Below are 123066 nucleotides of genomic sequence, written 5' to 3' on the forward strand. Positions count from 1 at the left end.
GAGCTTATTCAATTAAAAAGGTAGTAGTCTAGAGACAAAATTCTACTTGAGTAAACATCAAAAAAGAGTAAGCAAATATTTCTAACTGATGAAAAAAGCTGACATCTTACCCAACCCTGTAAGATTAGCAAGTTCACTATGCAAACAGTAATAAGGAAAAACAATGTGCTCACTCAAACAGAATTTGGCTTGTTGGTTAGCTAATGTTTAATAGCCCTCTCTTTTTTTAAGCTATTTGGAATGAAAGCTAAAGCACTTTAGTAACAAATACAAAACCTAAACTAGTGATTTAACAAGCCAGTTTACAATACATTACATTACATTAATGGCATTTAGCAGACGCTGTTATCCAGAGCAACCTGGGGAGCAGTTGGGGGTTAGGTGCCTTGCTCAAGGGCATTTCAACAATTCCTGCTGGGCCAGGGAATCAAACCGGTGACCTTTTGGTCCCAAAACATGACTAGCTGGCTAATTTAACAAGTGAATTTACAAAACCTACCTAGGTAGCTCATTTAACTAATGAAATGACATAATTTAAAAGGCAAAGGCTAATATATATGTCATAGGCTCATTGCATGTTTTTCTGTCTTGAAAATGTACTTCAGTACAAGTGTTCCTTTTCAATAATACTTGGCTAAAGTCAAACTTACAAAATTACTGTAGTACTAAAAGTTAAATTTCTCAAGCATTTCCAACTGCTGCTGTTAATGACGGCCGATTTACAGCATATGCCCTGTGAGTTACAGTGAAAGAGAGAACCTTACCTCAACATTTCTTGGAGCTGCACGTGAAAGTGTCCTGCTGTCTATGTTGACTTTACACCGGAGTGTTTTTATTTGCTTGTTCATGGTGAAAACAAGTCACGTGAAAAAGCACCAGTCATGATGCAATCAGGTTACAGACGATGAAGAAAATTACCTGGTAAAGTAACGACTATAGCAATTACTTCACTTTGAAAATGCTTTATTTAAAGAAACTAACACAACTGGCAACATTGCCCTATCTGTCTCCTAAGAGATGAAGATTAGACAAGAGCTTTAACTGTCAGTGATAAACCAGGTTTCTCCTCAAAAGATATTAAATGCATTTTTAATCAAAAGGTGCAAAATAAATATCAAACCGATAATATGGGAAAAATTATTGTCTACAAATAACTGGCTGTTGGTGAAGGTATTGATTTCTGGAAACTGTAGTGGTGTCTAAGGGTGGATGCTCATGCAGTGACTTTGGTAATGGGGCCCAAACACACACTCTGAAGTATGTACACTGCTCCACTGAGCACAAATAATATAACAGGTGTGCTTTTACATTCCCTCACATATAAACAACAGTAAGTAGAGGCAAAGAAACTTAAGTGATATTAGTTACGCTGTTTTTTTAAAGGTCCAGTCAGTGATCAAAAAGAGACAATACACAGATGGGTCACAAATTTAAAAACAAAAAACAGTGGATATTGGGGGGGGGGCGCATTTATTTTTGGTGACATGGCAAGTCCATTTGTCCTCTTAGTGTGAACTGTCACTGGAAATCATGATAAAGTTCTTCTGTTCATCTTATGATGAAACAATTCTATCCCGATGGGCATGCTCTCTTCCAGGATGGCCCCGCCCCCATCCACAGGGCATGAGGGCTCACAAAATGATTTGATGAAGATGGAAATAATGTTAGTCATGCTATAGCTACTGTGGTCACCAGACAACGGGAGACTTTGAAGGGAACTCTTAGATAGCGCTCTCCATTTCCATCGTCAAAACACCAACTGAGAGCATCTCTTTTGGAAGAAATGTTCATTTCTAGTACACTTCCAAATGCTTTTATGCCAAGACCTGCTGAAACTGTTCCGGTGGCTCATCATGGCCTAAAACCACTTTACAGTGTTGTAATTTTTTTTTTTAAGTCTCAAATCTATATTATAGCAGTGCTTATTTATGATCTTTTCTTCATACATTACGTACGCTTGCATGAGATGATGTACGGTTTGAACGTATGCCTTCGTAAGCTGCAGTATGACGCCCTCAAAATGCAGATTTGGAGGATGATCACACAGCTTGGGACATCGAAAGAGACAACTGCACTCAGTGAAGGTGCAAAACTTCTTTGATGGCACCTTTACCCGTAATTAGGCTTTGTGGACACATGATCACATCCACCAAGGAACCTTGAGCTATGTAGAGTAAACTGTCTCATTCAACCCTGGGCATGAGGTAGGGAAACATCCTTACGCTGGTAAGGCCAATCCATCGCAGGCAACCTGCACGCGCACACATTCACACCTAGGAGCAACTGTGAGGGAGAACATGCACAGGAACTCGGCACAGACAGTATCCCGAGCTCAGGATCGAACCCTAGAGCTGTGGGGTGGCATCGCTACCCACCTTACTATCAACAAACAAATGCAACCCTTCAATCTCATGCGAGTGTACATTATGTAAGCAATATAAAGACAGTAAATAATCACTTTTTTATATATATATATGTATATTGTTAATTTTTGGTCATGAACTATGCTGAGTGGACCTTTAATTAATACCGTACTGCAGAAATGCAAGACAGCAGCACGGGGTAAACTTACAACTGTTCGAAAGACTCTTAGCAAATTCAGTGGTTCTTATGAAACAGGATCAGTATAGTTACAACAGGAGTCAAACCAAGATAGCCACCTGTCCATCAGTAATAATATAGAAGTCTTGGTTCTCATGGAAATACATAACAGCCAGCTTATGGCTGATAAGTGCCCAATTAGTTCAATGGATACTCAAGAGTATTTCAGCTTTAGTCTTATTAGGGCTCATGCTGTGTTGTAGCTGCCCACATCCTTTCCAAAGTTATAATAGTCCAGCTCCTGTATAGCAACCTCAGAGAGCTTGGTGAGATTAGGCGCGTCGTTAGCATCCATATTTTCAGGGGCGGTGAAGTTAAAGTTATCCTCTTCATAATCCTCATGAGGTTCCAGATCTGGCGGAGCATCTGAGAGACAAATAAGAGGTCAAAAATGAAGCAGCATTGTTGCTGATAATAGAATTTCAGCCTTAAATAGATTTTGTTAGATCTTCCTCACCTTGTCCTTCTGGGGATACATCCATGCCATGTTTGACCTTCATGTGACGACTGAGGTTGCCCTTCAGATTGAATCGGCTGGAGCAGTACGCACACTTAAATGGCTTGCTGCCAGCGTGGAGATGCATGTGACCGAGAAGATTATACATTCGGTTAAATGATTTCCCGCACACCTGTTAAAACAAAAAAGAAAGAAAAAGGGTGACGTATATGTGCAGGAGATTTGAAAGGGACTGAACATTTATTGATGGATAGATAGAGCTTGTGACAGTGGTGCCAGCGCTTTTCAGGGAAAAGTAGCTATTGTATGCTCAAAAGTCAACAGATGATGTCAGAGACTAATTTGCATATTCACTGATTCATCAGCATCATTTGCATATCAAAATGTGTTACATGAGGAAGTAAGATTTTGTGGAGAAGAGAATGAAAGAAGAGGAGTTTTATCAGAACAGAAATTAAAGAGGTTATAACTTATTATGATAAGAAGTCAGCTTTGATCATGGAACCAAAAAATAAAAGTATTTACAAAATAGGCAAAGCAACAATTTACAACCCCAATTCCAAAAAAACTTGGGACTCTGTTTAAAACAAATAAAAACAGAAATGTGATAATTTGCAAAATCATGGAAACCATGAAAAATTGTACAAAGAAAACATCAAATGTTGAAACAGATTTTTTTTTTTTTAAATATACACGGAGTGCAGAATTATTAGGCAAGTTGTATTTTTGAGGATTAGTTTTATTATTGAGCAACAACTATGTTCTCAATCAAACAAAAAGGCTCATAAATATCAAAGCTGAATATGTATGGAAGTTAGAGTGGGGTGTTTTTAGTTTTGGCCATTTTAGGAGAATATGTATGTGTTCAGGTAACTTTCACTGTGCAGAATTATTAGGCAACTTAATAAAAACCAAATATGTAGCCATTTCACTTATTTATTTTCACCAGGTACACTGATATGACAACTCCAGATTTGCAAATAAACATATCTGACATTCAAACACAAAACAAAAACAAATCAGTGACCAATATAGCCACCGTTCTTCATGAGGACACTCAAAAGCCTTCCATCCATAGATTCTGTCAATTTCTTTATCTGTTCACGACCAACATTGTGTGCAGCAGCAACCACGGCCTCCCAGACGCTGTTCAGAGAGGTGTACTGTTTTCCCTCTTTGTAGACCTCACGTTTTATAATGGACCACAGGTTCTCTATGGGGTTTAGGTCAGGTGAACAAGGGGGCCATGTCATTATTTTTTTCACCTTTCAGACCTTTACTGGCTAGCCACGCAGTGGAGTATTTGGACGCATGAGATGGAGCATTATCCTGCATGAAAATCATGTTCTTCTTGAAAGATGCTGACTTTTTCCTATACCACTGCTTGAAGAAGGTTTCTTCCAGGAACTGGCAGTAGGTCTGGGAGTTGAGTTTGAGTCCATCCTCAACTCGAAAAGGTCCAACAAGCTCGTCTTTGATGAAACCAGCCCATAGCAGTACTCCACCTCCACCTTGCTGGCGTCTGAGTCAGAGTGGAGCTCTGTGCCCATTACTGATCCAGCCACAGGCCCATCCATCTGGCCCATCAAGAGTCACTCTCATCTCATCAGACCACAGCACCTTAGAAAAATCAGTCTTAAGATATTTCTTGGCCCAGTCTTGACGTTTTATCTTGTGTGCCTTACTCAGTGGTGGTTGTTTTTCAACCTTCCTTACCTTGGCCATGTCCCTCAGTATTGCACACCTTGTACTCTTTGACACTCCAGGAATGTTGCAACTCTGGAATATGGCAGAACTGGATGCTAATGGCTGCTTGTTAGCTTCACGCTTGATTTTCCGCAGATCATGTGCAGTTATTTTGCACCTTTTTTTTCCCCCCACACGCTTCTTTCGACCCTGTTGACTATTTGCAATGAAACGCTTGATTGTTCGGTGATCACGTTTCAACATCTTCACAATTTCAAGAGTGCTGCATCCGTCTGCAAGACATCTCACAATTTTATACTTTTCAAAGTCTGTCAGATCTCTCTTCTGACCCATTTTGCCAGAGGAAAAGAGGTTGCCTAATAATTATGCACACCTGATATAGCATGTTGATGTCATTAGACCACACCCCCTCTCATTACACAGATGCACAGCACCTGATATACTTAATTGGTAGTAGGCTTTCAAGCCTAAACAGCTTGGAGTGGGACAACATGCATTAAAAGGATGTTGTGGTCAAAATACTCACTTGCCTAATAATTCTGCACTCAGTGTATGCTCATTTTGAACTTGATGCCAGCAACACGTTTCAAAAAAAAGTTAGGACAGGGGCAGGTTTCCTACGGTGTTGCATCACATCTACTTTTAACAACACTCTGCAAACGTTTGGGAACTGAAGAGACCAATTGCTGTAGTTTTAAAAGTGAAAGATTGTCTCGTTCTTGCCTGATCTATAATTTCAGTTGTTCAATGATTCGGGGTCCCCTTTGACATATTTTGCATTTTATAATGCGCCGACTATTTTCACTGGGAGACAGGTCTGAACTAGTCTGGCTAACGCGACTTCAAAGCTCTGTGAGCATTTGGTCTGGCAAAGATATTAAGCCCAACCGTTTCCCAAAGGCGTGGTTGACCCGCCTCCCTGAAATGCCTCAGCTTGCTACTGGTCAAAGCCAGAAAAGGCTGTGACGAAGCTTAAACCAATCACATCACTCTTTCCTCTGACGTATGTGACGCGACGGAAACTGCTTGAGTAACAGGAAGAAGATAAATACCTCCAGGGCTGCTCTTTGCTCCGTTTTCAATGAGAACTTCCCGTTGAATGCTTTCAATACAGCATCTACCGCTGTGTCAAAGGCTTGCCGCTGCTCCATGTTCGTAATGTTTCTAGTGAATGAAGCGCTTCCGGCATAGATTCTGTAAACAATCTATGGCTTCCGGTCGCAGTTCTACTACGTCACTGCCTTGAACACGCCTCTACCCAGGGCCGTTGGAGATGCTCAAAGTTGATTGGCTCCCGATTTTTCGGGAGCTTGGAAGAGCTGGAGATAGCTTGCCTTGCCAGACTAAGTTCGCAACAGGCCCTCGTGTTGCATCACACTTAGGATGGGCGGGCCCAGGCTAGGTCTGAACTGCAGACCAGTTTAGCACCTGGACTCTTGCTATGGAGCCATGCAGTTGTAATATGTGAGCGGCACGGTGGTGTAGTGGTTAGCACTGTCGCCTCACAGCAAGAAGGTTCTTGGTTCGAGCCCAGTGGCAGACAAGGGCCTTTCTGTGTACAGTTTGCATGTTTTCCTCATGTCTGTGTGGGTTTCCGGTTAGGTTAACATGGGGCAGCCTGAAGGTTGGGCTGAAGTGCAAGGCACCAAACCCCCAAACTGCTCCCCGGATGCTGTTACATAGCTGCCCACTGCTCTGGGTATGTGTGTGCCCATTGCTCACTTGTGCATGTGTGTGTTGACTGCTTCAGAGTGCTGTGTGCTCCGTTACTGTATCTGTGCTTGAGTGACAAAGGCTTCTTCTTCTTCGTCAAGAATGCGGTATGATATTGTCTGGATGGCAGCATGTTGCTCCAAATCCTGTATAGATCATTCAACAATAATAGAGCCTTCCCAGATGTGCAAGCTACCTATGCATTAATCCCCCCCCCCCACACACACACACACACACATGTTGGCAGTTCAAAAACCTGCGTACTGATAAGTTGGATGGTCCCTCTCCTCTTTAGCCAGGAGGACGCGGTGTGCATTATTTTCAAAAATAATTTCAAATTTCAATTCCGCAGACCACAGGACAGGCTTCCACTTTACCGCAGTCCAGTGTAAAAGAGCTCGGGCCCAGAGAAGGCAGGGGCGTTTATGGATATTGTTTATATATGATTTTAACTTGCATTTGTGGATGCAGTGATGAACTGTTTTCCCAGACGATGTTTTTCTGAAGTGTTCCTGAGCCCATACAGTGATTTCCACTCAGAAATCATGCCTGTTTTTAATGCAGTGTCACCTGAGGACCTGAAGATCACAGCCATCCAGTGTTGGTTTTCGGCCTTGTCTCTTGCATACAGAGATTTCTCTGGATTGTTTTCCGAATCTTTTAATATTATGATTTATCGTAGATGATGTGATCCCCAAATTTTTTTCAATTTTACATTGAGGAATGTTATTCTTAAATTGTTGAATTATTTGCCCACACAGTCTTTGACAGAGCAGTGAACCCCTCCCCATCTTTACTTCTGCGAGACTCAGCCTCTCTGGGATTCTCTTTTTATACCCAATCATGTTGCTGATCTGTTGCCAAATAACCATATTAGTTTCTTGTTTTATTTTTTTTTAATAAAACACCCCCCACAACACCATTACACAACTTTTCGAGTCTTTTGCTGGTCCAGTCCCAAATTTTTTGAAACATATTGCTGGCACTAAAAATTTCTCAGTTTCAACATTTGATATGTTGCTTTTGTACTATTTTCAATTAAAGCTAGACGGCCTTTCGATTTCATAAAATTGGTAAAATTTAGTTCCCTCTGAAATTTGGTAAGTGTGATGTATGTTTATGTCTGTAACATCTAAATAAATGAAACAATATCAGCCCATTCTGTGGCTGGGAAGTTATTTAATTTGAGGGGATTCCCGAGCAAATAATGTGCATGAAATCACTCACTTCACGCAGTCAAGCAGACAGAGGAAGTCCATGTGTGCATACGCAGGTTTACCACCTTCTTTTGGGTTTTACAGCAGCTGGCATCCACAGTGTTGTATTACTGCCATCTACAGGTATACCTCTGACCGTGCAATGAACAGTTCCATCATTCTGTCGCTAAATGAACAGCTGATCACACCGAGGTGCTTGCTGACTGCCGATATTTATTAGTTTGGCCCTGCGTTTCCTTTCCTTCGCAACATATCTTTTCTTCTAGCTTTCTGTTACTGTAGTCGGTCTTCCACGTTTCATTCACATACTCGCGTCCTCCATTTTTCTGTCCTGTTTCAAATTTGTATCCCACAATGCCTTGTGCGACTGGGGAAAGCCCACCACGTGATGCGTGACATAATATCTTGAATTGGGTCATGGTGAAGCAGGAAAAAAAAAAAAATAGAGAATTTAGGGCCACGTGGCCTTAAATTCATTAATCGTTCTATTTTTAAAAACCTAATAAAATTGGAAGCCTGTGATTTGTGCTTTTGGTCCACTAAACAAAAATAGTTGAGTGTTGGGGAAAATTCTTTTTATGACCTAAACTTGAAAAATCTGAAAGGCAGTCTACCTTTAAAAATAGGGTTTCAGTGACTGTAAATCACCACATTCTGTTTTTATTTACGTTTTACACAACATCCCAACTTTTTTGGAATTGGGCTTGTACAAAATGCTATGCTTTTTATCAAGAATGCAGAAAAAACAAGCAGTGGTCGTGAGTATTTGTATCATATGGTAGCTGGACAACCGTATTGTGTGCAGGACAGTCACTCAGGTCAGTTTTTTAAAATAAATAAATAAATAAATAAATATATACACTACCGTTCAAAAGTTTGGGGTCACTTTGAAATGTCCTTATTTTAGAAAGAAAAGCACTGTTCTTTTCAATGAAGATCACTTTAAACTAATCAGAAATCCACTCTATACATTGCTAATGTGGTAAATGACTATTCTAGCTGCAAATGTCTGGTTTTTGGTGCAATATCTCCATAGGTGTATAGAGGCCCATTTCCAGCAACTCTCACTCCAGTGTTCTAATGGTACAATGTGTTGCTCATTGCCTCAGAAGGTTAATGGATGATTAGAAAACCCTTGTACAATCATGTTAGCACAGCTGAAAACAGTTGAGCTCTTTAAAGAAGCTATAAAACTGACCTTCCTTTGAGCAGATTGAGGCTACGTTTACATTAGACCGTATCTGTCTCGTTTTCTTCGCGGATGCACTGTCCGTTTACATTAAACCCCCTGGAAACGCCAGGAAACGGGAATCCGCCAGCGTCCACGTATTCAATCCAGATCGTGTCAGCTCCGGTGCTGTGTAAACATTCAGAATACGCGGATACGCTGTGCTGAGCTCTAGCTGGCGTCGTCATTGGACAACGTCACTGTGACATCCACCTTCCTGATTCGCTGGCGTTGGTCATGTGACGCGACTGCTGAAAAACGGCGCGGACTTCCGCCTTGTATCACCTTTCATTAAAGAGTATAAAAGTATGAAAATACTGCAAATACTGATGCAAATACTGCCCATTGTGTAGTTATGATTGTCTTTAGGCTTGCCATCCTTCCACTTGCAAGTAGTAAGTGATATGCGCTGGGATCACACACACAGCGGCTCAGTCCCGAATCGTGGCTTGTTCACTTCACTCGCGCGCTGTGAGAGCTGCGCAGGGCCGGAGTGCGCACCCTCCACCCTCGCTGTTCAGGGCGGAGTGATTTGGAGCGCAGGATGCCTGCGGAGCCGAGCGTATCCGTGTATTAGGCTTGCCATCCTTCTACTTGCAAGTGGTGAGCCTTGCGCATGCCCTAAATGCACTGGGATCATGTTACGCGCCGTCTGAAACGCACTGGGATCATGTTACGCGCCGTCTAAAGTCATGTGATTAGCGTATCCGCGTATTGGCGTTGCTGTGTGCACGGCTAACGGTTTTAGTGTAAACGCGAATCGTTTTAAGAACGTTAATCTGATGATCCGCTGATTCGACGTAATGTAAACGTAGCCTGAGTTTCTGGAGCATCACATTTGTGGGGTCGATTAAATGCTCAAAATGGCCAGAAAAATGTCTTGACTATATTTTCTATTCATTTTACAACTTATGGTGGGAAATAAAAGTGTGACTTTTCATGGAAAACACAAAATTGTCTGGGTGACTCCAAACTTTTGAACGGTAGTGTAAATAAATAAATAAATAAATAAATAAAATCACAAACACAATTTAACAAACAAAAAAAAAAGAAAATCACCATGCCTCGTAGGCAAAGTCATTAATTTGGCAACAGTGGGTTGTGTACTGTCAACCAGATGGGTCAGAAATCTTCATGGTGTCAGTGCTAATCAATAAGACCTTTGCGCTCAGCAAAATCTGGAACTTCTTGACTCGTGTCTGTGGTGCTCGGACATTCTGCAAACTTACCTTGCACTTAAAGGGTTTCACAGGAAGGTGGACGATCATGTGAGTTTTCAGAGTCTGCTTCTGGACGAAGGACTTGAAGCAGACATGACACTGAAAGGGTCGGACACTGGCATGGATCAGCATGTGCCTCCTCAGGTTTGCAGACAACGTGAACTCGCGAGCGCATACATCACACTTGAAGCCCTTTGTTACCTGAGAATCAACAACAGGAAGCAACAAAGACTGGTGACATCTCAAGGAACGACTTACAGCAGATGTTAGTCTGAGATCGCCGACCATTCATCTCCTGAAAAATGACAATACTTTCTTTTTTGGCTTGAAAAAGGACCGTTTATGTACACAGAACTGGTAGTTTATTAGGTACACAACCCCCTTCTCTCTAGGGATGGCGAAAACTAAAAAAAATCTTGACCGACCACTGAGTCTCATTAGCCGGTTAAAGTCAGTTAACCTATGAGTTTAACAGGGATGCAAACGGCGTGCCTTTTGGCGGATGCCGCCTTTTTCACGGCTGAATTGTGCAGATCCGATTTTTTTTTTTGGGGGGGGGGGGGGGGGGGGCGTTGGAGTGTCTGAATAATTTCAACTGCATTTGCTTATTTAGTAATTTTAATACAGAATTTACTCTGATGAAATTATTCAGACACTCCAACGCCCCCCCCCCAAAAAAAAAAAAAATTGGATCTGCACGATTCAGCCGTGAAAAAGTCGGCATCTGCGCCTTTAGTTTGTGTGGAGAGATATGATCTGCAATAACATGCATTGCTGGCTACAGACCGAAACACACTTTCAGAATGCACTGGTCAAGGCAGGACTAAACTCGATGTACCTTCTAATAATAATTAAAAAAAAAAAACAGAATAGTAATTTGTAAGCTAAAAAGCCTGTGTCTACACTTTTCTCTCGCCGAGTGGCAGCTGTTTTCAACTGGCGCGGGAGGGCGGGACATGACTGAATGGGTGTTTCTGATTTGTCAGCTGTCGTCCTTACACTGCATGGCATGCCCCAAGCGTTTACAACACAGAATTCCAGGTTCTCCGCTCCAAAATCGGCAGCTTCAAAACGAGTGATTTTTTTTTTTTTAACTGACATCCAAAAAAAAAAATTTAACCGGTTGACGTTGATTCGGTCAACCACCGGTCAAACGGTCATCGGTTAACATCCCTACTTCTCACCATCTGTACGTTCCAACGAGCGTGACGCAAACGCATCGTGTGGTATAAACCAGTGTTTCTGGTACGAGTGTTGAACTGATAGTTGGTATGAGTAAAATGAAAGAACAAAGTGAGTTTATGAAATGCTCGCTGGTGTTAGCAATTCTACATTTACAGATACTTTCATCCAAAGCAATTTACAAATGAGCTGAGTAGATGAGCTTTTTTTTTTTTTTAAATCTGCAGTTTTTCATTCCAAACAAGCTTAATCAGTTGACCTTGGTGTCCAATCAGGATTGGTGGCTGCTTGGTTGGAGGGAAACACTGCAACCGTAGAGGCCCTTTGCAGAGAAGACTGGGCACACTCGTTTTAGCATCTCCATAACAAGTGTCGTCTTAGAAAAAGCATCTCTCCAGCAGACACTGGATGTCATAACTGTATTGATGTGGAGGGGGGAGAAAAAAAAAACCCGTCTGGTTGGACAAATCAAGATTTGTATTCCATCTTGCTACTTTAAAAATTAAGCAGCACAGATCCCATTATTTTTTATGTTAACAATACAAGATTTACTGATCTCCACTAAAAAGTATATGAACGTGACCACAGTACTGACCAAGTTCAGCCCTCCATGGCAACAATTTGTCCACATTTTATAGGACACTTCGAGCATGACAGGAGGCTCGTATCATTGCTGAATGGTTCCAACATTCCCCTAATCACACAACAGCTACCAACTGGAGATGAAGGTGAGCATGTGCCTCCTTCGAGACATTCATCCTTCTGAACTGCTGCTTATGCTTAATCACAGGGCAGCTGAATGCACTTGAAAGAAAGCGCCAACTGCCGTTCCACATACACAAGCTTGCAGATGGCCGTGATTGGTTAATATCACGCCGATCAGGCTTTCGTCTAAACCGGGGAACAGGGGCGCTGCGCCCTCTTACTCTCGGCGTGCGCCCTCTTACTGAAATGCCGATTGAACCCCAAGTCACACTTAGGCCATGCACTTATATGCTACTGCACAACATGCAATCTTTCTCAAAACGATCTTTTCTCCGTGAAAACACCCCAGCAACACCACGTGACAATGTGTCTGATCATCAAATACGTTATAATTATTCCAAAACTATTCCAATCATAGTAGATACACCGCCAGACGGTGCAAAAACAATCCGAATTGGCGTTTTCCAGACTGAGGCGCCATGCTGTTTAGTTGTTTACTTGTCGCGGCTGCTCTCGCGAGATTTGACATGGGTTACATACAAGGTCAGCTGACTTGTAGAGCAAGATTTCTCGAGACTGAATGACCTTTCACCCACCGGCGCGGGAGCTTTTGACAGAAGTAGTTCGCGAGTTGTTTTTGTTGACACTTGGGCATTTAAAGATGTCATCCTGCCGCACGAAACGGAAGAAAGCCAAAGACTCGCACGGCGGAGGGGGGTACGGACAACCAGCACCATCCCCCCCCCCCGTCGCTTCGCTCCCTCGCCATGGTGAGCGCCCTCATACTAAATTTTTCAAGAAAAAACCCTGCCGATTCACAGGGGCAAGAGTAAGCCCATCTTCCGGCCCAGAAAGCATGGTCAAAAGTGTTCTGTTGGACACCCAACATGGATGGTTGTGGCATCATCATGATTCAGACTTCTTGTCTCCAAGAAATGCTTTCGGGTTGCAGTACAACATTCCTGTGCGACACATCCCAGGATCTGTTTGAATCTTGCCCTGGCCAAACACATTACATTTAAGCAAGCACAACACTACTAGATAAGGGTACCTAACAGTCTAGAAACTCAGGGGATATGGCTTTTTTTTTTGGTGAATCTACAACAGGGGTGTCAAACTCCAGTCCTGGAGAGCCTAGAGAGATTTGAGTTTGGCCTCTTCTACCACACCAAATTCATCCCATGAAGGTGCTGAAAACACAAAACAAACAAGTGGTGTCTGTTTTGTTTGAGGAAAGAGGAACAGGCAAAGAGAACAAGTCAAACTTGATCCCGGCAGGGATGTCTCTACCAGCAAATCTAGTCTTTGTTGTTAGTAGTTTGCATGCCTGAATTACTCTTAAAATATACTCCAAACATGAAGGAAACGACTGAAGAAAAACTATTTCAGACCATGCGGATCCTGTCTGCATCAATTCCAAAATCTGATCGGTTCATTTGCTGGTTAAAATTCTAATTCCAAATAAATTCTATAAATATTCAGATACTTGAGATATTGTGCTAAAAAGAACCTTGGAGAGATGCATGGACAGATGGATACAGTGACAACCAATGGCAAAAATCACAGCTAGCCAACAACGGGCCTCGAGTTCCTGAACATGAAGGTGTAAGTAAAATCTCTGTCAGACAATCGGGAAGGAAGGAAAAACTGTTGTAGAATAACTATTTTAGACAGACATTTCACCTTGCTGTGACCTTGACCCAGATTGGAACAATTCCAAAATCAGTTCATCTACAGGTTACAGTGACAATGCCATATAAATCCTCCAAATATTCAACGTTATTGAGATATCGCACTAAAGATAATAATCGGACAGACCGCTGGACACCTGGATTGGAAAGGGAAAAAAAAAAAAACAGGAAAGGAAAAAATAAACAGATTGACAGCTTGAGAACAACAAGGAACTACATGGTGGTCTTCAACAATAAATGAGCAAGACCATGGGTTTCCCCAAAGCGTTTTAGCGTATCGGGCCCGATATGCTTGCTCTGCCTGCCGATACGCTTAGTCGCTTTAGTTAAAATCCGATACGCTTAGATTTATACCGATACGTTAAAATTTCCTACCCACAAGTAACTAGACTGCGGTCTCAAAAGTAGCCGGTCACCGGCGGCAAATCGCCGTCTGTGGCTTGTTATGCGGCTATTGTCAGTCGAGTCACAAAATTTAATATTAAATATTTCTGACGGCAAAAAAAAGTTGTGAACGTAAATTACATCCACTATGTCATGTATGTCCGTTGCCGCGTCAACTTAGTTTACATCCTCGACATGAGTGCAGCCATTACTGCCCCTTGTGCCATATGTAAGCCGTACTCTGATTGGCTTAGAGTGTTCCATGGACTGTGAATGGTTCATACCATCATGTGACTCACAAATGGCAACGAAGAGAGTTGCAAGCGGCTCCATGCTGGATGCGTGGCTAGAAAGGTCTAGAGGGAAAGGTAAACTTACGTTTTTGAACGCAAATTCATTCTGTCATTGTGTTGATATAGAAAAATAAACATGTCTTAGTCCACCGTTTCTCAGCCTTGCTTAAGACATTATAATCGCAGATTGTAAAGTTGACTCTGCGTTTGACAGCTGCTCGAAAAAACAAACTGCATGCGTAACAACGCTAATCAAGCTTAACCTAGACGACCCGCCTCAAATACCCGTCCCGGGTAAATGTTATCCCAATTTTAGATGACCTGTTCCAAACCATCCCGCCCCATGAAAAATTCGTACTTGCATCTCTCTCACTCTCATATATATATATATATATATATATATATATATATATATATACACACACACACGCACACATACATGTGTGTATATATATATATATATATATATATATATATATATATATATACACACACACACACACTCATAATATTTGTTGTGCCTAACCCACACTAAATAACTAGATTTATATAATTTCTATTCAGTAGGCCCCTAGCCTGGGCCTGCCCATCCTAAGCGTGACGCAACACGAGGGCCTGTTGCGAGCTTAAGTCTGGCCAGGCAAGCTATCTACAGCTCTTCCAAGCTCCCGAAAAATCGGGAACCAAATCAACTTTGAGCATCTCCAACGGCCCTGGGTAGAGGCGTGTTCAAGGCAGTGACGTAGTAGAACTGCGACCGGAAGCCATAGATTGTTTACAGAATCTATACCGGAAGTGCTTCATTCACGCTTCCGCATCTATTACGCATAGATGCTGTATTGAAAACATTCAACGGGAAGTTCTCATTGAAAACGGAGCAAAGAGCAGCCCTGGAGGTATTTATTGAAAGGAAGGACGTTTTCGCCTTGCTCCCGACCGGCTTCGGTCAGAGTTTAATCTACCAGTTAGCCCCGTCGCGTCGCATACGTCAGAGGAAAGAGTGATGTGATTGGTTTAAGCTTCGTCACAGCCTTTTCTGTCTTCGACCAGTAGCAAACTGAGGCATTTCAGGGAGGCGGGTCAACCACGGGCTCTGGGAAACGGTTGGGCTTAATATCTTGGCCAGACCAATAGCTCAGAGAGCTTTGAAGTCGCGTTAGCCAGACTAGTAGGCCCGTACATGATTAGGTTGATGAGATTTGGATAAAAGTTATTTTCAATAGAAATGCTGAGACTGTCAATGAGTGCTGCTAGCTGCTGTTTTTTTAATAACGATGAAGTCAGCTGATGAAGTGCATGTAGCTGCATTTTATGTAACAGTTTATTGACTGCCAAAAAATAAACATTTTGATTATAATTGAAGTTGTTTTGTTCTTCATCTGTATTCAAGATTTCACCATATTCTTCGATAGTATTAGAGAATCTGGAGAAACTTGTCACTTTAGCTTAGTCAAAGTGCACATCAGACTTAAAATTATTATATCATCCATATGTGGTTTTCAATCGGACTACTTTTTATGTGTTTGTTTGCAAACATTTCTGAAATTTGATAAAATGACTGGGGTATGGTTTCATATTTCAAGTTTCCAAATAGTATTGATTACCCTTTATTTTCACTGTTAAAAGTTACCAGAGGCCACCATTTCTCAGTGCATTTCATAAAATTTTCCGTGCCCAAAGGGGGGCGCACCCCCCTTTGAACCCCCCCGCACGCTTTGCGTGCATTATGTCTGCCACTGGCAGACATTTTACCATTTTGCACCCTGCTGTAAATTATTTGTACCCTGCTATTCTCCCAAACTTTGAAGCCCCTGCTAGATACATAGGAGAGCAAATAACAGATCCATTTACATACCGATTGATATTTGTGTTAAACAAGCGGTCTTTTTTTCCAATATTTGTGTTGATTCTGTCAAAGTAATATGTCCGCGTGGTATGATGTAAACAAACTGTAATCTGTTGGCTACGTCAAGATCGCGTGTTCAAACCGTCCAATAAAAAATATCGAAAGAAAACGTCAAACATCCCGGAAGTTTCCGATTCATTATAAGCGATCTCATTGGCTGCCGATGTTGTCCCGCACCAGACGGACAAAGCCGACTGACTTTAATAACCTAGGAGAAGACTCGCTGGACAATTTGATCCACATCAGCATGGATGACAGCGAGATGGACTATGAGAGGGTTGCCCAACATTGGGCCGAGCAAAAGCCAAGGAGAATTAATCTGCTTTAAAGGAGCAGAAAACTCAATTCATTAGTTTGGGTTTGCAGAAAGATTATGTACTTATAAACACTCTCACGAAGTGAAGTTGTCCAAATGTGTCAAATACAGCATAATTTCAAATAACAATCATAAGAATTTTTGGCAGTGTGATGTCCCTGGGATCCATTTAACAAAAGACGGCTCCGGATTATTCTTTTGTTAAAGGCTCACAGTGACATCACACTGCCAAATACGCTTATCATTATTATTTGAAATTATGCTACATTTGACACTTATTAACACAATCTCTTCATGAATGTTTTTATAAATACATAATCTTTCTGCAAACAAATGTATGAAGTTTTCTTTTCCTTTAAATACGTTTTAATCTTAATCTAGTCCATTTAATAAAGTGCCAAAATTTAAACTTTATAATATGCAGTTGTCTTACTTTTCTTTTCAGTGCATCTTAGTTATACATATATTATGGTAATTGCATCAGAAACATTCTAAATCATTACAGTTATAGTAATACAGCAACTTATTTTAAGGTGGCAGGTCTTAGGTTCAGATCCCTTTGTGATCAACAGGAGGTCATGATGATCGATTCTCTTCATTGGATTGCATAAGATGGAGCAAAACACTTCATATTTTCATGCACATTTTTGTTACAACACTACTTGATCATAGATAATTAAGTGCAAGGGATCCCTGTAGATTTTCAAATCTATCGTATACCTCAGTAATCTATAACAAAACAGTTTAACTTGCATGTTGAACTTTAAGGTGAAATTTCAAATGTGTATACATTAATACTATTGAGGTCAGAAATCATTGAAGCACGGTTAAAATCTATTCTATAATCATGTATCTAAAACCTCTCAGAGACCCTGAAAATGCACCAGAGAGCATCTATTTTCAGAAAATTTTAAGGGGGGGGCATGCCCCCGCACCCCCCTAATTTCGCTTCGCGCCGTTGGTGCTCAATTGTCTGTGTTTTATCATGCCAGAATTTAGGGCTTTAATTTTTTTCTGGGGAAAACACTGAAGATGAAATGTAGAACGGACAGGTAACAGACAAAGAAACGAAAAACGAGACCGTTAATGACGGTGTAGCTCACTCCGGCCCCGTCTAGTCCAGAAGGAACAATCTAAAGTGCCCCACCTTGTGCAGTTCTACTCTCAGTCAGTCCAGCTCAAATACTTGCCAGAAAGAATCAAAAACAGCAAGGAATTGACTGAGAAGAAGCGATTTTTGTTGAACTGCTCATTAAGGCTTAAATAGCCCATAACTTCATTAATAACTGCAATTAAGCAACTATGAGTAGAAGCTATATGCACCCTAGGTACCCCTACCTTCATGCCAGAAGGAATCAAAATCGGTGAAGAATTGAGAGAGAAGAAGCGATTTTTGTTGAACTGCTCATTAAGGCTTAATTAGCCCATAACTTCATTAATAACTGCAATTAAGCAACTATGAGTAGAAGCTATATGCACCCTAGGTACCCCTACCTTCATGCCAGAAAGAATCAAAATCAGTGAAGAATTGAGAGAGAAGAAGCGATTTTTGTTGAACTGCTCATTAAGGCTTAATTAGCCCATAACTTCATTAATAACTCCAATTAAGCAACTATGAGTAGAAGCTATATGCACCCTAGGTAGCCCTACCTTCATGCCAGAAAGAATCAAAAACGGCGAAGAATTGACCGAGAAGAAGCGATTTTTGTTGAACTGCTCATTAAGGCTTAATTAGCCCATAACTTCATTAATAACTGCAATTAAGCAACTATGAGTAGAAGCTATATGCACCCTAGGTACCCCTACCTTCATGCCAGAAAGAATCAAAATCAGTGAAGAATTGAGAGAGAAGCAGCGATTTTTGTTGAACTGCTCATTAAGGCTTAATTAGCCCATAACTTCATTAATAACTCCAATTAAGCAACTATGAGTAGAAGCTATATGCACCCTAGGTAGCCCTACCTTCATGCCAGAAAGAATCAAAAACGGCGAAGAATTGACCGAGAAGAAGCGATTTTTGTTGAACTGCTCATTAAGGCTTAATTAGCCCATAACTTCATTAATAACTGCAATTAAGCAACTATGAGTAGAAGCTATATGCACCCTAGGTACCCCTACCTTCATGCCAGAAAGAATCAAAATCAGTGAAGAATTGAGAGAGAAGCAGCGATTTTTGTTGAACTGCTCATTAAGGCTTAATTAGCCCATAACTTCATTAATAACTCCAATTAAGCAACTATGAGTAGAAGCTATATGCACCCTAGGTACCCCTACCTTCATGCCAGAAAGAATCAAAAACGATGAAGAACTGACCGAGAAGAAGCGATTTTTGTTGAACTGCTCATTAAGGCTTAATTAGCCCATAACTTCATTAATAACTGCAATTAAGCAACTATGAGTAGAAGCTATATGCACCCTAGGTACCCCTACCTTCATGCCAGAAAGAATCAAAAACGGCGAAGAATTGACCGAGAAGAAGCGATTTTTGTTGAACTGCTCATTAAGGCTTAATTAGCCCATAACTTCATTAATAACTGCAATTAAGCAACTATGAGTAGAAGCTATATGCACCCTAGGTACCCCTACCTTCATGCCAGAAAGAATCAAAATCGGTGAAGAATTGAGAGAGAAGAAGCGATTTTCATGAAATGTTGGCAACGCTGGATGGACAACGGATGACACGTGTCGGCCGGATGAGCTAATAAGCTGTCCATAAAAATTATAAAAAGAGCAAGCATTTGGATATCATAATTGCAAAGTCGATCACGTTTACGGAAAATGAGGCTAAGGTAGCTAGGAAATACTTGTGTGCTATTCTTTAACGGAGCAAGAGTTATGGCATTAACTCCAGGAATAGTTCATGTAAGCCTGGAGTTGGGAGCAGATCAGAGATAATGTTGAGATTCCGATATTGATTCTCCTGCTAGCTGTATACCCGGGATAAGCATAAATTTCGGACCTTATTTCTAATTATTGGCTGCAATCACAGTCTAGCAGTTTCTCAAAAAGTTTAATAAAAAAAAACACACACAAAACAAAATATAAAGAAAGAGTACCATTTCTGCATCTGTTTACTTTTTATACAGATCAACATCGTAACTTAGACTTTTTTTTTTTTTTTGCACTTTCACATCCTTTACAAGCATAGGCTATTTCTATGTCATATGCAAGCTCTCCTTCACCATGACATGCAGCGTTTTCTGTCACGACCGAACCAAAAGACATCGTTCACATGATCAGCTCGTTGTAAACATTCAATGTAAACAGACAGCTCTTCCCAGATGGCAAATGAATCCAACGATCCCATTCTCCATTCTTCTATGCAACCTAGCAGGATAAGTCACCGAGGGAACACTAGTCATGTATTTAAAATTAAAAGAAAGGATATGTCGAGTTTGTAGTTTATTAAAAACACACAAACATTTTAATAAGGTGCCTAATAAACTGGGCTGCGTGTATATTTCATGGAATAAGGTGTAAAGCTATTGGCTGCAAAAAACATTCTCTCAGTGAAACAAAAAGGTATATTTCGAAACCTTGTTTTTTTTTCCTGGCACTGTTATTTGTCATAGTCCTAGGATTTTCATCCAACTGTCTTGGATTTAGGCTTGTAACACATGAAAGGCATGCGCATATCTACTTTTATATATCTGTACTTAACGTAAATGAGTTTGTTACAACGGTGTTAGAAGCTACATGTGTACATAAACATACTGAAATTTTACCTTAGAGGCGCGTGCCTGAGGCTTGAGCACTTTGTGTGTGAGAGAGTGCTGACGTAGCTGGTGGAGCTGCAGGAACTGCAGGCCGCACTGGCTGCAGGAAAAAGAGCGTTGGACCTGATGCTTCAGCATATGGTTCTGCAACTGGCTACGGTAGGCAAATGTCTTACTGCAGTGGCTACACTGGAAGGTGGGCGGCCCTTGGTGGCTGACCTGATGGCGTTTGAGGTGGGCGTAGGTGGGAAACTCCATGGAGCACTGCGGGCAGATGTGGCAGCGGCCTCGCTCGTGCTTCACCTCATGGGCTCGCAGCTCACTGGGGTAGGCAAAGCCTCGGCGGCAAAAGCGGCAGCTGAAGGGCTTGACATCCGAGTGCTGCAACATGTGCCGTTTTAGGTGGCTGGTCTGAGTAAAGCCCTTTTTGCAGACGGTGCACTTGTGCGGCCGTGTGCCTTGGTGTGTCAGGAGGTGTGTCTGCAGGTGGCTCGGCTGCTTGAAGAGCTTCCCACAATGTGGGCAGGCATGGGGTTTTATGCCATTGTGACCCAAGATATGCGTTACAAGGTTATATTTGGACGTGTAGGACTTTTCGCACATGCGGCACTTCCAGCGCTTCAGGCCTTCGCCGACATCTACGCAATAGGACTCGTTGATCTGAATATTGATGTCCAATCGGTCAATGCGGCGTCCCCGCGGTGCCTCCCCTTCCACAGGCTCCCCCCAGAACAGGCCTTGGTTGCTCTCATCAAACTCCCCTACGCCATCCATATCCCCACCCTCATAGCCAACCTCATTCGTACGAAAGTAGCTGCTGATCTCTTCCCCTCCACCGCCAGACTTCCCCATCCTTGCCTCATTCACTTCCTCTTGCATGTCCTCGTTTCCTCTTTTCTCCAGTGCACGGTTTCTGTCATGAGAATGAACCTCATTAGGTGTGTGAGTGTTGGGGTGGGGATGAACATGGTGGTGAGGTGGTGGATGAGTGCTCTTGGGTTCCCGCACACATGTAGAGCAGCAGTTGTTGGGGTGAGGTTTGGAGGCCAGGCGGTAACCAGAGTTGTCTACCATCTGCATGCTCTCTCTAGGCATCATGCTCATCATGTGGTTGCAGGAAGGTAGTCCCGGGGTCACAGACTCACCTTTGACATGTGAACCCAAGTTCTGGTGCCCTATGAGAGGCTTTGTGTTTTCAGGTGTCCCCTGCCACCTCCTTTCAGCACAGCTTGGGTGAACCTGACCGTCCTCTCCGAGGTTCACACCCAGGTAGTCACCATTGGCACCAATGAGCTGGTCAGCGTACTCGTAGTCCATCCGCTCGATGGACGGAGCAGGCGATTCTTTGGGCTCTCCGGTATAAAAGCCGTTGGGGGCAATCGTGGCACCAAAGACCTCGTTCTGGGATATAAGTCCCAACACAGCAGCCTGGGCCAGAGACAAGACCACCACTGGGTCTGTCTGCGTCCCGACATCTATCTGCTGGTGCATGGCTTCAGCATAACATCGAACCAGCTGCTGGGTCTTCTCCTCCTGCCACAGACACACAGACACAACAAAATACCTCAGGGTGGATAAATGAGCAACCTAGACTTCAGGTGAAATACGACTAAAAAGACTTGCTGGATTGCATTTCCCGTTCGCCATTTAAAATCACAGACGCTCTTGATTCATCTCATGAGGACTTAAAATGCTTTATTTGTGATAGAACTCAAGATTGTGTCAGGTAATTACAAGGTAATTCAATCAACTAATTTAACTGCAAATAAAAACAATACACTGACAGCTGTGAATTCAGCTCTCTGAGCTCTTTCTCTCTTCCCAAACTAAGTAAAAAGAGAGATACTAAAAAAGAAAAAAAAATCATGAATATGCACAGTGAGGGGAAAGAGTGCATGAAAGGAAGCTCGACTGACAGAAAAGACAGATTAGGCGAGTGATGGAGGGAGAGGAAAAAAAAGAGGAGGGGTTCACTGTGTGAGTGAACAAGAGAGTGGGTGAGTGAAAGAGAGCAAGAGAAAAGAGGCAGAGAGAGAGAGAGAGAAAGGGGGAGAAGAATAAAATGAAAAAGCATATAAAAATAAAAATGGTCATTTAAATGTACACAAAAAGAAATAACAGCATAGCTCTTCAAATGTGAAAAATGCAACTGGTTAATCATATAGTAGCTCTTCAATCATTAATCAAGTCTGTATTGTACACAGTAAAGAATAACTGAACACACACACACACACACACACACACACACACAAATACTTACCAAATTTCTCTTGGTTTGAGGTTTTAGATGTTTCAGCGATCTCATCTTTAGTCTAAACTTTACGTTTACCTGCTTGCCCTTTTTGCTCCACACACACTACTGCTCTCTATAGCTACACACAAACACACACAGATACACACTGTCTCTGTTCTCTCTGTATGTGAGCTTGTTCTTTTTCCTCTCTCTCTCTCTCTCTCTCTCTCCCCTCCCTTTCTGTCAGACTATCTCTCTCTCTCTCTCTCGCTCGTATGTGCTCGCTCTAATTTTCCTCTTTCCCCTCCCCCATCTCTCTCACTATCTCTCTTTCTTTCTCTCTCTCTCTGTCTCTCTCTTTCGTTCTTTTTTTCTCTCTCTTTCTTACTGGTGCAAGCATGCGCGCACACACTCAAAAAACGGTATTTGCTTTTATGCCCCAAAGAAAAACATATTAGATAAAACACCCCAAATCAGTACTAGATTGAGGAGTTGAAACAAAGCATATATATATATATATATATATATATATATATATATATATATATATATATATATATATATGAGAGAGAGAGAGAGAGAGAGAGAGAGAGAGGAAAGACAGAGTGACTAAGCAAACAGTAAATAAAAAAAAGACAAACATATACATCATGTGAAAAGATTAATGAATGAAGTGGGAGATGAAAAGAAGAGACAGATATGGCAGTAAGAAATCTGCACTGGACACAAAGTCAGAGGGTCATAAATACACAAAAATCTTGTGGTCATTTAGCGCACACACACACACACACACACACACACACACACAAGTGTACTGAATGTTTCACATGAAAGCAAAAACGTACTAAAGTTCAAACCTTACGAACTAAACATGTACATGTTTTCATTTCGCTAACTTTCGCTAACATTCTGTTGGTTTTGCTGATTGAATTGCTCTGTCGAAAAGAAAACGTTTAATATTGTGATCTTTAACTGGAACAATAAACTGCATGGATAACAGAAAATGTCGAAATACGCAGTTTGTTTATTTGATCATGCTCAATATACTGTACGTATTATAACCCCAGTTTCATTTTGGGGGCATTTTAGAATTGGAGTGGTTACACCTCAGGAGAAAATGGCTGAGAGAGAGGTATTCAGGAAGACAAGAAAATGGAGGGATGAGGGAGGAGAAGTCTTTTTCAGTGAGGGAAAGGGAGGGAGAGAGAGAGAGAGAGACAGAGAGAGAGAGAGAGAGAGAGAGGGAGGGAGAAGGAAAGAACAAATAGAGAGAGAGCAAGAAAGAGAGGGGAGGAGATAAACAGAATGACCGAGGGAGGGGAGAGAGCGAGAGAGAAAGAAAGACAGACAGACACAGACAGACAGACAGACAGACAGACAGAAAGGGAGAGAAAGAGAGGGAGTGAGAGGATGAAAGAGGGAGGGGGAGGGGAACGAGAGAGCGAGAGAGAGAATGAATGAGGAGTGAGAGAGGGAGTGAGCGAGAGAGAGAGAGAGAAAGGGAGGGCAGGGAGTGAGACAGGAACGAGAAAATGGAGACATGAGAGACAGATTCTGATTGCAAGTACTTTGATTAAGTTTTAAACATTACGGTCCAGTTTTTCCACATAGTTCATTAACGGGTTCAAATCTCTGAGCCAAGTCAGGTTCACATACTTGAACGTAAGGAGACATGCAAGAAAAAAAGACTGAACCCTCTAATGACTTATTAGTCGCACACAGTAGAGGACAGTGTGTGGAGTCATACGGTCCCCTTGCAAGCACATTCATGATCCAATCATTACCTGATTGAGACAGTTAACCGATCGTTTACAATCAGATTATAAAACCGATCATTTACAAACTGTGCAAGCAGCCAGAAAGAGAAAACAAACTCTCTTTGGATCAAGCTCACGACAGCTTGAGAAGGAACATGCTTTGTAATTCCAAATAAATAATTAACAGTAACCTCGCGTTGTACTTCCAACCTTCAGTAGTACTTCAGCTTTGGTTGGTACAACCAACCAACGAAACAAAATTCATTCATCCCTTCATTCAGTAGCTACTTTATCCTAATCAGGGTCGTGGTGAATCCAGAGTCTATCCCAGGAACACCTACCGTACCTACACATTCACACCTGGGGCAATTCAATTTGGATTCGCCACTGTGGTAAAATCAGCCCCAGTTCATAGTCCCAGTTCTCTGATAGCAGGAGTGCGGTGCCTCATTATCGAATAGACCAGGGCTTTCCACAAGCACCGGCTGCCGGCCATACAGCCGACTACGCAATTAAGTCCAGCCGGCTACTTTAATGACTATTATTTTTGTAGCCCACAGGCTCTAAATATTAATTTTCGATTTTAATAAAATTAAATGTTTATCTAACGGACTGACAATAATGTCAAACTGAACCGCACTCATTTAACTTGTGATTCGCGCTATTAGTACCGATAATAACCACAAATTCCCCGCCGACTTCGTTGATCAAGGGAGAGTAACTCATCCGCGGCCCTGACATGCGGTATGTGTGCGCGCGCGCACTCAGCGGAGGCAGTAGTGTGTCGGGGCTATCGGAGGCGACATCGGAGGGAACAGAAGCAGAGATAACGCTTATTTTGTCTCCGGTAAACCAGTCTTCTCTCGTTCAATTACGTGCTGGCATCAAAAGACACCGTTGGTTGTGAATGAAACCAAACTGAGTGGTTGGAGTGTATTTGCATACACAAATGGAGAAATGTTCGCTGAGTGTTTAATTGTGTAGCCACCACTGCAGACCGTTGTCGTCGTTAATTCATAGCATGCTCAGTTGCGTGAATGTGTCATGCACCGAAAATAAGAGATTTACAAGCCAGGAACGCCTCATGATGCAATACGCAAGAAAAGAAAGAAGATTTACTGCCATTTTACTTTGTATTTGAGTAAAGTGAATAAATAAATGGTCTGTGGAAAATACATTTAATCCTGGGAACTGCGTGCACAGGAGTTAATTTGTGTTTACCCCCCCCCGGCTGGCTACTTATTTGTCATGGCTGGCTAGTATGAGCCTTAGTGGAAAGCCCTGAATAGACCCCTCCCAATTATACTTCAGAAGTCCTTATTCCAGCCCTTTCCAACCCTGCATAGCACATACACGCCCACGCTACAACAGCAACAGTGACTTATAGGCCTCATGACATAATACTCGTACATAGCCTAAGAGTTTTCAGAGGTTTTTTTTCTTACCACGGTTGACTCAGTGGGACATCTGACAGTCTTTGTTTTCCACAATCATTTTCATTTCTGGCTTGTACTCTGTTGTGGCCATTCGAACCGACTCTTTCACAAGTGTGTCCATAAGAACAGAGCAACGTTTTGACTTCATTTGTTTCAGGGTAGGAAAAAAACAAACAACGGATTTGCAGACGCAGTGACGTTAGCTTGAGTGCAGCTTGTTTGACACTGGGATATCTGTGGACACACTTTACCAAAACTCCATCAAGTCGTTCTTTCAAAACACATTCAAGTCTGTCAGCGTCAGCAAGTTCAATCATCTCCAACTGGGATGGTGCTTCACCCGTCACTTAACTGGCTTTCAAGCAATCCAATTCTGTGATGAAAGGGTTGATGAGGAATGTGATACATGGCCATTTTTGCTACAGGCTGCAGAATCTGTCCTCGAAACTCTGCTGCAGATTTTCGACCAGCGATGCATAGCATGCAATGCTCCCTTTTGAGATCTCGGCTGATTCTCCACCTTCTTTCAACAAGAAGGGAAAAAGTGTGCGAGCTCTCCCTTTTGAAGATGGGTCTGGAAGAGACAGAGTTTGTTGACAAACACGAAAACACTTTGCACAAGGCCAGGTAGCATTTTTAACTTCCCTCGCAGATCTAGATACGCTTTGTTCAGATGACCAGCATGTGACCAGGAATCCTAAATCTGAAATCCACTGGGGGTCATGATTCTCAGGCTCAGGATAAGCTGCAGGTTTCTCTTCCAGAAACAGCTTCACTGAGGTTCAAAATTCCAAAAGAAAAAGGGGAAAGCGGGTTAACTCGAGTCATCTCACACTTCAGTGGAGAAGCAGATCACTGAAAAGTCTTCAAGTTCACCTACAAGATTTTTGAACCATCTGTGATTGAGAGGATGCATGCGAATAAAATTCGCAATTTCTAGTACAGGTTTCATGATGGTGCAATGGTGGCTCAATGGGTTAAGGCTCCGGGTTACTGATTGGAGGGTCAGGGGAATGGTGGTGCAATGGTTAGCAATGTTGCCTCAAAGCAAGAAGGGTCTGGGTTCAAACCTAACAGCCGACTGGGGCTTGCATATACTCCCTGTACCTGTATTTGCTCCAGTTTTCTCCTACAGATTCCTCCCTAATGCAGATTAGGTTAAAGGTAGACTGACTTTCAGGTTTTTCAGGTTTAGGTCATAAAAAGAATTTTCCCCGACACCCAATTATTTTTGTTCAGTGGGCTGAAAACTACTGAATTCGAATCACAGACTTCCAATTTTATTAGGGTTTTTTTTTCAAAGAACAATTCGTGAATTTAGGGCCACATGGCCCTAAATTCTCTGCTATTGTTTTTTTTTTTTTGCTTCACCGTGATGCAATCCAAGATACTACATCATGCATCACATGGTGGGCTTTCCCCATTCATCCAAGGCATTGTGGGATACAAATTTGAAACGGGAAAGGAAAATGGAGGACACGAATGAAACAGGAAAGACTGACTACAGTAACGGAAAGCGAGAAGAAAAGACGTTATGTTGCGAAGGAAAGAAAACGCAGGACCAAACTAATAAATATCGTGGTCAGCGAGCACCTCGGTGTGATCAGCTGTTCGTTTAATGACAGAATGATGGAACTGTCAGTGCACGGTCAAAGGTAAACCTGTAGATGGCAGTAATGAAACACTGGATGCCAGCTGCCATAGAACCCAAAAGAAGACGACGATGCCGAAAGGTAAACTTGCACATGTGCACACTGGACTTCCCCGTCTGCTTGACTGAGCGAAGCGAGCAATTTCATGCACATTATTTCTTAGGGAATACCCTCTAATTAAATAACTTCCCAGCCACAGAATGGCCTGGTTTTATTTTAGATATTACAGAAATAAAATATACAAAATCTCATCTGATCTCATTATCTCTAGCCGCTTTATCCTGTTCTACAGGGTCGCAGGCAAGCTGGAGCCTATCCCAGCTGACTACGGGCGAAAGGCGGGGTACACCCTGGACAAGTCGCCAGGTCATCACAGGGCTGACACATAGACACAGACAACCATTCACACTCACATTCACACCTACGGTCAATTTAGAGTCACCAGTTAACCTAACCTGCATGTCTTTGGACTGTGGGGGAAACCGGAGCACCCGGAGGAAACCCACGCGGACACGGGGAGAACATGCAAACTCCGCACAGAAAGGCCATCGCCGGCCACGGGGCTCGAACCCGGACCTTCTTGCTGTGAGGCGACAGTGCTAACCACTACACCACCGTGTCACCCATATACAAAATCACAATGACCAAATTTCAGAGGGAACTAAATTTCACCAGTTTTATGCGGTCTACTTTTAACTGGCTACTCTAAATTGTCAGGGTTCCTGCTGGCGCTCGTTATTGATGAGCATAATCCATTGATGACAAAGAGGAAAATTACCAGCAGTTGTCACAGTGACGAATGTATTTGTCATCATTATCCTAAGTCATCTTTTTTAGAAATCCCTTTTTAGAAAAGCCAGAGTAAACAATGAGCATGTGCTTGTGACCAGTAGAAATCGATGACACATAATGACCAAATGGGCACCAAGCTTTTGACTAATCACAGTGCGTCTTAATCAGCCTGGTGTGGTGTTGTAATTACCTCTGCGTGAATCAAACAATGGCGCAGTCGAGGCTACGGAAGTTTTGGTTACTTTACAGTTTACCGTCCCGCCTATTCAGAAATGTGTTATGCAGTATATGAACCATGAATGAACCACTTCTCTTTGTATTCATGCGCAAGTTAGGGTTAGTTCCTTCACATAGTTCCAGCAGTACGGTAAAGTGAAAATTCCCCAAAGTTTTTTTGGGCGGACTTCTTCAAGCACTGAAAACAATTTAAGGGCCGAAACAGCCACAGGGGAGGCACACTCAGAGCCCTGATTGTTCCCAAGCAAATTGGACAGTGTCAGTAATACACGGGTTGGTTTAAAAAAAAAAGTGAAAGTGCTGTCAGCTGGCAAGTGACTGAGGGGCTCTCAGGGGCTTCAAAGTTTGGGAGAATAGCAGGGTACAAATAATTTACAGCAGGGTGCAAAATGGTAAAATGTCTGCCAGCGGCAGACATAATGCATGCAAAGCGTTCATTTTCTCAGATAGATAGATAGATAGATGGATAGATGGATGGATGGATGCAAGTACGAATTTTTCATGGGGCGGGATGGTTTGGAACAGGCCATCTAAAATTGGGATAACATTTACCCGGGACGGGTATTTGAGGCGGGTCGTCTAGCTTAAGCTTGATTAGCGTTGTTACGCACGCCAGTGTTTCCCACAGAAATTTTGGAGACTATGGAGGAGGCGTGGGGGTTGTTTAAAATTGAGTGATATGTTAAATATCAAGTTATTACTGAAAAACTATTGATTAAAAAAACAGACACCGAGAAATGGTCCTATAAACAATTTTACCAATATAAAAGATTACCAGGACTACAAAAATGCAGAAAAATAGGCTTTACTTATCCAAATGCACCTGTTGGTTCAAAAGTTAAAGTGCACAGAACCTCACAGCGCAACATGAAGTTACCTTAAAATATAATATAAATGCCTCAGCTTTCATGTAAGAAAAAAAAACTATTAATACTAGTACTGTGTGCAGGCAGTCTCTCCTGAAGACTAAATTAAACAATAATTATAAACTAATAAAATAAATGGCTCAGGCTTCATAGAAGGAAAGAAAAACAATTTGAACAGAATCTCACAGTATGATGCTGAAGCTGCCTAAACAATGGAAAATAAAATACCATTTTGGCAAAAACGTTGGCATCCATTAATTTCTTGTATTAAGTAAAAAAAATATGTTGCCAGATACTGCTGACGTTTTACAGCCCAAAATATGTTCAAAACCCGCCAAAATGCACTTAAAACCGCCCAAATTGGGCGGGAAACCGCGCAATCTGGCAACACAGGCGGCAGTAATGGCTGCACTCATGTCGAGGATGTAAACACAATCTGGCAACACAGGCGGCAGTAATGGCTGCACTCATGTCGAGAATATAAACACAATCTGGCAACACAGGCGGCAGTAACGGCTGCACTCGTGTCGAGAATATAAACACAATCTGGCAACACAGGCGGCAGTAACGGCTGCACTCGTGTCGAGGATATAAACACAATCTGGCAACACAGGCGGCAGTAATGGCTGCACTCGTGTCGAGGATGTAAACACCCTTGACGCGACAACGGACATACATGACATAGTGGATGTAATTTATGTTCACAACTTTTTTTGCTGTCAGAAATATTTAATATTAAATTGTGTGACTCGACTGACAATAGCCGGCGGCATAACAAGCCATAGCCGGCGATTTACCGCCGGTGACCAGCTACTTTTGAGACCGCTGGGCTCTATGTTTCATGGGCGTGGCATGTCGAGTTCCTGTGACGAATGTATGATGTAAAACGCGGCGTCATTCTTTGTTCGGTTCGTAAATTGATGGGAAAATTGGATTCCTTCACTGTTGGTTGGTCCAAGACTTCTCAACTCTGTTCAGTTGTAAATCAAGTTTTGTGTTGAAGTAAAGGCTAAAGGGAGTCCTAATACCTTTTTTTTTTTTTTTTATAATTCCATTCTAAAATAACCTGAAGTAAGCTCAAACTAAAGAGGTTTATTTTAGCTTGATGGTACACAGGGCACCCAAAATCAAGTCTTTCTTATTAGAGGCTGGAGTGAAGCCTAAATTTTATATGTAATGGAGAGGCCTAGCTGTATCTGTACACATATTTGAATTGTGCCAGTTTGGTTGGTATAAACCTGTATTAAGTCCACTTTGATATGTCGGTAACTAAGAAAAAATACAGACGAAGTGAGGGGGAAAAAAAAATAAGAAAAAGTGAAGAATATTTCTTCAGCTTGATTTTTCAAGGAAAAAAGTAGAGAATATTTTTCAGAACCCAGGGGGAACCCTGAATTGCCCATAGGTGTGAATGCGTGTGTGAATGGTTGTTTATCTAGACAGACTGGCGACCTGCCCAGAGTGTACCTTGCCTCTCACCTGGCTCCAGCTTCCCCCATGCCCTGATGGATAAGTGGTATAGATAATGGATGGATTGTTTCAGGACATGGTCCAAGTTCATGTCGTGATACGGTGAGAAAAAAAAAAACCTTCTTAACAAAACAGTCATGAGTGTCTCATTCATTACCCCTTTCTTTTAAAGGCGCAATGTCAAGTAGCTCTTCCTTAATTGTGCAGTCTTCTGACACAGACTGTATAGACCGTAATATTGTCAATTTGGCTTATCTTGAACGTTGCAACACCCATCACAAGCAATGCTGATATCCTGGTAGTTCTCGATCTCTCTACAGAATGGTATTCCAATTCATTTGTTACAGTAATATCCAATATTCTCTGTTCAACGGTGTGCCATGACCGCTGTAGTTGTGACAAAGAACACTTCAAATTGCCATTTTTAGGAATGAGGATAACATCAGTGAGGCATGTCTTCACAAATTCCCCTTTGCTGTATGGCTTTTCAGCACGGGCAATGTTCCATGCCACCTGATATGCCATCAGCGTGACCATCTCTGATTGCTTCGTAAATTTTTGAAACAAGAGTCATCAGGAGATGACATATCCCCCCGGCCCCCAAATTAAACCCCACTCCAAATTTTCCTAATCGGCTGTCATGGAAATACAGAAAAAATAAAATCAGAGAAATCCCAACATGTCAAAAGGCATAACTCCTCGAGTGACTTAACATAACTGAGGTTTCGTGGAAAAAAAAAAAAAATTCCTAATAGTTTTTGAGTTATGCTCCGGAAACTAAAACGTTTACAGACGGACAGAGCGATAGCTATATCCCCCCGCGTTATATGCCAGGGGGATTAAAACTGAGTCTGCTTCTCTGACTGATACTTCAATGCATTTACCTTGTGCTTGCAAAGTTCAGTGCCTTTGGGAAAACCCTGAGCCATGTTAGCATGGAGTGAGGTGAAATTTCGCTCCAGGTTTAAAGTTTTAAAATGCGATACTCAAGTCTGGCATATCAAGCAGACTGGGTTCCCGTTTCATTCTGCAAAAACTACAATTCCTTCCATTCAGGTAAGGATGTCCTTGTGTGCTCTGCTTTATGTTTTCCTGACTCTGCCATGGCAGCTTGGTCAGTAGCGCGAGCCTGGCTATCAAACATCTGCGTCTAAGCAAGTATGTTTTATTTTTGGGCTTCTGCAGCTGTAGAAGCTTGGAGGAGATTTCTATCACATGATGACAAAAGTAGTTTTTTATTTCAAAACATTGGCAAGTTTATTGGCCGTACTGTCAAGGCTGCAAACAGAGCAGCTTTGAGCTGCACAGGAGCAAGCAAAGAGCCACATGTGGCTTGCAAGCCACAGGTTTGCCACCCATGTTTCAGACCACGGGCTGGCTGGCTGGCTGGCTCTTCATGTACTCTTCCTCCAGCATATAATTTCTGTGCCACATCAACTACTTTTAAGAAGAACACCTCTTCCTCATTTCATGCCAGTCTCCAATACCTACCCCAAAACTACTAAGCTTCTAAAAGCTTGATCTGTTCATTCCTTGAGCTGACACCTTACGAAAGTGGTACTGCCAGTGCATTGATATAAAGTCCATAAGAAACTTGAAGCAAGGACCAGTTTGCCGGTGCTCCAAGTCATAAACCGAGACTCCCACAGCTCAAGAGGTTGCGGTTTCCCCTGTATGTGCACATAAACCTACAGGGACTGCCAGTGCCTTGCTGAAACCTTTCTGGGAGCACAAACTGATCACTTGATACCACCGATTTGACTGGATTAACAATACATTGGTTCAAGCTGGTTCAAGTTTGCAGAAAATGTAGGAATAACTTTTTCTCCAGATGTATGCCAGACCAGAAACACTACAATACCATCTTGTTTTCTATTTGCTCAAAAGACCAGTGTTTGCAGTGTCATGTCAAACTTCACTTCGATAATTGATGCACAATGAAACTATCTGCTACCAGAAGCAAATTCATGTTTTGGGTCCTTTCGCCAGGTTAATTTTATTTGCATTTAGCCTCAGAAGCTGAGGTTGGGGTTAATTGTTCAGAAACTGATTGCTGAGAATGATTTTCCCTTATTCATCAGCTCCTGGATGAAAGATAAGATCACCACCATTAGAGCACCACTCGTGCTTATCTGGGCACCACTGTTACCACTTACCATTGGCATCCATCAAGGGATCTATTGCTCTGGATATAAATGATAAATCTCTGCCCATACCTGGCTGAGCAGGTACCTGCACAACAAAATGGGGCAAAACATGTTGAATCGAAGCTAGGGTGAAGCCACCTGCTTCTAAAACTTTTTAAATCCAGATGCACACCTGGAATAACTTGCACACTTGTTGCAGATGCTAGGCACAATAAAGCACCATGCAACAGTGTTTTTTCTAGAAAAATTTAGTATGAGGGCGCTCACCATGGCGAGGGTGCGAAGCGACTGGGGGGGTGCCGGTTGTCCGTCCCCCCCTCCGCCGTGCGAAGCCTTTGAAAAACTGAGGCTACAATGGGACATTCTGAGGCTATCTGAGAGGGAAATTGTAACAAATTGTCTGTCAACATTGAAAAAAAAAAAAAAAAAGAAGTAATCTTCTTCTGCCCCAGAGAGTCTTTGGCTTTCTTCCGTTTCGTGCCGCAGGATGACATCTTTAAATGCCCAAGTGTCAACAAAAACAACTCGCGAACTACTTCTGTCAAAAGCTCCCGCGCCGCTGGGTGAAAGGTCATTCAGTCTCGAGAAATCTCGCTCTACAAGGTCAGCTGACCTTGTATGTAACCCATGTCAAATCTCGCGAGAGCAGCTGCGACAAGTAAACAACATGGCGCCTCAGTCTGGAAAACGCCAATTCGGATTGTCTTTGCACCGTCTGGCGGTGTATCTACTATGATTGGAATATTTTTGGAGTAATTATAACGTATTTGATAATCAGACACATTGTCACGTGGTGTTGCTGGGATGTTTTTACAGAGAAAAGATTGTTTTGTGAAAGATTGCATGTTGTGCAGTAGCATATAAGTGCATGGCCTAAGTGTGACTTGGGGTTCAATCGGCATTTCGGTAAGGGGGCGCACGCCGAGAGTAAGAGGGCGCAGCGCCCCTGTTCCCCGGTTTAGACGAAAGCCTGATGCAATGATTATAGTACTGGAATACTGGCACCTCTAACGGTTAATCAGGTATTCAAATAATCGATGCGCACACCTAGCAGAAGTTACATCATCTCCCCAAGCCAGTGCTTCCCCTGCCATTGCACATTTACATCTATGCGCTTATGCCCATCCCCAGTGCTCTATGGTCATAAAGAGAACAACAGTGGGTACTGTGCTTTTTCTCTTGATACAGTGTTGAGTCCATAAAGGAATACCAAGTTCTCCCACAACACCTGAATACTCCCTCTGCATGCATGGCTTCCAGAGGTAAAACTAGGCACTTCTCTACAGAATTACCCTCCTTTTCTAGTTGACCTATGCCACTACTGTGACACTGTCCATCCTTGAAAAAAATAATGAACTTGAGTATGCTCTTAAGAGCCAGAGTCCCCTTCTTTGGGATGAGGAAGTACCTTGAGAAGAAGCCGATCTGGCTTTCTTTGTCCTGCACTAGCCTTCTCATTTTACCTGGAGGAGAGCATGGATGGTAGGTCAACAGCCACACTCGAGATAGCCTTGTGGGCAGCTCACAGACACTCTTGACTCCACTACACCAGGGCTCTGTGGCGTACATTCTCGCTAACATGATGAGCCATATGCCTGCCATTGATGACCATCATATCACTGGTGGTCTAAGATTTTTTGCTGCTAGCATTCAAACAGCTGCTCAGGACTACAGAAGCCGATCCCTCTGTGAGGGGGACGATCCATGTAGGCCAAGATATAGGACAACTCTTTGCTAACTTGGTTCTTGCCCATGCAATGTACAGTTAGCACAAACTGCTCTACAGGATGTGTGCAAATCAATCTTGAGATATAGGCCTAGTCCCTGTGTGCCAGGCTCACTCTTCAGCCCTGCTGAAGAGGCCATGGAAAGAAGCAGGCAGGCTTCAGAATCACAAAATTTGTATTAACAAATAAATAGAGCATCCACACAACACTTTTGTCCACAGACGTTCTGCCTACATTTTGCAAGTCTTAGATAGGGAAATTCATGGCCTTAGCAGGTGCCTCAGCACCTTCAACCATCTTGTGGGGCAGGGCCCCCATTACTAAAGGGCCTTTGAAAATGTTGCATGGATACAAACTCCAGTCTCACCTAGGTCTCATTGATCAAATTAAAAAGGTCCTTCCCTTGCCACAAGGCACATCGGGTGGTACGATCTCCGTTTTAGTAGCCCTCAGCCTCTCACCTATTACTTAGTTTGGATTACAGTGGAAGGCTAATCCTCTGGTAACCCACGAGAGTTTGACTCCCTATTCATTAGACAGTAGAGGCATTTAGCAGACGGTCTTATCCAAAGCGATATACAACGTACCCAAAGCAGCCTGGGGAGCAGTTGGGGGTTAGGTGCCTTGCTCAAGGGCACTTCAGCCATTCCTGCTGATCCATGGAATTGAACCAGTGACCTTTTGGTCCCGAAAGCTGCTTCTCTAACCATCAGGCCATGGCTTCCCCCATATCTGTATTGTGGCGTGCCTCACCAGATGGCAGCAGGTACCATTTTTATAATGGTCTTTGGTATGACCCAACCATGAGGAGAACTCATGATCTCCCAGTTGAAAGGCGGACATGCTAACCACTAGGCCAACTCACGGTACTAGGGCCTCATTGATAGACAGCAATGATGTTGTCTCTCTGACCCAAGAAGTTCTCTTGGACAGAGGCATGATCAAAACAAAAGGTTCTACAACATATTGCTGAGCTCAGAAGGAGGATGGTGCTTTCAATTTAATTCTAGATTTGAGGGTAATGAAATGGTTCCTAAAAAGACTCTTCCTTTCTGTTTATTAAATATCGTCATACCCTACTCAAATCATCCAGATGGAAATGGGAGAAAAAGGAAATTCATGAATCTCTTAACTGAAATTAAAAAAAAATAAATCAGTTATTCATCTTGTTGTAATAAACAGCAAAAAGCTCATTATGTAAATGAGCCAACAAGAGGTTTAAGCTGACAGTTTGCTACTTTCTTTGCTGCAGACAATCTGAACTACTGTCACAGGTTAAAAGTTCTTCAACGTTATCTGTATGCCTGCATAACTGTACGCACCACTATATGGCCAAAAGTATGTGGACACTTGATCATCACATCCAAACATGGGCCTTCGCCACAAAGTTGTTGCTACAAAGTTAGAAAAGCACAAAAAATGTCTTTGTATGCTGTAGCATCAAGGTTTCTTTTTATTTGAATTATGGGCCACAAAACTATTCCAGCATGAAAATGCCCCATAAAGTCACAAAAGTTCCATAAAGACATGGTTTGCCAAGGTTGGTTTGGAAGCACTTAAGTGTCCTGCACAAGGCCCTGACCTCAACCCCATTGAGCACATTTGGGATGAACTGGAACATCAACTGCACCCCAGGCCTTCTTGCCTTACATCATTGCCTGACCTCACTAATGCTGTTCGAGCTGAGTGGACAAATTCCACTAGCCATGTCTCAAAATCTAGTAGAAAGCCTTCCCAGAAGAGTGGTGGTTATTATAACAGCAAAGAGGAACTAAATCTGGAATGGAATGTTCAAATAGCATGGATGGGTGTTATTGGGCAGATGTCCACATACTTTTGGCCAGTGTATATGCTGTGCATCAATGAATTGGTTTCATTCATTCTCATACTATATTTACATATACACAATATACTAGTGCATCTCAAAAAAATAGAATATTGTGAAAAAGTTCAATATTTTCCATCAGTTATTTAAGAAAGTGAAAATGTTATATATTATAGACTCATCTCATCTCATTATCTCTAGCCGCTTTATCCTTCTACAGGGTCGCAGGCAAGCTGGAGCCTATCCCAGCTGACTACGGGCGAAAGGCGGGGTACACCCTGGACAAGTCGCCAGGTCATCACAGGGCTGACACATAGACACAGACAACCATTCACACTCACATTCACACCTATGGTCAATTTAGAGTCACCAGTTAACCTAACCTGCATGTCTTTGGACTGTGGGGGAAACCGGAGCACCCGGAGGAAACCCACGCGGACACGGGGAGAACATGCAAACTCCGCACAGAAAGGTCCTCGCCGGCCACGGGGCTCGAACCCGGACCTTCTTGCTGTGAGGCGACAGTGCTAACCACTACACCACCGTGCCGCCCCATATTATAGACTCATTACACACAAACTAAAATGTTTCAAGCATTTTTCTATTTTAATTTTAATCAGTATGGCATATAGTATAAAAACAAAAAACCCATCTCAAAATATTAGAATATTTCATTTCGAGTTTGAGTAAAACAGTATGAACACTAGGGGTGTGCAAAAATATCGATACGGCGATATATCGCGATACTTTGTCTTCTGATTCAATATCGATACTCAAAATTTGAATATCGATATTTTTTCAAATAATAAATCATGTTTCAGACGGGTTGTAAATCCAGTACGACTTCCGCACCTCTGCTTTGCGAGGTGTCGCTGTGCCGCTCCCTCACTGCAAGACACTCTTCGTCTTCTCTTTTTTTCCCCGGCGGTTGCAGTGAGGAAAAAAAACAAGCAAGCATGGCTGTTAACGTAAACCTAGAGACGCCGCCGAACTTTAAGGCAGATGTTTGGAGGCACTTTGGATTCCAAAGGAAAGGAGAAAAAAAACAGTGAGCCGGTGTTCTGTAAAGTTATCCTACCTCTTGGATTTGTCCTACCAAGCCTACTGCGCATGCGCGAAATCCAGGAGGGTAGGAAAATTCAACAGTAGTTTTGTTCTACCGATCAGCTGGGCTGATAGAAAATCGGTGAGTATTTCACGCATTTGCCGATTTTTATGTTTTGTGCGTATTGGTCGAGTCTTTGGCCAAGTCAAATAATTTGTAATGCCTTGTTTTGAATAATAAACCGGTCTGTATGAGAACTTGCTAATTCATGTATTCTGCGCATGCGCAGTAGGCTTCGCACATGCGCAGTAGGAGACTAAGCTGCACACTGCACTTTTCAATGTGTTTCAGACGGTGTGTTGTTCCTGCAAAATAAGCACAAGTTAAATGTTCTCAGGTATATGTTCTCAAGTTTACAAAGAACAAACTGATATTAGTGTTAGCACTGAAATGTATGTGCAGTCTGCAGTGCAAGTTTTAAGTTTTCATAAAACAATTTGATTCTGCTTGTTAAGCAGCACTGATGTGTCCATGCTTACAGAAAAGTTGATAATACTAGCACAGAAATGGGAATTTTCTGTATGTTGTAGTGAAGCAACTCTTGGTTTTGCCAGCAGTGGAATAGAGACAAATATATGTCTGGCAAGAGTGTGTAGTTATGTATGTGAAATGTAATTTTACAGTGGTCAATAAATTCTGATTTTCTTCAGTGACACAGATATCGTGATGTGGTTGAAATTTCTTGCAATATATCGGTTATCGCAGAATCGCTGTACCGTGATATTATCGTTATCGTGGGCAAAATATCGCCATAGTATCATATCGTGAGGTATCTGGTGATACCCAGCCCTAATGAACACAGTGTATCTCTCGGTCTAGTTCAGTACACACAACCACAAATCATGGGGAAGACTGCTGACTTGACTGTTGTCCAGAAGATGATCACTGATGCCCTCCACAAGGAGGGTAAGCCACAAAAGGTCATTGCTGAAAAGGGTGGCTGGAAAAGGTGCACAAGCAACAGGGATGGCCACAGTCTTGAGAGGATTGTCAAGAAAAGTTGATTCAAGAACTTGGGAGAGCTTCACAAGGAGTGGACTGAGGCTGGTGTCAGTGTATCAAGACTCATCACGAACAGACATCTTCAAGAAAGGGGATACAACTTTCGCATTCCTAATATCAAGCTACTCCTGAGCCAGAGACAATGTCAGAAGTGTCTTATCTGGGCTAAGGAGGGAAAGAAATGGACTGTTGCTCAGTGGTCCAAAGTCCTCTTTTCAGATGAAAGTACATTTTGCATTTAATTTGGAAATCACGGTTCTAGAGTCTGGAGGAAGAGTGGAGAGGCACAGAATCCAAGGTGTTTGAAGCCCAGTGTGAAGTTTCCACAGTCTGTGATGATTTGGGGTGCCATGTCATCTGCTGGTGTTGGTCCACTGTATTTTATCAAGTCCAAAGTCAACACAGCCATCTACCAGGAGATTTTAGAGCACTTCATGCTTCCATCTGCTGACGAGCTTTTTGGAGATGCTGATTTCCTTTTCCAGCAGGACTTAGCACCTACCCACAGTGCCAAAACTACTACCAAATGGTTTGCTGACCATGATTTTACTGTGTTTGATTGGCCAGCCAACTTGCCTGACCTGAACCCCATAGAGAATCTATGGGGTATTGTCAAGAGGAAGATGAGAAACACCCGACCCAAAAATACAGATACGCTGAAGGCCACTATCAAAGCAACCTGGGCTTCAATAACACCTCAGCAGTGCCACAGACTGATCACCTCCATGCCACACCACATTGATACAGTAATTCATGGTAAAGGAGCCCCAACCAAGTATTGAGTGTATAAATGAATATACTTTTCAGAAGTTGGACATTTCTGTATTGTAAATCCTTTTTTTGATTGATCTTAGGGAATATTCTAATAATTTGAGATACTGGATTTCTGATTTTCATGAGCTATAAGCCATATCAAAATTAAAACAAAAAAGGCTTTAAATATTTCACTTTACATGTAATGAATATAGAATATATGAAAGTTTACCTTTTTGAATTAGGGCTAAATTATGAAAAAAAAAAGGAACTTTTTCTTGGTATTCTATTTTTTTGAGATGCACTAATAAAGCCACTTACCAAGGATCTTCAAGGATTATCAAGGAAGGTATTTTTATAGGTGGACTTCTATAACAAGGTCTGCACACAGTGCATGAAAAAAAAAATAGAAATATTAGTCAAATATTTCCCTTCTAATTGCACATTATGTGTTTTGTTCTCAATTTTACATGTGCTTTTGTGATCGTTTTGACTCTTTCCTCCTCCTCTACTCATTCACTGGTTTTCATGAGTTATCTCCATCCATCAACTCCATCTTGTTTCTACGTAATCATGTTCTAGGTCATTACATGTTCCTGTTCCTCACCATCTGGTTATTTTGTGTGCATCATCCAGAGTATCACCCTCTTTTGTTTATATATGTTTCTTATTTAAAACCTTCATCCATCTGTATTCTGGCTTCCTGTACTTCCTAATTTTGAGTCATCACAGAAGAACATTCTGTATAAATGGATACAGCGAAGGACCAACTGAGCAGCAACGAAGTGAGTTTGGATAATATCATAGAGGTAAAACACAAAGAATTATTGCACCAGTGACAAAGGATCCTTGGTCAACAACAACAACAACACCACCTCCAACAATTTCCAGTTTCCATTGTACATCAACTGGTCATACCAACATGTTCCACAACTGTGGGCAAATACGCAGGATCTGGGGAGTGGCATTCTGTGCAGTGATACCAATCAAACATGACATCTGGACCAATCAGAAACTGGGAAATTTTATGGCCAACCTTCTCTTTCACTTAAAAAAAAAGTACATCCTTAGCTTTATTTTGATTTCTAGCCTATATGAACTTACCCACAAACCATAACCTCAAGAAGCTAGTAATGGAAATAAAGCTGACAAGGTTTAAAGCTACTGTTAGTAATTTGTTTAAGAACACCAAGGCCATATGGACCATTAAAGTGAATGTTCTGATGGGGAGGGGGGAAGACTCTGAAAGTTCTGGGCTCTTTTCTGGCCTCAGGAACTAAAAATTCCAACATGATCCAATTGTAGTAACCAAATCAGGAAACTTCTCTACAGGAAGACAGTTTTCCTAACTGAAATTATTTTCCTCAAATACTTCTATTCAGAGGGGAACCATCAGGGCCTTCTAGGCCTTCAGAGAAGGCCCAAACATATCAGCATTTCAAATGTTAGATTTATTTCATTCTTTAATTTCTTTCATAATTTCATTATATTTATTCTCTTCTAATTCGGCCTCATTTGCGATCAAATTTGCTTCAGAAATGAAAGGGTTACTGTCCTGAAAACATTAAAATTGAGTTATCCAATGAGATTTTTTTGTTTGTTGTCTCTAGGCTGAGAAGAGTTTCGAGCTGGCTCAATCATTGGTTCGGACTTCATTGCCAGGACAGAAGGCCATGGCAGTGTATGTTTATGTAGGAAGTGACAGATGAATTAACCAATCAGATTTTGATTTATAGTAGGAGGGACCAAAAATTTATCACCTTCTGCCTTCTTGAAGGCCAGTGCAAACTTAACCATGAGTCGGTACCGTCAGTGCAGCAGTGAAGTCACCTTCCAGCCGGTGTAGCGTTCATCAGTAGTGTTAGCGAATGCTAATAAAGTGGTCAAGCCAGTGCTATCGAGAGCAAGAAGCAAGAAACTAAGATTTCTGTCTCCAGACTCTTCTTCCACGTATGCTTGCCAAAGTATTTTTCACTCAGACTTAAGTATTCATTTTCCTGTGTAATTTACTTAGTTACTTTTAAAATCAACATCGACAGCTCCACACAATAGAACGACCTGGCAGCCTACCGCTAATCCCTTGCAAAATCCTTTGCCCTGTTGCTTTTTTGATGTGTCTGGCGAAGCTTTGGCTGAGCTGAAGTCCCAGCTCTAACAGTAACGGTTTGCCACTGCTTCTTTTGCACTGAACCACTTTAACAATACAAGACGTTTCCAAAAGTATTGTTGCAATGATTCAGATGAATGCAGTTTACGAATTAACAATGTACATCTCTGCAAACGCAACCCTTTATTCCTGTCACAAACAGCACACTTGGCCAAGCTGAAATTGTACCCAATAGAACCTCATAACCTACAGCTGGATTATGCTTAAATAAAGATCTAGTAATAACGTTTTTACATTGAATAATTACAAGTCATGAATGAATAATTACAGCTATCGTTCATCCGCTTTTGTAACTACTTTATAAAAAACTAAGCTAATTTTTATGCTGGTTAATTTTTCCAAAAGCAAGCAGAATCTACACGGCTGGAAAGCCGGGTCATTCGCACACTTAGATTTTTGTCTCCTGCTATATTCCCCATTTCTTACACACCTTGGTTTTAAACATTTTATCAAACAATTTGAGAAATCCATTGAGCTGAACGTTCATAAACGATGAGACTTTTTTCAAGCTTCTAAAAGGTGTTTTACGGCACACCTGAACTGTACAAGGACAATATCCTAGACAACAAAATTTATGCTGCATTGGAGCTGTACATACTTGAGTCGAGGTCAAACCATGAACAGGGACAATGTTTGAGATGGTGAGCCACAGGGTCATCACTGGGAGGCGTGTAACATGTCTGTAGTTCTATAATGGTAGTTCTGTAATGTACAGTGGTGCTTGAAAGTTTGTGAAACCTTTAGAATTTTCTATATTTCTGCATAAATATGACCTAAAACATCATCAGGTTTTCACACAGGTCCTAAAAGTAGATAAAGAATTAAAGCCGCAAGCGGCCTCGACGGGCCCTCGCGCCAGCGGCCAAGGGGGGCGGGGGCATGCGTCCCCGCGAAATACCTTCCACAGCTTCTTCGGCAAGAGACATTACTCCCACAATGGCGACAAAGCACAGAACTGGACACATGGCAACAATAGGGTCCCGCACTGTACGGTGCTCGGGGGGCGCTATAGAGGCCCTGAGGCCCGCCTGGATCTGGGCTTCTGGTTCTCAGTAGCGGTGGCAGTCTAAGAAAAAGGAGCCAAATTTCGTGCGTCGTCGACCATGGCAAGCGCCCCAATCAGGGTCTTGTAAAGAGTTTGCCTGCCAAGTTTGACAAATCAGAAGCTGCAATATCATTTTCGCCATAACCAGCACCCCCAGGGGCGAAAGTGCACAAAATTTGGCGAATATGTCAGGTGAGCTATGAAGAGTTTGCGTATGAAGTTTGATGACAATTGAGTAAATAGAAGACGAGATATAGATTTTTGAAGAATAAATTATTTGGTTTTTTCCCATGTCAGTAGGTGGCGCTATGCTGTACATGAGCGATTATGAGTTGGAAAAATAAGTGTCTACAACAGCAACGTACTATCACAAGGTAGTGGTGTGAAGGAAAAGCATGATGGAATTATTTACCAAAAACCCGTTTTGGAGCAATTGCGTCGGCCAAAAACAGCGCCCCCCATGGACGAAAATTCCCAAAATGTGGTATACATGACAGGGGAGGTAGTAAGAGGGTGGCTGTGAAGTTTGACCAAGTTTGAGGAAAGATTGGATTTTTTGCCCAAAAATAGCGCCCCCAGTGGCGAAAGTGCACAAAATTTGGCGTATATGTCAGGTGAGCTATGAAGAGTTAGCGTATGAAGTTTGATGACAATTGAGTAAATAGAAGATGAGATATAGATTTTCGAAGAATAAATTTTTTGGTTTTTCCCATGTCAGTAGGTGGCGCAATGCTGTACATGAGCGATTATGAGTTGGAGAAATAAGTGTCTACAACAGCAACATACTATCACAAGGTAGTGGTGCGAAGGAAAAGCATGATGGAATTATTTACCGAAAACCCGTTTTGGAGCAATTGCGTCGGCCAAAAACAGCGCCCCCCATGGACGAAAATTCCCAAAATGTGGTATACATAACATGGGAGGTAGTAAGAGGGTGGCCGTGAAGTTTGACCAAATTTGAGGAAAGATTGGATTTTTTGCCCAAAAATAGCGCCCCCAGTGGCGAAATATCACAGAAATTGGGTAACATGTCAGAAGCCCAATGAGTGATTTGCGTGTGAAGTATGAGCAGTTTTGAGCAATCAGAAGATTTGTTATGAATTTTTAAGCATGTAAAATTTTGCATCGAAAATTGATTGACGTATAACTTCTGAACGGTTTATCCTACGTGAAACGTATTTAGTAACTTTTGTCAGCCATGTCTGTAGATGATGTGTATCAATTTTGGTGACATTCCTATGAACGGTCTAGGAGGAGTTGCGCCGTCTTCGAGGCCATGCATTTCGCACAAAAGTGAAATTACCTCACTTCCTGTTGGGCGTGGCTAATGCATTGGCATTACAATTTTGTCCGGCTTAGTGAGATACATATGCGTACCAAATGGCATGCCACGACTACAAACTACACGGCACCCAGGCACCTTAATGCGGGAGGCCAAAATCACAACGACTTAGGGGGCGCTATAGAGGCCCTGAGCCCCGGCCAAGATTGGGCTTTTGGTTCTGAGTAGCGGTGGCAATTCTCGGAACTGGTGCCAAATTTGGTGCGTTTTCGCCCATGGCAAGCGCCCCGAAAATGGCCCAACAGCGGAGAAAAATAAAGAAGAAGAAGAAGAAGACGGAAGAATAATTAAAGCCGCAAGCGGCCTTGACGGGCCCTCGCGCCAGCGGCCAAGGGGGGCGGGGGCATGCGTCCCTGCGAAAAACCTTCCACAGCTTCTGCGGCAAGAGACATTACTCCCACAATGGCGACAAAGCACAGAATTGGACACATGGCAACAATAGGGTCTCGCACTTCGTGCGTTGTCGACCATGGCAAGCGCCTCAATAAGGGTCTTGAAAAGAGTTTGCTTGCCAAGTTTGACAAATCAGAAGCTGCAATATCATTTTTGCCATAATCAGCACCCCCAGGGGCGAAAGTGCACAAAATTTGGCATATATGTCAGGTGAGCTATGAAGAGTTTGCGTATGAAGTCTGATGACAATTGAGTAAATAGAAGATGAGATATAGGTTTATGAAGAATAAATTTTTTGGTTTTTCCCATGTCAGAAGGTGGCGCTATGCTGTACATGAGCGATTATGAGTTGGAAAAACAAGTGTCTACAACAGCAACGTACAATCACAAGGTAGTGGTGTGAAGGAAAAGCATTATGGAATTATTTACCAAAAACCCGTTTTGGAGCAATAGCGTGGGCCAAAAACAGCGCCCCCCATGGACGAAAATTCCCAAAATTTGGTATACATGACATGGGAGCTAGTAAGAGGGCGGCCGTGAAGTTTGACCAAATTTGAGGAAAGATTGGAATTTTTGCCCAAAAATAGCGCCCCCAGTGGCGAAACATCACAGAAATTGGGTCACATGTCAGAAGCCCAATGAGTGATTTGCGTGTGAAGTATGAGCAGTGTTGAGCAATTAGAAGATTTGTTATGAATTTTTAAGCATGTAAAATTCTGCATTGAAAAATGATTGACGTATAACTTCTGAACGGTTTAGCAAACGTGAAACGTATTTAGCAACTTTTGTCAGCCATGTCTGTAGATGATGTGTATCAATTTTGGTGACGTCCCTATGAACGGTCTAGGAGGAGTTGCGCCGTCTTCGTGGCCATGCATTTCGCACAAAAGTGAAATTACCTCACTTCCTGTAGGGCGTGGCTAATGCATTGGCAATACATTTTTGTCCGGCTTGGTGAGATACATATGCGAACCAAAGGGCATGCCACTACTACAAACTACATGGCAACCAGGCACCTTAATGCGAGAGGCAAAAATCACAACATGTTAGGGGGCGCTATAGAGGCCCTGAGGCCCGCCTGGATCTGGGCTTCTGGTATTCAGTAGCGGTGACAGTCTAAGAAAAAGGAGCCAAATTTCGAGCGTTGTCGACCATGGCAAGCGCCCCAATAAGGGTCTTGTAAAGAGTTTGCTTGCCAAGGTTGACAAATCAGAAGCTGCAATATCATTTCTGCCATAACCAGCACCCCCAGGGGCGAAAGTGCACAAAATTTGGCGTATATGTCAGGTGAGCTATGAAGAGTTTGCCTATGAAGTGTGATGAAAATTGAGTAAATAGAAGATGAGATATAGATTTTTGAAGAATAAATTTTTTGGTCTTTCCCATGTCAGTAGGTGGCGCTATGCTGTACATGAGCGATTATGAGTTGGAAAAATAAGTGTCTACAACAGCAACGTACTATCACAAGGTAGTGGTGTGAAGGAAAAGCATTATGGAATTATTAACCAAAAACCCATTTTGGAGAAATTGCGTCGGCCAAAAACAGCGCCCCCCATAGACGAAAATTCCCAAAATGTGGTATACATGACATGGGAGGTAGTAAGAGGGTGGCCGTGAAGTTTGACCAAATTTGAGGAAAGATTGGATTTTTTGCCCAAAAATAGCGCCCCCAGTGGCGAAATATCACAGAAATTGGGTAACATGTCAGAAGCCCAATGAGTGATTAGCGTGTGAAGTATGAGCAGTTTTGAGCAATTAGAAGATTTGCTATGAATTTTTTAGCATGTAAAATTTTGAAGTGAAAATTGATTGACGTATAACTTCTGAACGGTTAATCCTACGTGAAACGTATTTAGTAACTTTTGTCAGCCATGTCTGTAGATGATGTGTATCAATTTTGGTGACATTCCTATGAACGGTCTAGGAGGAGTTGCGCCGTCCTCGTGGCCATGCATTTCGCACAAAAGTGAAATTACCTCACTTCCTGTTGGGCGTGGCTAATGCATTGGCATTATATTTTTGTCCGGCTTAGTGAGATACATATGCGTACCAAATGGCATGCCAGTACTACAAACTATATGGCAACCAGGCACCTTAATGCGGGAGGCCAAAATCACAACGACTTAGGGGGCGCTATAGAGGCCCTGAGCCCCGGCCAAGTTTGGGCTTTTGGTTCTGAGTAGCGGTGGCAATTCTCGGAAGTGGTGCCAAATTTCGTGCGTTTTCGCCCATGGCAAGCGCCCCGAAAATGGCCCAACAGCGGAGAAAAATAAAGAAGAAGAAGAAGAAGAAGAAGAAGACGGAAGAATAATAATAGTGAACTCTTACAAGAACAATAGGGCCTTCGCCCATAGGGCTCGGGCCCTAATAATAGTGAACTCTTACAAGAACAATAGGGCCTTCGCCCTATAGGGCTCGGGCCCTAAAAACCAGTTAAACAAATGAGACAAAAATATTATACTTGGTCATTTATTTATTGAGGAAAACAATCCAATATTACATATCTGTGAGTGGCAAAAGTATGTGAACCTTTGCTTTCAGTATCTGGTGTGACCCCCTTGTGCAGCAATAACTGCAACTAAACGTTTGCGGTAGCTGTTGATCAGTCCTGCACACCGGCTTGGAGGAATTTTAGCCCATTCCTCCGTACAGAACAGCTTCAACTCTGGGATGTTGGTGGGTTTCCTCACATGAACTGCTCGCTTCAGGTCCTTCCACAACATTTCGATTGGATTAAGGTCAGGACTTTGACTTGGCCATTCCAAAACATTAACTTTATTCTTCTTTAACCATTCTTTGGTAGAATGACTTGTGTGCTTAGGGTCGTTGTCTTGCTGCATGACCCACCTTCTCTTGAGATTCAGTTCATGGACAGATGTCCTGACATCTTCCTTTAGAATTCACTGGTATAGAGGATTTCGACGTGACGTCACAGGTCACGTGACGCCCCGGTGTCCGCCATTTTGAAGGTCAAGCTAGCTAATGTCAACAACATAGTAGCTGGTATGTTACTGTAGCAATGTTTACATTCAGTCATTTGGATGACTGTTAAAACCTTTCAGTCTCAAGTTTTTCCTTTACTGTATTTACTAGTTTACTGAGCTAGCGCGCTAGCTCGGGCAGGCTGGGAGCTAGCGCGCTCGTTCCCAGCCTGCCCGAGCGCACTAGCTCAGTAAACTAGTAAATATAGTAAAGGAAAAACTTGAGACTGAAAGGTTTTAACAGTCATCCAAATGACTGAATGCAAACATTGCTACAGTAACATACCAGCTACTATGTTGTTGACATTAGCTAGTGCTAACAGCTAGCTGCTAGCGCACTGCTACAACTACACCGACCCTAATAATACAGTTCTTGGTCATTGCCTGGTAACAGCAAATTTATAACGGGCCATGTCTCAACAGACTAAGAAGTTATTTCAATGACATTTAATAACATTTTGTTTATCCTGAGGACCGAAAGTAAATGAAAATGTGAACAAACCTTAGCTGTAATAAGATGGCGACCACCGGCTCCAGGGACGACCCGCTGATGTAGGCATGTTACCCAGCCTGGTTTTTAACGACATAGGTATACAGATCATGTGGGCCGAAGTCAGGTAAAGACGAGGGCTTCGTGTACTTCCGTACGTCAGTGAACAATCCTGGTGGAAGCAGGTAAACGTCGTTCTCTAAGCCTGCTAACCTCAATTTTTGCAAATACCTCTCCCTCTGCTCGCCCTGTAAATGCCCTACGTCGCTGGATAGTGAAGGTGTTTTCTGCATCTCGCTCCTTTTTCTTTTATGTTTTTTCCCTGGTATTTCCCACACGCCTGACTGCAGGTCAGGAAGATCACCCGCGCTGCAAAGCCAGAAAAAGATAGCCTGGTAACGTGTACGGATCACGTACACCAACATCATTGATTTTCTGGTGATATCGCTTCTTACTCGCGTCATCTAGGCCGGATAAAATACTCGACAATGAGACTTCGTCATGATCAACAGTGTATCGCTACTGGTAGTCGCCATATTTGTGACCGTCAAAATGGCGGCATAAATATTGTCGCTATGGAAACAATGACGTAGGCCGAAATCCTCTATAATTCAGAATTAATTGCTCCATCAATGATGGCAAGCCGTCCTGGCCCAGATGCAGGAAAATGGGCCCAAACCATGATACTACCACCACCATGTTTCACAGATGGGATAAGGTTCTTATGCTGGAATGCAGTGTTTTCCTTTCTCCAAACATAACGCTTCTCATTTAAACCAAAAAGTTCTATTTTGGTCTCATCCATCCTCAAAATATTTTTCCAATAATCTTCTGGCTTGTCCACGTAATCTTTAGCAAACTGCAGACGAGCAGCAATGTTCTTTTTGGAGAGCAGTGGCTTTCTCCTTGCAACCCTGCCATGCACACCATTGTTGTTCAGTGCTCTCCTAATGGTGAACTCATGAACATTAACATTAGCCAATGTGAGAGAGGCCTTCAGTTGCTTAGAAGTTACCCTGGGGTCCTTTGTGACCTCGCTGACTATTACATGCCTTGCTCTTGGAGTGATCTTTGTTGGTCGACCACTCCTGGGGAGGGTAACGATGGTCTTGAATTTCCTCCATTTGTACACAATCTGTCTGACTGTGGATTGGTGGAGTCCAAACTCTTTAGAGATGGTTTTGTAACCTTTTCCAGCCTGATGAGCGTCAACAACGCTTTTTCTGAGGTCCTCAGAAATCTCCTTTGTTCATGCCATGATACACTTCCACAAACGTGTTGTGAAGATCAGACTTTGATAGATCCCTGTTCTTTAAATAAAACAGGGTGCCCACTCACACCTGATTGTCATCCCATTGACTGAAAACACCTGACTCTAATTTCACCTTCAAATTAACTGCTAATCCTAGAGGTTCACATACTTTTGCCACTCACAGATATGTAATACTGGATCATTTTCCTCAATAAATAAATGACCAAGTATAATATTTTTGTCTCATTTGTTTAACTGGGTTCTCTTTATCTACTTTTAGGACTTGTGTGAAAACCTGATGATGTTTTATGTCATATTTATGCAGAAATATAGAAAATTCTAAAGGGTTCACAAACTTTCAAGCACCACTGTAGTATGTAGAATGGTAGTTCTATAGCTATGATGTTAGATCAAACCTTGTTCCAGATGTTTGGGCTGAAAGACATTTCTGGTTAATTCTTCGTTTGCATGTGACATCATCGCTAATTATACATGAGGCTTTGAACCGGAAGTTGGCTATGTTGGAGGATAGACACAAACTCACGCGGTGCACATTTACTACAGAAGATATGCTCAAGAGGCTATGCTCAAGAATTCCTTTTGTTTCTTCGCTATGCCGACTCTTTGTGCTGTAATTGGATGCGGGCACAACTCTATTCGAGACGAAGGGACATAAACTGGGCTGATCTAAGCGATGAGAAAGCAAAAACCACACGAGTCTGCAGTAAACATTTTATCAATGGTAAGTGGTACGAACTAGTTATTAATGAAAGACCGCAATATTTAAGAAATATTGGATCGTTTAATAGCCTGGTCGTGCAGAAATTTGCCGCTGTCAAACGTGACAAAGCCGTGACCATTGAGTGTGTGAGCCGACAATCAAAGGCTTCTACGATTATTTCATTTTAAAAAGAGCTGTATATCATTTTTGATGACGCTGCTTTTATTTTGGACGAAAAAATTATGAGCCTCTGTTGATTTGTAGGCTTTCATTTGAGAGCTCGAAGCCCACGAGGTCTGAAGCACCAAATAGTTCACGATATCGGGATATTCAATGGACGGAATTATGGCCAAATCTTCACAATAATCAGTCTTTTTTCGAGCATATGGATCAAATCCAATCGCCTCTACTTTCTCTTGATACCTTTTCCTGGAAAGGCCATCCAGTGAGTTAAAATAAGTTGAATAAATTTATGTTATTGCTTGGAACACTGTTTTCAGACGCCATGTTGTTTGATCCAGCATGGCGGTGGTCAATGATGCAAGCAGTTTTAGTTACGTGGCTGCAAACGAAGAATAGTTAAAAAAAATAATGAACAAAATGGCAAAAAAACAGAACATTTAACATTCGCATGTCAATATACACCCATCTACCTGCTGTTTTATGCAGTTATCTAAAATCAGCCGATCCCTTGACAGCAGCATAATGCAGATACGAATCAAGAGCTTCGGTTAATGTTCACTTCAAACATCAGAAGGGGAAAAACTGTGATCTCAAAGTGTGACTTTCACTGTGGCGGGGCGTTGGTTTGAGCCAGATGGACTGGTTTGAGTATTTCAGAAACTGCTGATCTCCTGGGGTTTTCACACACAACCGTCTCTAAAGTTTACACAGAATGGTGCGAAAAACGAAAAAACACTGAGTGAGCGACAGTTCTGTGGATGGAAACAAACGCCTTCTTGATAAGAGAGGTCAGAGGAAAATGGACAGATTGGTTTGAGCTGCCAGGAAAGATATAGTAACTCATAGCAACTCTTTACAACCGTGGTGAGCAGAAAAGCATCAGCATGCAACAGCAGAAGACCACATTGGGTTCCAGTCCTGCAGCCAAGAACGGGGATCTTAGAATCAAGAACAAGTTCTTATTAAAGTGGACAGAGAGTGTCTTCTGAACTTTCGCACCACAAATAAACACATCATGTTGTGCAGAATAGACGTCACGTGGTGATGTAGGAGACAGCTGGCAAAACAGCCTCGAATGTAGCAACAAGTCCGCTATACGCCAACGTTGCACACTTATGTTACGGCATGGGCTCGTTCACACACCGCAACATAAGAAGGGGGACGCAACACAAGGGTTTAAAGTTCAAACAAAAATACGTTTATTAACCAATACAAAATATAACAACTCAAAAGTGTCTAGGGTATGAATGTAGTGATGGTCGTGCCTGAGTGGATGTGTGTTTGTGTCAGTATGGTAAATGTTGAGGCAAAGAAAAAGAGAGGGGGGGAGAAAAAGAGCAAAAAGCCAGAAAACAGGAGGACAACAAAGAGAGCCCACACAAAGAATAAAAGTGCCTACCAGAGAGAGAGAGAGAGAGAGAGAGCCCTCCTTATAGGCCGTACCACCTACACAGGTGTACTGATGCCCCTTTTCCACCAAAGCAGTTCCAGGGCTGGTTCGGGGCCAGTGCTTAGTTTGGAACCGGGTTTTCTGTTTCCACTGACAAAGAACTGGCTCTGGGGCCAGAAAAACCGGTTCCAGGCTAGCACCAACTCTCTGCTGGGCCAGAGGAAAGAACCGCTTACGTCAGCGGGGGGGGCGGAGTTGTTAAGACCAACAACGATAACAAGACCGCGAAAGATCGCCATTTTTAAGCGACGAGAAGCAGCAGCTGTACAAATGTGAAGTCATCCATTATTATTATTGTTGTTGTTGCTGCTGCTTCTTCCGTGTTGTTTTTGCTTCGATATTCGCGCCAAGGTTTATGCAAACGTAGCGACGTAACTGACGTATATGGCGACGTAATGACGTGGCTTCCCTTAGCACCGCGAGCTATGGAAAAGCAAACTGGTTCTCAGCTGGCTTGCAAGTTGAACGAGTTGTGAACCAGCACCAGCCCCAAACCAGCCCTGGAACTGATTTGGTGGAAAAGGGGTATTAATGATCTAGCCTCATCAGTCAGGCCCAGACCTACCCGTGCACTGGCAGACTGGTGCCTGAAGGGGGCCGTCACACCTCCCTCCCTAAAAAGAGGCTTGTTGAAGACAAAACCTCAACAAAACAAAACAAAGAAAAACCTCGTGTTCCCTTCAGAAACACACCACATCTTCCTTCATCCTGGCACCTAGGAGAAAGAGACAGAAGACACAACAAACAAGAATAGAAAGAGACAAAAACACCACTACTAAACTCTAAACAATGCATCAGCGATGATGTTATCCCTGCCCCTGATGTGCTGAATCTTGAGCAGGTAACGCTGGAGAATTAAACTCCAACGCATGATGCGTTGATTCCGGTTTCTCATTCGATCAACAAAAACCAGTGGGTTGCGATCAGTGCACATGACCACTGGAGTCAAAGAGGACCCCAACACCTTCTCCAGCTCCAAACCGACTGCCAAGACCTGTGCCCAAATTGATTCAACCACTTCGGTTGAAGCTACCGTTTCCTTCAACACAGCTTTCTGAATCAATTGGCTTTTAACGGCCAGGAAAAGGGTTTCCTTTAATTTTCTCTCCTGAGCTGTAATTAATAAATCAAAATGCTCAACCACCTTCCAAAGCTGATCTTTAGTTAAACTTAACAGACTCTCTTCGGGGCGGCACGGTGGTGTAGTGGTTAGCGCTGTCGCCTCACAGCAAGAAGGTCCTGGGTTCGAGCCCCGGGGCCAGCGAGGGCCTTTCTGTGCGGAGTTTGCATGTTCTCCCCGTGTCCATGTGGGTTTCCTCCGGGTGCTCCGGTTTCCCCCACAGTCCAAAGACATGCAGGTTAGGTTAACTGGTGACTCTAAATTGACCGTAGGTGTGAATGTGAGTGTGAATGGTTGTCTGTGTCTATGTGTCAGCCCTGTGATGACCTGGCGACTTGTCCAGGGTGTACCCCGCCTTTCGCCCGTAGTCAGCTGGGATAGGCTCCAGCTTGCCTGTGACCCTGTAGAACAGGATAAAGCGGCTACAGATAATGAGATGAATGAGATGAGATGAGACTCTCTTCAGAAGGGTTAGCAATAAATTCTTCAGGAGTTGCCATAATTCAGCAGTAAGAACTAACCGAATTAACACGTCGAGCAGATACAAAGACAACCCACAAACTACAAAACACCACTGTAGCTAAGTGCGAGGCTACCTATCCCCCTAATAGAGATCTTGCAGTCACGTGACCGGAAAGTACACAGCCGCCATTTTGTCGGTAAAAAACACAGCTGAATACTGCTGCACTCGTGTACAAAATGGATCAATTTCAACCGACGGACTACACGGCTCATTTTTCTAATGAACAGATAACTAGATATATGTCTAAAATAAACGACCTACAGATTAGCGACCCTTATGGCTTACCGGACGGAGTTTTCACGACCGTGTCAGTGGATATTGAACTGCCAGAGGTGGAATACCCAGACGTGTATAATTACCTCATAAACTTTCCCTCGCTGTTCAGTGGTGAAGCACTGCGTGCTTATAAATCTCTGCACAGTTATCTTTACAGAAATTCATGTGACCCCTAAAAGTGTAAAATAATTTTATATCTAGAGACTACATTGATTGTCACACCATTAAAGACCCAATCCACCCCCCCCGCCCCAAGCCTTTTCTCAGGTTCCCACTTCCCGGAATTTTTTATTAGAGCAAGTCATAAACTTATGTTGCGAATAACCACATGGATATACTGAAATAAATACATGGCGAACCTGAGATGAAATGGCCACTGCACAGGCGCCAGTGATCGTTCTATCCAGTCGGTTCCCATGCCTTGTTCTTGTTGTTTGCATCGGCCCAGCCGATAGCAGCAATCCACTTTGCGCGCCTGTCAGGGTCCCGTGGCAGCCTATGAAACTTTCTTCCCGATTTCTGACCTCTCCTGTTGTGGCATTTATATGCCATACAACTCTCCGGCATTGTGGCATGGTAATATTTGAAGATTTGGGCGAAAAAAAAACCAAAGTCAGTGTTGGAAAGATGGCGGAAATATGGCGTTTGACCGACAAAATGGCGACTGCTTACAATCTGGAGCGGATGTGACGTCACGTGCAAGATCTCTATTGGCACTAACGCTACCAATGTGGTTGCTCAATAAATAAAAAAAGATGAGGCACACAGAAAAGAAAAAAAAAAACTTAAGGCACACAACACAGGCTACAGTGATTTCCCACACAGCATACAAGCTGCAATCAACCGTTACAAGCCTAACACAAAAAACTGGCGACACTACTCCCCCAAAATACAAAACTAAGCATACACTAAACATAAAGTTCACTACTGTTTAACTGTAGGCCAAGTTTCAAAAGCACACACACGCCTACACATAGGGCTGGGCGATATGAGAAAAAATTATATCACGATATATTTTTTCAAAATTTTCGATAACGATATATATCACGATATACATCAAATCACCATTTTTGTATTTTCTTTAATTTTCTGCTCAAAATATGAACATTACAAATTAGTAGTTCCTTCCTAATTAACAAAAATAGCTTAACAAGCCTTCAAGTTTCACAGAACCAAAACAAACTGGATGCACATTCTTTTGTTCTTTTTGTTCAAATGAATAAACTGAAACTGAAAAATAAAAACTATATACCATTGTTAATCATTTGTGCAAATTCTAGCAGCTTTCAAATAAACATAAAAGACATATTGACGTGTAAACCTTATGCTGCAAGGAGAAAAAAAGTGCAATCCTGTACGTCAGTGTGTTTAAGGTTTTTAAGGTTTGACTGTTTACAGGTTACGAGGTTAGTAGGGACGTGCTTTCGGCATAATTTGCATAGTGTAACACTTTGTTGTATGTCCGATTTTAAATATCCAAAATACCTCCACACAACCGAAGATCTCTGGCCCTTCTTTTCAGCGATGTCCTCCAGGGCAGTGCTCTGACTTTCCTGTTCAGAACTCCGGTCAGTCGGCATCTCGCTCATTTTTATAATCGCTTTGTTTCACGCTTTGTTGGAGAAATGCCGCGCTCCTACAAACTTCACCACAGCCATGCTGTGCGTTGCTGCTACACGTGTGTGTGTTTGTGTGTGCACGCAACCTAACTTGACGTGGCTCTCTTCCAACTGATTGGTTACGTGCGGTACTGTTTAGTTATGATTGGCTATTCGCGTGTCTGTCAAAACTTCGGATGAAGTAATTTTATTGAAGGCGTAGGCTTATCGTAGGCATATCGTACGTGTCTAATTTCTAATCGTAGAGATTTTATATCGTGAATAACATCGTAATCGTAAAATCGCCCAGCCCTACCTACACACAGTAGCAACCAGAAAATTAGCCTCGACAACAAAGTAGGCAAAGTCTAAATAGCCTACACGTTCGCTTGTGTAACCTAGAAATCACCAGATAGGCTACACAAAATAAACGGAGAACGTGAATCGATCTAAAAATCGATCGGCATGTCCTAAACAAACAAAGCGGAAAGCTGCTACCACAGCGAACGCTAATCAAACAATATTACCAGCTACACAAACAACTCTGCTCGCCCATTCACAGGCCGAGCCCAAATACTTCACGTACATCCGGTCGAAGCCTCAGTTGGTCGCTGCTAAATCTTCTATGCACAGTTCTCTGGCGGCCTAAATTACACGAGCTCACCTGGCTAGTCTTCCAGGGCTTGCTGGCCTCGGGGCGACTGGTTAACGCTGAACTCGTTGCACTTTACTGCACGAAGTGTGCCCCCGACAGGAGTGCGAAACTCCGGACCAGGATTACCCCTCAAAACAACAAACTAAAATAATAAACGGAAGAAACAAACAGTGCTCCGAGGGAAGGGAAACCCAGCTGAAGCGCTCTTCCTAACCAGAGACTGACGCTAGCTGCACAACCAACAGAAGCTCACCTGAATGCACGCGAGGCTATGGTCCCGTTTCACCACCTGTTTACAGGCTCCCGAACGAGGCCCCGATTATGTTACGGCATGGGCTCGTTCACACACCGCAACATAAGAAGGGGGACGCAACACAAGGGTTTAAAGTTCAAACAAAAATACGTTTATTAACCAATACAAAACATAACTCAAAAGTGTCTAGGGTATGAATGTAGTAATGGTCGTGCCTGAGGTGGGGTTTACATTAGACCGTATCAGCGGATCATCAGATTAACGTTTTTAAAACGATTAGCGTGCACACAGCAACGCCAATACACGATTTGCGTGCACACAGCAACGCCAATACACGGATACGCTCGGCTCCGCAGGCATCCTGCGCTCCAAATCACTCCGCCCTGAACAGCGAGTGCCCTCTGGAGGGTGCGCACTCCGGCCCTGCGCAGCTCACAGAGCGCGCGAGTGGAGCGCAGAAGCAGTGATTCAGGACTGAGCCGCTGTGTGTGTGATCCCAGTGCATATCGGGCATGCGCGTCACTTACCACTTGCAAGTGGAAGGATGGCAAGCCTAAAGACAATCATAACTACACAATGGGCAGTATTTGCATCAGTATTTGCAGTATTTTCATACTTTTATACTCTTTAATGAAAGGTGATACAAGGCGGAAGTCCGCGCCGTTTTTCAGCAGTCGCGTCACATGACCAACGCCAGCGAATCAGGAAGGTGGATGTCACAGTGACGTTGTCCAATGACGACGCCAGCTAGAGCTCAGCACAGCGTATCTGCGTATCTCAATGTTTACACAGCACCGGACCAGACATGATCTGGATTGAATACGTGGACCCTGGCGGATTCCCGTTTCCCGGCGTTTCCAGGCATTTTAATGTAAACGGACAGTGCATCCGCGAAGAAAACGAGACAGATACGGTCTAATGTAAACTTGGCCTGAGTGTATGTGTGTTTGTGTCAGTATATGGTAAACGTTGAGGCAAAGAAAAAGAGAGGGGGGGGGGAGAAAAAGAGCAAAAAGCCAGAAAACAGGAGGACAACAAAGAGTGCCCACACAAAGAATAAAAGTGCCTACCAGAGAGAGAGAGAGAGAGAGAGAGAGACAGACCCCACCTTATAGGCCGTACCACCTACACAGGTGTACTTAATGATCTAGCCCAGGGGTCATCAAACTACAGCCCGCGGGCCGACTCTGGCCCACCCCACCCCCCTTTGACCGGCCCCCAGCCCCTCTGCCCCCCACCACTTGAACCGGCCCTATGAGGCAATCCCCAAAAGTGGTCATGGCCTATTTTTTTTAAAAATTGCTTTATGGAAAATAATAACATGTCTGCATCTTGTATTTTGTTGATTTTATCAATTAAAATTGATATTTAGTTATAAAATGAACTATTCATATTTTCCGAATTTTCGTCATATGCTTGCGATCAAGCAGTGACAGGCAGCGCACGCGCAGAGAACTGTCAGTGTTCAGGACAGCAAAATGGCTAGCGGTCAGCGAAAAGCTGACAGAGAGTGCAGAGTTTTTAAAGAACAGTGGACCACCGATTATTTTTTCGTTCAGTGTAAGGACCGTGCAGTTTGTCTTGTATGTAAAGAAAGTGTGTCGGTTTTCAAAGAATACAATCTTCACTATGAAACCCGCCACAAAGAGTATGCCAGTTTGCGAGAGCAAACAAGAGAAGACAGGATTTGGAGGATGAAATGCGGACTGGCTGCACAACAGAATGGATTCCTTCGCCAAACCCAGATCAACCAGGCTGCTGTCCGAGCTAGCTATAAGGTAGCTCACCTACTAGCTACCCATGGAAAGCCGTTTACTGATGGGGACTTTGTTAAAGTATGCATGCTTGCTGTGGCCGAGGAGGCGTGTCCCGACAAGAAGGATGCGCTCAACGCGGTGAGTCTCTCTATGACCAGGCGAACCGAAGATTTGGGGGACAGCGTGTCTGACCAGCTGAATGAGGAAGTGTCAGAATTCGAGTTTTTTGCTTTGGCCGTGGATGAGAGCAATGACGTGCAGGACACAGCACAACTGCTGTGATCTATTGCTCATATTATAATAATTTCACTGTTTTTTTTAAAATGTATTTATTTTATAGGCCTATTTATTTGACCTTTATTAAGTGCTGCACACAATTATTATGAATATTATTAATAATATCAACAGGCCTACCTACAATTTATAATTTTCCACTCGCCTTTGCCAGTGTCAATCACCTCAACTAGGCAGATGTTTCTTACCTTGACAGCTTTGATGTTATTTTTATTAGAAAATAAATAAATGGAATATCTGTGGTATTTCAAATTAAAACAAAGTGTGAAGACTCGATTACCACTTTTGAAAACCACTAGTAAAGATAAACAAATACGTGCCAGGAATCAAGTGTGGATGTAGTCGTGGGGTATGTAGTCGTGGGGGATGTAGTCGGGGGGGGGGATATAGTGGGGGGGGGATATAGTGGGGGGGGGATATAGTAGTGGGGATATAGTAGTGGGGATATAGTGGGGGGGATATAGTGGGGGGGATATAGTGGGGGGGATATAGTAGTGGAGATATAGTAGGGGGGGATATAGTGGGGATATAGTAGTGGGGATATAGTGGGGGGGATATAGTAGTGGGGATATAGTGGGGGGGGATATAGTAGGGGGGGATATAGTGGGGGGGATATAGTAGTGGGGATATAGTGGGGGGGATATAGTGGGGGGGGATATAGTAGTGGGGATATAGTAGGGGGGGATATAGTGGGGGGAATATAGTAGTGGGGATATAGTGGGGGGGATATAGTGGGGGGGATATAGTGGGGGGGATATAGTAGTGGGGATATAGTGGGGGGGATATAGTAGGGGGGGATATAGTGGGGGGGATATAGTAGTGGGGATATAGTAGGGGGGGATATAGTGGGGGGGGATATAGTAGGGGGGATATAGTGGGGGGGATATAGTAGTGGGGATATAGTGGGGGGGGATATAGTGGGGGGGGATATAGTAGTGGGGATATAGTAGGGGGGGATATAGTGGGGGGAATATAGTAGTGGGGATATAGTGGGGGGGATATAGTGGGGGGGATATAGTGGGGGGGATATAGTAGTGGGGATATAGTGGGGGGGGATATAGTAGGGGGGGATATAGTGGGGGGGATATAGTAGTGGGGATATAGTAGGGGGGGATATAGTGGGGGGGGATATAGTAGGGGGGATATAGTGGGGGGGGATATAGTGGGGGGGGATATAGTGGGGGGGATATAGTGGGGGGGGATATAGTGGGGGGGGATATAGTAGTGGGGGATATAGTGGGGGGGGATATAGTAGTGGGGGATATAGTGGTGGGGATATAGTGGTGGGGATATAGTAGTGGGGAATGGCTGTGGCAGGCTAGTAATCTCTGCTACACAATGAGGCCTGCTGGTGGTCATATTTTTGGGTCATACAATTCTATGTTATATAGCTGACCCGACCCCGGCCCTCCATCACAGTCAGGAACGACAATGTGGCCCCCAGAGAAAAAAGTTTGGTGACCCCTAATCTAGCCTAATCAGTCAGGCCCAGACCTACCCGTGCACTGGCAGACTGGTGCCTGAAGGGGGCCCAAGGGGTCGTCACACGTCCAGGAGCCGAGCAGCTATGTTTCACCTGTGTACACCGTGAGCATTGCTTTCATTCTTGTTTCCCAGCATCCGGTCTCTCACCTTCAACTCTTGAAGGAGATTATCCCTGTTGTTGTTCCAAAAACACACTCTTCCTTGACAGCATGTCTATAATTATTTTTCTTCATCACTACTACACGACTTCATCGTTCACCTCAGGCCACAGAACACTACTGACAGTCGTGGTGTGAAACAAGCATGAAACGAGCAGAAAACAGAATGTGAAATATTTAAAAAATGCAAGATTTTCTGATATTTATTTTCACGTCATATCAGGTGCGTAAAGGCCATTACTCTTGCCTGGTGTACACCGTCTTAAAAGCTGAATCACAATCTTGATCTGTCCACAGTAGCACCACATTCCAACACTGAACAGCCAGAGATGATAAAACATTCACCCACAAAGTGTCCATCACAGAACCGCGAACTTGTACAACTTCCATCCTGTTCAAAATGACTATCTATTTTGACCAATGACAGCCATTTATTCGTAACCAAAGAATGGCTGGGAAAGAAAAACATGCAGGAAGACACAAAGCCGAAAATGCACCAATGTACCGCCGGCACTGTCGTGCAAAACTCATCTCTGGAGGCGGGACATACATGTGCTGGAGAGCATTTAATTGGATGAACACAAAACTGGTACAGGATGAGTCATCAAAAAATATGAATTGTTTCCCCAGAAGAAATAAAGTGTCAAAATAAAACAAGGCGACAGCCAAAACAAATTATTGTACTTTTTTCCCCTTGTAAAATCTTACTAGAGCGGCAGCTACAATTATCGACACCTTTTCAGATTTACCAATAATAAACAATTTTACAAAGGTGAGTTTCAGTTACAACAGTTATTATTGCTTAATTAATCAACTGGAAGACCCGCCTCGCCCTTTGATCTTGTTGTCTGATGACGCAGCTCGTTGCCCGAGATGGAATTTTTTTCAGCATGATCAGCAATTTCAGGAAAACCTGGACGTTATTATCGCAGGTGAGCATGGTGGAAAGATCATGGGCATGTTTTTACTGATCAAACTCACTGATATTTCATGATCTCCTTGTTGAAACCTATTTTTTTTTCTTACTCTTTCATTTAACAGTCGCCATTTTGTATCTAAACGCGCGTTTGAGAAGTCACGTGAGGTGTCGATAATAGTGATCCACCATTATCGACACCCTGTGGAATTAAGTGGCATTTACAGCTGTTATGGATCGATCTTTGCGTAACATTGTGGAAGTAGATGAAGTACTTTAAAAAATAAAAGTGCTGTGATTTATAATAATTTTTTTCTGATTCATAACAGAATAGAATATTTATAGAGTATTTGGACTCTTATTACAATAAATAGAATTAGACCAGAATTAAATTCCTAGCATATTAAATATTACATGCTTGAAATATTTAGATTTTTTTTTTGCAGTTTGTTGTAAATATCTACCGCATATTGCAATATCAGTAGAAATTTTATATTTTGGTTCGAGGAATGACATGCGACCTCTGAACTGGATTTTGGTGTCTCCTCTAACCCGGTACGGAAAGTATGAACCGGAACGGGACAGTACGTGACAATAACGTTACCTTTTCTAAATATTCAGGGGTTTCATACTTAAAATCTTGTACTCACACGCATCACTGTCATGTATTCTTTGATTATCCAGTATTATTATCTCCCGTCACATTGTATTAATGTTATATTCACGATATTTTCAACTGAAATTGATCTAAAAGCCCGGAACTCCAATTACGGAATATACCTCGGAGTGACGTCACAAAGAAATCCCGTGTTGAGAAAACTGATATAGAAACATTCATGTAGAAAGGCTTTACTGTAGTTGTAAGTTACCAGAAGATTCAGATTTGTATTTTATGTGCAACGAATGTAAAATGTGGTTTCACACTGATTGTGAAAATGTGGGTCATAAAACAGAAGCACAGATCAAAAAAGATAAGAACCTGAAATTGTAAAATAGATGAATAAATAGTCGTTAAGTTATATGTTTTGACAATAAAACAACTGAACAATACATTTGGTTTTTCTTCTAACTTTATTTATCATACGTGACGGGACGGGTTCATCTATAAAGGCGGGATGACTAACGTAAGTACCGATGAATAAAACGGTGGACGTGACGGATGTCTCTGTGAAACTGGAACAAAAAAGGTAAGATTATACATTATGTAAATAAATGTCACAAAAATGGTATTGCGGGACGGAACACTTGTTATACATGGAACGGAACAGCATATAAAAACCCGGAAGGCAAACGTAAGAAAATACGTGACGCCACATTAAAATACGTGACGGTACTGTTCCATCCCGTTCTGTTCTGTACCGGGTTATGGGAGATGTGTGGATTTTCATGTGGTTACAATCTCAAGTGTCTGTTGACATTTATTGGTAAACTACAAAACTAGAAATTAATACAAACAACGAACGATTAACAAAAAATGTGATCTACGAAAATACTTAGTGGGTAGAAAGTGGAACAAAAAGATTCTGTTACAGGTTAAACATTATCAGTTCATTTGTTCACAAACATTAGAATTACTTCCTCATTTACATCAGCACCGACATTGATATATTTATAGAACAGATATTTTGTACTAAATATAAATCTATGTAAAACAAATTAAGTAAAAACTATATGTTTTGCTAACTTAATACCACATACCGATTTTTTTTAATAAAATCATCTGGATGTCAATGACCGTGGACAAAAGGCGCCGAAGACCGTGGACAAAAGGCGTCGAAGACCGTGGACAAAAGGCGTCGAAGACCGTGGACAAAAGGCGTCGATGACCGTGGACAAAAGGCGTCGATAATTGTACAACGGTGCCGATGACCGTGGACAACAGGCGCCGATGACCGTGGACAAAAGGCGTCGATAATTGTACAACGGCGTCGAAGACCGTGGATAAAAGGCGCCGATGACCGTGGACAAAAGGCGTCGAAGACCGTGGACAAAAGGCGTCGAAGACCGTGGACAAAAGGCGTCGAAGACCGTGGACAAAAGGCGTCGATAATTGTACAATGGCGCCGATGACCGTGGACAACAGGCGCCGATGACCGTGGACAACAGGCGCCGATGACCGTGGACAAAAGGCGTCGATAATTGTACAACGGCGTTGAAGACCGTGGACAAAAGGCGTCGATGACCGTGGACAAAAGGCGTCGATAATTGTACAACGGCGCCGATGACCGTGGACAACAGGCGCCGATGACCGTGGACAAAAGGCGCCGATGACCGTGGACAAAAGGCGTCGAAGACCGTGGACAAAAGGCGCCGAAGACCGTGGACAAAAGGCGTCGAAGACCGTGGACAAAAGGCGTGGATAATTGTACAACGGCGCCGATGACCGTGGACAACAGGCGCCGATGACCGTGGACAAAAGGCGTCGATAATTGTACAACGGCGTCGAAGACCGTGGATAAAAGGCGCCAATGACCGTGGACAAAAGGCACCGATGACCGTGGACAAAAGGCGCCGAAGACCGTGGACAAAAGGCGTCGAAGACCGTGGACAAAAGGCGTCGATAATTGTACAATGGCGCCAATGACCGTGGACAACAGGCGCCGATGACCGTGGACAACAGGCGCCGATGACCGTGGACAACAGGCGCCGATAATTGTACAACGGCGTTGAAGACCGTGGACAAAAGGCGTCGATGACCGTGGACAAAAGGCGCCGATGACCGTGGACAAAAGGCGTCGAAGACCGTGGACAAAAGGCGTCGAAGACCGTGGACAAAAGGCGTCGATAATTGTACAACGGCGCCGATGACCGTGGACAACAGGCGCCGATGACCGTGGACAACAGGCGTCGATAATTGTACAACGGCGTCGAAGACCGTGGACAAAAGGCGTCGATGACCGTGGACAAAAGGCGCCGATGACCGTGGACAAAAGGCGTCGAAGACCGTGGACAAAAGGCGTCGAAGACCGTGGACAAAAGGCGTCGAAGACCGTGGACAAAAGGCGTCGATAATTGTACAACGGTGTCGAAGACCGTGGACAAAAGGCGTCGATAATTGTACAACGGCGCCGATGACCGTGGACAACAGGCGCCGATGACCGTGGACAACAGGCGCCGATGACCGTGGACAAAAGGCGCCGATGACCGTGGACAAAAGGCGCCGATGACCGTGGACAAAAGGCGCCGATGACCGTGGACAAAAGGCGCCGATGACCGTGGACAAAAGGCGCCGATAATTGTACAATGGCGCCGATGACCGTGGACAACAGGCGCCGATGACCGTGGACAACAGGCGCCGATGACCGTGGACAAAAGGCGTCGATAATTGTACAACGGCGTTGAAGACCGTGGACAAAAGGCGTCGATGACCGTGGACAAAAGGCGTCGATAATTGTACAACGGCGCCGATGACCGTGGACAACAGGCGCCGATGACCGTGGACAACAGGCGCCGATGACCGTGGACAACAGGCGCCGATGACCGTGGACAAAAGGCGTCGAAGACCGTGGACAAAAGGCGTCGAAGACCGTGGACAAAAGGCGTCGATAATTGTACAATGGCGCCAATGACCGTGGACAACAGGCGCCGATGACCGTGGACAACAGGCGCCGATGACCGTGGACAACAGGCGCCGATAATTGTACAACGGCGTTGAAGACCGTGGACAAAAGGCGTCGATGACCGTGGACAAAAGGCGCCGATGACCGTGGACAAAAGGCGTCGAAGACCGTGGACAAAAGGCGTCGAAGACCGTGGACAAAAGGCGTCGATAATTGTACAACGGCGCCGATGACCGTGGACAACAGGCGCCGATGACCGTGGACAACAGGCGTCGATAATTGTACAACGGCGTCGAAGACCGTGGACAAAAGGCGTCGATGACCGTGGACAAAAGGCGCCGATGACCGTGGACAAAAGGCGTCGAAGACCGTGGACAAAAGGCGTCGAAGACCGTGGACAAAAGGCGTCGAAGACCGTGGACAAAAGGCGTCGATAATTGTACAACGGTGTCGAAGACCGTGGACAAAAGGCGTCGATAATTGTACAACGGCGCCGATGACCGTGGACAACAGGCGCCGATGACCGTGGACAACAGGCGCCGATGACCGTGGACAACAGGCGCCGATGACCGTGGACAACAGGCGCCGATGACCGTGGACAAAAGGCGCCGATGACCGTGGACAAAAGGCGCCGATGACCGTGGACAAAAGGCATCGATAATTGTACAATGGCGCCGATGACCGTGGACAACAGGCGCCGATGACCGTGGACAACAGGCGCCGATGACCGTGGACAAAAGGCGTCGATAATTGTACAACGGCGTTGAAGACCGTGGACAAAAGGCGTCGATGACCGTGGACAAAAGGCGTCGATAATTGTACAACGGCGCCGATGACCGTGGACAACAGGCGCCGATGACCGTGGACAACAGGCGCCGATGACCGTGGACAAAAGGCGTCGAAGACCGTGGACAAAAGGCGTCGATGACCGTGGACAAAAGGCGTCGATAATTGTACAACGGTGCCGATGACCGTGGACAACAGGCGCCGATGACCGTGGACAAAAGGCGTCGATAATTGTACAACGGCGTCGAAGACCGTGGATAAAAGGCGCCGATGACCGTGGACAAAAGGCGTCGAAGACCGTGGACAAAAGGCGTCGAAGACCGTGGACAAAAGGCGTCGATAATTGTACAATGGCGCCGATGACCGTGGACAACAGGCGCCGATGACCGTGGACAACAGGCGCCGATGACCGTGGACAAAAGGCGTCAATAATTGTACAACGGCGTTGAAGACCGTGGACAAAAGGCGTCGATGACCGTGGACAAAAGGCGTCGATAATTGTACAACGGCGCCGATGACCGTGGACAACAGGCGCCGATGACCGTGGACAAAAGGCGCCGATGACCGTGGACAAAAGGCGTCGAAGACCGTGGACAAAAGGCGCCGAAGACCGTGGACAAAAGGCGTCGAAGACCGTGGACAAAAGGCGTCGATAATTGTACAACGGCGCCGATGACCGTGGACAACAGGCGCCGATGACCGTGGACAAAAGGCGTCGATAATTGTACAACGGCGTCGAAGACCGTGGATAAAAGGCGCCAATGACCGTGGACAAAAGGCACCGATGACCGTGGACAAAAGGCGCCGAAGACCGTGGACAAAAGGCGTCGAAGACCGTGGACAAAAGGCGTCGATAATTGTACAATGGCGCCAATGACCGTGGACAACAGGCGCCGATGACCGTGGACAACAGGCGCCGATGACCGTGGACAACAGGCGTCGATAATTGTACAACGGCGTTGAAGACCGTGGACAAAAGGCGTCGATGACCGTGGACAAAAGGCGCCGATGACCGTGGACAAAAGGCGTCGAAGACCGTGGACAAAAGGCGTCGAAGACCGTGGACAAAAGGCGTCGATAATTGTACAACGGCGCCGATGACCGTGGACAACAGGCGCCGATGACCGTGGACAACAGGCGTCGATAATTGTACAACGGCGTCGAAGACCGTGGACAAAAGGCGTCGATGACCGTGGACAAAAGGCGCCGATGACCGTGGACAAAAGGCGTCGAAGACCGTGGACAAAAGGCGTCGAAGACCGTGGACAAAAGGCGTCGAAGACCGTGGACAAAAGGCGTCGATAATTGTACAACGGTGTCGAAGACCGTGGACAAAAGGCGTCGATAATTGTACAACGGCGCCGATGACCGTGGACAACAGGCGCCGATGACCGTGGACAACAGGCGCCGATGACCGTGGACAAAAGGCGCCGATGACCGTGGACAAAAGGCGCCGATGACCGTGGACAAAAGGCGCCGATGACCGTGGACAAAAGGCGCCGATAATTGTACAATGGCGCCGATGACCGTGGACAACAGGCGCCGATGACCGTGGACAACAGGCGCCGATGACCGTGGACAAAAGGCGTCGATAATTGTACAACGGCGTTGAAGACCGTGGACAAAAGGCGTCGATGACCGTGGACAAAAGGCGTCGATAATTGTACAACGGCGCCGATGACCGTGGACAACAGGCGCCGATGACCGTGGACAACAGGCGCCGATGACCGTGGACAACAGGCGCCGATGACCGTGGACAAAAGGCGTCGATAATTGTACAACGGCATCGATAACTGTGGACAAAAGGCGTCGATAACTGTGGACAAAGGCGTCGATAACTGTGGACAAAGGCGTCGATAACTGTGGACAAAAGGCGTCGATAACTGTGGAATGGGATCACGTGATCTGATACACTAAGTAATCAGGAATCGACTCATTTTTTCCCAGTGGAAGTTTGAGTAATTATTCGTGCACAATTTATGTACTGAAAGTCTTTTCTACTTTTGCAACGGCCAAAAGATCGTTAAGGTGTCGATAATTGTAGCCGCCGCTCTAGTATCCATAACACAAAAGCAGGTACCAAAACCCCCCAAACCCTCAGTGTAAAATACTCCTTCTGAGTTCACTTTAACAGCAAACTGCCTGCTGGAGAAACTGCTTTCACTCTGTGGAGATTTCATTGCGTCAAAAATGTTTGATCCATAACGTTTCTAACTGTTCAGAAATTCTAACTGAGCGGTTCTGAAAGCTTAAAGACTAATCGTGACTGAAATGTGCGCAATTTTTTTTCGTTAAATACAAATTTTGACAACAAATCACAGCAAACCCCAAAACAAATGCACAGCTATTAGCCTCCTGTTTACCTCAGCATGTGGAGAAGCCCAGCTATATTAAAAAAAGGCTCAAAACAGCGAGTTTGAGAAACAAAAACATTGACTTTAACGCGGAAACCTTTTCAAATGAAAACTATATTGATATATATATTTTATTTTGTGTTTATTTATGCTAGGTTAGCTTAGCAGCCCGTTAGTTAGCACGAAGAGGACAGGGCGAGTGTGGCCTGCCTGCTTGTTCAACACCACCGTCCACCAACACCAGGACGATGTGGAAGTATTTTTTTTTTAACGTGACATTTGTCTTTGTAATAATAATATACATTAAAACCATTCTTGTACTTCAGAACTGAAATTATTTTCCAGAAAGAATTGGAGTTGCCATGGATGGGACTGCTCCGGTCGCTCAGAGCAAGCACAGTAGTTTCATTTTACCTCAAACAACAACAACGATCAACCTTTTAACTTACCACACTCCAAAACTCGGTTCTGTACGTAGAAGACACTTTGGAGATTTTTTCTGACTACCACTAGACTGAATTTGAGTTAATTCTCGCTTTGAGTTCGGCAGAAAGTAAGAAGAGAAAGTGACGTGAACAAATATCACATTATAGCCCCCTGTCAAAACCTTAAACAACCACTAGAGGGCGTGTGTCCTTCTGGATGGGCTTCTTCTTCTTCTTTCACTGGCAGGTCAGACCCTGCTATTGCTCTCTCCTGCCGTCCTCTGTTTTACAAATATTACTACATGTATCTCTTCTGAACACACATGCCCCTTTTCCACCAAAGCAGTTCCAGGGCTGGTTCGGGGCCAGTGCTTAGTTTGGAACCGGGTTTTCTGTTTCCACTGACAAAGAACTGGCTCTGGGGCCAGAAAAACCGGTTCCAGGCTAGCACCAACTCTCTGCTGGGCCAGAGGAAAGAACCGCTTACATCAGCGGGGGGGCGGAGTTGTTAAGACCAACAACAATCGCAAGACCACGAAAGGTCACCATTTTTAAGCAACGAGAAGCAGCAGCTGTACAAACGCAAAGTCATCCATTATTATTGTTGTTGTTGCTGCTTCTTCTACCCCTTTTCCACCAAATCAGTTCCAGGGCTGGTTCGGGGCCAGTGCTGGTGCTGATTCACAACTCGTTCAACTTGCGAGCCAGCTGAGAACCAGTTTGCTTTTCCATAGCTCGCGGTGCTAAGGGAAGCCACGTCATTACGTCGCTGTATACGTCAGTTACGTCGCTGTATACGTCAGTTACGTCGCTATGTTTGCATAAACCTTGGCGCAAATATCGAAGCAAAAACAACACAGAAGAAGCAACAACAATAACAATAATGGATGACTTTGCGTTTGTACAGCTGCTGCTTCTCGCCGCTTAAAAATGGCGATCTTTCGCGGTCTTGTTATTGTTGTTGGTCTTAACAACTCCGCCCCCCTGCTGACGTAAGTGGTTCTTTCCTCTGGCCCAGCAGAGAGCTGGTGCTAGCCTGGAACCGGTTTTTCTGGCCCCAGAGCCAGTTCTTTGTCAGTGGAAACAGAAAACCCGGTTCCAAACTAAGCACTGGCCCCGAACCAGCCCTGGAACAGCTTTGGTGGAAAAGGGGCATTCTTCTCCGTGTTGTTGTTGCTTCAATGTTCGCGCCAAGGTTTATGCAAACGCAGCGACGTAACTAACATATACAGCGACATAATGACGTGGCTCCCCTTAGCACCGCGAGCTATGGAAAAGCAAACTGGTTCTCAGCTGGCTCGCAAGTTGAACGAGTTATGAACCAGCACCAGCACTGGCCCTGAACCAACCCTGGAACTGATCTAGTGGAAAAGGGGTAACACATACCCCTTTTCCACCAAAGCAGTTCCAGGGCTGGTTCGGGGCCAGTGCTTAGTTTGGAACCTGGTTTTCTGTTTCCACTGACAAAGAACTGGCTCTGGGGCCAGAAAAACTGGTTCCAGGCTAGCACCAGCTCTCTGCTGGGCCAGAGGAAAGAACCGCTTACGTCAGCGGGGGGGCGGAGTTGTTAAGACCAACAACAATAACAAGACCACGAAAGATCGCCATTTTTAAGCGACGAGAAGCAGCAGCTGTACAAACGCGAAGTCATCCATTATTATTGTTGTTGTTGTTGTTGTTGCTGCTGCTGCTTCTTCCATGTTGTTTTTGCTTCGATACTCGCGCCAAGGTTTATGCAAACGTAGTGACATAACTGACGTATACAACGACGTAACTGACGTATACAGCGACGTAATGACGTGGCTTCCCTTAGCACCGCGAGCTATGGAAAAGCAAACTGGTTCTCAGCTGGCTCGCAAGTTGAACGAGTTGTGAACCAGCACCAGCACTGGCCCCGAAGCAGCCCTGGAACTGATTTGGTGGAAAAGGGGTAACAGTGGAGCTTGAAAGCATGGCCGTGGACAGCCCTGAGGCCCCTGAGGTCCAGACCTTGGTTATTTTTAAGAGCTGAAAATACATTTGTACACTAAGAATAACATTAAAACGTCTCTGTAAAAAGTGCATTGTTAATTATGTTAAACGTTGATTCTGTCTTCTGTGTCCGTTTCGTGTGCGTGGCTCTGAGACCAAGAACACAAAAATGAATGAGCGCGCAACTTGGGGGAGGAACGCAGTGCAGGAGACACTTTTTTTTCATGGTAACCATCAGCGCACTTTCATGAAGCTGTTAAATTTACATTTTCAAAGCAGCGCAGTTGTAGCCTACCTTGTTTCATCCCATTATCTCTAGCCGCTTTATCCTGTTCTACAGGGTCGCAGGCAAGCTGGAGCCTATCCCAGCTGACTACGGGCGAAAGGCGGGGTACATCCTGGACAAGTCGCCAGGTCATCACAGGGCTGACACATAGACACAGACAACCATTCACACTCACATTCACACCTACGGTCAATTTAGAGTCACCAGTTAACCTAACCTGCATGTCTTTGGACTGTGGGGGAAACCGGAGCACCCGGAGGAAACCCACGCGGACACGTGGAGAACATGCAAACTCCGCACAGAAAGGCCCTCGCCGGCCACGGGGCTCGAACCCGGACCTTCTTGCTGTGAGGCGACAGCGCTAACCACTACACCACCGTGCCACCGTCTACCTTGTTTGTGATTTTAAAAATAAATCATTCGATAAGCCAAAGCAATCGAGTGGAAAGTTTCAACTTATGTTTGCCTTGGATAACTTTGCCCTGTGATATTAGAGAGGGTAAGAGGATCTTGGTGAGATTGGGTCCTCTGCGTCTGTACCTTGTGTGCGTGGGAGAGCAAGAACAGAAAAAACAACAAGAAGATAGGGCAGGCTATGAGAGTGTGCGACAATGACAGATTGACAGGCCTAGCAATGATGCATGTGCATCAGAAAGTCCTTAGACGGTGGGATGCCTCTGGTCACAGGAGGATTCAGCTAGCCTTTGATGAAAGAGGTGGTTGTTGAGATTTGTAAACCAATTTTCTGTGGTGCCATTCGCACTAATAATCACTTATTTCTGCCTAAATATTCTTTTTAGGGCGGCACGGTAGTGTAGTGGTTAGTGCTGTCACCTCACAGCAAGAAGATCCGGGTTCGAGCCCCGTGGCTGGCGAGGGCCTTTCTGTGCGGAGTTTGCATGTTCTCCCCGTGTCCGCGTGGGTTTCCTCCGGGTGCTCCGGTTTCCCCCACAGTCCAAAGACATGCAGGTTAGGTTAACTGGTGACTCTAAATTGACCGTAGGTGTGAATATGAGTGTGAATGGTTGTCTGTGTCTATGTGTTAGCCCTGTGATGACCTGGCGACTTGTCCAGGGTGTACCCCGCCTTTCGCCCGTAGTCAGCTGGGATAGGCTCCAGCTTGCCTGCGACCCTGTAGAACAGGATAAAGTGGCTAGAGATGATGAGATATTCTTTTTATTTTTGTTATTTCAGTATGCTGAGCTGAAGAAACCAGGAATCTGGGAATCTGACACATACACACACACACACACACACACACACACACATACATACATACACAGTTGATAAGGCAAACTGATCAACAAGTTTAAAGTTACCCCTACTCTTTATTCAAACATGGTGGTGTATACTGATTTTTTTTCCAAGAATTTTTTTTTTGTGTAGGTGTAACGGATGCCAGATTGTTAATGTATCTTAGTTACATAGTGCTACATGGTTAGGGTATATTTTGACAGACTGAGTATCTTCACAGATATGTGATGGCAAAATGTAACTGAAATATACAAATGGACAGAAAAAAATGTATTTCCTGCTGATCAATGACATAAACAGAACGTATAACTGTTCTTTAAATCACAGGTCAATTAGAGGAACTTATAATCTGCTGTGGAGAGCATTATCACACATTCTCATACAATGTGACGAAAATAATCTTAAGACTTCTGAAATCACACAGTGTAAATCCAGCTGTTGTCAGAGGTCAGAAATATCACAAACTGTTGTCCAGGATAGAAATAAATAGCAATGAGCTGTATGGGAGTCAAAAGAGTCTACGCTTATAGCCAAATTATCTGACTCACTCTCATCTCATTATCTCTAGCCGCTTTATCCTTCTACAGGGTCACAGGCAAGCTGGAGCCTATCCCAGCTGACTACGGGCGAAAGGCGGGGTACACCCTGGACAAGTCGCCAGGTCATCACAGGGCTGACACATAGACACAGACAACCATTCACACTCACATTGACACCTACGGTCAATTTAGAGTCACCAGTTAACCTAATCTGCATGTCTTTGGACTATGGGGGAAACTGGAGCACCCGGAGGAAACCCACGCGGACACGGGGAGAACATGCAAACTCCGCACAGAAAGGCCCTCGCCGGCCCCGGGGCTCGAACCCAGAACCTTCTTGCTGTGAGGCGACAGCACTAACCACTACACCACCGTGCCGCCTGACTCACTCTGAAGAACCATAATTCCCATCACTACTTTCTATTAGAGCTTGTAATTCACACAGCATCAAAAGTAAACATAGTAGAACTTCTTACCTTTTTGTCTTACTTTCAATCAACAATCACCATACAGACGTATGTAATCCAAGGCAAAGTGTTATATACATCTAGGTCTTACTGATAATTTTGGACCTATAAATTTAGCTATATGTTTATAGTCAGCGGCGGCGGCTGTCCATCGCTAGCGATGATGACTGCTTCATTAGGATGTGAAGACATGGAGTTGGGCCTCAAGGCCTGCACCAGAGCTCCTCTCCTAATGAAGTGCCTTGAACAGTAAGGTACGACAAATGATGTCATGCCCCCATCGTGTTGTCTCTCTGGACCTCCAGACCTGATGCCAAGTGGTGCACAAAAGTGCCACAGACCTTACGGGTATGGAAGTTGCCCCACAGTAACAACTGACTTGCCGAGTGATGCCATCCCTAGGCCATTTGAGTGGCTCTTCCGCATGCCATCTGGTGGTGTGCCATTGGCCCTGTTGGGTTCATCTGCCACATTGCACTGAAAAGCACCCTGCTGCCAGTGCCTTATTGGTGATGCACTATTTAACCCATAGCTGGAACCCAGGCAGGTGCTACCACTCCAGGTCAGAGCGGACCTGGGAGCAATGGTAATTAAGGGGTAACTCCATTTTCCTCAATACTCAAGTCCTCCCAGACCTGAGACTCACCACCGGTTGCAGTTTAAAGTCATAACCAGGACTAAGAATGACGGTATAAATATGTTTATAAGATGATAGGAGACTGAACATGTGCTTTAATTTAGTTTAAAAGCTAATAACCTGTTTGCACTTTAAGAATTTCTAAATTGGTTTTGACATTTAGAACCAAGGTAAGCACTAGCTTTAAAACCTTTTATCTTTTTGTCTATCCAACACTCACCTGGGCTAGTCAAACACCTAACCCTGTTTGACTAAATACAACTGCACACTGCACTTTACAAAGCTGCATCAGACACTGTATGGAACACTAAATCTATTGATGTTACCCTGCTAATAGTTTACAGTTTACAGCACACGTTCTGTGTATTTATTGTTCCGTTCTGTGTATTTCCTGTCTGTAGTCATCTTACACTTTTGAGTATTGCACTTTATCTAGTCTTGCATAATGTTACGTGTTGCATCATTGTCCTGGAAAAACGACATTACGATCCTCAGTCAAATTACAGTTACATGTCGATCCTGAGACACCAGTGATGCTGACCTCTTCTGCTCCTCGGAGCTGCCTGATCCATCCTGATGCCCTACGTTTGGCTGGAGTCTCATCACACTGCTGCTGTGGAGGACGGCCCCATATGGACAGTCGAAAGTCGCACTTGGACGATGGCTCTGGACACTTACAGTAATGCATCTATGGCTGAGGACGACAGCTGCCATGATAACTTTAGGACTGTAGTTGTCATGAATAGTTTTACACTCAAGTTTCCATCAATGAACAGTTTATAACTTCAACAAAACAGACTTCATGTTAAAACTATAATGAATTTCCTGGTTACACAGTTATACCTTGTGACTATATAGGACACTATTATAGAAGCATGATTATAAGTAATTTGCTATCTGTTATCACCCAAATGAGGATGGGTTCCCTTTTGAGTCTGGTTCCTTTCAAGGTTTCTTTCTCATGTTGTCTGAGGGAGTTTTTCCTTGCCACCAGGAGCGTCAGAAGCATTTTTAATGTGGAGGGGACACACTGTGGGGGGTCTGGGGGTCCTCCCCCAGAAAATTTTTAATTAATTAGATGCCATTTCCTGTATTCTGGTGTATTTTTAACAGGTTGTTAAACACCTAATTTTACCTACAAAAGTCACTTAATTCAATGGCTATTTTAGAGACTCAACAGTAAGTCCTCATTCAACTAGTCCATATATTCATCAGCCTGTTTTTAAACCCACTGCTCTGCCTAAGATAATGAGATGAATGTGACACAATTTATCACCAACAATGACTTTATGGGTGCATTTTACTTTTTATTTTGTGTTTCCTTTTTTATTTAGTTTTAGATGTAACACAACATGCCACTGTGCCAAGCAATAGTGACACTCAACTGTATGTTTAAAAATAAGAATATTCATAATTTCACACAATGAACAGGCATGACATGGCATCATGCAAACTTCATAACACAAAATCACACTGTGTCAAGCAACAGTGACACATAAAAAATAACTTCACACAATGAACAGGTGCAATTTTGTTAACCACCAACAGTGACTTTAGTGGGTGCATTTTACTTTTTTCCGCTTTAGTGATACTCATAACAAAAATGACATGGCATCATGCAGTCTTCATAACACAAAATCACACTGTGTCAAGCAACGACACATAAAAGATAACATCACACAATGAACAAGTGCAGTTTTGTCAACCTACATGCAATGGTGGTACTACAGTAACATTTACAGATTAGTACAACAAATAGATTTATAGATATAACTCCTTCTTACATTGGTGCCACCACAATTTCTACCACTTCATAACTTTTATCCCCCTTTCCTTCACAATCCACCTGGAATAACATCCATCTCTCTCCATTGCTTTCCTTTCTATTATTCCTTCCCCATACACTGATTTCCCATGTTACTTTCCAGAAAACTGGCAAAGACCAGACAAAACAAGGAATCCATAAATATCATCAGAGCAGACTTGACCTCATTCTTGGCATTACAGTAAGGCAGGCCTACTGGGTTTGAATTAAATGATAGCTAACATTAAGCTAGCTGATACATCTCCCAACATTGACTAGCCAGCTAACTGCACTAACATTTCCTTTGGGACAAAAAAAAAAAACGTCCTGTGGGGAAATTTTGCCTGACTTTCCGCTTCTTTGTAAAGAATTTCCTGATATCCATTGTGTCTGGGGAGGAGCAAATACTGCAAACAATTCATCATCAACCAAGAATACCCCATGAGGCTAAGCTTATTTCATTGTTTAGTTGAACATTAATTTAACATGGCCTAGGGTTAATTTTGAGGGCATATAACAAAAGAATAAGGTTTTAGCAAAAGCTAGACATTGTGAGGTGGCAATGGGGCTGACGTTACCTCCTCCACTTTCGAGCAGCTGCACCTTGCACCAAAATGTCTTTGCTTGCACTGAGATTCACTTCATTTGTGTGCAGTGAGTTGTTGTAGGTAACGCCCAGAAAACCTGGAGTGGATTTTCAGTGGTATGTCTATTCTCTTATCGATCAAGTGGAATAGATTCTTTCATGAAGCAACAGAAACAGCGCTGGGTGAACTAATATTTTAGGTTAAATGTGTGTGTGTGGGGGGTCCAAACGAAGAATTATGAAATCAATGGTGGTGACACCCATGCTTGCCACTGTCGCCACAGGCTTGCTCATTGTGGATAAATTAGGGATAAAATAAGCTCATGCTTAAAGTCTTTAATTTTCCGTAAAGCTGCCTTGTGACAACGTCTGCTGTTAAAAGCACTATATAAATAAACTTGACTTGACATTTCGTTCCAAGATATATAGAGGGATTACGTTAAAACCCACTTGACCTGACTTATCACCCCAGTCAGAATGTTCTGGATCTACCCCAAATCCCAAGAACTCATCCCCCAGAACTGTGAGATACAATACAATATGGGTCAATAGTTTGGGAATACCTGACCATCACACCCATATTTGGGCCTTCTCCTGTTCATACTGTTGCAAGTTTGAAGCTTACAAATGTCTAGAAAATCTTTGTATGCTGTAGCATTAAGATTTCCCTTCAATGGAACTAAGAGACCCAAACCTGTTCCAGCATGGCAGTGCTGCTGTGCATAAAGTGAGGTCAATAAAGACATGGTTTACCAAGGTTGGTGTGGAAGAACTTTAGTGGCCTGCAAAGAGCCCTGACCTCAGCCCCACTGAATACTTTTGGAATTAGACTGTGGAATGCACTCCTGGATTTCTCTCTCAATATCAGTGCCTGACCTCACTAATGCTTCTGTGGATGAATGGGCACATATCTCCACATCCAAGCTTGACAATATAGTAGAAAGGCTTCCCAGAAGAGTGGAAGTTATTATAAGAGCAAAGAGGGCTAAATGTGGAATGGTATGTTCAACAAACACATATGAATGTGAACTGTCAGGTGTTCACATACTTTTAGCCGTATAGTGTATAATCTCTCCAGTGGGTTCTGGGTCTGCCCCAGGGTGTCCATCCTTTGGGATATACCTAATACAACTGTCCACACCGCTATAACTAACTTCTCTGAATTAGGAAGGAGCAGTAGCTCTACTCAGAGAATGTCCCAGATTATAGAGCTTCTCACCTTATCATGGAGAATAAGTTCCTCCAGCAAGCCTGCATTTCCACTGCCACTACTTGTAACCTTAGTCTTTTGGCTAGTACCCAAAGCTTGTGACTGCAGGTGAAAATAGGACCAGAGATTGACAGAGAAAAGCAAGCCTTCTGCAAATCCACAAGACACATGACTGGAGTAACTTACGTCCACGACCCTTAACAAAATGTGCAACAACAAAGATCATGTCATTGTTTCTCCAGAATTCTTAGTTAAACTATTTGACAAAGTCTCATCTCCTGAACCCTGACCTTAACCACACAACCCCATCCTTGTCTAGTACCTTCAAGATATCTGGTCAAATTGCATTTACCCCTGCAGTCTTGCTGCTATGAAAGATTCTGACCACATTCACAGAGCTAGACTCAAAAACATAAGAGATTTATAGTGCCGCCTCTTGAACCTTGCCTGGGCATGAGTTCCTCAAAGTGCTCCTTCTGTCACTCAACAATATTCTCATTAAAGGTCAACACTCACCCACACTTGCTCAGCAGAGATTGTGCAGGGCCTTGTCTCAATCTCACGGTCCATCAACCTCAAACATTTTGACAGAAAAGCTGTGAGGCCACCAAAAGATGTTTTTCCCATGACCAGACAAACTCCTCCCCAAGTCCAAGCTTTTGCTTTTATAACTTATTTTGCTACAACACTTCTGCCTCTCCGATACCATTAAACCTAATCAGGAGAGCCTTCCATGAGTATTATTCAGAAGGCCTCCGTCTTCAACTTGATGACTTCCCAAATCATTGGTGTCCACCAGCACATCCTAGGATTACTGGCAATTACAGACAGTGGCAGGCTTCTGACCACAGGTTCTTGCAGCTGTCTCTAGAACGTCAATATGGTACTTTCAGATTCAATGTCCCTGACCTCTCTCAGTACAAGCGAGAAAGTTCTTTTGAAGGTGGGAGTTAAATTAATTTCCCGCAGAAGTTCTCACAGATGCCACCAGTCAATTCAGAAACTCTCCTCGGTTTACCATGTACAACCCCAATTCCAAAAAAGTTGGGACGCTGTGTAAACTGTAAATAAAAACAGAATTTATAAATCATGGAAACCCTATATTTCATTGCAAATAGTACAAAGACAACATATCAAATGTTGAAACTGAGAAATTTTATTGTTTTTTGAAAAATATATGCTCATTTTGAATTTGATGTCAGCAACATGTTTCAAAATAGTTGGGACAGGGGCATGTTTACCACCGTGTTGCATCACCTCTACTTTTAACAACATTTAGGAATTGAGGAGACCAGTTGCTGTAGTTTTGAAAGTGAAATGTTGTCCCATTCTTGCCTAATATACAATTTTAGTTGCTCAAAAGTTTGAGGTCTCCTTTATTGTATTTTGCGCTTCATAATGTGCCAAATGTTTTAAATGGGAGACAGATCTGGACTGCAGGCAGGCCAGTTTAGCACCCGGACTCTTTTACTACGGAGCCATGCAGTTTTAATATGTGCAGAAAGAAATTTAGCATTGTCTTGCTGAAAGAAGGAAGGCCTTCCCTGAAAAAGATTTTGTCTGGATGGCAGTATATCGCTCTGAAATGTGTATACATCATTCAACATTAATGAGGCCTTCCCAGATGTACAAGCTACCCATATCATGTGCAGTAATACACCCGCATACCATCACAGATGCTGGCTTTTGAACTGTGCACTGATAACAAGCCGGATGGTCCCTCTCCTCTTTAGCCTGGAGGACGTGGTGTCCATGATTTCTAAAAAGAATTTCTAATTTTGATTTGTCAGACCTGGGAACAATTTTCCACTTTGCCTCAGTCCATTGTAAAAGAGACGATGGTTTTCTGAAGTGTTCCTGAGCCCATACAGTAATTTCCATGTCTGCTTTTAATGCAGTGTCGCCAGAGGCCCTGAAGATCACAGGCACCCAATGTAAGTTTTCAGCCTTGTCTCTTGCATACAGAGATTTCTCCAGATTCTCTGAATCTTTTAATGATATTATGTACCGTAGCTGACGTGATCCCAAAATTCTTTGCAATTTTATATTGAGGAACGTTATTCTTAAATTGTTGCCCACGCAGTCTTTCACAGAGCGGTGAACCCCTCCCCATCTTTACTTCTCAGGGACTCCGCCTCTCTGGGATGCTCTTTTTATACCCAGTCGTGTTACTGACCTATTGCCAATTAACCAAATTAGTTTTTTTTTTCTTTTTTGGATTACACAGCTTTTCCAGTCTTTTGTTGTCCCTGTCCTAACTTTTCTGAAATGTGTTACTGACATTAAATTCAAAATGAGCATATATTTTTTTCAAAAAACAATAAAATTTCTCAGTTTCAACATTTGATATGTTGTCTTTGTACTATTTTCAATGAAATATAGGGTTTCCTTGATTTGCAAATCTTTACATTCTGTTTTTATTTATGTTTTACACAGTGTCCCAACTTTTTTGGAAATGGGATTGTAAATCTATGGTGGGATTCCCAAAAGCCTCTTAACACTAAGAGCATCTTAACTAGGAGAGAGAGTGTTCATTGTGCTGTTCATGCTACCATTTAATGATGATCTTTGTGCTATGATGCTTTTGGGAAACTCGGCATTGACTAATTCCCTGTGAATCCAATTGATCACCAACTGATGATCAGTTGACATCTGTGCCTATCTCTTTATCCGAGTGTCCTAAATCTATGGCCTCAATTCTGATGATACAAACACAAAATTGGTTGGTACTGGAAGACTGGAAGCCATACCATGTGTGGATGTAAAGCTGATTATATCTAGTCAATTCCTTTGCATGGCCTAGACTATTTTAGGCTCTTTCCCTGCCAACAAAGTGACATTACACATTCCCTGAGTTTCAGTTGCAAAATTTAGTCCTTCTAAGACTGTCCATCACATGCCTGCTGCCCATTGACCATTGTTTCTAACCCCCATCCCTCTTCTTACAAGTTATGAGCCTACATGATGATACCACACCCATATCAGGCTGAGCCAGACCAAGTTGCATAGGTAGCCCTGTCACTGGATGTTCCTGGGCCTGGCTTCAGGGGTGGGTCCCTGTAACCCTAAATGGACAGGGCACACTTGTTGTTGTTTTTTTTTTTGTACCTTTTATAGGGGCCTTTAAGAATGCTTTTTGTCTGATGTCTCCTTTCATGTCTGTTCATTCCAGGTGGCTCTAAGTGATATCGCCCTCAGGTTCACTGATGTACACAAGCCCCCTTACCACAACAAGGTCTTGATCCTGGGCAACAGTGTTGTTAATATGAGATGCAAACATTCACGTTTAATTTTAAAAATGTTATCATACAAGGCATGGGTGATGTCACAGCACATTCTTACACTGTCACTTTCTGGTCCAAGAGGTATTCAGTGCAGTAAATAATGCAGACATGCAGAATTTATGACTTGCTTCGGATAACTGAAATGTTTGCGAGGATGCCTCTTTCTCACATGTGCAAAATTTCACATTCTTACAGATATAAATAGAACTGTTAACAAAGGACCACAAGTTGACCAAAAGGTTATATATAGAGTTATTTTTTTTTGTATACCAACCTCACTGTTCCACTTTTAGAGGGAGACCTGTATGATTTTATTGCTACATGGCTGTCATTACAACATGGCGGTGACCCCAGTTAATGGTTTGTAAGCAATTCTTCACCTTAATCCCTGTCAGGTTCCTGTGCACACTACTGCAGCGACATACCATTAGTGGGATGACACACATTGTACTTGCATGAGGTAATGAGAACAATTTAGCAGTGGATTCCACTTGTACTGCAGGCTCAGCTTCATCAGTACTCAGCCTCATCAAGGGCAGCATTAGGTGGGAGGGCAGAGCTGTTTTCATATGAAATAAATCCCATGATATATCCTTTGTGTTTCATGTGAAAGCTGTTCAATTGCAAAAGATAGCTATTTATGTCAGATCTTTTTTTTTTTGTAGTTCCTTTCCATTAAAAATTCAGAGTGTAAATATTTTTCTTCTTACATATATCTTTCATTAAAAAAACACACAAAGCAAAAATAATAAAGCTAAAAACACAGTGCATCTACCTTTCATCCTTATAACAAGTTAAAACCTATAAATTAAGTTGAAAAAAAAAACCCTTAAATTTAAGATGAATTATTAAGCTTATTATTTGTTGAAGTAGCCCTATGTTTTATTTGCGTAAATGGACTCTTCTTTCTACAAATACAGCTTCACATTGATTCAATAATGGTTCTTTCTATGTTTTAATTTACCTATTTTACCTTACCACGTACAGTTAGGTCCATAAATATTTGGACAGAGGCAACATTTTTCTAATTTTGGTTCTGTACATTACCACAATGAATTTTGAACAAAACAATTCAGATGCAGTTGAAGTTCAGACTTTCAGCTTTAATTCAGTGGGTTGAACAAGATTGCATAAAAATGTGAGTAACTAAAGCATTTTTTAAAACACAATCCCTTCATTTCAGGGGCTCAAAAGTAATTGGACAAATTAAATAATTGTAAATAAAATGTTCATTTCTAATACTTGGTTGAAAACCCTTTGTTGGCAATGACTGCCTGAAGTCTTGAACTCATGGACATCACCAGACGCTGTGTTTCCTCCTTTTTAATGCTCTGCCAGGCCTTTACTGCAGCGGTTTTCAGTTGCTGTTTGTTTGTGGGCCTTTCTGTCTGAAGTTTAGTCTTTAAAAAGTGAAATGCATGCTCAATTGGGTTGAGATCAGGTGACTGACTTGGCCATTCAAGAATATTCCACTTCTTTGCTTTAATAAACTCCTGGGTTGCTTTGGCTTTATGTTTTGGGTCATTGTCCATCTGTATTATGAAACGCCAACCAATCAGTTTGGCTGGATTTGAGCACACAGTTTGTCTCTGAATACCTCAGAATTCATCCGGCTGCTTCTGTCCTGTGTCACATCATCAATAAACACTAGTGACCCAGTGCCACTGGCAGCCATGCATGCCCAAGCCATCACACTGCCTCTGCCGTGTTTTACAGATGATATGGTATGCTTTGGATCATGAGCTGTACCACGCCTTCACCATACTTTTTTCTTTCCGTTATTCTGGTAGAGGTTGATCTTGGTTTCATCTGTCCAAAGAATGTTCTTCCAGAACTGTGCTGGCTTTTTTAGATGTTTTTTGGCAAAGTCCAATCTAGCCTTTTTATTCTTGAGGTTTATGAGTGGCTTGCACCGTGCAGTGAACCCTCTGTATTTACTTTCACACAGTCTTCTCTTTATGGTAGATTTGGATATTGATACGCCTACCTCCTGGAGAGTGTTGTTCACTTGATTGGCTGTTGTGAAGAGGTTTCTCTTCACCATAGGAAATTATTCTGTGATCATCCACTACTGTTGTCTTCTGTGAGTGTCCAGGTCTTTTTGCATTGATGAGTTCACCAGTGCTTTCTTTCTTTCTTTCTTTCTTTCTTTCTTTCTTTCTTTCTTTCTTTCTTTCTCAGGATGTACCAAACTGTAGATTTTGCCACTCCTAATATTGTAGCAATTTCTCGGATGTTTTTTTTTCTGTTTTTGCAGCTTAAGGATGGCTTGTTTCACCTGCATGGAGAGCTCCTTTGACCGCATGTTTTCTTCACAGCAAAATCTTCCAAATGCAAGCAGCACACATCAAATCAACTCCAGGCCTTTTATCTGCTTAATTGAGAATGACATAACAAAGGAATTTCCCACACTTGCCCATGAAATAGCCTTTGAGTCAATTGTCCAATTACTTTTGGTCCCTTTAAAAACAGGGTGGCACATGTTAAGGAGCTGAAACTCCTAAACCCTTCATCCAATTTTAATGTGGATACCCTCAAATGAAAGCTGAAAGTCTGGACTTTATGTCCATGTCCATTATATAACTATAACTTGAATATGTTTCAGTAAACAGGTAAAAAAACAAAATTTGTGTCAGTGTCCAAATATATATGGACCTAACTGTAGTTTCTCTGCCTCCCCCAAACTTGAAATTACTCAAAGAAAAGAAAAAGTTCACTAGGATGCCATGCTGACCAGACACCAAATAGGCTACTATTATTAATAGGTAGCACTGAATGCCACCATACTGACCTACCAATGCTTTTACGTATCACACAATACACAAATCAATGTTTGCCCTTTGAAAGAGATGCTGAATATTCTCTGAAAAATGCCCTGCTCCACACTATGCCATGTGGCCTCGGGGGTGGAGTCCTTTCGACCTCAATCTGTAAGCTCTCCCTTCCTGATTTAGAAGAAGTAACTCACCCTTACTAATTTAGGAGTAAAAGTTAAGATATAGTATGCGCTATTGGGAGACAAAGCAACCATGCAATGGTCAGCCAACCTCAGACAAAAGAGTTTCAATACTATACCAGAGATTTGCTGAACCATATATCACTTTGGATGTTTTCTAGGACTTACTACTTATGTCATGACATAGCCATTCCTCTGCCACATTTAGAAAACTTCTCTCATGGTTACCCAATGTGCCCCACAAGAGTATGACAAGGTTGTGCACTTCCCATAGATCATCACAGATCATGCAAGCATCAGCTAGGCCTTGTTTTGTCATGCATATATGGCAAATATGGGAATCAATTTGCAACTTCCACATTATAATACCATGGATAAAAAAGGGAGTGATGTCTTTTTTCTTGACTTTTCTATTCTATCTTGCATAAAAGCTTAAAAGGTACCAAAGGTCTAGATATTGACATATGTATTCTTTTTAATAGCCTGGCTGTATTACTATAATTTTGATGATTTTCCTTCTCACTTTTTTCTTTCTTTTTTTTTTTGCTTCCTTTTTCTTTGAATTTCTCACACCCCGGGACAATTTACGAAGGGAGAAAAAAATTAATGCAACAAATTACCCAGACAAAAATATTGTTGTTGTTACCAACTTTTAATAAAAAGAGACAAGTGAAACAAATTATCTTATTATTGATTGCTCATTAAATTTGTTCAAGGTTTGTTTTCTGAACCTGAGTTTTAAAGCAAATGCAATCATCCTCTTCTCGATGATCATCTACCTTCAACCATATTCTACCTTCCATTGAATGGAAACACATGCTGTTCTCCTCCTGAACGTCCATATATTGTATCAGTTTGATGACAGTTTGATCACAAGAGGTCTTAGTCGAGGTGTTGAAAACAAAAGTGGTAGTGGTGGAGGGTGACTGGAGGTGTTGTCATATACATGCCTTTTCCCATCAAAGCATGGGGTGACATCACCATCAATAATTGGGATTGCTCATCAATGACCAAGGGGAGGGGTTTGGGAATAAAAAGACACCAGCACCCACCACAACTGAAATGGTGACCGACGCTTGGGGCTTCGTTGGAAATCGCAACAGTAAATCACAGTTTTGTAAGTCAATTGTATTATAATCAATTTAATGTCCCAAGTCACAGTTAAATGTTTTGTCATTCTTTCTATTCAAGTACCTAATCTTTTATTCTTCATTTCTTCTTTACTCTTTGCAGCCAATAAAATATTTCCAGTACATGCAATGGATAAGGCTATTTTAATTATTTTGTTCTGGAGTCTTTGCAGTCTGATACATTTGGAAGGGCTACCAATCAGGTAAGAGCATTGTTTTAATTCATTTTAGTGTATTTTGACAGCTTTACTTTACTTGTTCCTAGTTGTGTTGACTGATCAACAATTCACACTTCTCACAGCAAGAGGTCCATCAGTGAGGTCCAGCTGATGCACAATGTTGGAGAACACAAGCAATCACTGGAAAGACAGGACTGGCTTCAAGTAAAGCTGAAGACTGTAATCATACCCAGAATCAATGACTCACAGAAAGGACAAAAGGGGAAATCCAAGACTCTGTCTTCAGATTTCCAAGCCTGGAACAGTCCAATCCAGATCTCAAGTTAATACACGGGACTGCTTCTGTTTTGTCTTACCTCCTTTTTTTTTTTTTTTTAGCTTATTATGTTTTAAAGCCACAGAGAGAAACCGAATTTTCCTGTCTCTGCGTTAAATCTTTGTTGATTTATTCTACTATGCACTAATTCGCTGTTTGTTTTATTTATTGTTTTGTAGTAATTTATTGAATTGTTTCAATGTCATAAGTTCAACTTTGAAAACGTTTGATTAGTTGAACAAATGAGTTGAAATGTAAAAAGGAAAAGGACAAGTAACAGCACAGCTTCTGCTGTATGTCTTTTATTAGAATAGTTAACAAGTGTTTTATGTTATTTTATTATACAGTGATAAAATAACCCAAATAAAACTGTTTTAATAATAATAATAATAATAATAATAATAATTATTATTATTATTTGTATTTTTTATTTTAATTTGTTTTGTTTATTTTATTTATTTGTTTAATTTTATTTATTTTTTTTCCTTTTTTAACAAATAACAAAATAAACATAATTGTATCTAAAATGTCTTGGACCAACATTATTCAGCATTACTGATGACTATGTTTACAGTCTTTTAAAAGGTTTACTTTACAACAAAAAGGGTTTTTTTTTATGAGAAAAAAAAATACTATAAAGAATACTGTAGAGCTCTATATGGTAATGCCAATGCTCAGGTGCCTGAGCGTCAGTTTCCAGTTCTCGCGAGAGCTGACATTTAAAAAAAAACTTGAACAGATGTGGTGCTGTTTCCAGTTCTCGCGAGATTTGACTGGGTCTACAGTTATTTCCTGTCAGCAGTACCAGTCAGACAGGATTGATTTTGGAAAATGCAGACGCATATGTGGAATTTTTCATAATTTTATTTTTGCCGCTCGATGACTTGGCTCTTTTACCAAAAACACTCATCTAAATATCAACACTTATGACGATATAAAGGTAAGAAACCGCTTACTTTTAATCATGATAGAAGTTTTCATTGTTAGCTTTAAGGTTTTACTTTTGCCGTGACTCGAATTCCTTTAAAAATATGTGCTAACTTGCTAGCGCTTTAGCTCGTTTCTCCACTTAGCCACAGGAAGGCTAAAGCTGTGAAACTGAACGCGTAAGTCTGCTAGTATGGTAGGCAAATGGGTTATTTCTGTATTTATCTAGAGAGTTCTTGGCTAACTTTGCGCAGTGTTCGTGTGTATTTGAAGCTAGGTAGCTAACGTTACCTGGCGTTACCTGACTGGAGAAACATAGCTAGCTGACTAGCCAACTTCCGTGCTTAATGTTTAAAGAGGCCTCTCTTTTTTTTTTTTTTTAAAGCTAACATTATCTATGGCTAAAACACGAACGAATACACTTAACAGTACATGATTTGTTAGCTAACTGCTCGGTACGTGACACCTTCTAGGATTGTGTAATGAAGTAAACACGAAGCCAGCGTTGGTTTTTTTTAGCGGTGATTGATGAAACCAGGTTTATCAGGTCGCTCTCTGGAGTTAGAACAATTTTATTTAGTTTATTCAGACGTTATATAAGTAACGAACTGCATATTGTTAACTAGCTAGCTCACTAGTATTCTTATCAGGAAGACTTTTGGAAATTAAATTACAAATATTGAGTGACGATGATGTGGCTTAAATCCTAACCAGAGATGTGGAATGATTTAAAGGTGCAGTATGTGATTTTTTTTTTTAATTCTTTACGTGTATTTGGAAGATAGAGCACGATTAAAAAAACGACCCAAAAACAAGAAGTCTGAGGGAAAACAGACTTCCGGTCCGGAATACTTGTTTGTGTTTGGAATGGATGTGCTTGCTGTCAATCATTTTATAGACCCACTACAGGCGTATTTCCTTTTTGCAGGTAGGCAGAGGAAAACTCATGAATATTCTCGAGGAACGTGCTCCCTGATTGGCCCGGGAATGAGGAACGTGCGACCTGATTGGCCAATCAGAGCCTGTTGGTTCTCCGCAAACTAGATAACGTTTACCAACCGTATCCACAACCTAATCTTATTGCATATATATATCTTATTGGGGTGGTGTAGTGGTTAGCACGGTCGCCTCACAGCAAGAAGGTTCTGGGTTCGAACCCAGCAGCCAGCGAGGGCCTTTCTGTGTGGAGTTTGCATGTTCTTCCCGTGTCTGTGTGGGTTTCCTCTGGGTGCTCTGGTTTCCCCCACAGTTTAAAGACATGCGGTTAGGTTAATATGGGACGGCCTTGGGCTGAGGTGCCCTTGAGCGAGGCACCTAACTCCCAATTGCTCCCCGGGCGCTGTTAGTATGGCTGCCCGCTGCTCTGGGTGTGTGTGTGTGTGTGCTCGTTGCTCACGTGTGTGTTCACTGCTTCAGATGGGTTAAATGCAGAGAGAAAATTTCACAAGTGTGTGATGAATAAAGTTGTGCTTTAAGCTTTTTATATATGTTCTCCAAGATGGGTTTTTTTAAAGTGCATATCCTAGACCAATTTCATTTTGTTTGTTTGTTTTTTATATGAAAGTATGTCCCTTAACACACTCATCCAAAAGGGTAATTTTGCACAAGGCCCTCTGTCTACAGCAGAAAAAGATAAAATAACAAAACGCGTCTGGAAAAATCCCAAGGGAGTCTGGAGCTAGCCTGGCTAACGCGACTTCCAAGCTCTCCGAGCATTTGGTCTGGCCAAGCTATTAAGCCAAACTGTTTCCCAGAGCCTGTGGTTGACCCGCCTCTCTGAAATGCCTCAGTTTGCTACTGGTCGAAGCCAGAAAAGGCTGTGACAAAGCTTAAACCAATCACATCACTCTTTCCTCTGACGTATGTGACGCGACGGGGCTAACTGGTAGATTAAACTCTTACCGAAGCCGGTCGGGAGCAAGGCGAAAACGTCCTTCCTTTCAATAAATACCTCCAGGGCTGCTCTTTGCTCCGTTTTCAATGAGAACTTCCCGTTGAATGCTTTCAATACAGCATCTACCGGTGTGTTAAAGGCTTGCCGCTGCTCCATGTTCGTGATGTGAATGAAGCGCTTCCGGCATAGATTCTGTAAACAATCTATGGCTTCCGGTCTCAGTTCTACTACGTGAGTGCCTTGAACACGCCTCTACCCAGGGCTGTTGGAGATGCTCAAAGTTGATTGGTTCCCGATTTTTCGGGAGCTTGGAAATGCTGTAGATAGCCTGCCTGGCCAGACTAAGCTTGTAACAGGTCCTCGTGTTGCGTCATGCTTAGGATGGGCGGGCCCAGGCTAGTCTGGAGCCAGATTCGTGACATCACTTGTGGAAGCGCCAGCAGGCTGCGAGAGCTTGCACGGTTTCAGTGCACAGCCTGTGTAGACCAGGTTTAGCAGCTAGCGATTTTGCATTGAAATATGGAATTGTCACCTGAGCGCAATGTTGCTTCACCTTTGGATGAAGAATATAATGAGATGTCAGAATTATTTCTTACCCTGGCAACACTCAACTTGTGAATCACAGGTTTTCTTGGTCTTTTTCTCGGCTCTGCGTGGTCCTCGGCTTCCGGGTGTTCCCATTTCTCTCTCGTTCTCCGGTCTTTTGGAAACGATGAGTACTAATCCCATCAAAATTGGTGTTGCTACACCCTCCTACGATGCATCTGTTAACCATTTTAATAATTACGTGATAACGTTGAAGAAATTTGCAGAAAACCACCAGGTCGTTTTCTCATAAACAAACCAGTGCTGGCGTAGGATTCAGAGGGAGGCGTCCCGCCCGTGATGTCACGAAAATCAATATTTGTTGGGAAATCCAAATGCTAAGTTTTTTTCAGAGGCGGACCAATTCGCCTCAAATGGCTTGATTTCAACTGAATTTTTCTGGTATTGCACAAGGTAAAAAAATTGCACAAAATGTGACAGATATTTGACCAAAGTTTTAATATAAAATAGGAAAATTACATTGATCTTGCTCCTGAATTTACCCGTGATATACACTTTAAGTGAGAATGAAGCTGTGAAACATTGACATTCACCAGCCAATCAGTTAGCATTTTCCTCATGAATATTAATGAGTTTCCCCCTGCATCCCTGCAAAAAGGAAATTTGTCTATGGGCCAATGAGGATTCTGGGGGCAGAGCTTCATAAATGCAGGCAGGAATCATTAAAATGTCAAACTCCCCTAACCATAAGAGGTGACATCAGTACATACATGTACCATTACAGGGCACCTGATTGTAAGTGCAATGCAAAGTATCTCATCAACACTTGACCACCGGACAACGAAATTTTGTATCCTTTTTTTACATAAGAGAGATGGGTTTTTATCCAGTGCTTATTTTTAATTTTCTTTTTAAAAAACTATCGTGGGATTATTTGCTAACTCTGTAGCAGCCCTTGGCATTAAGAACAACAGCAGAGAGTCGCTGATGGATGTAGATGTGTTTTATTCCTCTTGAACATGAGGATAACATCAAACACCGTACACGAGCACTGTGAGCAATAAAGAAAAGAAAAATATTTAATGTAACATGGTTGTAAACAAAGTTTTGCAGAGTAATGTTTACAGACTATGTTCTGAATGTTACACACCTTGCTCCACTCAACCGGTGCAAACCTCTACAAGTTCGCCAAATGTGCACCGATAGACTCTGTGCTCAAAGTTTTGTGCTAAACCACAGTTCAACCAAGGCACCAAACACAAGCAAAACGCCCTCAATAAACAGCGCATGCAAACTTTAAGTCGTACGTAAATGACATGTCAGGATGGTAAACCTCTAATGGAGGTCTGTAGCATAACAAATACACCTTCCTGGCCTGACAGCTCCACCCGTAACATGAATAATGAGTGACTGCTCTGGCCACCATTTAGATGCATTTTACACTCATCAGGAGTTCCACTTTTAGGCAGTGCCTTTATATAAATATGTTAGTAAGAACTTGTAACAACATCTGGTTCTGTAGGATTGGTGCCTCAACAGTTAAGGGGAACGGAAGGCAAATTTTTAATCATCAAAATTCTATTTCTCATTTTATAAAATGTAGGAATGCATTTCTGACAGCTATTTTGTCACTGCGATAGCAGGTTATATGAGTTTTGAAATATGCTCTGTAATATTATCAGTCCATATGTCAAAGCAGTGGCTGTAAACAAGATTCGTTGAGACCTGTGCGAGACGTAGGACGGAAGTACGTTGTTAAAAGATGTGCGCACGCGCCCTCCTTCGAATGCTGATGTAATCAAGCCAGAAGTTTTCCCTGTGTCCGAAATCGCTCCCTACTCACTATATAGGGCACTATATAGTGGGGACGCCATTTTGTAGCGCTGTCCAAAACCTTAGTGAGGATTATGTGGGAAATGCACTCAGTATAATATGTATTTGGCACAAAAATACATGCATGTAATTTATTATTTTGAAAACCCACCAGCTGCCTGATCTGGCACGTTTTAATTGTGCGACAGTAATTGACGTAAATACCAACGCGATGGACTCGTCCTTATCCTGTCGTCTTTCCAACCCTTCTCAGTTTGTTTGAAGTTGTATGGATTAATCTCCATGTCATGTACGCGAGGAAGGCGGATGTATGTGCAGAAGTATGCAGTTTAATAAAGTGCAGAATATATATGTGTATGTGTGAGACAATATATACACAGGCAAACAATCCAAAACGGCAGGCTAGATCAAAAACGAGAATACAAGCAAAAGGGTCGGTCGAGGCGCAAACAGTACATCAAAGGCTAAGCGAGGACAAGAACGAGAAACAGAAAATCAAGACAACGGGTAGAAAGGCTCGGTAATGCGTTTTGTGATGCAAATGCATCGGCACAGTCCTTAAACAGGCAAACACACAGTTCCTTAATTGAGCTCAGGTGCGCCTTGTTCACGGCATGCTTTCAGGTGCATGCGCCACAGCATGCAGGACCGACACTCCGTCACTGATGAAGCTGGCAAATCTCGAAATTAATCTAAATTGGAATGATATGGCGATCTGGCTGCTGTGTAAACAGTTTTCAAAATGGCGGCGCTGACACTTCACGTTTGAAGTCTCGCACAAGTCTCGTGAAGATCGCTCAGATAAGCGATGCCTGCCGTGGACCAAAGGAACTACATTCAGCATGGCTAGAAACCGAAAAGTCTGATAAGTGTCATATAATATGCCAATACGAGTCACGATATAAGGTTAATAAAACTGAAAACGTAATTGAATAACACGTTAATTAAGAAATAAAGCAAGTTTAAAAATGACTTCAGCTCCTCTTTAAGTGTATACGGTGACGGAGCACTCACTCTCATCTGTTCTGTAAAAGCTAGTTGAGCAATACTGGTGACAACGAAATTTGTCAACTGGTGTTAAACTTTCAAATTACACACAGAACTTTGAAAACAAAGCAGGAAACACAAGTACTTGTTTACTTAATCTTTAAAATAGGTTGCAGTTCTTTATTCTACTTTGAATGATTAACTAAATGCACAGAGTTTGGCTTTGAGTTGTTAAATTTCACATGCCTCACATCAATCATTCAGAGGTCACATCATGTGATTACAGTTTTAAACTCACTTGAGCGATCAGTGTTGCCAAATCTCTTCCAGCAATGTGCAGGCTCTAGAAGTTGCCAGATGATGCCACATACTAATTTGAATCATCATGATCATTTGCATATTCAAAGCATGTTTTATGACAAGGATGATAGTTTTCTCAGAATAGAAAATGTCATTTGTTTATTAGCGAAAGAAGACATTTTGGTCATGGAACCTCAAGCTGTTTACTCGTTTCGGAAACAATCTAACAATTATTTATATATTTTTGAAAATACTGTAATTTCTATTAAGACCATAGACAAAAGAAGCAGTGATGGTGAGTATTCAGGGAAAGAACCATAAAGGAGGAGGTGACGGATGGAATGACCCACTTTTATTATTGTAAATAGTTTAAAACGAACAGAAAAGAAGCACACAGTTGGGACAAACGGTGGTGATCTGGTGATGATTCACAAACCAATTTAAAACTCCTTTTCTTCTGAATTGTTGAATTTTTATATTGATTGCATGTTGATAGAAACTGTATACATCACGTCAAACTAGACCTTCTGATGCCTCATGAATGCGTTATATTTAGATATTTCGAACAGGCAAACAATTGCATTTGCATTGCAGACAGTTTCTGAAGTATTGCATGCACCCGGATGTCGCCTGCAGTTATTTTTTCCTCTAATTGTTTGTGTATATTTAGAAATCCCTCTAGATGGAAAGACATCTCTGGTATTTTCTGGTTTTTAAATGAAAACTGAAGGCCTCTATGGACTGCATCGGGATTCTGAAGTGACTGATGGTTTAACAAAACGGTGCTTTTTTTTATTTAAAATTTGATTGACGTCTTAATCGCAGTGCTGTTTCTGACCTCTAATTTAGATTGTTTTAAGTGTTTTTTTATGAAAATTTGGGCTTATTTTAGTCTTTTTTTTTATTGTTGGGTTCAGTTTAAATTTAACTGATGAAAAAAGAAAAATACATTTTAGGCAGCTGAAACTGAGTAGTTTTAGACTTTTTAAAGTTTCCCGTGATGTTATTTTATAGAGTAATTTCTTTTAAATCCTTTTTAAACGTTTTGATCCTTCTTAAAGGTGCAGACTGTCGAGTCATCTGAAATTTAAATTAAATTTATTTATTTTTAAAATTGTGCATGGCATTTTCCTGTGTCTCGCAAGAACAATATCATGTGGATGAGATGTGATCATTTTGATGTGCTGAGGGTCACTTTTCTCCTCCCTCTTGAAGTAAACGGTACGGCCCTACGGAAACAGCCGAACGCAAGGAGCTTTAATTAATTAAATTATGGAACTGCGTCACACCAAGATGGCGACGCGCAGAAAACATCGTGACTCTAATACCCCTTTTCCACCAAATCAGTTCCAGGGCTGGTTCGGGGCTGGTGCTGGTTCACAACTCGTTCAACTTGCGAGCCAGCTGAGAACCAGTTTGCTTTTCCATAGCTCGCGGTGCTAAGGGAAGCCTCGTCATTACGTCGCTGTATACAACAGTTACGTCGCTACGTTTGCATAAACCGTGGCGCGAATATCGAAGCAAAAACAACGCGGAAGAAGCAGCAGCAACAACAACAATAATAATGGATGACTTCACGTTTGTACAGCTGCTGCTTCTCGCTGCTTAAAAATGGCGATCTTTCGTGGTCTTGTCATTGTTGTTGGCCTTAACAACTCCGACCCCCCCCACCCCCAGCTGACGTAAGCGGTTCTTTCCTCTGGCCCAGCAGAGAGTTGGTGCTAGCCTGGAACCGGTTTTTCTGGCCCCAGAGCCAGTTCTTTGTCAGTGGAAACAGAAAACCCGGTTCCAAACTAAGCACTGGCCCCGAACCAGCCCTGGAACTGCTTTGGTGGAAAAGGGGCATGTATCGACCTTGGAGAGTTTTGAGTCATAGGGGTGTAATTTGTGGTTGACATTCATGAAACAAAAGATGAATATATCTTTTCTCTGTTACTGCTTTTGTGTTTTGTTTTTTCTCTGTAAGATCAAAACATTAGGCGTATAACTCCATACTTGCTACCGTGGAGTGGAACCCATGCATTCTAAGGCTAAGATAGCTAAGCGCTAGCTAGAATGACTTAGTTATCTGTCCAGAAACATGACATGTCCTCTAACCTTGCTGTATCTTGCAGTTGCACTCACTAGGCAGGCTTTCCTTTTCTTTTCCACTGGCGGGACAGCAGAGTCCGCTGTGTTTGTCCATGCCGACTTGTTTTGGTTAAAAGTCGGTCAAATGCCTCACAGTGGTCATGTGATATTGTTGCTCACTTGCTTTGGCAATCTCCAGAATCGTAAAGTACGGGATGCGTTTTATCCCGGCAAAACATTTACACACAAGATCCACGGTGTGTGCAGCAGCGAAACATCTCGAAAATCCATCAGCAATAGAAAAAGAACATTTTGCCCAGATTTCAACTTTGCAGTCAGAACCTTTATGTATTGTATTACATTGCGTCGCGTTGTGGGTTTTTATCCCCCTCCAAGTTCGTTTGGGCGGGGGATATAGAAACGGGTTCCGGCTGTCCGGTTACATTTTCATTTCTGGGCCATATCTTTAAAACTTTGTATACATATCAAGCAACATGTGAATTGGTGCCTTTTGCTATTTTGGATTTTCTGGGGGGAAAAAAAAAAAAAGTATTTTTCAAATTTTTACAGAAAAAAATAGATTTTGACTTAGTTTCTAAGAGCAATGTTCGTTTCCGGAGCATATATCCAAAACTATTCATGGTACAGATTTGAAACTTGGTATACATGTTAACAAAGTGATGTACATGTGCCTTTTCATTCTAAGAAATTTTAATTTTTCGTTTCCATGGAAACAATTTCAGACTTGGTCTCTCAGGTTAGTCTTGGGGGTAGGTTTTGTTTCCGGAGCAGAACTTGAAAACTGAGTGGTATGGGCTTGAAAGTTGGTATATGTGTTGATTAAGTAATGTATATGTGCCTTTTTGATACTAAGAAATGTGAGATTTTAATTTTTAGCTCACCTGGACCAAAGGTCCGGTGGGTTTATGCCATGGGCTGCTGAGGTCAGTGTAAAGAGGTAGGGTTGGTTTCCTGCAGCAGAACTTGAAAAATGTGACAAATAATATCTTGAAACTTGGTATATAGGGTGCTGGATATAGATGACTGTTGTCTTTTTTTTTTTTTTTAAACTAAAGCACTTTTCCTTCTCTGATTGTTGTCAAATGAAAGTTCTCCAGATTGACAGCATTATGGTAAAGCTTAAATATTAACTGAGGAAACAGTATTAAAGTTACTGCTGCAATGAAAATAAAAAAAAATACCCGTCTCCTCACACTTAAATCAAATCCCCTAGAATCATCAGCTATGTTATTTGTTGTCTCCTCCTCAGTGACCCGGCCCACTAGTCTGGATTCAAGGCTGAGCAGGTGAAGATGAGCCTACACAGTTCAAGTGGAAGCTGTGAGCGCTCGAGGGATCGCCGGCGCTCCAGTGACCGTTCACGTGACTCCTCCCACGAGCGGGGCGAAGGCCAGCTCACCCCCTGTATCCGCAATGTCACCTCACCCACACGACAACACACTAGTGGTAAGCTCCCACTCCCCTTATTATTCACCCTGATATTGTTGTGGCTGTTTGGAAATGGAAATTCACTGGACCAGCTGTGACTGAGTGCGGAGTCACTGAAGCAGATAGATACTGTACTCTGTAGAGTGACAAGTGATGTATACATTTTAACCCTTAGTGTTTTCATCACCAGGCTTTCGTCTAAACGGGGGAACAGGGGCGCTGCGCCCTCTTACTCTCGGCGTGCGCCCCCTTACCGACTCCGTGAAAACATCCCAGCAGCACTACGTGACAATGTGTCTGATCATCAAATACATTATAATTGCTCCAAAAATATTCCAATCATAGTAGATACACCGCCAGACGGTGCAAAAACGATCCGAATTGGCGTTTTCCAGACTGAGGCTCCATGTTGTTTACTTGTCGCGGCTGCTCTCGCGAGATTTGACATGGGTTACATACAAGGTCAGCTGACTTGTAGAGCGAGATTTCTCGAGACTGAATGACCTTTCACCCAGCGGCGCGGGAGCTTTTGACAGAAGTAGTTCGCGAGTTGTTATTGTTGACACTTGGGCATTTAAAGATGTCATCCCGCAGAAGAAGATTACGTCTTTCTTTTTCAATGTTGACAGACAATTTGTTATAATTTCCCTCTCAGATAGCCTCAGAATGTCCCATTGGAGCATTTTTCAAAGGCTTTGCACGGCGGGGGGGGACAACCGGCACCCCCCCCCCCCGCTTCGCTCCCTCGCCATGGTGAGCGCCCTCATACTAAATTTTTCTAGAAAAAACCCTGATCACCATTTAACAATAAGGAAAAAAAGTGGACAGAAGGTATGCAGTGTATTTTGTTAATACTCTGAGTTTGATCTTTTTAATTTTGCACAAGGAGGAAAGAGCTCGGTATATCAGGATAAAACATTTATAGAAATGGACATATAATGGGGCCATGTGCTTGATGACGGGTGTGTATGCACAGGTTTAGGTCAAAAGGCAGTAACGGTGGTCATTTCTGAGAGTCGTACAGTACAAAAGAAGAAAGATTATTGTTTTTGATTATTATTTAAGTGCTGTAAGTGTGAGAATTTATAATCATGTTCAGTTAGTCAGTGTTAAACTACTGTAGTCACTTGAAACTGTGACTCTGACATAGAGCTGGGCGATATGGCCTAAAAAAAAAAAATCGATTTTTTTCACAAAAAATCTGATTTTCGATTTTAATTGATTTTTTTCCCCCCTACTAAAAATCAAACTCCAGATGACAAAGAAATGGTTCAAAACAAGTTTTACCTTTATTTTGTTTTCACTTAAATTTCCCCTTTGGGGTTAAAGTGCAACCAGAAACCAAAAAGAAGCCAAAAACAAGCCTGTAGATGAGAACATTGCAATAGCATCTGTGATTGCCTCCCACCGCACCCCGTTCTTATCATAAGGCACACAGTTCGTAAATGTGACGGTTGCTTGCTTTACTGTGGATGGTGCGCTTGTGCTGCGGCTGTTTTCATTCCGCTGGGAGCAGCACTTCTCCCACTCCGCTGCAGGCTTCTGTTTAAGGTGTTGGAATAAATTCATTGTGCTGCTTCCTTAGGAAGCAACCGTTTTCAAACGCACCTTACAACGAGGACTTGTTTGGTCTGCGTCAAGGCCTCTGCATGCTCTTGCGACAAGGCTTTCGCAGATAGCTTTTCGCAGACAGTTGTAATTTATCGTTGAACGGGGAGTAATAGGCGTGCGCGATGTTATTCACCGCCACAACGCAAGGGGGCGCGAAGTCGCAAAATCGCTAGGAGTAGTTGGTGGGTGTGGTTAGTGGAGTGTTTATCCTCCGGTTACTTATAATGACTAGAACTGGAGTCGTATAGATGTACGTACTTCCTCGATCAACCGCTCTTCGTGCTGCTCCATCTTCGCTCGTGTTTTTAAAAATGGCGGTCGTGAAAACAAACCAAAGTAGGGAAGCGGAAGTGCGTGTACAGCGGATGTGGAGTGGACCAATCGGAGCCCTTTTGTCTGCGACGCTGTCTGCGAGGCTTCTGCGGCGGTCACAATTTTTGGGAGGTGCGCGCAGAGCGTCTGCGAAGGTGGGGGGGGCTATGCAGACACTGTCTGCGACGCTATCTGCGAGGACTGGGTTGTCAGCATAAATTGGCCTTCAGACGCCGCAAAACCGAACCAATTCCAGATCACGGAGGAAGTTACTCCTTTCTTGGGCACATGTTGCAGCTTTCCCCCAATCGCTGCCATGTTGTTTGTGTGTGTCTATGGCAAGCGCATGGGAGGAGGGCTATAGTGTCAGTGCCAGATCTGTCCCTGCTGCCCGATCTGTTCTGCACATGCGCAGAGGGGAGCGTCGGTGGCGGAAGTTAAAACTGAGAGAAAACTGATTTTCATAAAAACACATCGTCCTTAACTGTAAATTTGAATTAATCGATGAAATCGATTTATCGCCCAGCTCTACTCTGACACCCTGCTGTATGATAAGGCTACACACTATAGGCATGTCACAGCAAAGACAAGCTTTCACTCAGAAGTTACGTCTGTTGGATAAAATGCATCATAATACAAGAGTTTAAATCCGATGCATCTGCATTTATTTGCCTTCAGTTTGTTTTATGTGATGCTTCCTACTGTATGTAACGTCTAAACTATTTTAGTAGGTTTTTTTTTTAAATAGAACAATTGATGAATTTAGGGCCACGTGGCCTTAAATTCTCTGCTATTTTTTTCCTGCTTCACTATGACGCAATTCAAGATACTACGTCATGCATCATGTGGTGGGCTTTCCCCGTTTGCGCAGGGCATTGTGGGATACAAATTTGAAACAGGAGAGGAAAACGGAGGATGCGAATGAAACACGAAAGACCAATTACAGTAACGGAAAGCAAGAAGAAAGGACGTTATGTTCTATACGAAGGAAAGGAAACGCAGAACCAAACTAATAAATATCGGCGGTCAGCGAGCACCTCGGTGTGATCAGCTGTTCGTTTAACGACAGAATGATGTAACGGTCAGTGCACGCTCAAAGGTAAACTTGCGCACACGGACTTCCTCTGTCTGTTTGACTGCGTGAAGTGAGTGACTTCATGCACATTATTTGTTCGGGAATCCCCTCAAATTAAATAACTTCACAACCACACCATGGCCTGGGGCGGTTTTTTTAAATTAATTAATTAATTAATAATTAATTTTTAAAAAAGATATTACAGAAATAAACACATCACAATGACCAAATTTCAGAGGGAGCTAAATTTCACCAATTTTATGAAACTAAAAGGCCGTCTAGCTTTAAAACACCATCTATTGGTAAAACTCTGCTTGCAAAGCAGAAGAGTTGACCAGTTGTCTGTGGTTGGTAGAAGAGAGCAACTGGACTTGCTTGAAAAGTCTTGAAGACGTTTCGCCTCTCGTCCGAAAGGCATCCTCAGTTCTGTCTGTCTAATAGGGAGTATCAAGTATTTCTCCTCTCATGGATCATCATAGAATCCGAATCAGAATGCTGATGGCTGCATTGTAGGTGGCTGATAGATGTCATAGACGCCCACCTCTGTTCAGTGATTGGTCGTTCCAGGTTGACAAAAATGAACGATCCTCTCTGGCTAAGATGTCTGCCAGTTTTCTGGAAGTCCTCTCATACTCCCACACTAGTCGAAGGGAACTCATCCCAAAGTGCGTAGAAACATATCTGTGAAGATACTCAGTTGTCCAGGTACATAGTAATCTGTGGTTGGTAGAAGAGAGCAACTGGACTGTTGCTCTCTTCTACCAACCACAGATTACTATGTACCTGGACGACTGAGTATCTTCACAGATATGAGTTGACCAGTTGGTACTTCTCTACGTCATGAAATTTTTATTTAAAAAAAAGCATGTTAATGTCAAATATATGCTGCTATTATACATACAGGACACTTTTTTGATGGAATAAAAACGTGTTCTATTCCCTTCTAGCGTGTTTCATTCATCTGGTTTGATAGGATGCAAAATCCTCGCATATCGCTTATTCTACATGTATTACATCACTCTACCCAATGGAGAATGAGCGTTGAATGTGGTTTACGATATTGCATGGTTGTCAAGACAACATGACGTCACACGTCGGAGATGTAAAACTTCAGTGCTAGCGAGCGACTGAGACAATTTGTAAACAAACATGGCCACCAGGTTTGTTTTGTTAACTATGGAAGATTTTGAGAGAATTTCGAAAGTGAAAGATGCATTGAATATCCGAAAGGAATAATAATATTGGCTGGCTTTTTTTTTTTTTTATATCAGATATTCCTTTCATCTAGCATGATCTTGAACTTGTCTTCAACTCGTTCAATATCATGCTAGCTGAATGGAATATATCTGATATGCCACTCAATGCTAGTCAATATTATTTAAATATATACTGATTGAGACTCGCTGAGCAATTCATGACTAATTGTTGGGAAAATGTTTTTTCATTAAAATGTCAGAATTTTAGGATAAAATGAAGTTTTATGTAGCATTTATTTACAAAAAACAAATGTTAATTATCTGTACAAGTAGAATTCATGGCGCCACATGATATCGACTACTCCGCTCATCGATTATCAAAATAATTGATGGATAGATTGATGCCAATATGCAAGCAGGCCCACTAGCTTTGTGATATGTTTCTTCAATAATGTGATCAGGGCTGACGGCAAACAATCGATTAATCGTTGGTCGACCAAAAAATTATTAGCCGACCAAAATTCCATTGGTCGCAGGGAAAAATGCCGCATCTTGTCAAAGGGCTGAAGGGCTTTTAATTTGACGGGCATGATAAAGGAAATCGTGACACTAATTTACTGTTGGTGATTTTTTTAACACGGGCAGACAGCATGTCTGGAAGGAGCTCTAAAATATGGGCTCATTTCGAAAAGAACAAAGATGACCCAAAGAGGGTTACGTGCAGAATTTGCAAAAAAACATTCGCCTTTCATTCTTCCACGACGAACATGCTTTACCACCTCAACCATGTAAGTAGCCTGCTAGCCTACCCCTTGCAACCTGAAGTTTGATTGCAATACGTAGGCTTACTGGTTACTGGCCACTGGTAAAGCTAAATTATCCAGCTCACTGTTTTACAATCTCTCTACAGGCGCATCCACTTTATTGCGATGAGCCAGCCTCCTCCACGGCATCCTCATCATCCTCATCACTGACTCAGCAAAAGCTCGTAATGAAACCTTCTCTATCTGAAAAAAGGAAGAGAGACATAACTGACAAAATAGCTGATTTCATCGCGCTGGACATGCGACCTGTGAATATCATCAGTGGTGAGGGATTTAAAAATCTAATTGAATACCTCGAGCCAGGATACAGCCTGCCAAGACGTGACACAGTGATGCACGCGGTTACGAGCAAATACAACTCTACAAAACAAACACTTCAGGGCAAGATCGAAAACTGCAAAGCACTCAGTTTCACAACGGATATATGGACATCTAACCAGATGGAAAGTTACATGACGGTCAAAAATTGCAAAAAGCATGAAAAATTGCATGAAGGTTACCCCCGCCGTTAGTGGTAAATGCGCATAGATACGGCAGCCCGGCATTACAGGTAAAGCCTCACAGATGTGTATCCCGGTAAAAATGGGCAGGGTTTTTTTTTTTTTGGGGGGGGGCGATTAGTCGGAGTGAATGCACGACCACTGGTCGACCAAGAAAATCCTTGGTCGGGGACAGCCCTAAATGTGATGTACACAGGAAACATGCGTCCACAATCAAGTCTCAAGGAAACGGTCTTTCTTAGTGTAGCGTTTATTTCAAGCAAGGGCTGTCTATTGAGCATGTTTTGTTTTACAGTAAAAGGTAATGATTCAAATTAACTTAAAGATACATATATGAAATGGTATGTGCCAATTCTGTTGTTCTTGTGCAACAAATTTAACTGCATTTTAGCTTCAAACCATTAACGGTGAACTTTTTAAACCAGTTTGTACCGTACCTTGCCAACACTCTTAGTTGGATCTCATTTTGCGTTAACTGAGGAAAGAGCTTTCTGTGTTTGCAAAAACAATGGTGTCTTTCATCTCAATATATCGTTGTTCATAAGTGAAATCTGATTTTTGTAATTGCTAATCTCTGTGTTGGTCATGTGCTTGTGCAGAACGGGAGAGCGGCTCGTCGCGGTCTAACAGCCCCAGGCCTCAGAGAGTCTCTCCCAGTGGCTCCAGCAGCCGCAACAGCAGCCTGTCCAGCACGGAGGGCACCTTTAAGAGCATGGGTACGGGTGAAATGGTGTTTGTTTATGAAAACGCCAAGGAAGGAGCTCGTAGCCTGCGCACCTCAGAGAGGGTCACGCTCATTGTGGACAACACGCGCTTTGTGGTGGACCCGTCCATCTTTACTGCACAACCGAATACCATGCTGGGCAGGTTTGTGTTAAACAACCTCAACCTTGTAATATGGAGCAAAATATTAGTAAAAGTATAATGTCAGTTTAGGAATAATGAGCCGAATTGTTGATTAAATCTTGTTTGTGTGCTCGTTTATAGAATGTTTGGTTCTGGGCGAGAACACAATTTCACACGACCCAATGAGAAGGGGGAGTACGAGGTGGCAGAGGGCATCAGTTCCACTGTGTTCAGGGCCATTCTGGTAAGTTTACTCTGCCACCAGACATTTTTACACAATACTGATGTTACTCCATGCTAGTTTTGTGCCAATATGAAAGTTTTCTGGCACAATAATTGCCCAACTTTAATAAGCAGGGGTGGACCAGTGATGAAATGATTAGCTGCAGGGCTCGACATTAACTTTTTAATCCACCTGTCCGGTTGGACAAACAGCAAGATTTTTCATTTGTCCTGACCATAACCTTTTTATTACTATATATTTGAGTTCAATGAAAGGAAGGTGGTTAACAAAATTTATCATAATGCTTTAATGATTTATTTTAATGATTTTTTTTTCAATAAAACTCAAACTTTAACTGTAACAATAAACAAAAACTATCCAGTGCCCCATTATGGTGCATGTGTTGTTATAACCCATTACCTGAGCTACAGTTTAGAGTCAGACTCGCCCAAACTAAAAGCTTTTGGAAGAAATAAAAAGTTAGATCTTGATTAATCCACTAAAACTTAAAGTATAAATTTAATTTAGAGAAATGAAAATGAAAGAAAACAAGTTGGACATGATGAGGGTGACAATCACATTGTGAATAAAAACAAACAGTCAGTGAGTTTGGCACTGTTGTTGTAAAATTCCCCCCCCCCCCCCCCCGAAATATTTTATGATAATGTGTGAACCATACAAAAGAAAAATACAATTTAAAAAGTCTGAATGAAATGAAGATTCACCACAGATATTTATTTTATTGAGGTATTTGATCGCCATTTCTCCAATTTCAATTAATTGAAAGTCTAATCTGTAATTAGATATTATGACGTGGTTATTTTTACGCTCTCGCCTGCTGCACTCGGCTCGTTCGGAATTTCATGAACGATAACACGGCCGGATCACCGAGGTGATTGAACTAGTTTTGTTGGAACTTTTATTGATGTAACTCTTGAATAATTACTATTAAAAATGGTGGAGTTCAACAAATTCAGCTTGTCCCGTTGGACAGGCAGATGCGTATTTGACTTGTCCGGACCAAACATTTGGTTGTCCCAGACAGTCGGACTACCGTTAACGTCGAGCCCTGTAGCTAGACTACCTAGGAAGAGCAAGCTTCAGTGTGCTGCTCATAGCTGAGTTGCCCAGAAACCTAACTGACTCGGCTAAATAAAAGATGCTACCACCATTCTATAATCAGCCATATCATGCCTCAGCCCATGTGTGTAGGTTGTTGAAACTGCCATCGATATATTATCCAAAGTTTCTGTATTTTACAAGGGGGGGGAGATGCTTATTTCCCTGATTGGGCGACTCATTTTAGATTTTTCGGATCACGGATCCGCCGACAGCAGTTAAATACTACCGCTAGAAAAATAAAAAGTCTGTGCGTATTTTTATTTTAACCGCCGAATCGTACAAAAAGAAATGTAAAAAAAAAGTCACACATTTTTCTTGTAACAGCACTGTATCCCTGGTACTAGGTCACATTTCTTTAAGTAAAAAGTATTAGAATCGCACATACAAACGACAGTGTGTGTTGTATATATCCACTTCAGCCGAGTCCGAAAACGAAACTATTTACGACATTGAGTATTCACTTGAATGTTTTTATGGTATTTACGACCGCTTTACGACAGTGTCAAACTCGTGCTGACCATGGCTGACGCTGACAGTATGGATTCCGAGCTATCGCCTCAACTGTACGTAAGCATAAAGTGTGGTAAAGAAAAGTCTTTTCACTGTCTCACTAACCAAAACATGGGCGATTTCGTCTCTCAAGCGTTGAAAGTAAACAATGAAAAGATCAAAACGATCTTTGGTTCTCAGAAAGAAGGTGGTGATGTAACGAGCGCGATGCCTAATATGCCTACCATAACATTAGTTCGCGGTTTTGGCTGCAAGTATCTGACTGTGGAATTAGAAGAGGATGGTGCCGCAGAGAGTCCTATCGAATCAAGTAGCACGAACGTATCAGCCTTCGATGTGCTCATGAGAGCTCAACGGTCATATGACCACATACCTTCAGAGAAGTAAGTACTGGAATGCTAGTCCGTGTTATAAACTTATACACAAGAACACACACGTATGTATGAATGAATGAATGATCTTAATCCGACATTGAAATTTTGCCATGCAAAAAAAAAAATTGGACAAGGACACGTTTTTTTTATTTTTATTTTGACCGACATCATCAAAAATATGTTGAAAAAATCCGTGAACCTAAAGATAAAAAATGGGTGGCCTTATTTACAATAAGTTTTGGGTAGCACTGTGCAACAGAGTCAACATGTTCATTGTAATATTGGAGATTAAAACTTTTTCCCCCTCCCTTCGGCATATAACGCAGGGAGATATAGCCATCACGCTGTCTGTCCGTCTGTAAACATTTTAGTTTCCAGAGCATAACTCTCAAACTATTAGGAAATTTTTTTTCACGAAACCTCACAGTTTTGTTAAGTGACTAGAGGAGTTGTGCCTTTTGACATTTTGGGATTTCTGTAATTTTACTTTTTTCCGTATTTCCATGTCAACCAGTTCAACTTGGGAAAATTTGGAGTGGAGTTTCATGTGAGGGCCGGTGTCGTCTCCTGATGACTTGTGTGGGTTTTTTTTTTTTTTTAAGCCTTTTGTATTGGTCTTTTTACATTTTTTTTTTTTTAAATTTATTTTTTATAAAGGAGATTAAAACCTTTGCATCAGCTTTGTCTCTGTACACTGTCACGTCACACTGTGGCCTTCGTGCCTCAAAGCGGTCAGCCAAAACTGGTGCTGTAATCACATTGTGGTGTCTGTTACAGACAGTTATGTAAAGGGGTTCAATTCAGGACACCACATACAACACTTTTGCACTTTGTGAACCTCGATACTGAAGTCATGATTGCTTTAGGGATCGATGTATTCGAATGCTGCTGCTTCTCTTATATCTAATGCCTTCTGTCTAATTGGCAGGATTACTACAAAACTGGGATAATCCGCTGTCCAGATGGAATCTCCATTCCTGAGCTGAGGGAAGCATGTGACTATTTGTGCATCTCTTTTGACTATAGCACGATCAAATGCAGGGACCTCAGTAAGTAGATACTCTGCATCACTCTGTGCACTGCACAGAGATTGTTTATTGGATTTATCCCAATACTGTCGTGATGTTTTGACTCAAAATGTCTTTTTGTTCATTGCTCTTGCTTTACACTTTGCGCCTCACACTGTATAATCTTTAGCAGATTACCACAGAAAATCATGCTTTCATATACTAAGAAAAGATCATGTGTTATGGGATTAAAGCTCATAGACAACGGTTTTCAATTATGCACATTTGAGACTTTATATGTTAAAAAAAAAAAAAAACTCTGTAATTTTCTTCTGGTCCCAAGAAGTATTGTTAATGAGTAATAATTAAAATAAGTTAGCGCGGATCGTGGTGAATTTCTGTTCGGCGATTTCTGTGACCACTCGGCTCGTGACGTCATTCAAGACAAACAAATCACTTGAGTTGAGTCCACTTCCTTTTACTTGCGTTGCCGTTCAGCTTGAGTGCAGACGTGCGTTCAGGAATTTCCAAAGAAAAACCATGCCTTATTGTTGTGCAGTGAACTGTAATAACGGGACTGGTTCAGGAAGATGTTTTTACCTTTTACTGAGAGAGGAGAAGAGGTGGAGAGAGTGGATTGGCTTGTTCTGGAAGAAGAGAAGAGGCGGAGCGAGAGGATTGGCTTTTTCCGAAAAAGGAGAAGAGACAAAGCGAGTGGGTTGGCTTTTTCCAAAAGAGAAGAGGCGGAGCGAGAGGGTTGGCTTTTTCCAAAAAAGGAGAAGAGGCGGAGTGAGAGGGTTGGCTTTTTCCGAAAAAAGGAGAAGAGGCGGAGAGAGAGGGTTGGCTTTTTCCGAAAAAAGGAGACGAGGCGGAGAGAGAGAGAGGGTTGGCTTTTTCTGAAAAAAGGAGACGAGGCGGAGTGAGAGGGTTGGCTTTCTCCGAAAAAGGAGACGAGGCGGAGCGAGAGGGTTGGCTTTTTCCGAAAAAGGAGACGAGGCGGAGAGAGTGGATTGTGCGCGTGAAACAAAATCAAGCAGTTAAAGAAGAAATGAACCAGCAATGCTCAAAAAAAAAAAAGAGACGATTGGAGGTAAACATTTTTGCTTTTGCTTGTAATTGACAAGTCAAGAATCCTGAGGGATCCTGTACAATCATTGTGGAAATGAGACAAAGGGATATTTCCTCGCTTAGAGTAGGCTATAAATAGTATAATGCCGTGGATGGCAGGCTAATGTGGCCTACCGGCGCACTGTCAAGTAATCGTTACCTATATCCACTCAGGAGGGCGGCTTAATTATTCTTCAGAAGGGCTCTTATTTAGTATTACGACAAAAGTAGGAATTGATCATAACTACCAGGATAAATCGTTTGGGTGCGAGTCTCGTTGCGGTCCGGGGTCACCGCAATCGGGGTCGGCCGAGTCGCTGTCCGATTCCGAGGCCGCACAGTCAAACCAGTGAGCCACATTCACCGACTCCTTCGCGACGGCCATAGGTTCATACATATACGGTTTCACCTCTTGATATTCAATTTGGAGAGTTCTGACTTCAAAATCGCTATCGCTTTCAGACATTTTACACAACCTCTCACGACCAAAGTCTGTACACATGTGCTCGGTTCACAAGTAAACACAGAGCTGCTCCCGGTCTGTTTGGCTTGAATGACGTCACGATGACGGTCCCCTGGTGGTGAAAGCGCGCATAAGTGAGATGTAAACAAACCTTCGGAAATTGGGCAAAACGGTACATTTTAACCGTTTTATTCAATTTTAGGGTGCAAATTAGACACTAGGAAAATTGAATTCACTTTTTGGGTGGTTGTTCTAGACAATAAAGTTGATATTCTACGTTTCACCTCTGACAATTTGCCTATGACCTTTTAAGGGCAGGTGAATCCAGTCATTTACATATGCGATATAATACATTCATAAATACAGTTAGACTCTAACAAAGTTCTGGGGATGAGACATAAGAGAATGGTGTATCAGAATCCAAATCCATTACTTGTTTTTGTGGTATTTCTGTGCGTCACTACGCTGGTAACACAACTAGAGCTGGGACGATATGACAATATTATATTGCTATTATGATAGCTTGTATCACAATATACTTAGGTATTGTGGGTGTCCTTTTGTTAATAATTATATATTTTTAATTACAAATTTGCTAGAAGCAGCCAACATGATGTGAACTTTGTACTTAATCTATAACTTCTGAAATGTTACTTTTTAGATTTTTCTTTCTTCTCAATTCAGGCCTCAGTGTTCACGTTTGACACCTTAAATGGCCTCAGAAAATTTTTGCCCCCCTTGAATTTCCTTTCACCCTAAAATTTTGCAGTATTTCAACAAGTTTTCAAGTACATGGTTCAAGGCAATACTGGTATGTTTTCTACAGGTATAATGGTTATTTAGACAAAAGTACATGTTTAAAAAAAAAAAAGTACTTTTAAAATTCATTCATTTCTGTAACAGAAGAACAAGACAAGCCCTGAAAACATGAAATATAAATTAAGATCATATATGTAAGACTTATGTATGGTACTAGTATGTAATATGGCCCTTTTTTTTAAATTAATTTTTTAATGTGGAGTTTAGGGCACAAAACGCACTTTGTTTTGCCGATAACAATGACTAGCAATATCCTCATCTCATTATCTCTAGCCGCTTTATCCTGTTCTACAGGGTCGCAGGCAAGCTGGAGCCTATCCCAGCTGACTACGGGCAAAAGGCGGGGTACACCCTGGACAAGTCGCCAGGTCATCACAGGGCTGACACATAGACACAGACAACCATTCACACCCACATTCACACCTACGGTCAATTTAGAGTCACCAGTTAACCTAACCTGCATGTCTTTGGACTGTGGGGGAAACCGGAGCACCCGGAGGAAACCCACGCGGACACGGGGAGAACATGCAAACTCCGCACAGAAAGGCCCTCGCCGGCCACGGGGCTTGAACCCGGACCTTCTTGCTGTGAGGCGACAGCGCTAACCACTACACCACCGTGCCGCCACAAAGATTAATTATAAAACTAAAAATATTATAAAACAGGAGTCTGTACTGCAGTACTGTCTTATCATTCAGTTTGTCATTGCATTTAGGAGGAAATTAAACAACCTTTATCGTGTGGTTTACTATTTGAGACACACAAGCATGTCTTTCCATTCGTTGAATGTACTTACCACTAGCTTTTTTACACACACGTACGTGTGTGTGTGGCGTCCTGAAGTCAACCCGGGAAAACATAGAGGGCACCAGTGACCGCTCGTAGTGATGAAAAGCACAAATGCGCACATGCGCCTGAAGCGAGCCGATCAGAATCGCCGTTACAAATCGGGAAGAAAAAAGCAAAATGGCAATCACAGGGTCGGTGAGGATGCTGGTTAATACATCTTGTTTTTTTGTAACGTGCTCACTCGAATCATTTTTGTGATTAAAGAAGCCGACCATAGGTGTGCCTGAACGGGTCTTACTCACTAAAATATTTCTGCCCGAGCCTCTTGGTTGGGCAAATCGGGCATTTGGGCAATGCCTGACGTTGAGGCTTGCAATTTCAAGGTCATCTATCTGTCGTGAATGCTTTTTATATAAAAAGTAAAATGTGCACATTTTAATAACACATCATCAAATGGTTTATTTATTGAAATTTAGTGCTGGCAGTTTGTTTGCAAGCCTATATATTATGATGTTCAACATTTTATTTTATTTACACCTCTAAGCATAACACTAAAATATAACTAAGAAAGAAAAAAACTGATATCAATAAACTGTAAGTTAAAACCAGAACTATAGGGAGGGAAAGTAATCTCATCGCCCCCTACTGGATGCGTTCCAACCTCTATGGCAAAATGAATGGGAATATCTTTTCAAAAAATTACATTTCAGGTTACACTTCAAAAAGTTAAGACAATGGCTTCCATATGTTGTGCATGTCGGGCAGCTCTATCGATCCTGGTGATTATACTTTATTTTTTCCACCGATTTGAATTGTTTTGAATGTTTTTTTAACAAGCTGATCAAAGACTAAACGGACCCGATGTGTATGTGACGTCACCGCAAGTCTAGCGCCTTTCCAAATCTGTAGCAGGTAGCGGCCGGCGAGTAGCCTACATCAACATGCTGATTTGTATAGCGTGGTTGGCGGAGCATTTCTGTACCAATAAGAAACACATCCCTCGTGGGGATAACCATTACAGATCAGGGCATGTAGTCAACTGCCGCTATTCACAGGGAGAGCTGTCAGCACTCGTAAGGGCTAGTGTGAAGAACAAAACTTATCAAGCCTACTGCTGACGTAATATGAGCAACTCTGACTAGACAGTTCAGAGACTCCGATTGTTTTGCAGGTCATGAGGCCCACAGGGCCCGTCCTGGGGAAAAAACAGGGGCCCATTTCTACAATGGGGGGCCCAGTGATTATCCTTCAGTTGAAGCGAACCTAGTGAGTGAAGCGAGCCCAATGAAGAGCTGGGGCAGCCCAGGGGCTGTTTTTTTCTTTTCAATTCTGTTTTTTTTTTTTTTTGGTATTAGAAGCCATATGAAGCAATGTAGATGACAATCAATGCTTCAACCAAATATATTGAGATATTGTTTAATCAGTGGCAAGATTTTGGAATTCAACCACAGGCCACTATATATCACATCTATATTATCTCCTCCTTGTAAATTATAGCACAAGAATGGGTTTGTTTTTTGCATGCTGTGACGGTTTAATTCTGCTTGTCTCTAATCATCTCTACTTCTAATTTCATTGATTTATTTTATTAACTTGTTTTCAGTTTGGTGTAGGTCTATAGTAGTAGTAGTAGTGGTGGTGGTTGCTGTTGTAGTAGTTCATGTTGCAGTAGTAGTTGTTATTTTAAATCTAGTATGACTAATTACCTTGGGTATCAGTTTTTTCAGGTGAATGTACTCTCTGCCGAAGAATGACAAAATAGATGTATTTTTTCTTTTTTTTCTTATCCATGTTTTCTTGTCTCTTTCGAATATTCGTACATAGACCGTAAGACGCCACCTAGCGAAAGACTTGGATCAGGTTTTACTCGCTTGGGACGCTACAAACGGGGACGGCGTAAATACACGAACGGGTCCGATGTATATTCAATATGGCGGCGGTCAAAACAAATTCATCCGCTGCTGAAATCTGTTGAATATCCAGATAATTATGTTGGAAGTTGCATATTTGTGCAAGATTTTCGATATTGAGACCATGAAGTCAAGTAATACGCCACGAAACGTTCCAAATAGGGTATAAAATGCTTGCATCCATACTGGCCCCTGCCCCTCTCGACAATGCGTTCATTATTTGAAATAGTGCGTCTTAGACGTGGGCGCGCCAACAATCTGAGTCTCTGACAGTTTGGTTGTAGCCCGTTTCTGACAGGTTAGGCGCAATTTCAATCTTTTAAAAGACAGCGAAATTTCACCTGATACTTTCACAGTTACTAGATAATCCCAACATATACAACATATTTTTTGGGGGTGTACAAGTTCCACGTCATAACTTCGTGGGATTTTTTTTAAAAATCGGGTCTATGGGATTTTCAATAGTATGGCTCTCGGCTTAGGAACGCTACCACTAGGATCGCTGTGTTTCACTTTCCCTCCCTGTTAATTTTGTAAAGGGGAAAAAAAGTGTGTATATAAATGTAATTTGGAAAGAGGTGCAGGAAGCCCTAGAATAACTTGAAAGCTAATCTAGCTAGGGCTTCCTAGGCTGAGGGGTGAGTGTTTTTTTTTTTTTTTTTTTTTTTTAAATTTCAAACACATGCGCACACAAAGGGGAAGAAAAAAAATACAGATGCATACAGTGTAGCGTAGAAATGCTTTTGAGAATCGTGATTTCTTTTTGTCATGTCACTGAGCCCGACACATGACCATTCATCCTGCCTCTGAAAAAGCAGTACAATTTCTGAAAGGTCGATTGAAAGCTGAAATATAAGGAAATTTGTTGAAATTCTTGCCCATATGTCTTGACCTCATTTAAAAGAGATACCGTAAAAATAACTGTGGAGTATTCCTTTAAATGAAAACTGCATGTAGCTTTTTATCTGTACATGAGTGTTTATGATCTTCGGTTTTGTCCTCAGGTGCTCTGATGCACGAACTGTCAAATGACGGTGCGCGGCGGCAGTTTGAGTTCTACCTTGAAGAGATGGTACTGCCGCTGATGGTGGCCAGCGCTCAGAGTGGAGAGAGGGAGTGTCACATTGTTGTGCTCACGGATGATGATGTGGTGGACTGGGACGAGGAGTATCCACCCCAGATGGGAGAGGAGTATTCGCAGAGTGAGTGGAGACAGACAGACAGACAGACGTGCACGCGTTGCATTTCTTCAAAATGATCTTTCGCTTGGCTGAATACATCATCCTCTGTTTTTGTGTTTCAGTAATATACAGTACAAAACTCTACCGTTTCTTCAAGTACATTGAAAACCGAGACGTGGCCAAATCCGTTTTAAAAGAACGAGGACTCAAGAAAATTAGACTAGGCATTGAAGGTAAGGCTCTTCTCATGGACTTTGTATAAAAAAATTAGAAATGTATGGTAATTAGTCATGTGTAACGTGTTGTCACGTACAAACACGCCCTGTGTCTGAAATCACCCACTCATTCATTACTCCCTACTCACTAGCTAGGGAATTCTATATAGTGAGCTCATTGGGAAAATGAAAAAACACTTTCGGACACTACTCCGCTGCGCTGTTATTTACGTCATTGCTGTCGCACAATTAAAACATGCCGGAACAGTCGGCTAGTGGGTTTTCATTCAAAATAATAAATACGTTAATGTATTTTTGTGATAAGTGCGTATTATACTGAGCGTATTTCCCACATTAATCAGTACAAAGGACTTTTGTCTCCTGCGTCTTTTAAATCAAGGCTGAATCCTTTCTTCTTTGCTGCTGCCTTTTATTAAATCAAATCCGAGGCTTTTGATTAATTCCTCGCTCTGCAACTGTAGCAAGTGTTCTAGGTGGGTGGAGCACAGAAGCACGGCAGGCCAGTACTGAGTTCTCAATAACTCTTTTATTGTCAGCTTTTCAGCTTCTACACGTTTAACTCCTATATATATATACTGGGTGCGATTTGCTGGGGGGGATGGGGGGGGGATCATCCCCCCCTCTGGTTTTTATCTCTGCTGAAAAAAAATCCTCGGAGACAACCCCGTCAATAAAACAAACAAACCAAAAAAAAAAGTTGACATGACAGGCATGTTGTGAGACAGTTTTCTATGGTCTACATTGCACTCACTTTCAAAATGACCCGAAGTGGCAGCTTTGATGTTCACGAACGTCCCCAGCAAATAGATACATTGTAGATAATAACAATATCCAGGCTGGACGACAACGGTGTGCTTGCTGCGTGCGCTGCACTGTGTCCCTTAAGCTAGCCGAAGGATGAAGGCGAGCGCATTCTGTTTGGGGAAGACAAACTTGTCAGAATTCAAAAAACCCTGGCAGCTAAGGTCTCTGACACCGCTCTGCTGCTGAAAGAATTTCGACAGTACAAGTTCAACGGAGTCCAAGGAGAAAATCTCCTCAACTTGCTTTCTGTCGTCTCCACGCTTCCCGTGTCAACAGCAGAGTGTGAACGTGGATTTAGCGCCATGAATCACATCCTTACTGATGAGCGCAACAGAATGAATGTATCCACACTGACAGCCTTCTTTTCCTCGCTGTCAATGGGTCAGACGTGCGTTCCTTCCCTGCTGAGAAATTCGCAGAAATGTGGATTAAAGAAGGGCGAAACGCGGCGGATAGCGCACCGACGGGAAAGCAGAAAAGGCCACGTGAACTGCGCCATCAGAGCAAACTGTTCATTTAGTATTCATGTATTTTAGTGATTTTCGAGTCACTGTCCATTTAATCCGGAGGGAGAGAAACATCACAGCAACGCGACAAGCAATGCGAACTTTGTGTGTTAGTGTTCGTGTATTTAGTCAGAGAGATAGGAAGATGAATTTACTATCTCTGGTTTAGTGTTCGTTTTCATTTAGTGTTATTCATTTGATATCATCGGATGTTATTGAGCTGTTAGCCTATTGTTACCTTAATTTTGTGACGTTTCATGATTTAAAAAAAAAAATCCCCCTTCTGGTTTTTTGACAAATTGCACCCTGTGTGTATGTATATGTATGTGTGTGTGTGTGTGTATATATATATATATATATATATATATATATATATATATATATATATATATACGTATACGTGCCACACACGCGTGTTCTGGTCGGGAGAGCTCCCTTCCTCTGCCCTCTTTCTCCTTATATCGGGCGTGGTTGCTGGGAAGACACACAAACAGGTTAATTCACATCAGGTGTAGGGATTCTGACACTTACCTTCCCTGACTCCGCCCTCCGGTCACAGACCAACACTTGATCACGCCCCCACTGCCACAGCAACTTGTATTTTATCTGTTTTATTTTAGCTTTTTTTTTTTTCCTATTCTCTTACTATTTTTAATTGTACTTGAATATCCATTTATAATGCCTTTCTTCCTCTGTCCATTCCCCCCAACACTCCAGTGCAACCGCAGTGCATGATGGGATATATTGCTTGGTTAGTGACCATCGGTTGTACACTACTTTTCATTGTACATTGTGAGATACTAGGAGTCCACCATATAGGGTGCAATAATTCTCACTATACATTCGGACAGCACTACAAAATGACGAACTCGCTATATATTCCACTCTACAGTGAGTGATTTCAGACACGGGTGGCCTTTCATACAGTTTGTTTTTTAGAAACTATTTTACAGAAGAGCTCTAAACCTGTTAATTTATGCAAGTTTGTTAATTTTTATCTTTTTAAAATGTAGTTTGTATACTTTTGCACTACTGCTTCACTACCTTATCTTTTTCTCTTTCTATATTTTGCTGCTGTAACAATGTAAATTTCCCCTTGTGGGATAATAAAAGGCTTCATTTTTTTCATGCTCCGGTTTCCATCAAATCCTGCGCTCTGATTGGCTGGTGAGCAGGTCCGTATCCTACGATACAGACCCCGGTTATGGACTTCTGGCGACTCGCTAGTTCACAACAACAAACAGTAGAATTTTTTTGTCAACTTTTTTTTTTTAATATAAGATTTATCAAAAATCTTTATAAATTTTTGCCAGCGTTTCTCAGGAGAATAGCATTAATTTTACATCATGGATAGTGATAACGACAGTCTTCACAGCGAAAGCGAGTTTTACTACCCTGAGGAAGAAGAAATAAAAGAAAACATTTCAGGAGAAAGCTAAAAACCTGTAACTTGCTAACGCCAAGCAAAAACATGGCTGAATCCTGAATGACTCAATTTTGTATAAATAGGGGACTACATAGGCAGCAAAAATTTTTTTTAATTTATTTTTTCCCTGCCATGGAAGTGCACTTGTATACCGAGGAGGAAGCCATTTGCATTACAGCCGTGAATGAGGATTCAAAATGGCGGCTCGGCTCAGTTTTCCCTTTCGGGCCCTCTCATTTTCTGTTAGAATTTTGGTAAAGAAAAAAAAAAATATTATTTACCACCAGCTTAAGGTCGGTCCGTATGGTGAAATACTGTGAGCTCGGCCTTGAATACTGACCTCGACCCAGAGGGCCTCGCTCACGGTATTTCACGATACGGACCTCCCAGCTGGTAAATAACATGTATATCTTAAAAAGACAACAGTGGTGGCTCAGTGATTAAGGTTCTGTCATTGTTGTGCTGCCCCTGTTCAACAGCCCTCTGTGCCCTGGGGATGCCGTATCATGGCTGACCCTGTGCTCTGACCCCAACTGCTTAACCATCTAGGATATGCAAAGTAAAGAAACTGTACACTTGGGTACATGTAACTTGACATTTATTTATAGCGGAGCTTTCGCGTGGGCCGAGCTCCATACTTAAGAAACTCTGGTAACCCATCGAGTTGATTTTTCACGGACACACAGGGATCCCAGCCGTGTCCGTCCATCCATGCCCCTCGCGATTCTGATTGGCTGTTTGATTTTGGCGGGAACTAGAAGCGCAAGCGCGCCTACATAACTTATTTTTGTCCAGGGCTCGAAATTAACTTTTTTTGTGTCCCCCAGTGGTCCCGAATTCTGTTGTATTGTCCCGAATGGAAGCAATAGTGTCCCCATTTTTTTCCTCTCTGAAATAACCAGTGGTTAATATTATCATATGAAGTTACTATTATATTTGTAACTATGCGATTTTGAACCCTTTATATCATTTTTACAGTAAGTCACAAAACACAAGTGACACATGTCCTATACATCATCTACTTCAAAATTAGTTATTGCATTTTCAGTTTATTAAACTTTGGTGATCTCACTGTATGAATAGATACCCATTTATTTAAAGGGGCCAACTAGCTCATTCAGAAAATGTTTCAACTCACTACATCTGCAGTACACTTTAGTTGAAAATAAGACCCCTTTTATGTTCATTTCATCTACTTGTACCTTGAATATCTGTTGGCATATGTAAGGCCAACTTATCATTTTTATCATTACCGTTATCCATTTTTATGTAATATACCTGTTGCCCCATTCAGAGATGTTTTGAAAGCCATCAGCCATACCATCAATGGATGAAATGCCCTTGAGCAAGGCACCTACCCCAACATTGCTACAGGGACTGTAACACTGTAAAAAACTGTAAAGTCACTTTGGATAAAAGTGTCCTATCATATAAGTGCAAACAAAGCAGTGTAATGCAAGTTTTTTTTATTGTAACCTTTAGTCATAGTCATTTACATTATTTACAGTGACTTTTCTGACTTTGCAGTCACAGCGCAGCCACGTTTATAATGGCAGTCTATGGGGCTGAGCGCCCGTCCTCTCCTCACTTTCAGGCTTCTCATGCAAAAACTCGTTTTTAACTCGCTCTAGTGACCTCAATTTTTACACTACAGACAAAAAAATTACATCAACGTGTTCAGGAGAGCCTTGTGGCACTCAATGTGAAATAATTTTGTGAATATCTCCTTCCGTTTTCGTGTAAATCCCCGTTGTTTGGAGGGTGCACTCTGAGCAATTACTGCCCTTTCTGTGTCTCTCAGCGCAGCGCGCGGGTGGGGGAGGGGCTGCTTGCTTTCTCTCTCTCACACACACACACACACACACACACACACAGAAGGGACGGGCTGCTCCCTCTCAGAGAGACACAGGCTTTCAAGGCAAATCATTCATTCACAGAGTGCAGCTCAGACCCTGCAATTGTGACTGCTACGCGCACTGCATTACTCTCACAATTTCCCCCATGTAGAACTTTTTTTCTAGATCTATTTTTTTCCATTGTCCCAGATATGATAATTTTGTGTCCCGATGACATTTTTTATGGTCCCCGGGACGTCGGGACACCGTTAGTTTCGAGCGCTGTTTTTGTCTCCAGGTAATTTCATATTTATCGGGTTTTCCGGCCGAGAACTCAAACAGCACAACAAAATAATAATTTTTACAAACTTTAATACAAACTTTAAAAAGATGTCAGAACAAGTTCACCAAGGAGAGAAAGATGAAGTCAAAACCAGGAAGAGAAAGAGAGTTTTGACAGAGGAAGAAAAGGAAGGAAGACATGAAAGAGCGAGAGAAAGGCGAAGAAATCTTTCACAAGAAAAGCGACAAGCTGAAAGAGAAAGAAAACATGTAAAAAAAAATGAATTAATAGAAATGAGTTGTAGGAATTTAATTCTAAATAGTGATGTTGATTTCGAAATCACTGCGAAATGCTTCGGGATTTGACAAGTTGACCTGAATCCAGTCAGTGTTTTCATGAACAGTATCTTTTTGTTTTCAAAACATTTTGCTATAAATCCCTAAAGCACACTGTAGTTTATAGTAATAAAAAGAATAATATACATGTGAGTTTGGAGAAATTTATGTTCTCGTGATAAAGTTGAAATTGAAACACATCAAAGTATGTCATCTGTTGCATGTTTTTCATTTGAGTGGAAGCTCCGCTATTGGGTAGTACCTAATTTTATATTACAAACAATTACGGATCTTTTTAATGCATTGAAACTACAAAACTACAATTTCAAAATACAGTATTTCAGTATACAGTTTCAATCTTGATATAAACACTGGACAAACTGCTTGGCGTTTTTTGGGAACTTCAGTAACGTCCAAGGGAAATTAGTTTTTACACATTTTTCTGTTGTGTTATGAAGCCAGTGCAAGTTGCGAAAGCTGAAAGCCATGCCTTTTCCTTATCAAGGTCAAAATGCATTTTTATATATATAGACCCCTTTCACTGACGTCACCCGAAACCGGAAGTAAACAGACCCTGCGCCATTTTGGAAGACCAAGAAACTCGTGATTCGGGGGAAATAACGGCAGCGGTATGTGAACCCACGAGAATAAAGTGGAGTGGCAAACGACTTAAACAAATCTGAGCTGTTTTATTTATGATTTATTGGCCCAACAGTAGACTTGAAAGAAACCTGTGTGAGACTTGGCAAAAAACTGTGGATATAATGGATAAGTCTGTGCATGATCTGCGGACACTTTGACGTAAGCAAACGCAAGAAATTCAGATTTAAAACATGCTAAAGTGGCCCCAAGTTGATAACTGTATGAGGAGCAAGCCTCCCAGACTTCTACAATTTAATAATAATAATAATTGAGGATGGTTTGGGGCTTGCTCTCCCTCCTATTATATAAATAAAGCATAGTTGTTGTGTAGACATATATCATAAATACATATGTATAATTTGGATAAATTAACCTAAATTATGGATACCTTAATAGTAACAAAAAGTATTAATTTTTCAACTGAAAAGATATATTATTAAAAGATAAATATCAACAAGATTACCTTGGCCATAACTATGTGTAGGTTATTCTTAATAACAGCTGTAATATCACGAACCAAGCCACTAACAACATAATTGTAAGCCTGTAGCCCTTTGTAGGCTTTCAAGTCATCAGCAGTGTAGGCAGTGTTCGAACTACGGGGGTACTCGGGGGATCCGAGATCCCCTGAAACAGACATGAGATCCCTTGAAAACATGATCTGGGAAATGTTGGGGGGTCTCTAAAATATTGGCAAAATGATGTTTATTGACATAGCAATCGTGTGTAATGGGAAGCATTTGCATATCTGAAGTGTTGTATTTACATCAAAGATAAAATAAACCGATATGACAACGACTGCTGCTGCCAGGTTGGTTGTTGAGTAGCCTGACTTTTTTTTTTTTTTTTCCTTGCGTGTGGTATCATTGTTGACGCGAGGTTGTTTTTTGAACATGCCAATGCGGACACGATTTCCCCTGATGAGTTATGACTTCAGACGCGATGCGTGTGTGGAGGTGTGGAGTCCGTGTGATATGTGCGTAAGATAGGCTTCTCATCTGTTTGGAGATCCGCGCTCTGAGACAAGCGCAAGGGACCCCCCGAAAATATCGGCATAGTTCGAACACTGAGTGTAGGCACTGGTTGTAAACAACAAATAGTTTACAATGTCTGGGTAGCAAACAGTGTTGCCAGATTGGGCGGTTTTCCGCCCAATTGGGCTACTTTTGATTACATCTGGCGGGGCAAAAAAATGCATTGGGCGGGTATATACAATTTGGGCTGCTTTTGCCAACAACTGGCGGTTTTTTAATATTGAAAACTGCACAACAAACCGGTATTTTATGGTTTAAAAACAATACAAATACAAAATTCAGTATACATCACTCACTCGTATTATGGTCATTGCAGTGAGTTATTCAGTCGCTATAACAACGTGACGTCACATCAACAAACTAGCGTAGTGCACTGACGCAGAAGCCTGAGGCAGAAGCCCGCGCTCTCTCAACTCTGGTATCCTAGTCGTTCTAGGCTCTGTGCTGGTATTCTGGTAGCGAAATAGTCATCATGCCGAAGTGGGGAAAATATAAAAAACTTTACAGGAAGGAATGGGAGACCAACCCTGAATTAAAAACCTGGATAGTGCCTGTCCCAGCAGACGACAGCAGGGCTCGTTGCAGGTATTGTAACGTTGAATTAAGAGCACACCTCGATGACTTGAAAGAACTGACTGGCTTAAAATAACTTTTCACGGCGTTGTGTGCTCTTGATCCATGTTAGCTGTCATACTGTAGACTAACAGCTGTAGCGCCGTGCGTCTTTCAGCACCCTGGTGGAGAGTGACTGTTCATGTAAATATGGTCTCCATATGTCCATAGTAATCTTTTTACATGTAAATAGCAGGTGGTTACTGCTGCTGTGTTAACTTGGGCCTGGCACTGGGATACACGAGGTGTATTTGGCAAGTTCTGTGATTGTTTTATTATGCTCTTTTTGGTTGTGATTTGCTATCTGTAACAGTCTAGATATTTCTGCAGTGTCGAGTAAGGCCACAAGAGGGTGGCGCCTACTTTTTTGTATCGTGTATGCACTATCTTGTTCTCCCCTGCCACACGGACTTCCATTCTCTTTCTTATGCTTATATTCTCTTGTAAGTGGTGATAGCGTATCAGCCTATGCGATCCTACGCATGTATGACTAATAAACGCAAATACCGTTGAGATCTGGGAACTTAAGCCTTTGGGCGGGATTTTATTGGATTGGGCGGGTTTCAAACTGTGATTGGGCTGGAAACTGTCACTCTCATCTGGCAACACCGGTAGCAAACAGATGGCAGAATTGGTGTCCGGTCCTCCTTATGTTTCCATTCTCCCTTGCCCCGAGTCTTATCATATGGGTCAAACCCATCAATCACAGCCAGTTTCTTCACATACTGTGCCCTTTCTGCAGCTGGTAATGTACTCACATAACCCGAATTATCATCCATCGTGTCACTTTACTCTCGCTCGTACTTTGTTTTATATTGTGAGTGCATGTACTTGGTCTTCCAATATGGCGCCTAACAAAATCTCGCGGCGCGGTGACGTCATGCGGTAGCTCTCTCTCTCTCTCTCTCTCTCTCTCTATATATATATATATATATATATATATATATATATATATATATATATATAAATAAAAGGTTTTGTTACAGGTAAATTAAGTCGCTTTGTTCACTGATGATCCTTGATTAGATCTCACAGGTTATTAAAAATAAATATTTTTCTGCATGCCATTTGCCCAAATGAAGTTTATACCTAGAAAAATTATATTTTGTAGGATATCCCACTTACAAAGAAAAGGTGAAGAAGCGGCCAGGCGGCAGGCCTGAGGTCATCTACAACTACGTGCAGAGGCCCTTCATCCGCATGTCCTGGGAGAAGGAGGAGGGTAAGAGCCGGCACGTGGACTTCCAGTGCGTGAAGAGCAAATCCATCACAAACCTGGCAGCAGCAGCGGCCGACATTCCACAGGACCAACTGGTGGTGCTGCACCCCGGCCCTCAGGTGGACGAGCTGGACATTCTGCCCAACCACCCTGCTCCAGGACACCACTACAGCAACAACTACGAGCCTGACACCGACGCTGCCTCGCCTGCACTCTGAATGCACACCTCTTCCTCTCCCCTCTGTTCTTCCTCTCCTCTCCCACAGCATGCTGCAGCATGGCGCGAGAGTGACACCGTTAACCAGATTGCCTTCTGCACCTCCTTTCGCAGCCTTAGAGCCTCAACAAGCTAGTCTACTGTACTATGAAAATGTTTAAAAAAAAAAAAAGAGGGGACTCGGGATACTGGCATGGGCAGTGTTACCCTTTTTCGTTTTTTTTTTTTTTTGCCTCCTTCCCCTCTTTCTTACTTGACCAAAGGAATTTTTTTTTAATGAAATAAGCAACCTCACTTATTTTGTAATTGGGCTTATTATTATTATTATTATTATTATTTACTACTACTTTTCCATTTCCATTATATTATTGTATTGATTTAGCATTCGATCTTATTTGATATGTATCCTGGGTGGTGTCACTGTGTAACGATCATTATTTTTTCAATTAAAAAAAGAGAAGGAAAAAAAAACAGCCGTCAATCCCGGGTTGATTCCCCTCAGAATCTCCTTTGTAGCCAAAGGAGTCGTGTTGCCTGTTGAATGGATGCAGTGTTGCATTTATGTGTTCAGAATCCCACCGTTCAGAGCTTGAGTCCTTGTATAAAGTTATAACACAGGTTCGTGTGGTAAACCTTGCGCTGTTGTGCAGTTAGTGTGCTATCATGTGCCTCTTGAATTTGCACGTACAAAGATTCAAAGCTTCTGAAAGCGGAAACTTGGATTCTGTGCACTTGTGTAACACAAGCCAAAATAAACATTTACATCAGCTGCTTTTGATAGTGAGGGTGGTGGTTTTTAATTCCGTCAGCTGGCCTTCAGCATGCATTGAATTTACTATCGCTCACAGTACTGCAAGCACTGCCTGCATCCTTACCTGGTTAAGTACATCCACTCAAACGCACACATTTATGGGGCTGTATGTTGAATATATATATTTTATCCAGATGTGAAACCTAGCTGCAGACCAAACCTCGTGTCCAACTGTAGTGTGCAAGTTTTTGTCCACGAGAATGCAGATGGGATGGAAGTAATGTACTGTGGCTTTTTGTTTGAGAAATTATAAAAAAAAAAATGTATTCATGAAAGGACTACTGTGATCAGTCGTGTACACAATGCGTGTGCTGTTGAGGAAAAAATTATCAATCCGTGACGGGGTGGTGTGATGTGATTCAATGCAACCTGACATGAAGTAAGAACACCCTGTCAACTTGTGTTACTGGCAAACTGCAAATAAAGGTCTCCTTAAAGAAAACATGCACACTGTCCCCCATCCAAGTCCCTGTTTCGTTTGTTGCTAGAGAAAGGGTGTGTATTAAAACGAGTGCACTAATATAACCCTGTGATTTGTCTTGCAGCCAGAACCATTGTCAGAGCTGTGGTTGCAGAAAATTAATCAGCAGTCAAAATGGAGAGGTGGTCAAGACAATTAACCCAAACAACCAGCCCCCCTCCAAAAAAAAAAATATTTAACCATCCCTAGAAATGGGTTTGGCAAACAGAACTGGTGTTAACAGGCATGTGGTGTGTTACAGCCAGAAATGAAGAAAATGACCGATGGGAGCGAATCGAAGAAGAGGAAGGCGCTTGAAATGTGTAGTGAAGAGCCCAAGAATTTTCTCCAGCCTTGTTACACATTAAAGGAAAAATCTCAGTGATGAGCAATTCCAGCGTTATGGACGTGACACTTGAACTCAAAATGGCAACAAATGACCCAGTGCATGTTTTATTGTCTCCCAGTATTTAAACAGGTGTTGCATATTTTAAGGCTGTACCATACTGGAGAAGTGATAGAACAAGAACAATTCCCATAGTACATCTAGGGCATGCCAGAAAATGCCAATAAAAGACGCGTTATGGATGTGACAGAAAAAGTATCACTTTTCTTGGGTGACTGTACATTTTTATCAAACTCTGTGAAATTGTAAACCTAATGTCGAAATGGAGATATCCATTTGATAGAGGGGTCCAAGGTGAATATTAAAAAATCTTTGTTTAAAATATTTTGTATTTCATGCAGAGTTTCGGAAGGAAAAGTCAGCGTTATGGATGTGACGCGTCTGAAATAGACATGGCATATGTTTAGAAAATCAGCAATTTAACCACCATAACCCTTTGAAAAACTCTCTAAATATCAGCTAAAACTATCAAAGTTCTTAAATAATATTTAGGATGGCTATTGTTTTGCTGTTTTGTGGATTTTAGCATACATTTCTGTGGCTTGTGGCAATAATATAGAATTGTACGTGATCAAAGTTGATTTTAGCTTGGGGTTTACATTATAAGAAAGAAAGACTGACAGTGACGTATTAGGTTGGTTACAAATTGGTTCAACTTATTCACATCTGTAAAATACAGGCCTAGGTGAGATCTCTGGGAGTGGTTTTGATGTATTACATGTTGCTTTATTTTTGCATGGTGAGGTTGACATTTACATGGAATTGCCCTGATGTTCTATTCAATTCAATTCTTTATTCCAGACCCAGGGGGATCCATATCACAATAAAAACATCACAACACAGTAAAAAGTAAAACAGACAAAGAAAAAGAAAAAAAAAACGTTGCATAGTTCTCATTAGTCATTGTCCCACATACAGGCATGTTCGCCAGTGATTCCACAAGCTAGAGAACAGTCTCACAGAGCTACATCCAGGGCTAGCCAAAGCAGCAATTAAGTTGTTTCGTGACTCAGATGCCCTGCACATAAATCTATACATCAGATTACGCAACACAGCTGCACAAGTAGGTACCCCAGCACTGACAAACATTTGACTTGCACTAGACCTTCTTGGAATTCTCAGCAGCAGCCTCATGCTGTCATTGTGAGCCACCATGAGTTTCCTAATGCTGCCTTGTTTGTAGTGGCACCACAGGTGTGCAGTATACAATGGTGTACAGTACGCTTTAAAGAGTGAGATCTTGACCGACACAGAGCACGTACTAAATTTACGGCACAGCATGTTCGCTTGCGCATACAATTTCTGCCGTTGCCTATAGATATCTCTATCATCTGTCAGGTCATTAGCAATAATGTGGCCCAGATATTTAATCTCACTGCACTCACTGAGTGCAGTGCCAGCCAGATAGAAGGCAGGGAAGAGTGATCGTTTATCTTCTCTGCTCCTTATAATCATGATCTTACTCTTACTAGCGTTATATTTTATATCAAACTCTTCACCATACTGTGAACATATTCTTAGTAACTGTTGCAACCCAGCAGTACAGGGACTAAGGATGACTAAGTCATCTACATACATGATATGATTGATTATTAAGTCACCAACCCTACAGCCAGTTCCACACACATTTAGAGACATTATTCTTTCTAAGGGAGGTTTTAGTCAGTCAGTCTTAATTGGAATGGTACCAATTACGAAATAATTTCAAAACCAGTACAGTCTTTTGTAGACAAACAAGGTGTATAAGAAAAGAGTAGTTAAAACGATACATCCCAAAATATTAAGCATTGCAATAATTCTGGAGTTTCTTGTATAATAAACCTATAGATGGCAAATTTCTGGAACACCATTTTTTATGTAAAAAGAAAAAAAGATCACACACACGGGGGGGGGGGGGGGGGGGGCTGCAAAAGTAGGTACAGTGTGGCTTAAGTTTGTGAACCCTTTAGAATTTTCTATATTTCTGCATAAAGATGACCTACAACATCATCAGATTCTCACACAAGTCCTAAAAGTAGATAAAGAGAACTCAGTTAAACAAATGAGACAAAAATATTATACTTGCTCATTTATTTATTGAGGAAAATGAGCCGATATTACATATCTGTGAGTGGCAAAAGTATGTGAACCTTTGCTTTCAGTATCTGGTGTGACCCCCTTGTGCAGCAATAACTGCAACTAAATGTTTCCGGTAACTGTTGATCAGTCCTGCACACCGGCTTGG

The 123066-nt window shown here is 42.4% G+C and overlaps 3 protein-coding genes across 4 annotated transcripts; 2 read left to right on the forward strand and 1 right to left on the reverse strand.

Annotated features, from left to right (window-relative positions):
* Positions 1-946: 946 nt before the first annotated feature.
* On the reverse strand, positions 947-67726 carry znf710b (zinc finger protein 710b). 2 transcript variants are annotated; one of them, XM_060940975.1, is made up of 5 exons: positions 67547-67726; positions 20346-21869; positions 10153-10344; positions 3059-3230; positions 947-2967 (listed from the first exon to the last, which is right to left on the reverse strand). In XM_060940975.1, the coding sequence occupies exons 2-5, from the start codon at positions 21825-21827 to the stop codon at positions 2789-2791; spliced, it is 2025 nt and encodes a 674-aa protein (XP_060796958.1). In that variant the 5' UTR covers positions 21828-21869; positions 67547-67726; the 3' UTR covers positions 947-2788. The 2 variants fall into 2 exon arrangements, with proteins under 2 accessions (XP_060796958.1, XP_060796957.1); XM_060940974.1 differs by lacking the exon at positions 67547-67726 and adding an exon at positions 22597-22762.
* Positions 67727-83775: 16049 nt separating this feature from the next.
* Positions 83776-84152, forward strand: pth1b (parathyroid hormone 1b). Its single transcript, XM_060940641.1, has 2 exons — positions 83776-83849; positions 83948-84152. The coding sequence occupies exons 1-2, from the start codon at positions 83776-83778 to the stop codon at positions 84150-84152; spliced, it is 279 nt and encodes a 92-aa protein (XP_060796624.1).
* A 771-nt stretch (positions 84153-84923) lies between these two features.
* Positions 84924-120422, forward strand: LOC132899234 (BTB/POZ domain-containing protein 10). The gene is made up of 8 exons (XM_060940976.1): positions 84924-85081; positions 93969-94165; positions 100265-100532; positions 100653-100755; positions 103669-103789; positions 109840-110037; positions 110139-110249; positions 118841-120422. Exons 2-8 carry the CDS (start codon positions 94012-94014, stop codon positions 119164-119166), a joined length of 1281 nt encoding a protein of 426 aa, XP_060796959.1. The 5' UTR covers positions 84924-85081; positions 93969-94011; the 3' UTR covers positions 119167-120422.
* Positions 120423-123066: the final 2644 nt, after the last annotated feature.

Source organism: Neoarius graeffei, chromosome 15 (assembly GCF_027579695.1).
Source record: "Neoarius graeffei isolate fNeoGra1 chromosome 15, fNeoGra1.pri, whole genome shotgun sequence".
Lineage (NCBI taxonomy): Eukaryota > Metazoa > Chordata > Actinopteri > Siluriformes > Ariidae > Neoarius > Neoarius graeffei.

Excerpts from the sequence above, each read along its gene's own strand:
- znf710b (XM_060940974.1), bottom strand. The coding sequence starts at position 22,641 with ATGAGATCGCTGAAACATCTAAAACCTCAAACCAAGAGAAATTTG. Across the intron at positions 3,231-10,152 it reads TGAAACCCTTTAAGTGCAAG|GTGTGCGGGAAATCATTTAA; the intron begins GTAAGTTTGCAG and ends TTGTTTTAACAG. Across the intron at positions 2,968-3,058 it reads TGTATCCCCAGAAGGACAAG|ATGCTCCGCCAGATCTGGAA; the intron begins GTGAGGAAGATC and ends TTTGTCTCTCAG.
- pth1b (XM_060940641.1), top strand. The coding sequence starts at position 83,776 with ATGGATAAGGCTATTTTAATTATTTTGTTCTGGAGTCTTTGCAGTCTG. Across the intron at positions 83,850-83,947 it reads TTGGAAGGGCTACCAATCAG|CAAGAGGTCCATCAGTGAGG; the intron begins GTAAGAGCATTG and ends CACTTCTCACAG.
- LOC132899234 (XM_060940976.1), top strand. The coding sequence starts at position 94,012 with ATGAGCCTACACAGTTCAAGTGGAAGCTGTGAGCGCTCGAGGGATCGC. Across the intron at positions 100,533-100,652 it reads CCGAATACCATGCTGGGCAG|AATGTTTGGTTCTGGGCGAG; the intron begins GTTTGTGTTAAA and ends GCTCGTTTATAG. Across the intron at positions 103,790-109,839 it reads GATCAAATGCAGGGACCTCA|GTGCTCTGATGCACGAACTG; the intron begins GTAAGTAGATAC and ends TTTTGTCCTCAG.